General features: G+C 38.0%; 6 protein-coding genes across 13 annotated transcripts in view; 4 read left to right on the forward strand and 2 right to left on the reverse strand.

The window, feature by feature from the left end:
* Positions 1 to 8,288: 8,288 nt before the first annotated feature.
* On the forward strand, positions 8,289 to 30,131 carry lactbl1b (lactamase, beta-like 1b; the record flags this gene model as incomplete). Its single annotated transcript, XM_079241908.1, has 7 exons — positions 8,289 to 8,348; positions 20,297 to 20,474; positions 22,379 to 22,485; positions 24,644 to 24,810; positions 27,432 to 27,670; positions 28,399 to 28,504; positions 29,153 to 30,131. The coding sequence occupies 7 exons, from the start codon at positions 8,289 to 8,291 to the stop codon at positions 30,129 to 30,131; spliced, it is 1,836 nt and encodes a 611-aa protein (XP_079098034.1).
* Positions 30,132 to 35,028: 4,897 nt separating this feature from the next.
* nmur3 (neuromedin U receptor 3) lies at positions 35,029 to 39,322 on the reverse strand (the record flags this gene model as incomplete). The annotated part of the gene is made up of 2 exons (XM_079242023.1): positions 35,029 to 35,453; positions 38,482 to 39,322. 2 exons carry the CDS (start codon positions 39,320 to 39,322, stop codon positions 35,029 to 35,031), a joined length of 1,266 nt encoding a protein of 421 aa, XP_079098149.1.
* Positions 39,323 to 70,960: 31,638 nt separating this feature from the next.
* Positions 70,961 to 71,666, forward strand: LOC306757825 (guanylin; the record flags this gene model as incomplete). The annotated part of the gene is made up of 3 exons (XM_079242974.1): positions 70,961 to 71,035; positions 71,269 to 71,461; positions 71,608 to 71,666. The coding sequence occupies 3 exons, from the start codon at positions 70,961 to 70,963 to the stop codon at positions 71,664 to 71,666; spliced, it is 327 nt and encodes a 108-aa protein (XP_079099100.1).
* Positions 71,667 to 97,167: 25,501 nt separating this feature from the next.
* On the reverse strand, positions 97,168 to 119,504 carry alpl (alkaline phosphatase, biomineralization associated). Its single transcript, XM_079242747.1, has 12 exons — positions 119,374 to 119,504; positions 116,826 to 117,001; positions 116,335 to 116,454; positions 106,959 to 107,074; positions 105,500 to 105,674; positions 103,222 to 103,397; positions 102,424 to 102,564; positions 102,256 to 102,325; positions 101,994 to 102,128; positions 98,760 to 98,951; positions 98,510 to 98,629; positions 97,168 to 98,425 (listed from the first exon to the last, which is right to left on the reverse strand). Exons 2-12 carry the CDS (start codon positions 116,905 to 116,907, stop codon positions 98,160 to 98,162), a joined length of 1,593 nt encoding a protein of 530 aa, XP_079098873.1. The 5' UTR covers positions 116,908 to 117,001; positions 119,374 to 119,504; the 3' UTR covers positions 97,168 to 98,159.
* Positions 119,505 to 126,948: 7,444 nt separating this feature from the next.
* On the forward strand, positions 126,949 to 142,187 carry ece1 (endothelin converting enzyme 1). Its single transcript, XM_079243013.1, has 18 exons — positions 126,949 to 127,492; positions 129,027 to 129,165; positions 131,314 to 131,526; positions 131,680 to 131,804; positions 131,926 to 132,072; positions 132,310 to 132,375; positions 132,693 to 132,881; positions 133,173 to 133,315; positions 133,541 to 133,655; positions 136,736 to 136,846; positions 136,933 to 137,031; positions 137,200 to 137,277; positions 137,381 to 137,484; positions 137,797 to 137,907; positions 139,022 to 139,089; positions 139,192 to 139,382; positions 139,953 to 140,048; positions 141,446 to 142,187. The coding sequence occupies exons 1-18, from the start codon at positions 127,364 to 127,366 to the stop codon at positions 141,620 to 141,622; spliced, it is 2,301 nt and encodes a 766-aa protein (XP_079099139.1). The 5' UTR covers positions 126,949 to 127,363; the 3' UTR covers positions 141,623 to 142,187.
* A 670-nt stretch (positions 142,188 to 142,857) lies between these two features.
* eif4g3a (eukaryotic translation initiation factor 4 gamma, 3a) overlaps positions 142,858 to 144,179 on the forward strand; it is a 55,869-nt gene continuing 54,547 nt past the window's right edge. For 6 of the 8 annotated variants that reach the window (XM_079242565.1, XM_079242567.1, XM_079242566.1 and 3 more), the window contains exon 1: positions 142,858 to 143,428. In XM_079242565.1, coding sequence (XP_079098691.1) covers positions 143,265 to 143,428 — 164 coding nt within the window. In that variant the 5' untranslated portion in view covers positions 142,858 to 143,264. Of the gene's footprint in view, positions 143,445 to 144,179 lie in introns of all 8 variants that reach the window. The other 2 variants (XM_079242570.1, XM_079242571.1) reach the window with 1 other exon arrangement.

Genomic DNA, 144,179 nt, shown 5'->3' on the forward strand with positions numbered 1-144,179 from the left:
GAATTGAAGCTGGTCTCCATGATCAGCTTTAGGAAGCTTCTCTGTGCATTCAGCATGGCTCCTGCAGAGCACAAAACATTCTCTGCAGACACTGTTGTACCAGGGATGTACAGGAAACGCTTTGTTATTCTGGATAGGTGAGGGTACTCATGTTCATGGTCCGTCCACGAACTGAGAGGTTTTCCCGTGAGAGTCAAAAGGGTTTAATCTCTAAACCTCTTGATCTCAACTGCAGCAGCAACATCTGTTGATTTTGGTGCTGTACTGTCCCCAGTAGGGGTAAACATAGCTCCAAGAAAATCTGCCAGTGCACATGAAGTCCTTGATGTCTTCTGGGGTGACTGGGGAAAGAGACATGGCTATGCTTGGTTGGTGATCAGTCTCCACTGGGACATGCTCTACCTCTTTGTAAGTCTCTGTACCTTGCAGTTGACAAACCTAAAATTCAACTTGTATTAAAGCTAAATAAAAGCTAAAGCAAGTTAAAGAAAACATTCAAATACAAGAGTCACCAACACTTTTTTTTGTATTCAACATGTAATTATCCAGGAGCAACTATGCAAAACATATGGCCAGAGATATATAGCAACAAAGTAGTACTACTTCACTACTGTACTTAAGTATTAAAATGTGGTATCTCTACTTTATGAAGTATTATTTTTTTCTCCTACTTCCACTTTTACTCCACTACACATGTTGGATCACTACTGTACTTTTACTCTAATACATTTTTATTGCCCTTCATCGTTACTCATTACAATAGCTTAAAAAAAAAAAAAAACTACGATGATAGTTTGTTTAAACCAATTATAACTGCCCCGACTGCAGATGGCTCTGTTGTCATCTGTCTGCCTTAACCTGGCTTTAGCAAATCAAGCAATCAAGCTGACCACAAAGACTGCCCACACTCCCATAGCCCCTTTCACTGCTAACGGTCGGCCTAAGAGCATCTAAAGCTACCTTTAGCTGAAGTCGAGACAAGAACATATGAGAACTATGTATTCTTGCAAAATCTCCAATACCCTTTATACCAATATCAATACCCCAATGTACAAAAAAATGACTTTATACATACTGGCTTAAGTAGGGAATTACTCGTGCAGGGAAGAAAAAAGGAGTGAACAGATGGATGTGATGGCGTAAGTGGGAAAGGGCATGCTTGTTCTGATTTCATTTAGAAGGAGTTGTATTCAGTGTATTTCTGTTCCCTAATTACTTTTGTTTTCACAGAAGTTCTAGCTAATAAGCGACCAACTTGCCTTTAGTTGCTATAAGTTACGAATGACGAAAGATATCTTTACATAAAAACATATTTGATGTATACTTACTAGTTTAAGAAAGGGAAAAAGCTATGGAGGGAAATAAATACGCTTGATCTGGTTGTTTTTTTCAAGTATGTTCCTGTTATCGTACTACTGCTCCAGCCGAAGGATTTTTGAATGTCAGGCTAAAAATTTAAAATCGTAAACATCATGATATACAAGTTTGAATATTGCCTTAAATAACTGCACAGCACACTGGAGTATTTACACTTTTAGGTACTTGAGTAAAAACTTCAAATAAACTACTTGCAATACTTAAGTACAAAAAATGTTGAATACTTTAGTACTTCTACTTAGGTGGGGCACATCAAGAACATTTCAGCATCTACTCAAGTGACTTAATTCACAGAGTACTTGTGCTTGTACTTGAGTCTTGGTTTCTAGTACTTTATACATGTCTGCATATGGCATTATATACTACATTGACTTTATTTACTCAGATCTTCACATAGTTATGACTTCAGTGTAATTTTTCCAAATCTAATTCATTCATTTATTTACTGATGTTCTGTAGCATCCATCAGTCTGAAATATATCTCACTGGTCTCTGCTTCAGACAGGAAGGGCAGGGCCTTGAATCAAACAAATGGCTCATTACCAGGCGCCTGCAGAGCTAGATGACATGTAGACAAGGGAATTCAGCTATTTGATTCAGATGTGTTGGACAACGGTTGCATCTAAAAGTTGCAGGATCGTAGATCTCAAGGAGCAAACTTGGGCCCCTTCTGCAATAGCATGATTTCCTTCACTGCTGATATGTCATCAAGGCTTATTCACACTAAACAGTGTGGGTATTGTCTCCTCTGACATCACTAGGGGGGATTTCTTTCATAGGCTTGAGTCCTGTGACCGCTTCCTTTGCATAAAACCAGTCAGTATCTGGTGTGACCACTATTTGCCTCATGCATCGCAAAGAGAGAACACCTTTCCAATGTTTCAGACGCCATTGAATGTGAGCATTTGGCCACACTAGCCGGTTACCTGCAGTCAGGTTGATGCCCCGATTAGGAAGACGAGTTGGCAGATGAGCCTCCCTGAGCTGGTTTCTCACAGTTTGTGAAGAATTTATTTAGTCATGCAATCCCACTGTCTCAGCAGTTGTCCAGGTGGCTGGTCTCAGATGATGTTGGGGGTGAACTTGCTAAATGTGGCTGGTGTTTTTACACGCGGTGTGCGATTGTGAGGTCATTTTAATGTACGACCAAATTGTCTGAAACACTTTTGGAGATGGCTTATGGTTGAAAAATGTGCATATACTTTACGGGCAACAGCTCTGGTGGGCATTCCTGCAGTCAGCATCCCGTGTGCTGTGAGATCCAGCTGCACATTGTAGAGTGGCCTTTTATTGTTGCCAGCCTAAGGCAAACCTGTGCAATAATCATCCTGTCTAATCAGCATCTTGATATGCCACAACTGCGATGTGGGATGGATCATCTGAATTATCCTGACCTCTGCTGGAATGAGCTTTTCCACCTTGTCATAATGACCTTATTCTATGAGCTGGTTGTAGCAGGTGCCATTTCTGCTTTAATTGTTCACTGGTTTTGTTGCTGCACTTGAAAAAGGTAGTTACACATATGAGCCTACCGAGAAGTTCAGTGTTCTATGCAAAGCGAGATTCAGGCAGTGAGCAAAAACACTATTCATGCATCATGTCTGTGATCTCATCTTGGTTCTCATGCTTGATAATTATCTGTAACAACAACAGGATCCTTTGCACCCAATTCCTACTCAGTCCCAGCCTCTTTAAGTAACGCTGCAATGTGTGACCTTCTATGACTGTCATGCATGACATGGATTTGTCAGTACATGGAGCAAAACGTTCCACTGGTCAGTGATGTGAAGTGCTGTAAGTCAGGTATGTTTTATTGGCCCTTTGACATACAAGGCTGTGTCCGAATGTCCACACTATTTCCTACAGTGCCCTATGTAGTGGTCATGGCATTTTCTGGGAGTGTCCAAATGCCCAGAGAGAAATAAAGTAGTGCACTCAAAATTACCCACAATCCATCTTTGAAAAAATAGAGAGCATCGATGGTCACTAGATGGGTCAATATAGACCACAATGCATTGCAGGCAGGAGCCCAAAGTGGCACAAGTGGCATGAACATCAAAGCATGTTTAAAAAAAAAAATCTATAGATCATTATTTCATATCCTTATTTGTTGAATGAATAAGCAACAATTAAAGAATTAAATACAGTATGAGAAAATAAAAATATTTTTACATCAGTTTGGCTCAAATTTGGAATGACTCACAATGATTGCCGTGGTGACAGTCTGTAGTCACATGATCTGTGATGAGGAGAAAACAGCTTTGTGTCCAAATCTCCAACAGATTGAGTGCAGTGAATGTTCTGCTTCATAGTGCAGCCCTACACAGTAAATGATGGGTTAGGGAATAGTGTGGACATTTGGACAGAGTCCATGTATGTTGCAGGTCAAAGCAACTCTCTATGCTGAACTGAGAGTTCCAAACCATCGTCTTGACTTCTTTGTACAAATGCCAGAACAATATGCGTGATGTATATTTGGGAAGGGATGGTTTAATGGAGCTTCAGTGTTTTAAACATATAAAATCGCTTATTATCCTCTGCAGTTAGATGTTGCATGTCTTTGCAAATTAAGTCATGTTGAGGTCACTGGTTGTTTAGGAAAGTTAACAATTCTTCAGTTTCAGATGCTTGTATGAGTTTTGCCAGCAGAGTGGCCAGCAGAATGGCCAGCTCTCCCTTACAGATACTGTGAAAAAGTCTCCTCTGGAAGGGGCTCAGAGTAAAGCCACTGCTCCTCATAAAGGGAGACAGATGAGGTGGCTCTGGTATCATGGTTAGGATACCTTCTGGATGCCTCACTGGTCAGCTGTTCCAGGCTTGTCCACATGGAAGGAGACAATGGAGTCTGGAATACCTTGGGATCCCCAAGAGGAGTTTGAAGAAGTGGCAGAGGAAAGGATAATCTTGACTTTCCTGCTAAAGCAGGTGCCCCTGAAACTCCATCCAGGAAGAGTGGCAAGAATAAGCAGTATATACTGTAATTTGTTAATAAGGATAATAATGCTTTTGAACATTGATCTGAATCAGAAACAGTTGTATTGCCATTGTCAGTGAGAGGTTTCAGAAACTCAGAATTTTTCCTGGTGTAATGTTGCAACATGAAACATAGAAGTTAGCGGAAATAAAACAAATAATAATTGATACAATATTGAAACTTGATTTCAGTACATCCATATTTTCTTAAACCTCTAGTTATGAGTATTTTAGCTATGCCTAGCATTGTGTTTTTCTGATCTCAGATGTTTTCCAATATAGGGGACACTTCCCTAACTGCTACAACGACCGCAGGGACTGCCTTCAGTCTCTTTACTGATGCTGCCATTAACTGGAATAGCTACATCAATCACAATGACTTAGCTCTTCTTCTTGTTGTTGATTTGTATCTTTAAGTCGCTTGAGATCAAGCTTAGTCATTTAAAAGAGTAAATTTTAAAAAGCTTTGCTATCAGACAATTTTTTAAAGATAATTAAAATCTTTTATCACAGGCTGTAAACAAAATAAGTCATTATAGGATCTGAAATAAGGTTGGACTGAGTAATCAACCTTTATTAGCTGTTGTTAAACAAGCATGTACTACAAAAGGCTCCGTCATTACACAAGCAGTAAAAAAAAATTAATAAATAAAAATTACACATATACACACACACACACACACACACACACAGACAAACAAAGATACAAAAAAATGACCCTACATGTTTACAACGAACTTTTAGAGCACCGTAACAATAAAAACATGTTTCAGATTCACAAAGCAAAGAAAAAAATATGTGCCTGGAGTTGTCATTTTGTGGCAAGGCCATCAAATATGACACTGGTCTCATCTCTCTGCCTAGTCAGCATAGACAATTCCATTGTAAGCAGCAACAGACTTTTACTATTACTGCTGGAACACTGAATAATCACTCAGAGGCTCAGTCAGATTTTAGGTTGGTGTTGAATCAGATAGAATTTTAATTGGCTTAGAGACCAAACCAAGACATGGGGGTAAGCTGCAATCATTTTTCGCTGTTCTTTTAGGATTAAAGGTAAACATGCATAATCCAGTGCAGCATGACAAGCTGACCATACAGTCACATTGAAAACCCCTTTTATCAGCTACAAAAGCATGGCTGATCTTGTGAGTCAGTCCGATCAAATTACTGTCATTTGAAGACTTTCTTCGAATTATATTTATTTCTTAAACATAAACATTAAAATATATTTTAAAAAACCTTACCTCTTGTGTGACTTTGCAAATGTCTTTCTTTCTTTGTTGTGGGAGCTTATTTTCTGTCTATTTAAGGAAATACCTTAATTTGACTGTTTGTAAAAAAATAAAATAAAATAAAATAAAAAATAGATACCTAAAGCTGAGTAATATCTTTACTGTGCAAAGGAAAAAGAGTAATGGATTATTCTGTACCTCATCACCTGACGGTACACTCCTACTTGTGCAGGATGTTGACATTTTCACATTTGTGACTCTCCCCGGCTTTGGTAGCAGTAATAATATGCTGAAATGGCGAGGGGTCAGAGAGCACTATACTTGTTTTAACACTACTAGATGGGTCTAATTCCCACACACTGGGGCTTTAATCCTTGCAGGGCTGTTTTTCCTTTTTTATTAAGATGATTATGAATCAATTCTTTGTCTTGACTCTTCATTTTTGACAATAAGGTACATATGAATCTGTATATTCAAACATTTCAATATGTCATGCCATTGTACTCTAAATTGTCATTAGGTAAGGTTATTCAGTTGGGCCATGCCTCACATGAAATGGTTGGATCAGCCTCCTTTTGATTTTGAAGTATTCTCTACTTTAAAATTATCTCTAAAAACGTGCTAACTATTAAGTTGTAGATGGCGTGAGTCACTGTTTTTCCTTGCAGTCTTTTCTCTTTAATGTAAACACCAGCTACACTGGAGCTTTTCCATTTTAGACTCAGCAGAATATGTAAGACAGTTAAAGCATATATGTATATGTTTTGACTCCTGCTTTGATCATTTTAAAATGGCAAAGTTTAAGATAAAAAGGGGACATTAAAGAAATATATTAAAAAGAAATTTAAACTTCTTTATACAACTTCTTTCACAACAAACAAAACAATTATGTATACTGTAAACTTGCTTTCTGATAAACTGACCTTAACTCATAGACAGCTTGGAATCAATCAAAGTGCTTTATAAATAAATAAATTATATTTTACTTTTATTGAATTATTTAGTACACTATACCACCCCAATTCCAGTGAAGTTGGGACATAATGTAGAACACAAATTGAGCAGAATACAATGATTTGCATATCTTTTTTTTTTTTTAACTTTATTCAATTGAAGTCACGACAAAGACAAAATTTTTCATTTTCAAACTGATCAATGTTATTGTTTTTCACAATTATTATGACACCCTAATTAGCTTGTTCATCTGTGGAACATTCCAAACAGGATTTTTTTTTTTCTTTCGAGCATTCATCAACTCTCCCCATCTTGTATTCCCCCTGTCACATCTTCTTTAGAGTGCAATGTGTTGCAGGCATCAAATTCAAAATGGCTGAGTATTTGAAAAATAAAAACAAACAATGGTTTTACCGTTTTCAAAGCTAAATATTTTGCTTTGTAGTTTGTTTTTTTTTTCAACTGAATGTAGGTTAAAAAATTATGTGCAAACCATTATTTTCCATTTTTATTTACATTTCAAACAACATCCCTACATTATTGGAAGTGAAGGTGGGAGATTGACTCTTTCTAAAGAGCCTTTTTTGCACCAAAATTTTTGTAAACAGAACCATGGTTAATGGCTTAAAGTTAAGAAGGTCCTTATTCTGTTACATATCTATAAGCGTTCTGCGAATTTAATGGAAAATGAAAACTTATCAAGAAAATATGAATCTGGTTGCCAGGACAAATGTAGTTTCCCTGCAGAGCCACTAGCATTGGTGATAGTCTTTATTCCGGTCTTCCTGAAACGGTTACATAAATAAATCCATTACAGCTTCTTAAAAAACTCAGTTACTCATCTGCTGGTGAACAGCAAAAAGAAAGTTGCTTTCAAATTGATTTTTAAATACCTTTATCAGTTTTTTAAATTGTCTGTCTGTCTATCTGTCTATTTGTCTGTCTGTTTGTCTGTCTATTTGTGTGTCTGTTTGTCTATTTGTGTGTCTGTTTGTCTGTCTGTTTGTCTGTCCACTTAAAGTCTTACCTTAGCTGGCATCCAGCAGCCACTTTTAAATGTGTTTTCATTCTCTCAGAGAATTCTATGAAGAGAGATTTAATATCTGGCCTGGAAAATGAAATCTCATATTTTTGCATAACTGAGGTCAGAGATGCAGCCAGGCTTCCACCTTCCTGATATGTTAATGCTGAATCTTGTTGTTGGGTTTATTTATAGAAGAGTCAATCTTAGCAAAAATATAAATATATAAATTCCTGCAAAATAATAGAGCACACCCTACAGTTCGTCTTTAAACATCATTGTGTGTTCTCATTGACTGATATCCTATTCAAAGACTTTTTGATGTGTTTCTGCCCTTCCCTGTGGGTTACCCTGCAGTAAAAGGTCATCTTACTGTTAAATGTTTGTCCAACACACAGCAGATTTCACATCGTGCAATGCAGGATTTCTGTTTTGCACTTACTGCTGTCTGCCAGTCTTTTAGAATAATCTCTCTTGTGACATTTGGGTCTTCTTCAATCATACAGGGAGCAATTGTACAATTATACTTACTACCACTTATAAGAACAAAGCATTAACAATTTCAATGAAGCTGACAAATGTATTGATTCTGGTTTATATGAAGTAAAAATTCTGTTATACTGGTGCTCTCCGAAAAGTTAAAACTGTATGCTTCCAATAATAATTTTGTACTGAAGCAATAACTGCCCTGCTTTTGCTTTTCATGTAACAGCTGCTGCAGTAAAACCATGGGAAAGGCAGGCAGTAAAGTCCTCCGGGAAACATCAATGGATGGGGTTCAATCGCAGGTAAAGCAGTCACAATCATGCAACCTGTCAAAATGCACACAATCTTTGTTGAGCATCTACATTTGTACTTTAAAAAGTGCAAATAAAATTTCAATTCCATTTAGACAAAAGTTAAAATTAAACATATCTTCAACCAAATTTTGGAATGAAAAAGGATTGGTTTGCAGTAAAGTGTCAAATATCATGGTTTTTTTTACTAACCATCAACTAAATGTATATACAAGATTTACAGAAAATATCTGAATAGGCCCAAACAACTATCTCTGAAATAGTACAACTCATTACATGTTATAGTATTAGCAGAAAAGGTGGGTAATAATCGAAAGCAATTGGCATGAAAAATCCAGGTCCAGGCACTCAGGCCTACTACGTTGGGTATTCATCCCATCATCAGCTTTCATCGTTTTCATTACAATTTTTTAACAAAACTTCTCATTAACCTAAGGGGTAAGGTACGAGTGCAAAGTACAGGTTCTTGAATGTGCTACACCTAAAATAAAATAAAAAATAAAAAAAATTAAAAAATTACAGTAAAATTGATTACAGTAAAATTCAGGCAATTTATTTATTTTTGTTTATTTGTTTGTTTATCATAAACAAAGGCAAACAATGGTATATAGCAGGTAAAAACAACTTCAGATTGATAACATAACATGGTGTCTTGCATTATTTATTTCACAAAAAAACAGTTCCAAAATACAGAACGAGTGTACGAAAAATATCTGTTTCTATGAGAATTGGTTAAAACTGGGTAAAACAAATAAAAGACTACCCACAGAACCTGGGCACAATTTTGGTTGTTAAGTTAATACTTAACACCACTTATATAGCACTTACAAGTCTCTGACAACTAAAGACTAGCTTACATTAGTCTATGCTGCACATAGGCTAATGGATGCTGCACATCTTTTACCAGGTCATAAAGGCTGTGAACAAATAAAACCGTTTTTTTTTTTAACCGTTTTGTGGGTAATTGCCTGTCCTGGTGACCAATATATATGCGAGTTATTAAATAAAATGGAGAGTTTGCATGTGTTAACCAGAGAGGTCAGGGCATAACTTCAATTTCCTATCAAAACTAATCAATATCAGTAATTAATACATTATTAATGTGTCATTTTTAGAGATAAAATTCAGTAGGTGGTTCCAGGTGTCACAGGTGATTTTAGCCTTTACAGAGTGATATTTCTTGCAAAAGAGGGAACAAAACTGGTAAGAGTGCCTTATTGCACAAGTCTGTCACATAGGTGAGGTTAAAAAGACCATCAGTAAAACTAAAATATTATGTTTGGACCAATCGTGCTATATCTTAATATTTATTTTGCAATAGCAATTTACAATATGTGTAAAAGACAAAATGAGAAATAAAAAAATACTTATGTAGTCTGTACCTTTAAATGTGATGTATAAATAAAAATTGAAAATACTTATTGAAATTATTTTAAAATAAACATGACAAATTCTTTTGATATTTTGTTTTAAAAACAACTGTACAACACACACAAAAACAAATGCTGATTTTGTTCTTCAAATGTCAGCACTTTCACATTCAAACTATGCTCCTGAGTGTTTGGGAATATGAAGATTTTCATGTATGTTGCAATCTTGGTTAAAAGTTTATGTGCGACTTCCAAGAATCCCGCGATCTAGAAAGTCACGTTCGAACCTGCTCTCTGCAACAATCCTGCTTAATCCTTAAATCTGGTCCTCAAAGCGCTCCAAAAGTGTGGAAATCGACATAGAAATGTCAGGCGGCGGGAAAGGGACGAAAAACAAGCCAAAAGCATCAACGCAGTCTAAGTTAACAAACTTTGGCCAGCATAATTTGGACCAGTCCGTTAGCAAGGAAGCTAACACTGGTCCAAACACGGATGCTACTACAGCTAGCAGTGCTACATCCACAGCTAATATGGAGGGTACCAAGGATAACATGGACAGAGCCGCGATGTCATACGTCAAAGACCACCACCAACTGCATCTGGTGAAAGACGAAATACTGGGGGAGATACGTAACCTGAAAGCTGAGGTTACAGGCAGATTTGAAAACGTACTAAAAGCAATAGAAGACACGAGGAAGGAGGTAACCGAATGCACCGAGCGGCTATCTCAAGCGGAGGTGCGGCTGTCTACCGTGGAGGACGAACAGGTTGATTTGAAGGCTGTAGCTGAAAGTTTACAAAGGAGAAATAAACTCCTTGAAAACAAAATGATTGATTTGGAAATGAGATCACGTCTGAACAACCTCAGATTGGTCGGCATCCCTGAAAACAGTGAGGGCTCAGACATGTGCGGATTTTTGGAGAACTGGCTGCCCGACGCGCTGGATCTGAACCCTTTGCGTTCTCCGCTAGTTTTGGAAAGAGCACATCGCGTTGGACCAAGGAGAGATCCAGATGCGCCACCGAGGGCTGTAATCATGAGATTTCTAAACTACAAGCAGAAAGAAATGGTTTTTAGAGCCGCAAAGTCAAAGAAAGACTTTCTCTTCAAAAACAAGCGAGTAAGATGTTACGTTGACGTCGCCACGGAGGTGCATCGACAGCGCAAGCAGTTTGACGGTGTCCGCGAACAGCTGCGTCAACTTGGGGTGAGGCATGGCATTCTTTCCCCATCTACTTTGATCCTGACGTACAAGGAGAAGGTACACAAGTTCACTTCCCCAGCGGAGGCCAATATCTTTGTTAAGAAGATCCAGACAGACACGGAAGAAACAGACTAACTGGCTTACAGTAAATAATAAGATCGATCTTTAATGTAAATTGTTTTATAGGCCATGGCTTTTATTTACCTTTTTTGTTGTTCAACTGGAGCAAATATTGATATTGTTCTTAAAAGGATGCATAATCTAAACAGTAAAGCAGGTGACTGGTAAGACATGTTTTGATATGTCAGCGGTTGGAAGCAGAGTATTTCAGGGGAAAACCCAGGTAGCTGGGAAGGGTTGGGATGTTTTTCTCTTGTTTGTAATTTTTAGTTCATGTTCAGTGTTCTACTGTTTGTTTCCTCTCAGGCACATCTATATTATGTATTTTTGGTTTTGCTTAGATGACACAGAAATATGAGATTCAATATACTTCCTGGAATTGCAGGGGCCTACAAAAAACTAGGAAGATCAAGCAAGTTATGAACAAAATAAAAGATTTGGGTTCTAAAATTGTTTTTCTACAAGAGACACATACTCTTGAGGAGGACAATATTAAAATAAGCAGGAGGTGGCAGGGATCTTTATATGCATCTTCATTCACATCTAGAGCTCGAGGTGTTATTACTTTAATTCATAGATCAGTACCTTTTCATGTTACAAACGTTATAAGAGACAAATTTGGAAGATATTTGATAATACAGGGGTCTATATTACACGAAACATTTAATTTGGTGAATATATATGGACCAAATAACGACGATAGTCATCCAGGATTTTATGAAGGAATTACAACTAGTGGATGTCTATCGTCATTTAAACCCTACAGTTGCAGCATATTCTTGTTATTCTAAAACTTTCAACACATATTCTCGCATAGATTACTTTTTGGTTTCTGCAGACCTATTGACAAAAATTTTAGATTGTACCTACGATAGTATCACAATTTCAGACCATGCTTCATGTAATATAAAATATATTCAAAAAAATTTAAGGGTAGACCCTCCTAGATGGTGCTTACATCAAAAATGGCTTAAGGATGAAGCTTTTCTTAGTTTTGTATCAAATAAAATTGATGAATATTTTAGTATAAACACTACGCAGACCACAGCCTGTGTAAAATGGGAAGCTTTTAAGGCCTGCATAAGGGGTCATATAATTTCTTATACCTCTTCAAAATCTAAGGAGCAACGTAAAAAAAGACTACAACTGGAGGAAAAAATAAAAAAGCTGGAGGAGCAGTTGTTCAGATACAAAAATGCATCGGTAGAAAAAGAGCTGTTGCTGTTAAAAGCACAATATAACAAAGAATCAGCAGACCGTGTAGCTTCTAATATATTAAGGTTAAATCAATCTTTTTATGAACAGGGAGAAAAACCCGGAAAGATCTTAGCATGGCAAATTAAGCAACTTGAAGCACAAAAAAATATAACTTCAATAATAAATTCAAAAGGAGAGTCAATAGTGGACCTGATAGAGATAAATAAAGAGTTCAGAAATTTTTATGAAAAACTATATGACTCCCGGGACCAAATTCATCTAAATACTCAAAATTCATTTCTGGATAAGATAACCATACCAAATGTTGCAGATGATATTAGTCAACACTTAGATGCTAAGATCAGTGAAGAAGAAATAATCAAAGCAATTGATAATATGAGCTCAGGTAAAAAAGCAGGACCTGACGGGTTTCCAACTGACTTTTATAAAAAGTTTAAAAGAAAATTAGTTAAACCAATTTTAGAAATGTTACAAGAAGCTTTTATAAATGGTACACTTCCTAATTCAATGACCGGAGCTTTAATTATATTACTGCCTAAACCAGGCAAACCAGGCAATAAATGCGAGAATATGAGACCAATAAGTCTGCTTAATTCAGATATAAAGATACTTAGTAAACTATTAGCAACCCGTTTACAAGACACTCTCCCTTCAATCATCCATAGGGATCAAAATGGCTTTATTATAGGCCGCCAAGGACTGCATAATGTTAGGAGAGTTCTTAACATCATTCAAGGATTAGATAACACCACAGATACGGCCCTCCTTTCCCTAGATGCTGAAAAAGCGTTTGATAGGGTGGAGTGGACCTATCTTTTTAATGTCTTAACACGTTTTGGTTTTGGTCCCTCCTTTCGAAAATGGGTTCAGTTGCTATACTTACATCCAAGTGCAGAGGTTTTAACAAACAAAAACATTTCTAAACCAATTCTTATTAAACGTGGATTCCGACAAGGGTGTCCGTTATCCCCTCTGCTCTTCACTATAGCAATGGAACCCTTTGCTATAGCTGTACGGTCACAAAATTACAGGAATCACAATTGGTCAGGCAGAGCACAGGCTTTCATTATATGCGGATGACATAATACTATTTCTTTCGCAACTGAATTCCTCTATACCTGCTTTGATGAAACTAATTGATGAGTTTGGTCGCATTTCAGGGTATGTAATTAACAAATTGAAATCATCTATTATGTTGCTAGATAAAGAAGTGCGAGAGAATCCACCTATAGCCGTTTCACAGTTCACTTCGGTTTCAAAATTTACTTACTTAGGGATACAAATACTTCCAAATTTAGATTTGATAGTTCAACATAACTATGAATCACTAACTAAAGAAATTACAAACAGTATCAATAGATGGATGCTTCTCCCCATGACTTTAATTGGTCGAATTAATATTTATAAGATAAATATACTTCCGAAGGTTTTATATGTTTTCCAGAATATTCCCTTGCCGCCTCCTGCTGACTGGTTTAAAAAATTTAAGAAGTTGATTCTGCAGTTTTTATGGGCAAATCAGCGTCCTAGAATAAGGCTGTCCCTTCTTCATTTGCCTTACAATGAAGGAGGCCTGATGTGTCCAAACATATTATGGTATTACTGGGCTGCCCAGCTCAGATCCATAAGGTATTATTTCAGCACAAAAGATGTTCCCCAGTGGACAGAAATGGAAAGTAACACTTTAAGCCCTTCATTGCCTCTGTACCTCTTCTCTGAAAGTAAAGTTAATTTGATTAAGAAAACTAGAAATCCAATTGTTAAAAACATGGTTAAGGTATGGTATAATGTAAAAATATTTATTAAAGAACCATCTATTTTATCTCGGCTCACCCCTATTTGGGGAAATCAGGACTTTATCCCTGGGAGAGCTGACGCAGTGTTTAAGCAATGGGCTTCAATTGGACTGAGAAAGATTCAAGATTTATACTCAACAGGCTCAGATTATATGATGTCATTTGAAGAGCTTAGGCACAAATATAATATTGAAAGGAAACATTTTTTTAAATATCTCCAACTCCGAAGTTATATATTAGCAAAACAAAACAATTTATTAAAACCCCCCAATTCAGAGTTAGAAGAAATGATTACTAAATGTGCGTTAAAAAAGGGAGCAATCTCCGAATTCTGTAATTTATTACTATCAAACTCTTTAGATAATTCAATCTTAAAATTAAACGCTTGGAAGGAAGATTTAGATTTAAATATGTCACAGGAAGAATGGGGGCTGGTTTGCAAAAAAGCTCACAAGCAAACTGTCAACTCTAGGTTAAGATTATTACAATACAAATGGCTTATGCGAGTGTATGTTACCCCAGTAAAATTAAATCAATACAATCCAAATATTTCAGACACATGTACAAAATGTGGAGAAGAAAAGGGAACCTTTTTCCATTGTATTTGGGAATGTAGAGAAATTAAAGCTTTTTGGGTTGCAATAACGCAAACTGTGAAAGATATTATCTCAAAAAATTTACCATTGGATCCTTCTATTATAATTTTAGGGTTATATCCCAAGAACATGGGGTTTACAAAAAGCGAGCAATATTTTGTTGATATCTGTTTATTGCAAGCCAAAAGGTTAATAGCGTTGCACTGGAAAAATATTAGAATACCAAGTATTAGACAGTGGACTAATCAAATGCTGGCTACTCTTCCTCTGGAACGAATCACTTTTCTATTAAAAGGAAAAAAAGATGAGTTTGAAAGTATATGGAGACCATTTATGTTGTTTGCCGAAGCCATGGACTTGACTGAGGATGAAGAAGAGGAGAATGCCTAAGAACTGATTTGAATAGATCTGGATACGCTTTAGGGATTGTAAAGCCTGGACATCCGTGGGGCTCTCTGGGCTCTCTACTGGGTTCAGCCAGGTATCGAGACTGAAAATTTGAAGAATAGTATGTTCATTCATTTGTTTAGTGCCACATAGTGTCATATGGCAGTCCCTTGCCCTGGATTTAAGTGTAGATTTGACTGCATCAGATTTTATTGTCTTATTTTTTGGTGTGTGTATCTGAGAGGATGTTTGTTTTGTTTTGTTCTGCTAAATGTTTGTGTTTAATTTTAATTCAAAAAACCAAATAAACACATTGTTGGAAAAAAAAAAGTTTATGTGCACTTCACTTTTTAAAAAAAAGGGGGGGGGGGGTGATCTGTATTTCTTAATTAATAATATCATTTTGAAAAAAAACACTGCTGTGTTTTAAGAGCTAATGGGTGTCACTTTTTGGCACTATTGAATTCGAGCGCATATGATTAGTTTTTTATTTAAATATTAAATTCAGATCGTCTTAATACAACCACTATAACTGAAAAGCACATACCTAGAATAGTTTTCACCAATAAAAAAACATGTCCAAAGTTATATTTAATAAGGATCTGTGAAATTCACTCCCCTGAGTTCTGTTTGTGGAACACATTCAGTATAATAGTGTGGATCCCATTAATGCACAGCATTCAGCTCGGTCAAGAGTGGTATCCATTTTTCACCATTTTTCATCTTGTATTGATGATGGGTGAACTGGATGACTGGTGGGAGTCAGCAACTTTGGGGAAGTGCCCTGCAGGGTTTAGATGTTTTCCTTCTGCAACACACCTGAATAAAAGCATTGTCTAATTGCTTGTTGGCTGATTCTGGACATCTCTGTTACTATGTCATTTAAATCAGGTGTGATATTCAAAAAAGACCAACAACCTGGAGCTCAGACAATTTTCCCTTTCACACTGTAATTCTGTACCTGTCTCTTCACTCCTTTCTTTCTTACATTTTTTATGTTATTTATTTATTATGTGAAATAACTGCAAGGTCTTGTTTGTTTATTTATGGTTGTGGCGTGTAATTGCTTGAAATTACATGCTGGGACCCTGGAAAGATGGACAAAGTTAAATGGAAAGAGTGTTATTGCGTTGTTTGCCCAATTTCACTGTTTCCAGAACAACAAAATAATGGCACAAGTTCCTATCGTACGATGGATGTGAGGACCCAATTGCAAGAGGACATTGCAGAAAGTAAAAAGCAGAAACAAAGTTTTAATGAAGAACAGACCTTTCAGATGAACACTGAAGAAACACAATGAGTAGAAACAAGTAGAAACTGATACCAGGTCAAAATAAACAGACCAGGTGACAGAGCTCTCGAGGGCAACTGGGAGGCTGGGACACTGGAGTAGTGGGCTCTGGAGGACAACCCATGGGCTGGCAAGGCAGGCCAACCCAAAGTGGCCAACAAAGCAAGACCCCCAAGGTGGCTATAAGTTACCCAGTGGCAAGGGGACAAAGAGATCTTTGGCGAGTCACTGGACACCTTGGGCACTGCATACCCCACAGGCTCAGAAGCTGGAACTAAAAGGAGTGTGCTAAGTCCCGTCTGCTAAGAGCTAGTGGAGCTAGTGGTGAAAGAGGAACAGCCTGCTCATGGACCCCTCAGAAACAGGAACCAGAGCCAGAGTTAGCGACCTCCTTTGACGCAGGAACCAAGGGAAGAGAGGCATCCCTTTTTTCACTCAATGAGAGAAACTCCAGCTGGAGGAAGACAGTCCCATCCTAGGACCCCTTTGGAAACAGGAGCAGGAGCATGGCTTGACATGCATGGTGTCAGTGGCACAGACAAGGGCTAGGACACAAGTGGTGGTTACATCTCACCGGTGACCTCTAGATGAATGTCTTTTACTGGCTGGAGAGAGCTCACAGTACAGGTAGAATGTAAGATGGATGCTGAATGTGCCATCAGTAGGGGTGCATCACTGAGAAAATCTGCAAAAGTTCTGTGGTGCTACAGCAGTTTCAATTATTGTGAGTTCTTGCAAAGTTAGTTCATTTAGGCTAATAGATATAGATAAAGCTACATATAGATATAAATATAGATAGATATACATATAGATTTAGACTGAGTTGTTTTGTTTTTCATATTAGATTTGTCTTCCTTTTTTTAGGATAGCACAAAACTCAATATATTTTCTGTTACCTGATATAGTTGGTAATATTTCAAATTTCGCCAAAGGCTTAAGAATAACTTGCTGAACATATACTGTTGTTTGGTGTGCTTTATCCATGTCACTAGCCCTTTAAAGCCCGACCCAAATTGTAAGAAAAGTCCTTTTTTTTTTTTTTTTTTTATATGAGGTCCTTATTATGCCTGTCAATAAATGTAACAAAAAAGAAGGATTTTTTGGAAGGATATTTACTATTTATTACATTATGTTGTGTCAAAATTATTATTATGCAATCCCCTACTACCTGTTTTCTTTTATTATAGAGGGCAGAAGACCAGTATCAGATCGTGTTCAATAGGATTTTGAGCAAAGTTTTATCAATAAAATGATGCTAAATATATCAGAAACTATATATATCAAATATGATACGTTTGGCTTTAGAGTGCTAGTGTCTTTAAGCACTACTCACCTATGACCAAGGAGCCTTCATTTACAAATGTCTTATCTGTCAAGGTTGAATATAAGTTAAAACATAAATCTTGCCTTGAGAACAACAGCAACATATTTATGCAAAATTGCAAATTTGAGTGAAAATCCATGAAATGTCTGTGATGATTAGAGCTGTGGTGTTTAGAAACGTAATGTGTGCTGCTAAAATGGGCCAGCTGCTGTGTTCTCCCATCACAGATTACACAACCAGGATCAGCTACAGCTTACTTTCACACTTAATTTTCCACATCATGACATCGTACCTATAATCATCAAAATACATTAGTATGCTCTGGACAAACTACTTCAGCCATTAGTATTCAAAGATTAAGCCGACTTAGGGAAGGATAGCCACTAGTTGAACCCTGCGAGATTTAAAAATTGCTTTTAAAACCAAAAGCTTCAGAAGAACTTGTCTTGAAATAAACTGCCCAATAAAGGCTAGTAGATCAAATTGTTTTATTAGATGTAAAACTCAATGTAACAGTTGCTGTGGTACCCAAACATTAAATCTTCTACATTAAAAAGACTTCCCAAAAAAGCTTCTTTTAAGGACTTGATGGTCACATAACTAACATCTCAGCTCAAAACAGCAGATGGATTGATCTGTATAATCCTTCCATTTTAAGGCTCAGGAGAAATGCAGCTGGAAATCGTGATGACCCAGCTATTTGACTCCTTAAATACGCGCACTTTGTATTTGCTCATACAGCAGATCTCAAATTAGCTGAGAGACTTGGCTGTTTGCAAACTGTAATGTAAAGTTTAAAATGGTCTAACAAAATATTTACCTCCTTAAGTTTTGATGTTTATGAAGGTGACAAAATGATATAAAGACACACTACATAACCCTTGAACCTCTTATTAGGAAGGCAAGTAAAAAAGTGCATCACAGTCCACCTAAGAAGAAGATGTAGCATGAATGATGATCTCCGAGTCCTGCTTAAGCAGAATGTTGGCTTTTTTTACAGGTTTTATAAAAGGACAAAAATTCAAATCCTCATCAGTTTTGATTCAAAATAAGCGGTCTGTGCTTGCAGCCCTTCTTTTTCACCAACAAACAGATTAATATCAGTGTATTTGCATATTTGTGATAATAGTATTATAAAATGAAAAGGTTTGAAAAGAGGGGCCTAAGAATTTATTTCTTGTGGGAGCAAATATTTCACAGGCAGCCTTTCGAATTAATAATCAGTAAAATGATTGTATCCCTTTCTAAAAAGAATCTAAGCAGCAAAAACGTAGGATTCTGATCTTTGTAAAAAAAAGAAAAAAAAAAGAAAAGTCAGGTTTTAAATTAAATGTTACTTCATTAAATTTAAAACAAAATATTGAAAAAGAAGTTTAAGCACACTTATAAATACTTTTACCAGCTAATAGCTTAAGACTCTTTTACTGATGGTGCCATTTCTACAGTCTTTAGGAAATAAAGGCAGAATGAATGTATAACTCCTGCAAGTTAATTTCTTTTTACTTAATAAATATATGTATTAATTTATTTAGCTATACATTTATTTAACTCTTTTCTAAACAATGTACTAAGATAAATGTCAAACACCTGAATAAAGAGGAGCAAAAAGAAGAAAAATAACCAATAAATCGTAAACTAACGAAATATAAAATTTCTTTCACAAAAAATCAGAAAACTTTTATTTATATTTGTTCAATTGACCTAAATTCTGTTATTGGTCAGTCTGTTTACATATTCACCTTAATCCTGTTAGTGTTAGATAATGTATGTGCTGTCTCTTAATTACAGAGAAAAACTGGTTTGCATGTTTCTTTTGGCTATTATCTGAATTCATCATCAGCTTCCCAGACTGTGGAACCCAGTTTGACCCAAATTGATTGACTGACAAAGTGATGACATTTTTCACACCATGCTCTGGCAAACCCCTAACCCACTCTGACACACTACCTCTGACTAGTGTTGGCTTGAGTGGCCGCCATCTTAGTCAGCTGATGTGACTTTGCCATTGGGCTCCATGAGGCAAAGCTTGACTGGAGTGAATTGATTCACGGGGATTATGGATTAAGATTTCCCCTGCCGCTTTGGCGGAGTAAATCTGGGGATTATGATGTCAACAGCCTTTGGCTGCTAGAGAGGAAATTGAATTGCGAAGAACAGGAGCACCCATGGCCCAGGATTACAGCATAGTCAGTGAGAAATTGGAGATGAGAGTCCATGTCTGTGCCTTTCTCCTGCTCAGGAAAACCTCCACGAGAAACCGTTTACTGCCTTTGGAAAGTAGGAATTACTTAAATAGCAGAACTGACTCTGAATGAATGGTTACGTTGATTGAGGGATAAGAAGATTTCTGTGTCTGGTAATCCCGCTCTGGTCTGGCCTGTGAAGCATCAGGTGGTGAGTACTGTTATGTGCAACAGGGATCACTTTGATACTGAACGTAGTGAGGAACAAGGATATCCTACTAGTTTTACAACTGTACTCACCATGGAGGATCACATCTCGTCCAAGGCTGACTCAACAGTTATTTGAGAAAAACTGTGTTTACAGGACATATTTGAGACCAGTTTTGACATTCAGAGCTAATTTTCTGTGTGTTATTGCATGCCGGTGTATTTGTTTGTCTCTACATAAGCCAACTCCAGCTGTGGCTGCTCCTCCTGCGCCAGCTGCAGTCACGTTCGAAGGACTCTCTAAAACCAACAAAATGAAGATAAAATGGAGCCAGCTGGGTTTGGTCTTCTTCCTCATTCTGTCACTAGTGATGACAGGCTGCTTCTTCTGGCAGTATCAGCTGCCAAAACTTCTGCCAGGTAAGATTGATGGTATCAAGTGATGATCTGACTTTTTCCTGCCAAATATTTTTTATTAAATTTTTAAAAAATTTAAATAAGTGTTTGGGTTTTTTTGTTTTTATTTTTAACATTGTCTCAAAATGACAAATACCCCAAATTTCAACACATCAATAAGCGTCAAAATTAGAGTGAACCAAAAAAAAATTTTTTTGACGTGTCTGAACTGGGAGATGTGTTTACAAATCCATTTGAAGACTGAAGTTGGTGGTGATGCAACTTAACTATCATACTGTGCAAAAGTATGTAATTTCTTGTTGTTTTTTTGTGTATAGAGTTTGACTTTAACCTAGACGTATTTTAACCTAGACAGCTAGGTTAAAATACCACTTAAGAAGGTTAAGCCTCTCTTTTTTAATTAGTTAATTTAAAAATAAACAGCAAAACAACTTTCCATTCTGTTAATTTCAAAATATATATTTTCACCATGTCAAATCCAAAGTTTTTATTTGAATGAACAGCTGATGGTCAGTGAATGTTTGTCATGTTCTTTCTTGTTTGTTACACTGAGCTATTTGTTAATTGCACCTTTCATGTACAAGACAATTCAAAGTGCATTACACGAAACACTAAAAGCATTACAGATGGTGAAAAAACAAACAACAAAAACATAAAAGAAAACACAAATAGCAATAGCAATATCACAATAAAATCATAAATTACATTAAAGTAATTAAAAGCAGAATTAATTAAAAGCTACTGTTCAGATGTCATGAATAGGCGCAGGAGAAAAGAAATGTTTTTAGCCTGGTTTTAAAAGTTTATACATTTGGTGAGAGTTTAATCTCCACTGGCAGTTTGTTCCACTTGTTTGCAGCGTAACAGCTAAATACTGCTTCTCCATGTTTAGTCTGGACTCTGGTCTGGACTAGCTGACCCGAGTCTTCGGATCAAAGAGCTTGGTTTATATTCTCTGAAAATATCCCAGATGTATTCTGGTCCTAAACCATTCTGGGATTTGTAAACAATCAGTAGGGTTTTGAAATCTATCCTGAAATCTATCTAGCTATTTTCATAACTAGTTAAGATACACATCAAAGTATTAATGAATATCATTGCTGCTGATATGACAGTACATGACAGTAACTTTGCTTCTGATCTTAGTGGGGTTGTGTGTGCACTTGGCAGCATCATAATAAGTTCAAGATCTCGGAGGGAAGTGTCAACTAGATCTAGATCAGTATAATTTCTCAGATAATACACATTGTGTTTGAAGATTAAAGACTGCACTCTAGACTGACGTGTGAAGTAAATATCCATAAAATTATTTCTAATTAGGACATTGTCAGAATATCCCATCCTTACAGCTGCACCAGTGGTACTTTCGATCAGAAGTCTAATTTGAATATGCTGACATGTAAATACAACACTTCAACAGTCTCTAAGGTTCTACTTCTCCACAGATCATGTTAACAAAACCCTTCAGCTTCAAACACTGTTTGTAACAGAATTCAATAAGTAATTAATTAATGAGCAAAACAGATACCTGGCATATGTACTCAGATATATTTTTAGCATTCAAAAATACTTTTTCATATTTAACAGTTTTCAGAATAATGAAGCAGATTGTGGCCTAACGTTACAACCACTATTAATACAGAATACACAGCAGCACCAGGCTGCAAGCATTTGTATCAGTAGGTTTTGAATTAAATCTATTGTCTGGTTTTATCCTGTAAAAAAAAATTTGTATGAACATTCAAACATACAAAGAGACCCATTTAAATATCATTACCCCCATGTTACGTGCTGCACACATATTATTCTACAGAAAATCAAATGGGTGCTACAAAAGCTGGTCCCTGGGCCTCTTTTTCCATTTTAATTTTACCCATTTTTTCCCACATTTCTGATTTATCACACAGATGAAGAGATGGGTCGAAATGCCAATTCAGAGATGACGTGTCCACGCTTCCCTGAGCCTCTCCCTCTGGAGCATCCTATTCCCAGTCTCAAAGAAGCATTGGAAAAGGTGAGATAAGTTCATTGAGCACAAAAGATCTGCAGACATTTTCCTATCTTTTTCACTCTAGAACAAGTACATTTACAGGCTGGCTGGTAATCCATGACACCAAATGTCATTTCATTTGACAGAAGGAGATTAAAGACAGAGTGGATGAAAGGGGGGAAAAAACAGTCAATTCCAGTGAAAGCTTGTTTTTCTGCACCAAAGAAGAAGCATTTTAGTCTCCGAATGTGAGGTTTCAAAACAGACTCTCTGCAAGGGCTACTTAATTACATATTTGGCTGGGCAGATATTCAGACCATGTAAGTAGCAGGCAAAAGCTAACGTTTTTTATTCCACATATCACACTTGATTTAATTTTGTTGTTTGTCACCTCACAGACTATGTACAGTATTTCACTGCTTTGGAGCCTGTAAATGTCCTTTTCTTCTTTGCTATTATACAGTAAGGGGTGCTGCTATAGCGCTCCTGTGCTGTAGTACGAGTGTACTTTGCTAGTACAGCTCTGAATTTAAGATGCAACCAAACTACATGTTTTTAGCTCTCTCCCAGAATCCCTTGGGGAAGTTTGAAAGCAGTGTCTGGTGTTTCTCAACATGGTGCCTCCTCACATAGTAATCTGTACACACCTCCAGGCACTCATTGCTAATTAAACTCTTTGATTTTGTGTTTGAATGCAAGTTAAAATTAACAAGGTTGTTCAGAAGGAGAAAAATCTACGGTTTTCATTGTCAATTTCACATTTCGGGATGGGGAAAAGCATGTTGCTTTTGCTATTTTTATGACCGTAGGACAACAACATTCTGCATTATGGCTTCAATATGAGTTGCATTCATTGTCCATGCGACAGTGAATCAATGCAGAAATTTGAGTTTTGTTTTATTGTTTGTTTGTATGTTCTTTTGTTTGCTTCTTTTTTTTTCTCTCTTTTTTTTCACATAATCTAAAATGACCTTCTCTGATATCTGCAGTCACTAAACACTAAAACTGAAACTGAATTTAACCTATAAATGACAGTGAATTTTTTAAAATCTCTCTCCTGTGAATATTTTGAAAATAAATTCAGTTTTTAGTTTTTACTTGACAGCAATTCATTCTTATTTTGTGTTGTGTTACAATCCCTGGTTGCAAATTATTTCCTTTGGCCATTTTATAAAAAAGGAATTTTATGAATCTGTTTTGAATTTGATGGTAGCAACGCATCTTTAAAAAATGGGACAGGGTGATGTTTAGTACTGTGTTGGAATCCATATCCCTGTTCTATGAACAGTCCATAGATGTTGGGTAACTGCTGAGACCAGTTGTTGGATCTCTGCAGGATAAGTGATGTCCAGCTTTTGCCCAATACAGGATTTTAGTTGCTCAAGAATCCTGGCTCTTCATTCATAATTTGAATTTCACAATGAGCCTGACGTTTTTATCTAGAAATATTTGAATATTAGCCAGACGAATTTAGCACCTGTTCTTCTCTACTATGAAGTTATGCTACTGTAATAGATGTGGTTTGTTATGCTAAAATACTTTCTCCCTAAAAGAGTTCCCTGGCTGGGAGCTGGAAAACCTGTACATACATTTTAGCACTGATGGTACCTTTCTATATGTGCAAGTTGCCAGCTGTGTAGGCAACAGTAAACCCCAATATTGACAGGTCTTTAACTTCGAAATGCCAACAGGTTGGATAGTCCATCTACTCTGAAGCCTAGAGAATACGTTTTCTAATCCAGTAGTTTAAACAGATTGTCCAGAATGTTTTTGCTGTAAAAATTAATTTTAGGTGCAAAAATTTCAGAAGTAGGCTGCACAGTGGCGTAGTGTTTAGCACTTGGTATGGCTATGACTTTGCATGTTCTCCCTGTGTATGAGTGGGTTCTCTCTGGGTTCTCTCTGGGTTCTCCAGCTTCCTCCCACCATCCAATGACATGCATGTTAGGTCAATTGATCACTCTAAATTTTTCCCAGGAATGAATGTGAGCATGCATGGTTGTTTGTCCCTCTGTGAGTGGCCCTGGGATGGCCTGGCCACATGTCCAGGGTGGACCCTCTCTCGCGCCTGAGGATTGCTAAAATAAGCTCCAGCTGCCCCACAACCCTTAATTGGACTAAGCACCGTATATAGAAATGAAATGAAAAGATAATTCTGAGAAGACCTTTTCTTATCTTGCAGGTAGACGTTTTGCTTCGGCAGAGCATCAATCCCATCAGCCTTCCTGCTTTGTCTGCCATCGTAATCCTAAATGACACCATTTTGTGGACCGGTAACTTTGGAAAGAGGAACGCCAGTGACCCTCTCTCAGGACCACCAAACGAGTACACAATTTACAGGTTTGTACTGTATCGACAGCCATATTACCTAAATGTACCTACAAACAGATTTTAACTTTAATGTCATAGATAGACCAGCTACCAGCAGTTCATACTTGTTAGTGAGTTATTTCTACTTTAACATGTACACTAAATTTAGGACAAGTTAAGACAGAATGGCAACTACAAATTTAACATAACACCACACGACCCCACATCTGCATAATTGCTTATAATCCTAGAATATTTTGAAAAAGACACGAACATTAGAGACCAGTGAAAGCTTTCCAATCCCAGCTTCTATTTTTACAATGTGCTACAGGCCAGAATTGCCTATGATATTCTGTATGTCAAACATTTAAACAAAGCTGACAAGTAAAGAATGTGAATAATCTTCAGTTTATGCGATCTGAGAATAAACAACATTTTCAATCAATGTGACAATTACCCCAACCCCTCCCTCTTAGTTTTTATTCCATTATTGTTTTTTATTTATCTCTTATTCTCTGATTTGGGGTTGTAAACTTCAGGCTGATCAACTCCTTGATGTCTGATCAGTTCTTTTTAAACTGAAAAAGTAAAGCAGCTTGGACTGCAGGGATGTCAGTGTGGGAAAGTGCCAAAGTAGCATCTGCAATACAGGAAAGCTTGTGCGTTTCTACATTTAATCATGACCCAAATTTCCCCAGGAGATCTGCGTTGTTTATCCAGTTCTATAAGTCAAATACAGAATGAAGCATCTAACAGTTTTCTAAATCCACTTATATCAAATTAAGGTTTCAGGAGTCTTTCCCAGCTGCTGTTAAAAATTATGCAGGACATGTCCTGGATAGGTTGCTACTCCATCACAGAGCCAATACAGACACATATTACGACTGACATTCTATAAAGTCAATGTAATATCACCAATTAACCTAGCATAAATTTTTTGGACCATGGAAAGATGTACCCAGACACAAGTACATAAAGGACCCAACTTTGGTTCAAACCAGGAACTATCATGCAGTAAGCCAAGATTGTTCACTACCCCAGTGCGACCTCCATATAAAGAGTCAATTTGGAATTCTCACAATACTTAAACAGACTGAGAGTGTGACACTGTGAAAACCTTAAAGTAATATAAATATTTATAACCACTGTCCTTATTAGGAGATTTGGAGAGGTGCATAAGTAAATAAAAAATGCAGCAAGTCAACAGATATTGGCACAAAATCTCTAAGCAATCTTTCCCTTCCCTGGGATGTGAGCGCTGAAGAAGGGCAAGAAGGTCTGATAAAAGTTATACTACCTCAAAACTGACACCACAATGTTGTGTTTTAAGATTCAGGCAAAATACTGACAGATTTTACAGACCTCTGTAGTCACAGACGATATTAAACAATTGTGTTGACAGGCTTATGCATATTTTTCAGATTGTATTACTTATTTATAGAAAGTCAAGCATGACCATGACTGAGCACTCCCACAAAGAAAATCTATTAAAAATTAACATAATGTGCTCATTAAATTTAAGTACACCAGGTTTGCTGACCAAATTAGAGGTGTAGGACACGTCAGTGAGGACATTGGCCAATCTTCTCTGTCCACGGTGCTCTAGTCAATTGATGTCTACATGAACTGGCATTGCTCACAGTATTCGCCAACACTTTGTCAACTATAGTACACATTAAGCTTTTAGAAAGCTTCCAAAAGTAGGAACTTTAAAGATTTATTGAGTACCTTCAGGCAGAATGTATGTGTGTTCTGGCACATTCACAGCCTGTCCTAAATGGACTGATGTGCTCTTTTCTTTCTTTTTCTTTTTTTTTCTTTTGGTCACAGTTGAGTGTTTTTGTCTCTGTAGGCAGTTTTGCTTCATGCTGCAACACATGGCTGGTGTTATTGCTGTTAGTCATTGTTAATAAGTTGGAAATCTTTGTTCAAAATGTCACATTAAGGATTAAATGACAAATTTCCAGCGTCTGTCCTTGTCTCTCATAAATGTTTGTGTATGCTTAAGATTAAAAAGGCGTGTGTACATTATTTAGTAATAAATAATTACACATAATTAAAACAAAGCAAATAAATATGTCTTCTTTTTTATTGTCTGTTTTTGCAATTAAACCATTTTTTAATCTCTTAAAGGACACAAAGGCATTTAAATTGGTTATTCTTGATTTAGATATTCTTTAGTTATTCTTCTTGCTAATCTTTGTTTGTTTTATTCTAGTCTAAACAAGTTTAATTTTTCATAGATTCACTATAAACTATTTTCTCTAAAATAATTCAGGAGAATATCAAATGAATTTTTAAAAAATTAATTAAAAATTTATAATTTCATTTTTTAAAAAATCCACAGACTAAAATGTATATATTTGACTCAAAATGATGAAATGGTGTATGACTACACTGAAATAAAGATTTGACATCTTGTAAATGTATTTCAACTTTGTTCAAATTGTTTTTTTGTATTTCATTTTATGTTATGCCAAGACAAATCTGACTTTTTTTTTTCTTTATGCTGTCAGACATAGATGGAAAGTGACAAGGAGAAAAAAAAACACACTCTAATGAAACAAAACATAATAACAAGGCAAATGGAGTTTGACTTCTTTGATTCCAATGTAAAAACCAATCATAGCTTCCTCTTATCTCTCTTTTAGAATTGCCAGCCTATCCAAGATTTTCCCAACGCTGATGCTCTACAGACTTTGGGAGGATGGGAAGATCAGTTCCTTAGATGACCCGTTGGAAAAATATGTGGAGAATTTCACCATAAAAAACCCTTTGGGGAAGACAAGAGACTCTGAGCTGAAATATGTGACAGATGGCCTGATATTTCTAGACAGCGGGGAGGTTCAGATTCGCTCCTCCTCAGTCACCCTGCGCAGAATGGCCAGCCAACTTTCAGGTACGAAGATCCAGTAAATAAAAATGAATGACTTGGGACATAATACTGCAGACAGCCTGTAGTTATCCGACCGTCTGAACAACCCTGGACAGAATGTGCTTCAGCTTTGACTGTGTGTGTTTTATGACTATGTGCTGCCCTAATTAGATAAAATCTAAAAAATAAGACTGCAAATGGAAAAAATATATAAATTTGTGTTTTAATTATATATGATATATGTTAAGATGTATGTTAAACATAAACAGTCGAGTCTTGAGATGACTTGCAGGTAGTCTTGATACACAACCCCTAAAGTACCTTGAAGCAAATATGAAGCTATCTGGTATCTCTTTAAAGAAATATTTAAAAGGTTAAAAAAAAAAAAGCATGTGTTTATCTGTTGGACCTTTTAGGTTTTAATGCTTCAGTTTGTGTGAAATGAAAGAACCAGGAAAAAACATCTGAAGCTGGGGGAATAATGAATCTTCAAATATTTTCCTCGTATCTGAGTTTGTAATCAAGGTTACAGGGCTGAACATAATTATCATGTTTAGAGAAATGAATTTGTCACAAACCAGTGAAGTGTTGTTACCAGAGACTGTTGTAAACACTGCTCTGAAATGACAAGCAAATAAAGTAGCTTGGCCAAAGAAAAAACAAATGGGATGATTGTTTCATATAAATTGTTTTGGGGGGGGCTTGTCACTCACATTCAGTAAATTTGTTCATGTTACTGTCGGTTGATCCAGGTCTGCCCAGGAGGCTTCGGGGCACAAATCTGCTCTGGAAAGGAAAAACACAATCTGCAATTAATCTGCTGCAAGATGATGTTTTAGTTGCAGATCCAGGCACCAAGTAAGAATCGTTAGTGTGCAAATGATTGCTTATTTATATAGATACCATTTATTACATTACTGGTACTTTGGTACAGTGGTGTGCTCTCATTCATTCATTCATTCATTCATTCCTTCATTCTTTCATTCATTCATTCGTTTATTCATTCCTTCATTCTTTCATTCATTCATTCATTTGTTTATTCATTAATTCATTCATTCATTATCGTAATCGCTTATTTTGATGAAGGGTTGCAGGGAAGCTGGAGCCTATCCCAGCAGTCTTTGGGCGAAAGGTGGGGTACATCCTGGACAGTTTGCCAGTTCATCACAGGCTCTCATTCTCATGTTTTTTAAATATATCATATGATTATGAGTCACAAAACACTAGAATAACTTAATTAAAAATATCTCTATAAAGGTTACTTTGCTTTTACCTTGGAGGTTAAATGTCAGCTCTAATTGTTACTGATTGTGCTGAAAATACTGTGCCATAAAATATTACAGCTGCTTGGATGTGATGGAAGTCTTACACACTTATTCTGACTGCTCTGTTCACTTTATACATTTCTTGTTTAGCCCTTGAACAATGTCCATCATGCAAAGTGCAGTGGCATCTTTCTATCAGTTCTCTAAACATCCCTGATCTCCATACTTTATTTCCTTTCAGATGTCACTACAGTAACCTCGCCTTCTCTCTGCTTGCTCATGTGATGGCTGAGCGAGTGGTCGGAACCGATTATCAGCGGTGGGTCATGGAAAACATTTTGGACCGGCTGGGGATGGAAGACACAGGCTTTGACCTGACCCCTGGGTTACAAAGCCAGATGGCAGTGGGTGTGTACTCCAATGGAAAACCAGCTCCTCTCTACGACCTTGGCTGGTACCGACCTTCCGGTCAGATGTTCTCCACGTCCGCAGACTTAGCTAAGCTCGCCATGATGCTGCTGGGTGCTTATCACCGCAAACTGCTGGAGCCAGACTCCTTGAAGATCGTGCTTACTCCACTTTTCAGATGTGATAAGGACTACTTTGCAAACCGTACAGGCACACCGTGGGAGGTGAATGAACTGATGGGCTACGAGATGGTGCGAAAAGATGGCGATCTGGATGGCTACTCTGCTACCTTCTCCCTGATTCCCAGGCTTAAGCTGGGCCTGGTGGTGCTCATGGCAGGCAGCAGGTCTCAGAAACAGGATGTGGTCACAAAGGCATATAGCTACATTGTTCCAGCCATAGAGAAAGCCTTCAGAGAAGCCAAGAAGGTCCTCGCCGCCCCTCCAAGTCCAGATCCTTACATTGGCTTTTTCACCTACAGCAACATCACCTTTTATGAGATCAAAGTTGGACCAGATGGAGTTCTGATCATGCAGCAGTTTGGCCCACAGATCGAAGAGCTGATCCCAGAGAAGTACCGGACAATAAAACTTAACTACCTGGTTGAACGAGTGTTTAGAGTTGTGTTTGAAAAAGAATACCCTTGTGTTTTGAGAGTGGGTACAGCCTCAGTGTCCCTGGAAGCACAAGATGGCCAATTATTTAACTTCTACTTATTTAACAAGCAGGGTTTGTCCCCTGGCTTTGATGCACCAGGACTTAACACATACAACGTAGTGAGAATAGCCCGCAGACCTACTTTCTCCAGCTGAGCTGCAGCTAAGCTGTTACCTAACAATAAATGGTACAACTTTGACTTCCATGAGAGACTGCAAAAAGGAAGCTTTGAACACTGAAAGGCTGGGATTGTTATTCATTTGATAACAGACAAAGAGTGCAGAGAAAACATTTACAGATAACAAATTAATTTCTGCACAGTGACATGCATGAATGGCCGCCTGATATTACTCCTTCATACTTCTGAGCTCTATTGTGGAGATCCAGTGCTTTTTACTCTTCCAGCCTTCATTTGAACCACTCGCATTGTCTGGATCTCTTTTCTTGTTGACTTTTTCTTCACACAACAGAGCTGCAGGTCATGCACATGAACATTTATATGCATTTGTGAAATGTGCACAAAAGGGCCTCATATATTTTCAATTTTTCATGGGTCAAAGGAAAAAATATTTTCATGTGACTTTACTCGTGTTAGATAAAAAGATATAGGAAAAATAGTCTGGCCACAGTTCGTAATTTTATGGTAGCAGCCATGCACTCACATGTGACAAAGAGCAAATTGATCAAGGATCCATAACAAGTGGCCACCTCTCACTAAAATATAATTAACATAACTGCTGAAGGACAATATCCTATTCAGGTAAACCTCAAAATAAAGAGGCTGGTGATTCACCTTTTGTATTAGGTGACCAGTCTGAAGATGTGATGGAAATGAAACGGGTATTGGAAATGCTTAGCCTCTAGTGAAATATTCAAGACAGTGAGTCAAAGGTCATGCTCACGGCTGGTGGGAAGAAGATAAATTTATATTGAGTTATTTATTTTTAGTAAGATATCCAAATGGATTTCATGCAGCCTTCAGAAAAGAAGTCATAGGGTGCCATCATCCATGGTGATGGAAGACCCTTGATATAATCAATTTTCCACGGACAGCTTTCTTTCTTACAAACACAACTAGATGTGGACATGTTCAGGTGGCATTCCTCTGGTTTTATATTTCTGTGTTCATACAGACTTGTGAAAATTGTTAGCAAGCAATATAATCTTTCCTTTTTAAATTGTGTCTGTTGTTTACTTTACACTACTTGTGTGTCTGCTTTCCTAATTTAACAGTTTCAGCAGCATGGTAGTAAAAGTACTTTCAAATGTTCATGGCAAGTTAAACATCACAATCTGCAATATTTAACAGAAATGGCACCTACTGTTGGGGGGGGGGGGCATACAAATTTTAAGTTGTCAATGCTTACAGATTTATTTACATATAGCCAGCATATTCCAAGCTAAAAATATTATTTCCTCCAGTTGCTTTACCAGATTGTGCTATTTGTGACATATCTAAATGAGACTGGCCTGACAAACATCCCAGATACTGTCACCAAGTGTTTTTATAATCATTTAGATATACCCTTATAATCATTTAGATATACCCTTGATACTCATGCACATCTGTGCAGTTTTAAAAGAGAAATCTGATGATATGGAACCAAGGTTTTTTTTGTATTTTGTGACACAGAGTTAGTGCTGCAGTGCTTCACTTTCTTTGGGACTTGCAGGACCTTAGTCTGTTCTTCAGCTTACCTGGATCATCAGTCTTCTTCTGCTTTTGGCAATGAGCTGTGATCCCCTTGGAAACACCCCCGCTCCCCTTATAACAATTTACATTAATCTTTGTGGATAATGCATAAAGTTAATTGTGTTGTATTCTCTGTTTCAGTTGGACTCCGCCAAACATACTGGGATGTATCCTGCATTTTGCACCCTGGTTGTGCACCATTTCTGTGATGGCTGCACAGAAACCTGTCTATAATCAAGACATCAAAACTCAAATCAAAAGGCATTAACTTAATCACTGAATAGCTGTTTATGGATAAGTCAACATTTATTTGTGTACCCATTTAAAATGAGCCATTGTACAACAGCCATAGCTAGTTATCGTGATTGCAATCACAGTAAACAACAGCTTACCAGTCATTCAGATCACACAAATGATTGCTCGTCATGCAACAAGAGACAAAACAGCGATTACAAAAAGATCACAGTACAGCAGTACATTCTTTGTGTTTCACTGAAGTTTCACTGAATCACACAGAAATACGTGGATTCATTTTGCTGTTCAACAACACATTGATTTTCCAACAAGAGCGAAAACAATCATGAATAGCATGTTGTCAGTCAGATTATTTTTCACTTTCCCACTGGACTGACCCCCGAAGGCATACAGCAGCTACAGAATAAGACAGCAGGTTGAATGTAGGCACTGTAATTGATGGAGATACACAAAACAAAGTCAAACTTTACCCACAAGCAGCAAGTATTTTGTAGAAGAGAGCAATCATGAAGAATACACAAAAACACCTTGTCTTTTCAGGAATAACACAAGATTATTGATATTATTGAACTATGACCCTGGAGCCAGAGCTTAGAGACAGTTAGTTTGATGTTAGCACAAAGACAATAAATAGCAGCTGCCACATAAAAACACATTTTGACCTAAACTTAGTATGCTGTTATTGTTTTTGTTTGTTTGTAAGGAGCAATTTTGATCCATGCAAACAGGCACTCAGAGTAGACGACCACATTGGAGCAAATGTTTGTTCCATAAAACAACTCCATCATTTAAATTTAGTCATGATTCTGCTGTACTTTGCCTCAGAAAGGTTTTATTTCTTCTCCTTTACTTAAATGTTCATGTTACTTGGGCTCATAAAATTAACATTAGCTGCCCAAAATGATCCATTGAGTTTTTCAGATTGTTTGTTGCTTGGCATTAAATTTAACAAAGATTTCAAAGATTTGGTAGGTCATGGTGCTTTCCAAGCTTTTCAATATTTTTTTGAAGATTAAACCCACAGAACTGTGAGTCAAAGTCAGTTTTGGTACATTTGCAACCCCTTTGAATGCAGTGTTGCTAAGCAATACAAACTGCTATCAGTTGAAAAAACATTAGCAAAGTTAACAACTACATCCAAAAATGATGTTGTGTAAAAATCAGGATTTTGACATTCATTGACACATCAGAATTCCTTATTGTCCTCTAAGCTTTGGCACTGACTGCAGTATACTACAGGTGAAACAGTGACTTCTTGTGAAATACTTAACAGAACCTTACTTAAAGTTTTTTTTTAAATCCTTTTTTTTGTACAATACAACTAGAATGATCAGTTTAGATCAATATGAAGCTGTACACATTATACTAAAAGTTTTCACTTTAAGCAAATTACATGTAACATTTTCATAAGAAAGCTGAAGACATGCAGGTAAAAATCAGTTCTCCAAAAAGACCCTCACTTCTTCATTTCCCTTCTTGATGTACCCTGAGCTTTTCTGCCTATCAGTACCAGATCATTTGACTGATCTTTTAATGCCTAATAATAAACTGTGTCATGACATTACTATGTGGATGTCACCCTTTCCTATATCCGTCTTCCCTTTCATATCAGCTGTTTGTTTAAAGTTTCATATGTAGATTCAAGTGAAATTTTGGCAGAAATGTAATGTCACATTTGCAAGTGCTGCAAAATATGAAAATAAGAATTGATGTATTTTTAAATCACCTTATAAAAACATAATACCAGTCCCTCTAATGGGTGTCTGTTATGTCACATGGGCATGTTATTAACTTGGCCATGGCAAATTACGCAGTAGATACAAGGCCAGTTTTTTGTTTGTTTGTTTTTTAAAGTTACTGTAGTTTTTTAATAAATGTAAAACTAAAGGAAAGGTGCAGAGTATGCATTTTTTTTGTAATGTGTCACTTATGCCATTCTACATTTATTTAAATGTAGTCTGGACTTCATGGTATCATCATAGTACAGTTATACATTACACAATCTCAGTCTGCAATATTATCTTAGGTATGGCTGAAAGAAGAAATGAAGATAACAAGACATGTGTAGATATTTAAAATTCAAAGAGATCTGACCCCAAAGTATGGTCTTTTTTCCTTAAATAGGCCAATTTAAAATTATTTGACTGCTCTGAGTAGTGGAACTTTAGGGAAAGAGCAACAAGAGGCAGAGGTTAAATTTTTAGTTTGTATCTGAAAAACACTTATATAAGACTATGTAAGAACATGGAACCACCAACTCTAAGCTGCAGTATCTCAATGAGACAGACAGGGTCATTTGTATTATGCAGCCATTTTAATATGATTAAAGCTAATTTTAAAAAAAACAAAAAAAAACTCTTATCTTTGAGAATAAATAATGGTCAGCTTTGCTAATTAAATCCAGCTTCCACACTGAGTTCCTTGCTGTCTCATTTTCTACTTCTATCTTTTTTTTTCATTTCACCCTTTGTTGGTTGAAGTTTCCAAGACATAATGATAAAACTGGAAAAAACCTAATGGCTTGGTGTCGTTAAAGTTATAAAAGTTTTGATTCCCAAATTTGTTAAGTTTTCTTAACTTATACCACTTTTACAAAAGTCAGTGAGCTGATATAACCTGACAGCCATTTATATGAAGTAATCTCCCTCATGCATCAACATATTCTTTCTAGATGTTTCTATGATTCCACAAGAGAGATGGGAGTCCTACTTTGAAAAGGACGTATCTTGTTGTCTTACAATTCTGTGTGCATTGCGTTTTTAGGGTGTAACTGAATAAATGTGGACAAAAAGCATAGTTATGCCAAGAAGACGTTTGCAAGACACGTGCCAACATGTACATAAACTGGTATGGTTATTTTGGTTTGTTTTTCTTTTTTTTTCACTTTAAAGTCAGCTGCAGATAGATTCAGGCTAACTACTTCTGCTTGTTTCCAATTCTTAATTTAAAGTGAAGTTCACTGTCTCCCAGCAGAAGATTAATATTCACCTCATTAACGTGTCAGTCTGCATGTTTGCATTAAAGCAAATAAAAACAACCTGAGATGTCCCTCTACGTAAAAGTGACTATGCTTTAGCTGCTTCTTTATTTACTTTAAACACATTTCAGAACACAGAGGTCTTGCAAGTCGTCTCTTTGCACTTGCAGGTGAGAACTGCAGCGTCCATACTCAGTGATACGTTAGGCGACAGCAAAGGGATAAAAGTATTGGGCTCCTTACCCTCTGTCAGAGTTCTGGGCCTTGAAATGGGAGGCCCCAAGAGAATGTTAGGTGGGGAGTCTCTGACAGAGTTGTTGTCACTATAGTGAGAGCACACAAGTTCCCTGAAACACTCCCTGAACCGCGTGGAGAGCAGGCTGTAGATGATAGGGTTGACTGCAGAGCTGAGGTAGAAGAAGATGCCTGATAAAAGGTGGACATACTGATAAACATTGTGCATCAAGTCAGTCCACTGGCTGACTGAACTCCACAGGAGTCGCTCGATGTGGAAGGGCGCCCAGCAGACTCCAAACACTGCCACCACAATCGCTGCAGATACAGACCAGAGAGAGAGAGAGAGAGAGAGAGCAGGCTTATGGGTATCCTCATAGCATTGCTAACTATCAAACTACATTTCAAACCTGTGGTTTGTGGTCTTTTTTTTTTTTTTTTTTTTAAAAGAGGCTGTTGAACCTTGTGGCATCTTTTAGACATATGTGATCATGCAAAGACATTTCCATAATGTATCAGTTGAAATAACAGTTCAAGGCTAAAAGGGGTGAGATAATGTACTGATGTACAACATAATCTTTTCTTATTTTTATGTCTTATTTTTAAGTTTTAAAAAAATTACACTAAATTGCAGAAGTCTACATAAATGAGCACGCCAGGATGGTTCACACCGCCTTTAAAGCAAATGGCTGCACTTGGCTGGAAATTCTCAATCCATTGTAGTGTACTTATAGTTCTTGCTAAGCAAGTATAGCCCAATGGCAGACACAATCAAGCATCTAGTACATAAGAGTAAACTCATATTCTCCCTTAGAAATTATTTAAAATACTATTAACAAACCAAAACTGGAAGGTCTTCTGAGAACTCCAACTTAATGAAAGCTTGTGCTGTCCTATTGAACTTCTATTAACACCTGGAAATATAAACTAAAAAACAAACCAATTGTAAATGTTTCTCTCTAAGGAGCATTAAACGGAGTGTTTCTAAATTCCTCTACTAATACAAAACAGATAATGATCTTCTGGTGTTCTGCTAGACAGAAGTACTGCTAAGGCAGACAGCATATGCAAATTCCACCACTCACCCGATGACAGCAACTCATTATAAACTCTGCCCAAACATTGACACAACATTGTCATATTTTTCTTTGTGTTCTGCTCCAAAATGTCCAATTTCCCACTTCAATGTCTTCTGACTTTAGGTGGAAAAAACAATAAAACGTACTGCTCCTCCAATTGTGACAACTCACTTTCCTGAAGGATGTTCATTTATCAAACGCTGTTATCCCTGTGCTGAATCTTCTTCCTATATTTCTAAAATCATTTACAGATTTTCAGATGTCATTGGGTGACATGGTCACAAATGACTGCAGTAAAAACTGCAGTAAAATCTGGAGCACAGACACCTCTAACACCTCTTTAAAGCTGCCTCAGCAGTTTTGTGCATAGTGTATAATGTATAATGATGTGGCAAACAACAATGGCACCACAGATTAAATAAATAATTTTCAATTTAGAAGAAAAACAAATTAGCGAGAGGCAGATAAGAGTCTAGAGGAAAGAAGAGGATCATTAAATGCGACAAATCAATGCAATCTTTGTGATTGTGTGTAAACGTGTGTTTTTTAGCTCCATTTCAGATAAACTAAGTTAAGAAAAAAGACTAATTGATTGTTTTATCTATAATTAAGAGAGTAAAAATGACCAGTAATTGTTTTTGGACAAAGCAACATACTTTCACCAGAAGGAACATTGAGCTTATTTCCAAAGAGAAAAGTTTACCTTCTAACCTGTGTTTAACCTTGTTAATGGGACTGTTTTTTGTTTCTTGTTTCTATTTAAACTAAAACAATTATCGTTTCATAACCCAAACAAACAATGACAACTTTGCATTTGAGAAGTATTTCCTACAAATCTCAGATCTCCCATCTCCTACCTTTCAGAAAGATGTTCCAGTGCGAGAGGTGATCCTACCTCTGTATCTTAACCAAATCTCATCAACTCTGCAGGGATCAAATCCAAAAATCAGCTTTTTTTGTTTGTGTTTTTGTTTTTGTTTGTGTTTTTTTTTATTTCTTGTTGGGTTGAAATGATCACAATCCCAACATTAACAAAATAAGACAACCAAAAAAATTCTGTACAGTTTCCTGAAAAACTGTGACATTGCACTTCAGTTAGTTATTTTCAAGCGTATAGTCACATAACTGCCATGAAACTTTTCACTCAGAGGATTTGATTATGTGTTGTTTCAAATGAATACCTTTCTAGAAAAACCAAAAATTTAGCATTTCACTCAAAACTGATGTTTGAAATATGTCACACATGAATAACAGGTTTAGCGCATTGCAATCATGAAACATTTTCATGGCAGTAACACATTTAACATACAAACGTTTACCAATTTAGAGGGTTTTCACATGTGATTACGTGGGTTTTACAGCTTACATGGTGTTCACAGAAGAATATACATGGGTTTCACATGTGACTATGAGTTTCACATGTGTTTATAGGGGTTTTACATTCAATAATATGGATTACATGTAGATTTATATAGGTTTTAGTTGTTATTGTTATGAAAATGCACAAAAACATGCACACAACTTGTATTTTGTATACTCTATGTTTCACATCTGCAGTGCCACATGGAGTGGCTTTTCAAACTCTTATCAATTTACATTAAGTCTCCAAGAAATGAATACCTCAAGGCTTTAATTTCTTCTCTTATTTTGATGTTTATAGATTGCTAACCTCAATTTGAAGAACAGCAGCATAACATTAAAATGCTCAAGAAACAAATTTGTGGTAGTAAGTCTTGCCCATCACACACTGTGTTTTTTATTATTATTTTGTTTTTTTTGTTTTGTCTTTCTGTTATCTGTTATGATTGACAGTGTTTTGTGTGTGTGTGTGTGTCTGGAAACATAATCAATAAAGCAACAGGTTGTGATAACACCCAACCTAAGCTTTTTCCAACAGATTCTTCTTCACTTATAAGAAAACCTCAGACAAAAGCACGAATCCAGAAATCAGCTGAGAAAAGGGGAAGCTTTTTTACTTGTGTTGGTGACAGAAATCCATTACTGGTAATAAGTTTGTGCAGGAAATAGGCTTTCACAGGGACTTATGGAATTCTGTAAGTGCTTAAATTTAGCTCATGGGGAAGGCATTTTAAAGATACATTGTTGAATTAACGAAGAATTAAGATAGTGATTCATGGATTACGCTTAATCTTCATACTTGCGTTGATTGACTGTACATACAGAAATATAAATCAATATAAAGCTTGTCAGGATGCAAATGAATCCTTTCAGACAATATTGATAATCCATTGCAATTATGTACTCACAAAGCATCTTGATGACTTGTCTTCTGCGCCGGTTCTCCACGCTGATCTTTCTTGTGGTGCTGCTGAGGCAATTCTTTCCCAAGTTCCCTCTGGCAAGTTGTCTTTCTCTGCTCAAATGAAGGCCCATAACTAAGTACAGTATGGTAATAATCATCATTGGTACAAAGTAGAAGCACACAGTTGTGATTTGCATAACTAAGTTATAGATCCATATGGGCTTGAGTACGGCACATATAGCTGACTCCTCCATTCTTTCTGGCAAGTAGAAGATGCCATGCAATAAGGTGTTGGGGACTGCACAGATCATAGAGACCACCCACACCACTGTGATGACACGTTTGGCGTGCTGGTTGGTTGACAGGTATCGTGTTTTGAGGGGATGTACAACAGCAATGTACCTCTCCACGCTGAGCGCTGTGACGTTGAGGATGGAGGCAAAGCAGACTGTTTCAAAAAGGAAGGTCTTGAAGTAGCAACCGCCCTCACCAAAGGGAAATGGATAGTTTTGCCAGAGGTCATAAATCTCTAAGGGCATTCCAAACATGAGTACGAGAAGGTCAGACACAGCTAGACTCACTAGATAAAAATTAGTGGGATTTCGCATCTTCTTGTGCTTTGCTATAACTGCACATGTGAGCAGATTTCCAGTCAAACCAGTGAGAAATATGAGTAGATAAACCATGGTCACTGGAAAAAAGAAGGGCGATCGTTTTGGACCAAGGATTTCAAACAGGTTGACTTCAGCGATTTGGTCAATAGTGTAATTCCCCGAGGCATTTATCGGCAGGCTAGTGTTGAAAAGTGCTGCAGGTGAAGCGGAGGTCTGAAAAGAGAGCTCCATTGTACTCAGGAGAACTGCAGGGATGATGTGAGATGTCAACACATCCTTTACTGGTGTCTGGGTTTAGAGTCTGAACCTGTAATGAAGAAAAAGCTATTATGTACATAATTATTTATAAACAAATAATAAATAAGGAATAAATAAATATTCTAACTGGAGTTTATTTAACTTATTAGATAAAACCTCAAATGTATAGTTTTTTGTCATCATATTGGTCTAAAGCAACAATAAATCCTCATTTTGATGAGGAGAAAGAAAAAAAGAGCCAAGTATTTTTGGTTCATTAACAAACTAATGAAAATCTAAAAAAAAAAACATCAGCAAAAATTAAAAGATAAAAATGATCTGATCCCACTATGAGTATGTTGTTAGCAGATGTTCACATTAAACTTATGGTCACATGAATTTCTCTTGTAAGTAAAGTAAACTTTTTCTGGGTGATTTTTTTTTCCTTTCTTTCTTTTAACTTGATCATACATGTTGAAAAATTAGGGCTAAAAACAGATTTGACTGGCACTGAAATTGCAGTCTCCGGGGTACACCGTTTACCACCACAATACTACAATTCTCATCTGAGTATTCTCATCAACTGCTGGCTGAAGAGAATAATTGCCATTACCCATTCTTCACTGATATATGCTAATGACTTCCTCTGAAAGGTTAATTATGCTTCTACATGGAACACATCATGCAAGCTCAGACATGTTTGGATAAAATTAATTAAACTAGGTTTCTTTAATAATCCCTAAAGAAAAAAAAACTAAATTAAAATACTTTGATTATTTGATAAAGAATGATCTCCTGTAACAATGACAATTATCATTATTATCATCATTATTATCATTATTATTATTATCAATAATAATAAAAATAATAATAACAAACAAACTTAAAAGAGAAAAAATAAAAACATTTCAAAACTGATCAAACATTTGCAGAGTTTAACTGAAAACAGAAAATATTAAAGATAAACCCTTACCTTGATGTTGAGGGGCTGCAAGTCACCCTTTTACGCTGCACACTTTCTGCAGTCATGCTTGTAGATGTGGCAAAAAGCAGAAAATAAGAGACAAATAAATATTAACAGGTAAATTTAAAAGTAGCTTGACATGCTTTAGGTTGATAAAGAGAAAAAGAGACCGACGAGGGTCCACAGAGGAGGAATGTAACTGTGCTGCAGCTGCATCCCCTTCAGAGGGATTGTCTGCGATGGAAAGAGGGAGAGCAAGAGGGCAGCAGAGAGGAGAAGGAGAGAAAGAAGCATGTGAAATCATGCGATAATGAATTTGCATAGTTTGAAATAAAATTATAAAGTCATGCAGGGAGTTTCATAAACAAAACCAAAGCTGGACATACGTGACACAGGGTAAAGGTCAAGCACTGCCTTTTCAGCCAGCAGTCTGACGCAGAAACATGCAAATAAGCACAGGCAACTTCTCCTTTAGTTGTGTCAGGATTATTTAAACAGTTGGCATTAACAAGTCAATGCAACAAACTTGACCAATCTAATATACTCCAGTCGTACCAAGCAACATAACTTTACAGAACACAAAACAAAGAACAGAGGTCAAATGTGAAATTTAAAGTCTACTACTACACTGCAAATTCCAAAAAAAGAAAGTAGTCCAATCACTACACGAAGCCTTCTCCAGCACATCCCAAGGATTCTCAGTGGGGCTAAGATCTGAACTTTGTGGTGAAATCTGTATATGAAAATGCCTCATGCTCCCTGAACCACTTTTTAACAATTTGAGCCTGATGAATCGTAATACTGTTAATGCATGTGCCATCAGGGTAAGAAAAAGATAGCAGTAATCCCAAATCATAAACTGCACCCACAAGCTTGTACAGTAGGCACTAGGCATGATGGCTGCATCACTTCATCTGCTTTTCTTCTTACCGTGATGCGCCCATCACTCTGGAAGAGGGTAAATCTGGACTCATTTTTGTTTGGACTCTTAATGATCAAACATCAATTCATAACCAAGTTTGACAACTGCCTGCTGCACACTGAGGCTTGCAGTAAAATCATAAGACAGCTAAAAGTGCATTGAAGTTGAATCAATTGTTTAATTCTGTTAAAACAAACTTTGTTCTGTTTGCTCCATCAGTGTGGTGTCCATGCACTGATGTGAGATTTGTCAGCCAGCACTTACTGTAGACAAGCCTCCAGCATATCTAAACAGAGATAACTGCTGGTAACAACGGCAGCTTCAGCTTTCATTGATAATTTCTTCCTTTAAATGCAGGAGTATTTCATATTTAAAATTGCATCAAGACTTTTTGTCAGGCATAACATGAGGCTGATCTTATGAGTCTTGAGTGAGAGCTGTGTTCATCCCACTTTTTATTTTTGTTATGAAGTGGTCCTTTTCGTTACATGAGTTTTGTTTCACTTTATTTCTTTTCTTTTAGGCACGCTCTGGCCTCTGCAGCTGCTGATTGACTCCAGAGCTGATTATTCACCTGTGTCATATGCCTCACCTGCAGCTCGTTCCCTCATTGACCACCTGCATTTAAACCTCCTACATGCTCACTGCTGGTGCAAGCTCTTCAGTTCTCCTCTCTTCACTCTACCTGCGGCTGCAGAGCCTCGGAAATTATTTGCTAGTGTCTTGGTTTTTTTTTTTTTTTTACAATCTTCTGCGGCTTCCAGCCACAGCCTTTTTTGGTTCTCCTTATCAAGGAATAAAATCATTTAACGTGAGTCCTGCGTTTGGATCCGTTCCTGTATCCGGCGACCAGCCATAACAATTTTGTCTTCATGAATTTGAAACATGTTACTCCATTAACAAGATTGCAATTAAATAATGCAGCTACATAGCCACAAAGGTAAAATTAATAGTTTTGGGAATAGCTGCTGACATTGATCCTTGAGTCAGCTCAGGTTCAACTGCAAGAGCCTCCATTATGTATGCATGCATGCATGAAAATAATTGATAGCATTACACATTATGGGTAGCAATAACATGTAAATAAGATACTGTGAATGTTAATGCGGCAACTGAGTGAAGGGTTGTACGAACCTCTGACCAACTGTTGTCATGTTTGGCAGAACAGATTGTCAGTTAAACGGGGAACTATAAAAAGTTTTTTTTTAATATATTTATTTATTTTTCAACATGATGCAGCTTCATTGACACAAGCTTGAATAGAGCCTTCAGAAAACTAAGTTGACTTTCTGGGTTTTTTCTGTTTTTTTTTTTTTAGAAATCCTAGCCCTTACCCCTTTAATTCAAGTCTTTAAAGAACCATAAAGAAAGTACAAAAGTTTTAGGACATCTGCATTTTCTTATTAGTAATGCTTCACCAGCACCTGCATCAATGGAACTAATCGATTGAATGAATGAGTATTCTGTACAACGTTCTGAATGTCCGACAGATGTCTCAAGGGACACCTGAAATATATTATTAAGTTTGAAGGTCTAAATATAAAACACACAGAATGTTTTACACCAGCTGTCCAAAAGGATATTACTCAGAATACTAGGGAATTCTTCAGTGACACACAGCTGTGAAAAGCATGTCTAACAGAATCTCTTCCATCCTGAAGGTTTTTGGTATGGGAACCAGACCACATCTGTGTAAAAAAAATAAAACTGCACAAGTTTTGGACAGTTTACATCTGGGATTATGCATGAAAGAAAACGCTTTATGTTATATATTCCTATTTAAAAGACCTGGCTAAGCGTGTCTTAGAGCAAATTTACACTAGGATTGTCTGGCTCAGTTTAATGAAGTGACAAATGCATAGAATGCCAGAAGTATGAAATTACTTTCTGTAATACTAAGGGCCTTTAACAATGTATTTCCAAAGGTTACTATATTAAGTACCATGATGCACAAAGTCTGGCCTGCATGAGCGCATAAAATTCCTCATGTGGAGGCAACCAACAAGGCAAGCCTATCAGTCCGAGCTATCAAAACCACAACCTGAATTGAACAGATTTGTCAGTGTTTTACTCCCTCACTTTTTTTTTTTTTAAACTTCCTCTAAAGTGCTTCTCTATCTTCTTATCATTATCACGCCAACAACACGTGAACATAAGTGTGTTGTCGGGGTGATAATTCACCTTCTGAGGAAGGGCCCTCGCCCGAAGCGTCACTACTTTTTCTGTTGGTGAATAAAAAGTACATCGGGAGCCATTTCTAATGTGCAGACCTGCATTTTTTAATTGTCTTAACTTTTCTTTCCACATAGTCTCCCTTCTGACCTGAGGTCTTTTACTCCATCATTTACCTGTAATTGGTCTGCAGTCTATCAATCCTGATTGTCAACAGTCCAAGATTTCTTTGAATGCAAACTTAGGAGCCCTGCCATTGGCAACCCTTACTTGAACACAGTTCTGTTTTGTTCTTTAGACCAACTTAAATTTACTTTTTTTCCCATGCTTCTATTTTCTGCCAGGCCAATTTGTCTGACCGGCCTGCCTCCCACCACTCAGTCCTTCTTTGTCAGTATGCCTGTAATCTGTATGCCAACCACAGACATACTTGATTTGATTTTTAGAAATGTATGCACATATACAGGCTAATTAATGTTCCAATCAAATCTATGCTCTACCTTTGAGTCATCATGGCCAGCTCTTACTAAAAGCATCTAGTTTTCAAACTCATTAAAGTATGGAAGGCATGTCTCTAAAGTCGATCTGATTGAATAAATCAACCCAACATGATTATAACTGAAATGTATTATAACTAAAAGATACTTAACAATCTCCCTCTGTCTTATAAATATTGTGCATAAGCAGTGGAACTGGAGACATACACCTTGTGTGATAATTACAAATGTGTCAGGTTGTCAAATGCAATTTTAAAATTCACTGTTTCTTTTTTTTTTTTTTTCCTGGAAAAAAAATATTCAACATATCTATTCAAATCTTAACTATATGCTGCAGACAGATTTTTTTTCCAAGAGCTTTGTTATCTTATGGTGAAATAAGATGGTTATCCGGTACCTAACCTACTAAATAAGGACTGATACTTTTATGATAAAGCTAACAAGCATGTTTTATTAACAAGGCTGTCTAATTATCACGCTCATTTAATTTTTAGAATTTAATCAACAATAATATTAACATTATATTGTACTGTGTTCCTTAAAGAAAAAGTATTACTCTATTTATCATGATGTATGTGGATGAAAATTCAACTGGTAAATCTGGACTGTTGTTTGGGGATTCATAGTGATATCAGCCAGTTTTCAGCTCATCAGACTTCTTAAAATTTTTGATATAAGAAAAAAATGCCAGGAAAACTGGGCATTCTACAACAAATGAACAGGTTTTTGTTATACTTTGCAAAGCCAGAAATGATCAGTGTTTTGATAAAACAGAAATCAGCCAAAAATGTCAGAGGCTGAAAAGTTTTAAAATAGAGAAGTTTTCACTCTGTTGTTGCGAAAGTAATTTCCAACAATGCGGCTCATAATTTTTTAATTTCCCTTTGTAAATATGTCAGGATCTTTTTATTTATAGCTGACCTGTACACAGCTGAATGTGACATCAGAGAGGCACCTCCCCAGCCTATGGCGTTCTGGCTTATCCTGTTTTGGCAAAGGTTTATTGACACTGAGCACTCTGCTGATACAGTATTGGATTGGTTGTCCTCTCATTCTTAAACCAAAGGTCACACAAGCATTAATCAATTCAGATGCATTTGTTTTTACATTATTCATGAGACTGCTCTGTTTGTTTAAAACAGTGTTGTCCACCATTTGTCAGGGTGTGATGTTTTTGGAGTCTGTGTAAGGTTATTTCATTTTGAAATGCTTGCCCCCCCCCTCGTCCTGTTTGGATAGGGCAATGCTATCTGGTTCAAAGTCAACTAATCTGCTTTATCAATAATCTGATTTCCATTTTGAATAACAATTTGTCTATAATTTGTTTTCATCTAAAAGGCTTTTACTTTCTACAGAGATGTGCAGGAAGTTTTGAGTCTTAATAAGTGACCTAATGAAATGCATTTTCTGTGATAACTGGATGAGGTTTTGCATGCTCACGGTTTGCTTTCTCAAAGGTCATGCCATACAATCATCTTTTCAGGGGGGAACCACACTCCCTCTGGAGACCAAAGTCTTCCCTTCTGCTCTGATTCCACCATCCATCAAGCTATTTGAAAGCACTGATATACATTCATTCATTTCATTTTCCGAACTGCTTATTCCAATTCAGGGTCGTGGGGAAGCTGGAGCCTATCCCAGCTGGCTTTGGGTGACAGGCAGGGTACACCCTGGACAGCTTGCCAGTCCATCGCAGGGCCACACACAGAGAGACAAACAACCACACTCACACTCACTCCTAGGGGCAATTTAGAGTGACCAATTAACCTATCATGCATGTCTTTGGATGGTGGGAGGAAGCTGGAGTACCCGGAGAGAACCCACGCATACACGGGGAGAACATGCAAACTCCACACAGAAAGGCCACTGACCAAACCAGCCAAGGATTGAACCAGCGATCTTCTTGCTGTGAGGCCACAGTGCTAACCACTGCGCCACCGTGCAGCCCTCACTGATATACAGAGGTGTATAATTCAGGCATCATAGAGTAAAAGTCCTGTCTGACAGCTGTTCCAACCAGTCACTAAACCAGCTGAATTTATTAGCTCAGCTCCACTACAAGGTAGATGAGCCTGTTCCCTTTAAAAAAAAATGGATGTATACAGAAATGCATGTATATAGGATGGATCAGGTCACATAGTAGTCATAAGAGTTTCTTATTTACAGTTTTTTTACACATGGATCTGCACATCTTTGCTGTTTATAGAGTCTGAAATCATCACTGCATGTTAGACTGATCTCAGATCAGTGAGTGACCTGCACCACTCAGCTGGAAGAAGTAGTTCCTACCTATTCAGAAAGTTCACTTATATGTTATATAAATGTTGGGATAGGAGTAATATATATTTCAGTTTAGATCTGCACATTACTTCTAATGAATTTTTCATATAACTGCTTAGATAAAATTATAGATCAGGGGTAGAAACTAAATTTTGTCTGGGTCAAAATGACCTCTTCACATCTAAAACTTGTTTTTTCTTGTGTGACTTTTAAACTTTTAATTATATGCAAAATCTGACATGTACTCCGAAATGAACATATGTTCTGATTACTCAAACTTTACTGTGGGGGTAAAGTCAATTATTTTCATCATTGTCCTGCATCATACGCTACATGGTGACAACTATGTTTCAATCATACTTGAAAACTGAGTTCTACATATTTTATTCTGTAACTCAATGCAAATCGTTTATGAATCATAGCAGCTTCGATAACTACATAGCATAACCACAAAAGTTATTATTTACGATTAATTTTCTGCATCCAAAGAAAATAAACTAGTCTCTAATAAAATATAAATGCAGGCTGCATATCTAAAACAATGGCTAATCATTTCAGTGCAATGAAACACAACTGTCAGTCTTTCCCCCAGGGTCAGCAATTATTTTCAGTAAACAAAACATTTTTGTTGTTTTTGTTTCCGTCACGAATGATAATAAAAACTGGTCATTTTATTTGTCCCTTTTCATTCTACAGCCCACAGTGGCCTTGGAGATAATTCCCTCACCTTCCTACAACAACAGCTGCAGCTACAAAAACACAATTGTTGACCTCGACACCTGGAGTTGCCAACAGAGGGCACAGTGAGTTCAGGTTGTAACACTGACACACCTCCAGAGAAAGTTGTATTTGTATATGTGCAAGACATGACTGCTGTGTGTTACTGATGATAAATTTTTTTTATGACAATACAGAGTTTACCAAAAGCCAATTGTCCAACTATCTATAGGCTTTCTTGCTAGAAAACCATTTGACTGACTTAGCTCCAGGATGTAAAAGTGATCAAATAATGTAAATATGATTATAATAAAAAGAATAAATAGGAAATCAAAACGTCCATATATTTGCCTGTAGAGACAAATCAAAGCAGTATCTTGCTGGACAGCATCTAGTTCGTCAGATGGTCTGAAAGATAAGGTTTCTATTTGTCTGTGTATATATAACTATGTGGCTGCAATATCAACTTGACATACCATATGTGTTTTGTGCTTTAGTGTCTTTCAGTGTGCATATTCAACACCACAGTTCTGAATTTTTTATTACTCCCCTGAACAGAATACTAAATAAAAAGCACTGAATCTATTAATGTGACTTTCATTAAAACCTTAAAAACATATGTCTTGCTAAATCCTAAGTACACATTTAATTCTTTGTCAGACTCTACCCAGTCATGCAGTATTGGTATCAGAACTAAATCAGGAACCAGTTGCTGACCAGTGGTTGGCAAAAACACTTATTTGGGCTTTGATTTGCTTCAGTCAAATGACTGGTCTCTGCTTGAAAATTGTGTACCCAGAAAAAAATGGGCATATTTCTTCACCACAAGATTTATTTGAATACTACTGGAATAATTGTAAAGCAAACACTTGTAATTGGGGATACACCCATTACAAGGTGGCCTCTTGCCACATGAGGGTAGAAGGGCTGTGGGCCGCAATGCAGCCTGTTATTTTACTCTGATAATCTACTGCTTCAGGTGGCACCATAAACTCCTGGACTGAAGTTCCCCGCGGCTCATCGACACCTTCTTAAGAGCTCTTATGCAAATATCAATCTGTTAACACTTTCCTGGAAAAGTCGTGTGGCAGGTCTCGACTGTGCTGGCTGGGACTTCTACAGAGTTGTACCCCCTCAGTAGTGTAGACTATTATGTTATTATAAATATTATTGCCTTCTTTCCATCTGCACTTGTTTCACAAAGGACAACGGCCTGATGGTGGTGTGTGTTTGACAAGAATTCGGTACAGCAAGAACATTTCTGGTTCTTTTGCCTTCTTTAACTCTGCTGGACGCTCTTATTCAGAAGCTGTTTGGATTTAGTGAACTTTGCTCTACAAGATTCTGTAGCAGTTGCTGTGATTGGCCATCTGGGTGACTCATTTGGATATTTCTGATCCTGGGAAATACGTGCTCCCTTCCTGTATTGCACCGCAAGTTAAGCGTATATGTACAATATCAACACTTCACTCTCAAGCATTACATTAATGATCCTTTCAAAATATGCCAACTCACTGGCTTTTGAATTCAGCACAACTGAATAATAATAATAATAATAACAATAATGATAATAACATTATTATTATTATTATTATTATTATTATTATTATTATTATTATACAAAGTTAAAATATATGTGTAGCATTGATTTACAGTTGGGCCTTGCCTTTACATGTTCCTGCATTGTCCACATGAGCTGGACAGCTTTGTCACTGGTACCTACACATTTAAGTTATTATTTGTTTATCAGGCCGGTGCATTTTGCCACTGCCTGCCAACCAACCCTAGAGCTCACGGCACATGCCTAATGTTGAGTACAAGTACAAGCATATAATTTAAAACAGATACTGTTATCAGTACATCACCTATGTGTTTATAAATATGAATATAAATACATGTATATGTTACTGGGGAAGAATAAATAAAGATGGCACATTGCACATATGACAGGAACGTTAGCCGAAGAAAGAGGCTTTCAGGATGTCTGTTAACCCTTTGAGAAATGAGAGAGGTTTTAGTACACACAGCTCATGCAAGTTCTCGTAAATGAACATTTAGACACCATTTGTTCTTAACCTCATAACTTGCAGAGCACACCCCTGGGCTGTTTTTATGTATTTTTAATATAAAATCTTGTACAATCTGTAAATGTTTCAAATGTCAATACTACAGCTCATGACAGACCACCAGCAATACAATGCGGTGCTTTCAATTAAGGTATCAATGCTTTTCCACTATAATGATAATATATAGTAACCTATCCACACAGGCTGTGAGAGACCTATCTTCTGGGACCTCAAAACAAAAAATACCTCTTTTTTTCACAAGACTGTGTCATCATATTTGAAAAGCCCAGGGACGGGTCCCACTAGTTAAGTAAACACACCCAAACTGGGGGACCTCGGGATTTAAAAGATTGAAGCTATTTTCAGTCTGGTCAAAAATGCAGTGTTGCACTAACATAACACCTCACTGTTCTGTTTGTAATGCAGAGAAGGACTTTGGGAAGCAAGACAGGCAGTCACAGCGGCAAAGCAACAATAACAGCCAAACCCAAGTCTGCTTTGCAGGATCATAGTACAGTCACTGTGAAGAGAGCTCCGGTCTCATCTTGGTCACATATTAAACCAGCCCACTCACTTGCCAGCTCAATTTCCTTTTCCACTGCTGTCTCTTATTAAACTTTCATTATTCTTTCATTTTAGACAAAAACATCTGAGTATTCAGTCACTTATACATAACTCTAAATGACATTGTCACTGAATTTTATTCAGTTAATTGTAATAATTTCAGGAAATAACCTGTCATTTTCCATTCAGTTTATGACATTCATTTAAGTGAATATGGTGGTAGTTTTAACCTTTTTTTTTTTACAAAAATCTCATGAATAATCTGCTGCAAATCACTGGGCCCTGTTTAATTTAACATACAATCTATCTTATTGTACACACAGAAATGCTCATCTTTGGTTTTTGGATGTCTAGTTTATTTGTTTTTTTGTTTTTTGTTTTGTTTTGTTTTTTTGTTATTGTTTTTGTAGTTTCCTGCTAAATCCGTGAAATTAAAAATGATAGAATTTTCCAATACAATTTAAGAAGTAAAATGTCATAACATAGACCCGTGGTACCATTAAACCAGTGAAATAGGAGACAAAGCTGGACTTAATTTATTAACAGATGGGAATTCAATTCAATCCTTCATGTAAGGAATACATTTAAACTAAACTAATTCATGCATTTCCTCTGACAGAAAGACTGCTATCAGAGCCAATAATTGTCACCAACTAAGTTTTGGTTCACTAAGCTGAAGGAATTAAGCAGAGCACTAAGTAGGGACTGGATCTGCAGCACTGTGATTCAAGCATTGTGGCAGCAGGGATTTTATTATGCAAATGGATCACTGCTTAACATACCATTTAAGGTTGGTAATTATTTTTGTGTAGTGTGTTTTGTTCCCAAGACATGACAATTATTTAAAGAATGACTTCCAATATACATTTTTTCAAAGGTATTACAGGTATCTAAATGTGGCTAACTGAGACACTTGTCGAGCTCTAAAAGCAAGTGAGACAGCACTATGTTTATTGTGATATTATACAAAGTATAGACTGAGCATAATAAGCAAGACATGTGACCTTTCTTTGCCTTTGATAGTTCTTAAGTTTTCAAGTCACAGCCATACGCGAGGTCTTGTTGCACAGTACAAGTAGAAGCAACAAGGAAGTGATTCTTTTGATTTTGAACTCTTACTGTTGCAATTATAAGAAACTTGAAAAAGAAACCATACTGCCCCATTTGATGTTTGCTTTGTGAATGGAGGCCTTTACATCTGCATAGTGGCTCACACTTCATTTTAACCTCAGATAATATTTAATCAGCACATCTTTCAGGAAAAGCTAAACCCCTGATGATTTCATATCCGAATAACAACTCTGTTTGCAGCTTCATGGAGCTTTTTCAAAACCAAATATATCAATCCAAAAGATCAATCAATCAAAAAGATCAATAAAAAAAAATGTTCCAGAATTAATTGATAGATTAGTTCAATTTGAAAGATTTATTTGAATGCTGCAAGCACTCCACAATGTTCAATGTCCAACATATAAAGAAGTTTGGCAGTGATTCAACAATCTGGAAGAAAATCTGTCATTACAAAGAATAACTGGTTTCCTCTTATTGATTGTAAAACAGTCTTATGCAATGACAGTTTTTTTTTTTAATTTGCTGAGCCAAAACTTTCATTTAAATAAGGGTGTTGTCCATTTTGATCATTTCTACCTTTTAAATTTTTATGGAAACTCTCTTGCAAATTTGAAAATCTACAGATCCGGCCACTATTAAACGGGGGACAATTTTATCTAATGTGCTACTAGATTTTTTGTTTGTTTGCTTTGTTAAAGAGCTGTGTTTATGGTGCTAAATGTTTTTCTAACAAAGTAACTTATCTTGCAGCAGCAGTTAAAGGTATTCTGCTCCAGTGAGATTGCACGTGCACCACAATGTGATTTATTCACAGCGGTGTGTTTCTGTTTCATGATTTATTTATGCTTATATGACCCACATGTGCAAGAGTGATCTGGGTTAGATATGAGATATTATGATAATTAGGGCCATAGGGCTTTGTTATGAAAGATTTTACCATTAAGTGACCTTTCCTTAGTTTTAGCTGTTTAACTTGTAATTGTTAGATAAATGGCATTATTTACACTCATAAAAGTAATAAACTTTATAAAATGCAACACATAGCAGCTACAACTTAGGAAAATACTCACAGGTTGGTTGGACAAAATTTGTGGCCTTTATTGACTTTACAGACTTTACTTGATGATTAGTTTAATGAATTTATTGCCTCAAAACATCTTAAGGTTCAAAATTCAGTCTATTATCACGGGCTGCAGCTGATTAATTTAATTCCCGCAAACAAGCAAGTAGAACATTCATAGAAATTCTATTACACCGTTACAGTTTAATGCACTTTTGTTATACATGGCAGTATCTCAAATACAGAACATTTCAGGGCATCTTTACATGGTAAAACATTCAGATATTTGGCAAAACTTGAAGAAAAGGTTCAGATTTTATGTAAAAATTTGGAGATTTAGAATAATTTCACTTCAGTAAAGACTGCAAATATTAAATTTTCTTTGTTGAATGATCAGGACAAAAAGTATCAATCCAACTATTTTCCTAATTCATTTTAGTAAGTCAGGATTTTCTGTTTAATTGCAGTTTTGCTAATAGTCTCCCCTTTTCTTGGTTTGCTTTTTGTTGTGAGACATCTATTTTTATTCCGACACCCACAGGAGTCTTCTCACTTGCAACAAAAACAGCAACCCTCTAAGTGAAAGTCAGTGTAATAAAATCAGGTTCATGTGAACTGAGGGCTGCATATCTTGGGGAAAAAAAAGTGCACCCTGGGTATTAGCAATGTTTTGTTGAAGGAACAAAATATGCTTTGCCCCTTGCAGACTTGTGCAAACACATTATTTTATCCTCAACAACACAGTGCCAATGGTTTTTCTGTAAATCATCACCTCAAAGCAATTGGGCCAGCTTTTTTTTATTTATATTTCCCGTCATTTTCAAGGACACTTCTTAAAACTGTTGTGTCGTGAAAGGACAAAATGCGTTCTTACAATAAATATAGAGGGAAGTGCTAAAAGAGATATGACAAAAAGCCTGTCAGTTATGAATGATTACATCTTGTTAAATGTTTATTGTGTTTATTGTTCACATAAGTTTAGACACTTTTGAAATACTCAAATACCGTTAGTTCCAAGTTAAACAACAGATTTCTTAAACAGAATTAAATATTTCAGTGTAAATTAAATTATCTGTCTGCAAATCATGTGAGCAGAGGCAACTTTACTTCTTTCTGCCTCTTGAAAATGTTTCGTCTCTCAACCAAAAGGTTTCTCCACTTCTAAACTGACTAGTGATGATTTCCCAGTTCCTAAGTTGTTGTTTGTCAACTCATAATTAAGGGCCGTTGAAGTCGCTTGAGTGTTGTTTATGGGTTTCGTAAAAAGTCATAAAGATCTTGCAGCTGTAAATGAATGTTATGACTTTATATTGATGTCGTTGTTGGGCTCATAGCCCATAGCTATTGACCCACTCAGCCAGGCTGTGGCTCCTTGGCATCATTGGCAACTTTGAGTTGCCTACCAGCCTGACCAACATGCATTGTGTTGTAGTGATCACATGACACCAGGTTTGAATAGTTTCAAAACTGCGTCAAGGCTGTAGGTGTTGGACAGATGAAACCTTAGTCCTAGTCCTCTATTAAATGTTTCCAATTTAACATATGGTTTCTTTCACTCCTTTTTTAAACAACCTGTCTTCCACATCCAAATTATGAATGTGTTTGTCCTCAAAAAAGTGCTTCTTGTCCTCAAGATGCAGCTGGACGATTGTATTGATCTGAACAGCTGGTTGTTCTGTGTTGCACTGTACACCAGTGTAGTGGAAAAGTTATTCTTAAAGGCCCAAAATATCAGGATCTGTTTAATCAACCTTAGTTTAACTACTAACAGAAGATATTAACATCTGGTTCAACAGAGTTGTGTCTGGGTGTATCATCACACTATGAGGATATTTGATGTCAGCCAGAGTGTTATGTAGAACCGGAAAAGCAGCAAAAGTCTGAAGAGTAGTGTTGCTAGTCTAAAATATTTCAGCTCTTCTGAGGCTGAAACCATGTTGGGACAGTGCAGAAGAAGAGTGGATGTGTGTGATTGTGTGTGATGTGTGAATTGCCCTTTTTAATAGACACTGGGTTGAAAACAAGACAGAGGTAATGATGATGTGTTCCTGATGAAAGTAAAGTCTTTTTTGTTCAGCAAGTTTGTGTTGGTGTGGTTGGTTGGAGCATTATCCCAATAGCAGTTTAAAAGTCACCAGTTTCTTGACCAGTGTTTCTCAGTTCCGGTCCTCAGGCCCCCTTGCACTGCATGTTTTATAGGCAATGCTACTATAACACACCTTAATCAAATAAAGGGCTCGTTGACAGACTGTAAAGAACTTGATGATTTAACTCAGGTGCTTTGGAGGAGGATCATGTCTAAAATAGGCAGGGCAGGGGAGCCTGAGGACCGGAATTGAGAAACACTGCTCTAGACACGTGAAGTGGTTGGTTTGTTCTGTGTGGAGGTCGATGCACAGCTCACTGAACTGGACTGCCTAATCTCATGTGTTCTGTTGGGTGGATCAGTTCCTGCCTCAGTGTATTACTGGGTTTGCAATGCACAGAAATGTTCCATTTTAAGTAGATTTTAAATGTTTTTAATCCTCTAGCCACATTTTGAATGACAATCATACTAAATCATAGTGTTCTTTCACTTGTTCATCTTTTGCTTGTTGTATCGTGTTGTGTTTCTTCTGGATTTCTTCACAGAATTGACAAAAGTCCAGCTCAGATATCAACAGGTTTGGAGTGCTTTCTTGAGATGCTTCTGTTCTTTTGAGACAGGAGACGGTCAGGTGCAGAAATTAGGTTTTAATCGAACAAACTGAAGACCAACATGGATAAAACAGAGGACACACAATACCATAGCATTCTGGAACGAAGACAACTAACTAGTTAAGTCAAAAAAGAAACCAAGGGGTATATATACATGTATAGGTGGACTAATAAGAAACAGGTGAAGAAAATTAGCAAAATCAGGTGATCAAGTGAAGTAATGATACAGGAAAACTTATGTTTCACCTTGTAGAGTTGACAACGTTATTACAAAATTATGAAGAACGTTTTTGAAAATATTCTAAAACTAAACATGACAAAACCTAGTTTTGTTGTTGTTGTTGTTGCTTGTCATGAATCTTATGTGAAAAGTACAATAAGGAAGATCCTTTCCCTCCCATCTGACCTCATATCAGCTCTTGAGCGTTTTATCCTGTTACACTTTGTCACTTCTGCTTTGTCACTTTCATTTTCCCACACTGTCAGTCTCAGCACACTCTTAATTATGTTCTCACGACTCTCGCCCATCAGCTTCCTGTTCAGCCACTTTTTAAGTAAGTAACTTCAGTTAATGAAAAATAGTAACTCATTTTAAATTTTGTGGCAAAAAAAAAACATTTAAAGAAAATGTTAGATTGCGGTAACAAAAGGCTTCAAACATAATTGGAACAGATAAAACAACCAGAGATGCACTTCACAATTAATTGGGTAAATTGGCAAAAAAAAACCAAAAAAAAAAACACATCAGAAACATGGCTGAATAAAAGGAGTGTTTCAGAGAGGCAAACCCTCTCAAGTGTAAAGATGTAAAGATATACACCAATCTGCCACAAACTGTAGCCATAAAAATACCTTGATGTAAATCTTCTCAAATTTGTTTGGTAGTTTGTCAAAAACCTTTGATCATTTTAAGGTCAAGCCTGATGGGTCATGTGCAGACATGTACAGAGGTGAGACAGAGACAGAAAATGTAAACATAATTTCAAAACAAATGAATATGTATGAATAACACTAAGAATAATGTATGATGAAATGTGTTTGTTATGAATTTTAAGGTTTTAATGACATAAAAGCAGGTGCTGCGATGGACTGACAAGCTGTCCAGGGTGTATCCTGCCTTTCACCCAAAGACTGCTGGGATAGGCTCTAGCTTCCCCGCGACCCTTAATCGGACTAAAAAGTTAGGACAATGAATAAATGTATGAATAATGTAAAAGGAGCTAGACAGCCAACTTGTAGTCATTGTCCCATGAGAGTGTCAAGATGCACATTGTCTTTGTGTTGTGGCTAAAGGAGGAAGTGGTTCATCATTGTTAAATTCTCATTTCTCTTTAAAAACTGTAACTTATACAGTTTGTAAAGCAAATTGCCACCTGCTGTATCCAAACACACTGTGTTTCAGATGTGATGTGCTGATTAAGCCAGGAGATGCACTTAATAAATAAAACTTTCTTGTGAGCCTGATGGTTATAAAAAGGTTGCTGGTTCAAGCCTGCTTGTTGTCTCCATGTATGTGTGGGTTCTTTCCAGATACTCCGGCTTCCGCCCACCCACAAAACATGCATTTTAGGTTAATATTCATGGTTAACTGATCACTTATCACATGTAAGTCACTTTGGATAAAAGCATGACTGTAGAATAGAAAGTTAATGAGATTTATGAATAATATAATTCTATTTTAGTTTACATTTTAAACAGTGTTACACCTTTTTGGAATTGGGGTTTATTTCTACATCTGTATGTTTTATAAATGTATAATTATCATAAATCATCATTTGCTGAAGTAGCTGTCCTCAGGGGCTGTCCGGCAAGTTTTGTATGTTTCCTGCTGCAGCATACGTGAATCAGATTAATGGGTAAACATTAAGCAGCAACCTATGGCAGTATAAAGTTTTTATTTTTTTATTTAACCTTTATTTAACCAGGTAAAATCAGTGGAGAGCAACTTCTCATTTACAATGATGACCTGGCAAGAGACCCAGCGATTTAAACAGCAAAGTGTATGGTGAAGTGCCAAACATTATAGCTCTCCGCTCAGGGGCTGGTGATAAATGGGACCATAATTGGGGCATGCTCTTTTGATTAACTTGTACCCAATATCCAGCGGCATTAGAGCAGAATGTAGCACAACTGCAGTTTTTAGCAGACTAACAGAGTGACTTCACTTTAGTCCACCTACTGCAATTACCTGGTTAGCTCCTGTTAGCGCAGTTAGCGTTTAGCTACAGATGGGGATGGGGGTAACCACCCACCGAGCTTCACTTCAGCTTTTCAGAAACCTACGGGTGGCTTCATGAAGGCTCTGTCCATATTTTTATATAAAGTCTATATCTGTGTCCCAAATGAGGGTCTGGACACTTTTGAAGTGTGCAGACTACGTGGGCTATAAAGTGTTCTATATAGTCTGCACCATAGACTGTATGTATGGTTTCTGAAGAGCTGAACTGAAGCTCATTAGGCGGTTCCAATCATCGCCATCTTTGCAGCATCACACATGTTGTATCTTCCAGAAAATACAAATATGGGCAAAGAGGTAGAGCTGATAAGGATGATTGGATAATTGACATTGAGTGAACTCCTAGTTGCCTCTAGCTAAGAACTAACTGTACTAGCCCGGCGCTGACAGGCGCTAACAGGAGCTAATGGGAGCTAACCAGCTAATGGAGGTAAGCAGGCTAAAACTAAGTCACGCTGTTAACTGGCTAAAAACCGCAGCTTTTTCTAGCTTCCCTTACACTTGAAGCGGGAAATTGTATACCTGACACACATCTAAATATGCCAAATTTGGAGATTAAATTACTTTTAAATGGGGGAGTTAGAACTAAATTCACTCCCCCTACAGTTGTCATGAAGCCTGACCTATTAAACCTAAAATGTTTTTTTTTACCAGACTGTACCATGTTTATTTTTGCTGTGAAGTTGACCTTTTTAACATGGGAGTCTATGGGGATTTGCTCTGTTTTCGAGCCAGCCCCAAGTGAATAAGGGGGGAATTGCAATTTTTGGCACTTCCACATAGGCTTCACTTTTACCTGCCGTAGGTTGCCGCTTGGTCTTCACACTCCAAAGTATGCTTACAGTTAATGAAATGAGATGGCCTACCTATTGTACAAAAAGTACCCACAGAGCTTCAGTCCTCCGTTGCCTAGCAACTACATATGCCCCGGTTATCTAATTGGTGATCCCATTCTTTAACAAAAAAACACAAAAATTGTTTTTAAATGACAGGAAATGGTGCCGGTTAATTAATGGTCACTGGACACAATGATCCCAGCCTGTCTTCTGGGAAAAATATGAGTGTATATGTACATAAAAAAAGGAAAGAAAAAAGTCCTCGCTGGCACTCTGCTTATTCTGTTCTATCTTGCGTGCAATGAACTCTGGGATAAAAGAGGCTGCGAAGGATGCATCTCTTGTAGCCTTCATTTCAATGTAATCTGGGGACAAATGACGTGTGGATTTCAAGGGTGGATTTGAAGGAGCCTCCGAATTGGGACAACACTTGTAGTGCCACAATGACTTATCCATCCATCCATCCATCTTCTGCCGCTTATCCGGGGTCGGGTCGCGGGGGCAGCAGCCTAAGCAGGGAAGCCCAGACTTCCCTCTCCCCAGCCACATTTGCCAACTCTGCGGGGGGGATCCCGAGGCGTTCCCAGGCCAGCCGAGAGATGTAATCCCTCCAGCGTGTCCTTGGTCTTCCCCGGGGTCTCCTCCCAGAGGGACGTGCCTGGAACACCTCACCAGGGAGGCGTCCAGGAGGCATCCTGACCAGATGCCCGAGCCACCTCAACTGGTTCCTCTCGATGCGAAGGAGCAGCGGCTCTACTCTGAGCCCCTCCCGGATGACCGAGCTCCTCACCCTATCTCTAAGGGAGAGCCCGGCCACCCTGCGGAGGAAACTCATTTCAGCCGCCTGTATACGAGATCTCGTTCTTTCGGTCACGACCCACAGCTCATGACCATAGGTGAGGGTAGGAACGTAGATCGACTGGTAAATCGAGAGCTTCACCTTCTGGCTCAGCTCCTTCTTCACCACGACAGACCGGCGCAGAGTCCGCATTACTGCAGACGCCGCACCGATCCGTCTGTCGATCTCGCGCTCCATCCTTCCCTCACTCGTGAACAAGACCCCGAGATATTTAAACTCCTCCACTTGAGGCAGGACCTGACCCCCGACCTGGAGAGGGCAATCCACCCTATTCCGGCTGAGGACCATGGTCTCAGATTTTGAGGTGCTGATTCTCATCCCAGCCGCTTCACACTCGGCCGCGAATCGCTCAAGCGAGAGCTGGAGATCACAACCAGATGAAGCCAACAGGACCACATCATCCGCAAAAAGCAGGGACCCAATCCTGACACCACCAAGTCGGATCCCTTCAACACCTCGGCTGCGCCTAGAAATTCTGTCCATATAAGTTATGAACAGAATCGGTGATAAAGGGCAGCCTTGGCGGAGTCCAACCCTCACCGGAAACGGATCCGACTTACTACCAGCAATGCGGACCAAGCTCTGACACCTGTCGTACAGGGACCGGACAGCTCGTACAAGGGGGTCCGGTACCCCATACTCCCGGAGTACCCCCCACAGGAGCCCCCGAGGGACACGGTCGAATGCCTTCTCCAGGTCCACAAAGCACATGTAGACTGGTTGGGCAAACTCCCATGCCCCCCCCCCAGGACCCCAGAGAGGGTATAGAGCTGGTCCACTATTCCGCGACCAGGACGAAAACCACACTGCTCCTCCTCAATCCGGGATTTGACTATCCGGCGGACCCTCCTCTCCAGGACCCCTAAATAGACCTTACCAGGGAGGCTGAGGAGTGTGATTCCCCTGTAATTGGAACACACCCTCCGGTCCCCCTTCTTAAAAAGGGGGACCACCACCCCAGTCTGCCAATCCAGCGGTACTGCCCCCGATGTCCACGCGATGCTGCAGAGGCGTGTCAGCCAGGACAGCCCCACAGCATCCAGAGCCTTAAGGAACTCCGGGCGGATCTCATCCACCCCCGGGGCCTTGCCGCTAAGGAGCTTTTTGACCACCTCAGCGACTTCAGCCCCAGAGATAGGAGAGTCCACCCCTGAGTCCACCAGCTCTGCTCCCTCATGGGAAGACATGTTGGTAGGATTGAGGAGGTCTTCGAAGTATTCCCTCCACCGACCCACAACGTCCCGAGTTGAGGTCAGCAGCTCCCCACCTCCACTGTACACAGTATTGATGGAGCACTGCTTCCCCCTCCTGAGCCGCCGGATGGTGGACCAGAATCTCCTCGAAGCCGTCCGGAAGTCTTTCTCCATGGCCTCGCCGAACTCCTCCCATGCCCGAATTGTTGCCTCGGCAACAGCCGAAGCCGCATGCCGCTTAGCCCGACGGTACCCATCAGCTGCCTCCAGAGTCCCACAGGTCAAGAAGGCCCGATAGGACTCCTTCTTCAGCTTGATGGCATCCCTCACTGCTGGTGTCCACCAACGAGTCCTGGGATTACCGCCACGACAGGCACCAACTACCTTACAGCCACAGCTCCGGCCGGCCGCCTCAGCAATGACTTATGTAGCCAACAAATCCATACTCGAAGTGTGCATACCCTGAATTGGGACATAGCTTATAGTAAACATGATTAGGAAGAACTTGACAACAAGCTGCTCAGGAAAGCCATTTAATTTGAATCAGATGTGTTAGATTAAGTGTAGCCATCTAAAACCTGGAGGATTGCAACCTTCAAGGACAGGGGCTGTTCTAATGCATTTTGTTATGGTACACTAAGGGGGCCAAAGTCTGATGGGAATGGTAGGACACCAACTGGAATGATGTATGGGCAGCTATTGAAACAAACAATGCAGATTTATTGGCCAGGATTAAATCAGTTCCTCATAAATCTGACACTCCTTATAAATCTACAGTGGTTTAGTCTGCAGATAGTGGTCCAGGCTTTGAAGTCAATTTATAGCCACATTATGAAGGTGCCACCATTGGTTTTATACAGTATAATAAACTAAAGTGTGACACTTCTCATTAGCAATGAGACTCTGCACAACCGAATCCAATTTTTGTCCAGTGATGTTCAAAGCTGTATGATAAAGATGATGGATTGTGAGAAAAACTCACTTTAACAGTGGCCATGCTGTCATAAAAAATAGTGTTTCTACAGCTTATATTTTCAATGTATATTTCTCTGTCTGCCACCTCAAAACTAAATTAAATTTCATTACATAATTTTTTGTTGTGGTGGTTAATCTCTTCAAGCGCAACAGTATGTACGGTACAGGGAATTCTCACATTATTTGACATGGTATAAAGTGCAATACTGCTATAAATAGAAGCAACTATCACAAATGTATTGGCAGGAAAAAGATAAGATAACAAAAAATAACAGAGAAAAATACAGCCTTTGCTCACATATGCAGTCTGCTCTTTGTCTATATTCATCTGACATTTCAAACTGTTTCTATTAATTAGCAAAAAATATGAAATGAAGTTTATTCATCTTGGCATAAGTGTTTTGCCATTTTAGTGTGTCAATTATCTAGTTGATGTAACATCTTTGCCAGGGAGCATTCATCCACTTCATATTATGTATGAGTATTATGAGGCTTGGAGTACAAAATCATGACAGCTAGACTGGTTTGAGTTGGTGTGTAATTATGTTCAAATGTGTGTCAGACAGTGAGTGGATCATATATTGGAACTTCTGTCTAAAATACTATGAAACTACTTGCTAAGAGTGTTTTTTGTATAAATGTCGCTTTACCCAAAGAATTTTTTTATAGTTCAGTGTAAGGGTATATGTAACATATCAGTTTCATATTTACTTTGTTCATATCTTGAACACATTTACATTCATTTAAGCAGCAGGACAATTGAATTAATGAATAAATGAATGATCCTTTATGAATAAACCTTTATTTAATTTAAAGGGGTGCTATTAAGATATTTCAAGTTTTCTGAGCTTTCTACAGTGTTACAGTATTGAATCCTCATCAGACATGTGAAAGGCACCGTTTTTCATCACCTAAACTCATGTTTGAGTTTCAGCACTCTCCGTTCGGTTTTAGTGTCGTTTTAGAGAGTTTTTTTCTACTTCAAAATCCTTGTGACGTCCCGGGGGATAAGGTTCGGTGATTGGTTACCTACTACTGGTTAACAAGGGCATGTACAAATACATCAGGCGGGTGGAAAACGTCGGATAAAGTTATTTCCAACGATGGCTGGTGAGTTTACCAAAGAGAGACATCCTGCTGCATTCGTTGCTGTGGGTTGCTGTTTTCCACTTTGTTTTCAGGGTCTGATTCAGGTTCCAACATGTAGGGCTGTATGCTATGTGTTGACATTGTAGTTTGTTTTTTTTATTGAGTTCATATTAGTCTAATCCTTCTGTTTATGAAATGTTACAATGACGGCGAAAGCAGTTGCGGTGCGCGCTCCCGATGTAGTGCAGTGGCGGGAAGCGGGGCTTAATGCGGAAGAGTCTCAATCCACTTGTTTTGCCCACAGGCTGATCTGACAGCCTACGGAGAGGGTCGGTCTGAAGCAAATAAAGCGATTTGTGACAATAACTCGATCAATCCCAGCCCTTCTGGTCTCAGAAATAAAAAATAAATTAGCCTGAAATGCACATAATAGTTCCACTTTAACTAATTTCTAGAAAGACACACATAAAGTTTCTAATGTCTCACAATTACATCCAGCTACAATATAATGCAGAGTTTACAAATGAAAGAAGGATAATGAAGGGCTTTCTAAAGGTTGCCACAGTAAACACGTCCTTAGTGGCAATTAAATAGCAACAAACAAAAATGAACCAAATTAAATATACAGTACTATTATCAGTTTAGAATTAATCACTTCATCAGATGGATCCGGAAAGTTCACAACCGTCATAAGTGCTCAGCTGGGTTTATTTCAAAGGCAGCATGAGACTATAAAGGGCTGGTTCACAGCTAAATGTCATCTGAGGTTATTTTACAGCGAGAGAAAACCATCAGGCTGGAAAGCTTTTTAAATTAATGCTATCTCCGCCTTAAAGAGCTTGCCTACTCTTCACTCTCTTGGTGTATGGCTCAGATTGCTTTTGATATCCTGTTCTGTCCTCTGGTACATGAACAGCATGTGTGTGTCGGAGGGGATGAAAGATTTTCATCTAAAAGGAAAAGTTATGAAGAAAAAAATTATTTTAAATGCATTTTTATACATTTGGCATGTTATTTCATTCTCTGTTAAATTCTGTTTTCTCCTTGAACATCTGTTATTTTATGACAGACAACATTAAATAATTGGCAATAGTAAAACATAAAGCACTGCACTTAAAACCGCCATGTCATTTGTCATCAGGGAATAATAATTTTTTTTATATATATATATATATATATATACATATATTTTACTTGACAAACTTCCGACTATAGTTTTATTCCATTTATTCCATAACATACTTAGTAAACTAATGCTACTGAAATTGAACATTTTAGAGACATTATTCACATAACATGCTCTTATCGTGGTTTTTGTTTCGATTGCCTAAATGAAAAGTTTCACAACTTTACACAAAGACGATTCACTTGTACCATGTTTCTGGATGCTGCACAAACTTGTACAATATCTGAGAGTAATGTTACATAACTTTTCAACCTTAAAACTCTATGCTTCCAAACCAAAATGTGATGGACATCCTGGAGCTGATGTGGCATCCTAAGATGCCACATATAACCAAGTAACCATACTTCTTTCATCTTCTTCTTGTTTTTTTACAGCCTGGGATATAACGTTACAGTTGCATTTTGCTTTATAAGACTGTGTAACATAATAGCCCCTGGATATGAACATAGAGTAAATAACTTTATTGAATCATGTTTTTGTTCAAGATATAAAAGTAAACATAAGAAAAAGTTCATTTCAGTAGAAAAAGCATGCCTTAGGTACTGTGTGAATTGGACATATATTGTAAAAGCCCTTTGGTCCATATACAACTTGAAAAGCACCATATACACAAGTACACAATATTCATCTAGTTTATTCCCTTCAAATGACTTTGTGGTTTTTCAAAGGATAATTTTAGATTGATCCAGCTAATTTTGTTCAATTATTGCATTTTTGTAGAATTTCCAAATTGGAAGTGTGCAGAACAAATCACTGTGGTATCCGCTTCATTGTAGGAAAGGTTCATTACTCCTGGTAAGCTACCATTTCCCTTTACTTTTATCCATCTATTCTGGACAAAAGTTTCTTATTTGGAGGTGGTGATACTCATCGCAACCACTTACACTTGGCTGTGAAATGTACCAGTGAGTGTAGGAGATTACATTTTGATGAAGTCAGCTGAACAACATAATCTACACAAAGCAGAGACCCAATCCTAAAGCCATCAAATTCTGTCCATACAGGTTCTGAGCTGAATTTGTGATAAAGGGCACACTTGGTAGAGTCCAACCCTTATTGGAAACAAAACCAACTTACTGCAGGAACCAAACATCTCATCCAAAGGGGTATGGTACTTTATTCATTCAGAGCAACCCCCACAGCACTATGGATGGCATGGTTACTTAAATTCACAATTAACTGTGACATTAAATGCCATGATTAATTAATCATAAAGATTGCTTTCCAGGAAAGATCATGTCTGAACCACAACTGCACATCAGTGCAAGCATGAATATATATCAAATAGATCATCCTGCATCCATGTAAGGCTTGAAAGCTGACAAAATCTTCATAAATAAAAAGGATGAAGTGGTTTTTGAAGAATTATGTTCACAGTAATCACTTCACTTACATGCCAAAAATCAGCTTCTCTCATTGAAATAATGGCAAGATAATGAAATAACAGGACAGGAGCCCACTCTTGGGTCCCGAAACTCTGCTTCCTCATTAGAAAACTTGTTGGTATAGTTGAGATGGTCAAAGTATTCCCTCCATGAAACCAGAACGGCCTGAGTTGAGGTCGGCGGCATCCATGGGCGTAGCGCATGCGGGGTACATGGGGGACATGTGCCCCGCACTTCCCGCATCTCTATCCTCTGTCCCCCGCACTTTTTACAGCCGTTATAACCACTTAATTACTTTTTTTACATGCTAAAACGTGTTTTTTCGAGCCGCACCTAAACGCATCACGAGCGGGCGAAGCTACAGCTAACAACAAACACCGTGTGGTAACAGAGGAGTCTGTCTTTGGTGTTATTCCCATCTTCTAACATGTTCACCAAACCAGCTAAGAGACCAAAAAACTAACAAACCGCGTAAGATGATTTATGGCGCTGAATGTAGACACTGTTCAGCTGAAACAGAGACGTTCTGTAATGTTTATGTCACCATGCGGATTTTAAAAGATGAAAGATAGATGTAAATTAAATTAGTCAAGCTAACTAGTTAAGGGAGAGGTAGTATCTACATTTACTTGAATAACCTTTCGGATAAATTGTACTATTAGCAGTTGTCTTGTTGCAAAACTGTTTTTAATTAAGTATTTTTTTTCCAAAGTAAAAATTAGCTGCTTTTACTCAAGTAAAGTTAGGCTACTGTTTAGGCCTCTCTATGATTACTCATTTCTGGGTAGAAAATAAGAATATAAATGTATTTTGTTCCTTTGACTGGTATATTTGTAAAGATTTAATTAAGTTTTATGGTAGTTAAAGTTTAAAGTAAATGAGTTTTATGATTGCTGTTTATTATTTTGATTAAAAGATTGGAATAATGTTATTTGATGATTAAAATTAGATGTTAGACTACACAGCATTTTAGTAGTTTTTTTTTCTAGATACATTTTTATTCTTACTCAAGTAATTATTTGGATGAGTACTTTTTACTTCTATGGAAGTAACATTGTTCTAAAGAAACAATATCCTTGCTTGAATTTTTGCTAATTTACCCCCCAGGAATGAACCTATTTCTTCTTCATTTCTGCACAGAAGTTGTTCTGCACAATTTCTTTAATTTTTATACGATAAAAGGAGCAGGGTGGGGGTGGAGAAAGTGGTCCAGAGGTCAGCCGCAGGGATGGACATGGATGGTCTTCACAGCAGGAGAAAATATAACTAAAGTTCTGCCTTAGAATGACTCTGTTATAACTGACTAAGAAGAAAAATTGAAAGGGATTTTGAGATTAAATTCGACAACAATTTCACTTGTATGTATAGTTAATTCATTCTTATTTATTTAGGTATAGCCCCCACTCAAACATTAACATAAACTTATTTATTTTGACCATATTACTGTTTCTGCTAGCATGCAAAATGAAATTTAGAGCTCATGATAACATTTTGTAATATAGTTTTTTAGCCTGTAGTCTTTGATTCACATGCTGATTTATTTTATTTTACCTGTACAACACTTTGGTTACTTTGTGGTATGTGACAGTGCTCTACAAATAAGGTTTTGATTGACTGATTGAATGTGAGAGGATGACAAATCATTCTACAGATCTAAGCAATTTGTCCCCCTCACTTCTAAAGTGATGGCTACGCCCTTGGCGGCATCCCATTACCATACACCAGTGGTGTCCTAGAGGGCCACAGTCCAGCAGGTTTTCCATCTATCCCTGTTCCAACAAACCCGACTCAAATTATTGAGGCATTGGGCATAACTTCATAGGCTATTTGAGCCATTTAATGTGATTTAGGTGTGTTGGAGCAGGTAAACATCAACAACCTGCAGGACAGTGGCCCGCTTGGATCAAACTTTGGACACTCCCGCTATACACTGTGTTGAGGGGGCACTGTTTCCCCTCTTGACCCACTGGACAGTTGACCAGAATCTTTTCAAAGCCATCCGGAAGTCATTCTCCATGGCCTCACCAAGCTCCTCTCTTGCCTGAGGTTTTGCCTCAGAAAATGCCAAAAGACACATTCCACTTGACATCCTGGGAGTCCCACAGGCCAAAAAAGCATGATAAGACTCATTCCTAAGCATGACAGCCTTGCTCACCACCATTTTAGTTTGTGCATTAAATTAAATTTCACATGAATCGCAGCATGTAAAAGTGGTCAGTTTTCACCAAGCAGATAGTAATGAAAAACAATGAGATGTTTGTTTTGGGCATCTCACAGTTGGATGGATGTACAAACTGTATTTTATGATGCCACAAAACAACTTTATCTCTTTGATGCAATACTTGCATCACTTCTGTCTCTCATCTTTCAGAAAAGATGAATACAGGTCACTTGGGGCAGTAAAATGTCAGAGTCATATATCCACCTTCTGTAACCTTGTACCCAACACTTCGCTTCACATCAGACAATGTAAATGCAGGTTTTTAATAATTCAGCAAATTTAAATTATTAAAAACAATCATCCTGATACTTTTCTCTGTGCTGTCACATCTGCTTGCCCATATATTTTTTTAGCAAAAAGGATTCTAGCTTTCTTGGCACACCACTGGCTTGATCTCAAAACTGATCACCTGACATGAGGATCGGTGATTAACAGTGCTATCACAGCCTCATATCATACTCCCATCTGTCTGTGTAAGGTAAATAGTGCAACAACTGATGATTAATAAAGGCTTTAAGGGAAGATCCTCCAATTATGTTCACCTGCAGTAGTAATCAGTCTTTACTCCCACTCATCTGGTGATGGGTCAAAGGCTGTTTGAGCCTATCCCATCAGACAGTGAGTGGGAGTTATAATACATCCTGTCATTCTGCTTGTAGGCTTCTTCCATTCTCTGCATGCATATATGTATAATTGATTAAAAGTATATTACTTACATTTGATAATAAGAAATGGTTACATTAAATTTGTGTTTTATACAAAACACCACGTGTTAATAAATATGAAAGCAAACTAAGAATAAAAACCTTTAGTGTGTGTGTGCTTTGGGCTCCTCTATAATAAGTCTACATACCAGATGGTTTATCAGACAGAACCATCTGGAAAGAGGTTTATGGAAATCTAACTGGAAACTCTCACATAATTCTAGGGATTTGGATCCTTTATCAAACTCAGTCATGGACTAGTTTTAGCCAAATAAAGTGGAATCGCTTGTTGAGTTAAAGTCGTGCCAAAACCAGTTGAAGAAGGAATTAAAACATTGATGCTTTCAGTGTGACTCCTCGCACTTCTTTAAGTCTATAAATACTCCTAATTTCAGATGTCCCTGATGGAATAGCAGCTTCTTCTTCTCAATTGCTGACTGTCAGCACACCCAAGACCCTACCCCCATAGCCACCAGTATATGACGTTGATTTGTTTAAAGCAACCTGTCTACCCACAAATATTTAGCTCTTGTATAATGTTATTTGAGCATGCTGTAAATGAAAAGGCTTACTGTTTTTACTTCTGGCCATAAGTAATATAAAACATGCCTATATGCACAACAAAGTTTGAAGAATGTATTGTGTTTTTTATTTAAAGCTGTCAACTTAGAATTACATTCCATTTCACTTTCAGTAACTGTGATTTAAATTTTCAAAAAATGAGAGCCTACATAGTACTTCCACCAAACATGTTATAAAAGTAAACCACTGCCCTCAGTGACAGATAATGCTCTCTCCCAGTGATGCCATTTAAGCTTGGAATTCCCTCCAGCTCATCTTCGGTGTTTCCCTTGTTGCCCGTCTCACCGTATAACAACAATGTTGTCACAGGGCACTTTACATCTACATTATTTCAAGCCAGTTCATACATAATGTATAATAGAAACCATCTGATTGCATCAAATCATGTCTTCGATCAAATCCCCCAACCAGAGCATGCATTAGGCGGCAGTGGGAAGGAAAAAACTCCCTTTAAACAGGAAGAAAACCTCTGGCAGAACCCGGCTCATGGAGGGCAGCCATCTGCCTCGACTGGTTGGGGTAGAGAGGACAGGAAAGTCAGAAAGTCTTGTATGTATGTAAATGCATATATTATGCATATAAATGTATATCATATGTATACAAAATCTGTAAACTTTAGGTCTGGTGCACTTTATGAGTCCTTATATTTTTATCTGGACATTTGGCGCTATGACAAAAATAATGCACGCCATATCTTGTGGTTTAAAAGAGGAGAAAAAGCATCCAGTTTATCAGGAATGGAATGGGGTTGCATAAGGTATGGGCAGCTTGCACATCTTTGTAGGCACCATAAGTGTTTAAATGTATGTGTAAATTTTACAGCACCAATTTTTTTCTGTCTCCTCTGCTTGCCAATTTGTCATCCACCTTCATTCCAGTTCCTTCTTTTCAAATGTGGGTTGTTCTCACCAAGGTCTTTATTACTTTGTCAGTAAAGTTCACTGAGAATTTGAGTAATGTGTTCATTTTATTATCATTTTGGCTTGACAGTTTGGCTTTAATCTGATATTTTCTATATTTACTGGCCCTTGTAACACCCAGGAGGACAGACTGGATGACAGACTGAACTGCTTGGAGTTAAATTAACCTCTGTATTATTAGTAGTTCTTACCGCTGTCTTGTTTAATTTTTTCATCCTATTGTATCTTCTTTTTTTTTTTTTTCATTGGCAGACAGAACTTTTCTTCATTTTGCTAAACACAGTTTTATGTTGGTTGAACAAATAATAATTTAAATGTGTGGGCATGGAAGTGCGTGCTTAATCTAACACCATCAAGATGGTAAGACATCATTAAAAACTTGCAACGCTTGCTAAATGATTCCATAGCAGTCCCCAGACTATTTAACTTTGTATGTCATGACAATCAAGAGGGCATGTTGACATTTTTCCTCAAAAGAAAGATGTGAAAATTGTTCAAGCTTTTCTAGCAGGATCATCTATCCGGTGAGCACGTTACCCAACTTTAAGAGCTAATTCTCTTATCCTTTTGAATGTATGTAGACCATTGGCATAGTGTAACATAAAAAGGCAGCATAGCAGTCTGCCTCTTTACCCTGCCCTGACTGCACACCACTGACCTGTAGTGGTATATGGATGGTCAGCGCTCGGAGGCCCATGGATTCCCACCAGTTTGATGTGATCAAATGGAATCTGCAGGAAGCAGGATCATCCCATAATGGATCCAGAGGTTCTATTGCTAATGTTCCAGTTTCAAGAATTACCAGGTCCCCCTCAACCTGTTTTTTGACTAGGCCCTGTCTGGTCAAAGTTCTAGAGGCATAGGCAGGTGGTCCAAATGTTATGAGTGATTAGTGTATCATTCATGCTCAGCATGAAAAATTGTGTTTAACGAACTAATTAAAAACCTCCCAGATATGACAGCAGCATTTCAATAGCTAATGCTGTGTGTGCATGCATGCAGATTGGGTGGTCTGCTAATGTGAAATCAGTGCTTTTGTAAATCCTTTCACCTCAGACGTGAATTAATTAGACTGCTGTTTCATGGCTGGAAGGTCATAGTTATTCTAAAGTTTCAAAGTGTAAACCTGCATCTGTAGGTATTTTATTTGTAGCACCCAAGTGAAACACATTTCTAACTCAGTTTATCCCACAATATTCATTACATGAAAGCTTTCACAGCTGCAGTTCTACTCACTCAGGTCCAGATCTAGCAAAAGGTTTGCATGTACTAAAACATGTACAAACTTATGGTATACACAAGAAAAGTACAAACTGATTTACTAACAGCTCACACTGAGGGTTGCATCATTCAAAGGTGCAAAATAGGGTTTCTGAATTCATTTAGTACGTCTACATGGATGAATATGCAATATGGAACGTTCACATGCTATTTTGAGTGTGTTGGGTGGAGAAGATGTATATATATTAATTTAACACCTGATATGTGATCAATCAAACCAGAGAACAATTTTCCTCATAGAAACTGCTTCTAAATTTAACATATTTTAAAAGCAAGTGCAAACGGTTGGGATCTTAGTAGATCTGACCCTCGGTGTCCAACTTGCTTTTTTGTTTTTTTTTTAAGTATTCATTTTTAGCAATAATTTCATTCAAGTTGGACTTGGCACACGGGTGTGAATAAATCAAATGAACTTTATCTTTGCACAAGTAGTAGGAACACCAATCAATAATTGAGCATAGCGTTAGTTGTGTGTTATGTACCACAAGCTGATGAGAGCTCCGTTAGCATCAAACACCAGGAATAATAGCATTTGCATTTAGATTAGATTGCTTGTTTTTGCCTTTTTATGTGAAGGGGCAACCTGTTCAGAAAAAAGGTCAATATTGAATTTAATAACGTGCATGTTCCTCTGATTAGCAATAGTTGCTTCAGTTATTGTGTGATTGCTTTCTAGCATTCATACAATAGTTGTCTTGTTTTTACAATATAATTTATTTAGAGCATTTGATCATTTTTTGTTAAGCTCTATTACGGGTCTGAGCAGGCACATTGTGCAACAATGGGCAAGTGTAGCTTTGTTGTCATACCTAGTGTAGTTACTCTTTAACCCACCTGAAGTGAGATCAGCTCCTAGGCTAGTGAGCCACACAGCCATAAAAAAAAAAATCAGACAGGTGATGATGATGATGTCAAGGTAGGATTTATGATTTCCTCTTTACAATCATTCAAGAGCCTTTTAATACTTATTAACCGTGAGAAAAACTTTGCTCCCATTGATGGCAGTTTTTGGTCACATGACCACTGCTGGACAAAGGTATTTAAAAGGAGGATTTTTGGAGACGAGAAAGCAGACACCTCGAGCTAAGCATCTGCCGAGCACAAACATAACAAGAAGAGAAGAAGCTTTAAGACAAACTGCTGTCAACTGCCACCATGAAGACCACGTTTCCCACCATCGCTGTCCTGGTTCTGGCTCTCGGCTTGGCATCTGAGGCAGTGCAAGTTGAAGTAAGTGCTTCTTTTTACCATTTAAGCATGACTGATGTGTTCATGATGAGACTGGTGGCCTGGTTAATCACATTTACTGCTTATTAGAACAAGGCGTGGCATTTATCTGCAAACCATCTGGCTTGCACCCAATAAATCAAACAAAGCAAATATGTGTATTCTGTCTGTTTTAAACCACATTGAACCACAAACTCAAGCCTTTATTTACACCACAAATTTGCTTCTTTTGTTAGGAAAATGGACTGTCTTTCTCCCTTGAAGCCGTCAAGAGGCTTCAGGAGCTGACGGAGGCCAGAACCATGACAGGACAGCAAAGCCCTAGACTTAGGGCGAGCACCATGTCTCTCTGTGCCGAGCCCATGCTCCCACAGGAGTTCCTGCCTCTCTGTAAGCAGAGAGGAGCATCTGCATCGCTTGTCAGATTAGGTAAGATGATTTTAAATTTAATAGCTTATTTGAATTTTAAAAGAACATGTCAGGTCATGAATCACAAGTTATGTGTAGCAGTGTAGCTGAGTCTATTTTCTTGTTTTATTCTTTGTTTTTCATTTCGTTTGTTTTGTTTTTTTCAGCTGCCATTCCTGTAGACGTCTGCGAGATCTGTGCATTTGCTGCCTGCACTGGTTGCTAAATGTACCCTGCATACCAAACACATCTTTCCTCGCTTACTAATGTTTCCATTTGTTTGTTTTTTTTAGTCCCCATCAAAACAGTTTCAAGGAATTTTTAAGTTTTTTTTTAAACTTGCAATTATAAGACAAAGACTTTATCCCTGAAGTTCTGTCAGTTTCAACCAACCAATAACTAAAAGTGGCCCACATTACACAAAAATCTGACTGAGGAATGTTTTGCAAACTGTTACCTTTGTATTTTTTTGCATACAGCTCATTATTGCATGTTTTTTATTTTGGGATTTTATGTGGTTTGTTACATTTATCTAAACTTGCTTTATATATTTAATGAAATGCATTCTTTTAAAATCTTTCCTTCTTTTATATCAATATTGTTTTGAATAAAAAGCCTTCATTGATACACTATGTGTACACTGTATTCATTCAAAGAAATGGTAAAACCTTATTTAATTTATTAGTGTTATTTTATTTCTTGCACTTGCCAAATTGTACGGAAACCTTTAACCCCTTCAGCCATTAAATGAACATGGCACAAAGCACAAATTCGAAAAGTTTTAGATTCCCCACCACCCTCCACCTCACAAAAACTGCCTGAAATGTCTGTTTCAATCAAACAGTTCAGGCAGTTTCCAAAATAGCCATTGTGATAGTGTGGCGCAGTTTATCCATCTGGTCTCAACCCCCCCTGTGCTGGGGGAACACAGGTTAAAAATTCACCATTTATCTTTGAAAAGTGGGGGTTTGGAAACTATAAAATGCCAAAATTAACATGCCTTACTCACAGATGTGTGTTAACAAAGTGCAGATGTTCAGGTCAAATCATGTCGACTTAACCTTCATATTTAGGTATTCTGGGCTCCAAATGACTAAACGTCTTTGTTTGTCAGGACATAAGGAAATGTGTGAAACTATGAATAGTGTGCACAGCCTGTTGCAGGAAAGCGAAAGTCCAAAAATTAAGATTCTTTACACAAGCAAACTGAATCTGTGATAAAGCATGAAACAGCTTGAAAACCTTTATCCAGACTTTAAGGAGTTCTAAAGCATTCAGTACAATTTGCGTGAAAAATAATTAATCAATCAATTAATTCTCAATTGGGCCCTGCGATGGACTGGCGAACCGTCCAGGGTGTACCCTCCTTTTCGCCCAAAGACTGCTGGGATTGCCTCCAACTTCTCTGCAACCCTTAATTGGACTAAGCAGTTAGGATAATGAATGATGAATTCTCAGTTGATGTGAGAATAATTAAGCATTTTTTGCCTTGTTTAGTAGTGTTCTCACACTGACTCAAACTGCAATAGCATTACTAGCAAAACTCACAAATGCATCAAAACACATATCAACCCAACCCTTCTGACTGAAAAAGGTATTATTTCAATGTTCAGTACTGTGAATAATTCATCTAAGTTCATCAGGTGAAAAGGAATTGTCAGTGCAGACACCAGTAATTCACAGCTAACCAATGGATCCTGACATCTACAGCTTTGATGCCTGAGTGCACATAATTCAAGTAATAATTAGGTACCAAGGGGTCAACTACCTGTCCTGGTTGCTCTACAGAGGGTATAATTATCTGGGGTTTTTTTTTTTTACATTAACTCAAAAACGCTAGATGGTGAGAGAAAGGCACTTAAGACGTTGTTATTATTGCTCATCATGATCAAGTGGGAAGCGATTTCTAAGAAGTAACTGAAAGTTACTTGAAAGTTTTGCGCAGTTTGCTTTGTTCATGCACGTGCCAATAATCTAAATGCAGAGTTTCCTCCGCTAATCGATGAAAAGTTTTTTTTCATTTACGTACCGTCTTTACTAAATTTTCCAAGCAGCAGCTGTCTATTTGCCCTTTGCTCTTTAGATAGTCATGTCCTCAGTGTAAGTGACTTGCAACTTAGATTCTAGCAGGGATAAATTTTATTAAATTTTCGAAATTGTCCTTCAACACGATAGACTGTATATAGAGAAATGGATGGAGCCTCTGTGACGTCACCCATAGGTTTCTGAAGAGCTGAATTGAAGCTCGGTGGGCAGTTCCTACCGTCACCATGTTGGCAGTGTCATGCGCGTCGTCTTGCCTGGAAAATACAAATATGGGCAAAGAGGTGGAGCTGAGAAGGCAGCCGTGAGTGTCACGGTGGATGATTGACATCGAGCGAACTCCGAGCTTTCTGGAGCTAAAAGCTAACCGAGCTAACCCCAAGATAACAGAAGCTAACCAGCTAACGGAGGTAAGCGGGCTGAAACTAAGTCACGTTGTTAACCGGCTAAAAACCGCGGTTGTTCTACGTTCTTCTTACTTGAAGCCGGAGATTGGTACCTGTCAATCAAAAGGACACACCCCTAAATTTGCCGAACTTCGAGATTAAGTTACTTTAAAATGGGCGAGTTAGAAAAAAATTCTCTCCCCCCACAGTTGTCATGAAGGTAAACCTGACCTATTAAACCTAAAATGGATTTTTGAACCAGGCTGTAAACATGTTTATTTCTGCTGTGAAGTTGGCCTTTTTAACATGGGAGTCTATGGGGATTTGCTTGGAGCCAGCCCCGAGTGGATGAAGGGGGAACTGCAGTTTTATGCACTTCCGCATAGGCTTCACTTTTAACCGCTGGAGGTTGCCGCTTGTTCAACACTGACATCCTTTAATGTGTAGCATGGATTCTCGGAGTTCATTCATAATTTCAACTTCATGCATCAACCGATGCATGAAGTTGAAGTCACAAATACATACCGATAGCTTCATTAAAGTTACAGGTTGTAACTTAACGTTACATCCGATTTGTTCAAGACATTCTCATTTGGTGTATCGCATGACCCTCTCAATGTAACTAGCACTAATGTAACTAGGACTAGCGTAGAGGTTGCCGAAGTTTGAACTGATAACGTTATCACTGTAGATTATCAGGCTGCTTTACAAACCACCTCTAGTGTTCAGCTTGGTAAAGTTAACATTACTAAAGCCTCAACGTAACACCAGCAATTTTTGCTTGTGCATTTTACAAAGAAAATGACCATTGCCCATTGGAAAAACGTTGAACTAGACAATACAACAGTTGTCGTAAATTTCAAAGTTTTATCAGTGGAGAAAATACATTTGTGAACCTCTTTGACTCAGTAGAAGCCATCTTCCCTGTGATTGGCTAGGCATTCTGTGAAATTTTTCATATCCCTCCATTTAGAGGCAGAAAAATCTTCATTTGAAGGGGTATAGCTCTACCACTTCCCCTACTCCTCTGTCCTGACAGGAGTTCAGACATGCTAGCCCTGTAAACGAACACTCCAAACACAGCAGTAGGGCTAAGTGGGGGGGCACTACCACTACTGTCTGTCATTCAGTAATTCTGCCTGTGCATTTACAACCCACATAAACTTTATTTTAAAAATGTATAGTACAACTTCTTAGCCTCAGGATACTGCTAGACAACGATTACAAACATGCTAACAATAAATGTTACTGTACCATCAAATGAGTCTGGAACGCAGAGCTTTAAGGTCATTACATAATCCGTCTTTAGAATTCACCAATATGTACAGATTCTGATGCTGGCTGCAGTAAGGATGAAGTTTATTGTTGACCAAAAAGCTCCAAATTGACCCTCAGCTGACTAAAAAGTTAGACTTGGAATTAAAAAGACTACTCATACTCAGTGACAGCTTTGTTGCACTAAACGAGTTTTCTTTTTTTTACTTTTCCATACTTTTTTAATTCAAAGGACAAAGGCTTGTATTTCTCAGGCCAAATATCTACTTGTTGTCATAAGGCTCTAATCCAGTCAAATGGCACTTTAAATGCACATGTGAGAACCCGTCTACCTTTGTTTTATTTGATTTGTCACCTCGCTGCACTGTGACTTTACGAAAAGAAACAGAGAAGAAGCTTAATAGATATTTAATGTGGTCCACAACAACAGCGTGTTTTCACCACTAACAGATTTAGCACAGCACTGTGACACTTGAAATATTTTTCTCTTTCAACCATGCCAGAATTCAAAATCTCCATTATTGCAAGATGGATTTTAGCTACCGAGGAGCTGACATTGAGATGTTTTAATCAAGGAATGTCTATTGAATGATGAATAAACTCACGCACTAGGTTATTTTTATTTTCCACTCTGACAAGCTGTGTTAAACACAAAAAAACACACCAAAAAAAGCAACACTACATAGCTTTCTGACTTTAAAACTGATTCTGATGGCACATTGACAAATATTTAATGCATATTCCCCTGAGCCACTATTGCCCTGCAGCATACTCATGCCGAGAAACCCACTCGATTGTTTGTGTGTGTGTGTGTGTGTGTGTGTGTGTGTGTGTGTGTGTGTGTGTGTGTGTGTGTGTGTGTGTGTGTGTGTGTGTGTGTGGCTGCATTATGCTTTCAGGCAGTGTGTCACCCACCAGCAACCAGATATCAACACACTGGCCATTTTAGACGTGCAACATGACTGATATAGCGCAAAGGAAATTATTGGAAAAAGTGACAGAAAAGAGATAAAACAAATTTCAACATCATCTTTTACTGGCTGAATAGATGCCAAATTTAAAGAAGGAATTAGAATTTGGATGGCGGCAGTACAGTGTGAAAATTAGCTTCAGCTGGCCTTTAAAATCATGTTAAATGTGGGCAGTTGGGCTAACGCGTTGTCTGTATGGAAAGCTAAATGAAGACCATTAATACAATATAAATCATTGGAGTGGAATATACATTAGACTGAAGCTGATAACAAAGTGAATTTATTACACTTTTAACACATGAAGAATGACAGTTATTGTACCACATACATCATTTCTGCTCTTTGTGTTGCAGGATGTGTATGTTTTTATCTCCATACTCTTCTAAAGCAAATGCAACTGCTTTCCCACCCAATGAAACATCCTCTTGTTTCATATTTGTTCATGTCTATATTTCCAAAAAAATAACATTTTCCTGATGTGATTCCTATTTTTAAGACTTAAAACATTGAGGAACTTTTATATTCAGATGTAAATAAACACTTAAAATGATGCTGTGAAATTTTAGTGGTAAATATTACAGCTATTTAAACAGGTGACCCATATGAAGCAGTACGTATACTGTATATAGATACTATATATCTGCTACTTATCTGACAGTTGTGACGAACATCTGTGAGAGGATGACGTTTATTTGGTGGCACTGAGGTAATGTGGTGTGTAGTCAAAATTGAAATATGATGCTGATGCAGGTCAGAGCTCAGATAGGTGTTGTAGACGAATTAGAGGTTGTAAAAAAAAAAAAAAAAAAAAAGGAAAACAGGATTCAAAACATCTTCTCGCTCTGTACATGATGACTGCTTTTGTTACCTTTGAGCAGTTGTACCTTTACTCTTTGTTACCTGTGGCCAATTGTCTTTGTTAATGAATCACAGACTAATCTGTCCCAAGACTTTATAAAGTAGCAGGCCAGGAATGCAGCACAGAAGAAACAGTCCTCTTAGTAGAAAGACATCTTGCATCATTTGAAAATGAGATTGCAAAGTGTCTCTCTTGTTTTGGTGCTGTGTGTGTTCGGGGAAGCTGTATTTGTGCAAGTCAAGGTGAGTATTATGATCCATTTATTTAAATGCAAATAGGGTCGCTACATGCCATTACAGTGATTTTATTTTTATTCTTTAAGGTTTTCAAAATGTGACAACAGAAAACCTTATTATAAGATCCATTTTCTGTTCACTTAGACCAGTAAAACCTTGAGTGAAGAGGCCATAAATCAAGAATGATAACTCACAAATTGTTAGCATGTTCTTCTCCACCATTTAAAGCTTGTACATGTGAAAGACTTGGATTGTGCCATCTTTAATTTGTCCCTAAACCTGCTTGTTCCCTGCCCTTCAGGTTGGAGACAAAAGCTTCCCCTTAGAAGCTGTGAAGCAACTGAAGGAGCTAATGGATCTCAACAACAATGTAAACCCTCACCTCGCAGAGACAAGTGTTACAGCGGTTTGCGGCCACCCTCTCCTGCCTCAGGTCTTTCAACCGGTGTGTAAAGGGAAAGGAACAGGAATCGTTTTCTCAAAACTGGGTAAGGTTGTGCCAGAAGGATTTAAAAATGAATATGAGATATAAAAAATTTGACAATTTTTGTCAGATATATATCATGGCATTAGATTACAAAGTGCTCCTCTTCTTAAGTTCCATCTAATGTATTTCCTGGCCTCTATCTAAATGTAAAAAAGACACCGTGCTGCAGAATGTATTGCATAGTGGGTGTTACTGTTGCAGCTCAGACAATGTTAGACACTTTATATGATGGAAGATAAAAAAAAATAATGGATTACTGAAAATCTCACAGTTATGCACACTGGTATTACTGGTGTTATAGTATGAGCGAGCACTGTGGTCTTTCACAGCACATAGAAAATCACCCGTCTTATATCATTAGATGTTCATTAATTGAGATAATTAACCCAACAAATAGACAGCAGTGACACAGTACATAGAGTCATCCCACAGTAATCTAAAATGTGATATGTCTATTGAGAAGGAAATATGCAACAGGTGGTTAACTGAGCACACAGAGTGTAAACAATGGAAGACTCCAGAGCACAGGTGTCAAACTCCAGTCGTCCAGGGCCACTATCCTGCATATGTTTGTTCCCTACAGTAAAACATGTGACTGAAATTAATGGGTCATTGTGAAAAGGTTAAAAAGAAGTTGTCAGACAAATTTTACTTCAATCTGACGTGTAGAAACAAAAAAAAACTTAAGCAGGATTGTTAGCAGCCCCCGAGGACCGGAGTTTGACACCCCTGCTAGGATTTAGATATAGTCAAATATATCTGCCAACATCTTTACAACTTGATGTTTTCACTCATTTTCAGTTTATCTGCCAAGCCAAGCTAACTGACTGTGATTAGCTTTAGTCAAAGGTTTTCATAGATTTTGTATTAATCATTCATTTTATTTCTTTAGCACATTCTTTCTAAATTTAAACATTAACATGCTTTTGGTCATTTTTTCCAATGGATTCCCACTCTATCATTTACACCTGGTGTGAAATTAAATTAACATACTTAAATATTCCTAGAAGGAAATTGCAATATTATAACACAGTTTATTGGTTAATGGGTTTTATTTATTTTATCCTAGAATGAGAATACCAGGCAGGCTTATAAAAACCTGTGTGATTTTTGAGGAGACATTAAACCTAATCAGATTCAGACAACACAGTCATCATTGTACTGACATCATTGTTCTGGCAATGATGTTCTGGCAATTGCTACTTCACTATTAGTAATACTTAAAAAAATTTACTTTTGGGTTATATGAAAACATATTTTAAGTATGATTAATAAATTATACTGTCTGTTTTTGTTTGCTTTTCTTGTACTTTGTAGTGTACATCATCACTTCTTCAGATCCTTGTGAAATATGTGCCAACCCCTCCTGCTTTGGGTGTCTAAAGTGAAGCTGCCATCTGTTAAACACTCAACCACGTCACTTGAGAGCCTCTAGGAGCGTCCTCCTTCAGTTTTTTTCCACCTCTATGTGTAAGGTGTTCTGCTGCCAGACCCAAAGGATATCTTGGCACAGAGGTTAATAAACAGGGATTTGGATACTAGTTACACAAAAATTTCATCCAAATGCCATATTTATATGTTAATTGTCTCCAGTGAAGCCATGAAACTTTAAGAAATGTAATTTTTATGTTTTGTTTTGTTTTTACTAGCAATTTGAAACATAATTTTGGGATGATAATGGAAAAATGTATATTACTTGCTCAATGGTTGTTTGGTAAAAAAAAAATAAAATAAAAATAAAAAAAAGAATGGGGAAAGATTATGTCTGTGCTTAATGGTCACACAAAGTCATTTATTTATATTAAAAATAAAAAAAAATCACATTGTCCGTCATTTAAAGCTGCTTTAGTGACTGCGTGTGACTGATGTGCATGTTTGTGCTGATGTTTTCCATGAAAGTTTATTGTAGTAAAAGCAACTTGTTTTTTTATAGTTTGTTTATAATGGTTCCTGCAAACATATTATAAACTTTTTGAAAATTTAGAAAAAGACGAATTCTGTGTTTTGTTTCTTGTATTACTATAGCAGAGTTTCAAAATATATTCCAGCTACACCAAGGAGCAAAATAATTCTGGTACATGACATGGTGGGAAAAAAAACCCAATAAAATACTATAATTAAATTGAGGCTATAACTAAAGAAGAAAACATCAGCCATATTAAACTTTCTGCTCTTTCAGAAAGATAACGTATATTCAGACGCGATAACTCTTTCTTTCTTGGACTGCATGGAGACCGCCATTGCCAAACGAAGACGGAAGTACTTGGTAGTGATTCATCTTACCATCTTTTTCGAGCTTTGGTTTCTTCTTCTTGGTAATTGTTGACCTCTCGCGGTTATTTTATAACATTACAGCCGATTTCAGTGAGTGACTGTAAATTCGATTTTTCCCGCAGCATGTAAGTGGGAAAACCCTGCCCTCACAATATGCATGTATTTCTGGCGTGAGTTGGTAAATCACAACAATGTTGCTCTCGGTTCTGATCTGATAATGACTCATAGTGTTTTGTAGAATATGTCACGTGGCTCGTTGGTCTAGGGGTATGATTCTCGCTTAGGGTGCGAGAGGTCCCGGGTTCAAATCCCGGACGAGCCCTCATATTGTTTCTTAAATCTGTTTTTGAAAAATGGGAGCTAATTGAATAAACTGTTGAATCCAGCAAGAGGACGCGTCTTGGTTAAAGAAACCCTTGGGCATTGTAGGATACTGAGCATTATTGGACTTCCGACTCCCTTCTCAAACCTTTTCGTTTGGATTGTTCTTCTTTCCATGTCTACCTTTGACCAGTATAGCACCGTCTGACCGTTCTGCAATCAGAGGCCTTTATGCATTTGAAGAAAGAGGGCAGAGCTCTTTGTTGTGTTTCAGAAAACCACCAATTTCAAAACACAAAACGCTATAAGGGGCATTTTTATTTTTTTTATTTATTTTTTTTACCTGCAATTTATTACTTGTTATCTAAGAGGATATTAATTTTTAAATATTTTTTTTTTAAATACACATTTTGACTACAGCATAGGTAGTTCTCATCAAACTATCACATCCTTACATTACATGCTCCAATCAAATTAAATTATCTGTCCATGCAGTAACATAATCACACTTGATAAGATATGCTTCAATATGAAATAATATCTAGACTTTTACCAAGTAAGAAAGGTCTTAGAACAAGTTGTATGTTGTGAAATGCTCATCGAGCCCTTTATTAACTGAAAAACACTTCACTGTTGTTTCTTTCTAACTTTGAGAAAAATTATCCTAAAACAAGAGAAACCAAACCAGAATTAAAGAGCTGACAGCACAGCTGTGCTCACACTAAACTGTTTTTAGTTGATATTCGCTGAGTCATTCCCAATGCAAAGTCAGCCTTCTTGATCAGTTTGTTCACTTTCTGTCTCTGGCTCTAATCATATTACCCCAAGTCAGCCATTTTCACAGCAGACATAGAAGATATATGATACCTCATTACCGACAATGAAAAAATCTTAGACTTTGTTTACACTGAGATCCTGAGGCACTTAAAGTTTTGTTGCATTTTGGTCTCTCGTTTATGTGGTTACAGGGTTTTGGGTAGATAATACCACAATGATTTGTCAAAGACTTTCAGAGTGAAATTTTCCAATTATCAGTCTAAACTGCAAGTGATATCTTTGTGACAATAAAGTTTTTCACACCTTCTTGCAATTCTGCTGTCCTTTCTTTACCTGTGAAAAGCATAGTATGGCGTAAACATGGGGTACCTCTGTGTCATGTTTTGCTGTTGCGTGTTTCTAATTTATTTTGTCTGCTGAAGTGTTGGAAGTCTGATGGTGTAAAGTGTGAAGAGCAATAGTGAGAATACACTCCACTCTTGTGCTCCAGTGCTGCTGACCACGATTTCAAACAAACAATCTTTCAGTCACATAAACTGTGGTACAAAGGAGGTCATAAGTCCACATGGTTGTGAAGCATCCACCTATGTCTGTTACCTCACATAAATGTAAATGTGTGATCAAATGAGTTTAAACACTAGTTATCAAAAACATCATCTTTACTGTGCTGTCTGATTTGTCCTGCTGAAGAAAGTAGATGATGATATCTTCAATCCTAAATCCATTTTAAAAAGTAGTTACTTATTATGAAGAGCCAATAACAGTCTGTTAAGGATATTCATAATATGGGATGTTAAGGCAACTAGTCTGTGATCATTTAGGGTGGATTGGTGAGATTTTGTAAGAATCAGAACAAGGCTAGATGTTTTTTTTTCCAGAGCACAGGAACTTCCCCCTGGCTCATAATATTGCTGAAAAGGTGCTGCAAAATCAAACGTGGTTGTTCTGAGTAAGTTTTAAGAGCCCCAAGGCTGACACAGTCTAGATTTGCAACCTTGATCTCGTACAGTCTTTCCAGAAGCTTTTTCACCTGACTTCAGGAGATAGACATGAGACAGGCAGACAGGAGGCCTCTGTGTGCCCTGATGTGAGGGGAGATGAGGCTGTGTTAATACCCATGACTGAGCCGCATGCTAATGGGGTGGAGTTTAAGATTTCTCATCTTGATGTTGATGGAGCATCAATGTAAATAAACTGGCAACTTTATTTCTCTAGCTCTTTTCTACTTTTTTTTATTTTATGCAAGAAGACACATAACACAAATATTCATCTAGAACTATAGAATTTGTACAGTTTCTAAGAAAGTATTGCATAGCGACTTAAATGTTAGGTGCGTTTCTGTGAAGACAAGTTCTATGTTTTTCTGTCTGTTTTTCGTAAAAGATATAAGTTGTCACAATTATGCTCACTGTTACTTCCATTAAAAGTCCACTAGAGGGCGCATTTCACTAAGCTTTTTTTTAACCACATGCATCCTACACTACCACAACTAATAAAAATATACTTCTAGCATAAGTGCATCGTTAACTCTCATTGTTTGTAAGATTGCAGGCATGCATAGTTTATATTTATATATATTTATTTATATATATATAAATATATATATATATATATATATATATATATATATATATATATATATATATATATATATATATATATATATATATATATATATATATATATATATATATATATACACACACAGAGACAAACACTTGTTGCAATAAAAGAAGCATTTAGGGGAAAAAATGCATTGCCTGAAACCTTTACCAGTGCTATAAGTGTTTACCAATGCTGCATAGATTCAATGCACACACACACACACACACACACACACACACACACACACACACACACACACACACACATACATATATACATATATACATATATATACACGTATATATATATATATGTGTATATATATATATATATATATATATATATATATATATATATGTATATATATATATATGTATATATATATATATATATATATATATATATATATATATATATATATATATATATATATATATATATATATATACACACACACACAGAGAGAGACAAATAATTGTTGCAATAAAAGAAACATTTAGGGGAAAAAATGCATTGCCTGAAACCTTTACCAGTGCTATAAGTACTGTAACTTTATTCGTTTTACTGTAATGATTGTGAGTCTTCTATATCAGGGGTATTCAACTTGTTCCTACGAGATCCGCAATCCAGCAGGTTTCCCATGTCTTTCTGCTTTGATTCACACCGGAATCAAATTAAATGGATCTAACAGCTTATCAGGTTCTGAACAAAAACTCAATCATTTGAATTAGCTGTGTTGAACCAAGGCAACATGGAAAACCTGCTGGATTGCAGACTTTGTAGGACTGAGTTGAATACCCTTGTTCTATATTTTCCATTAGTTATACAAATGTTTAGAGTCTCAACAACTATGGGATTGTAAACCGAAAGTCATTATCAGACATTAGTAGAATTGTAATAGTATAATTGTGCTGACAGAAACAACGTAAAATGCCATTTTGTTTGGGATTAGATAAATGCTACATGATTTGGTTGTATTGTGAATCGAGAGAATGCTCTTAAGAGTTCAAAATGACCAAATCACCTGTCATTCTGCCTTCAAAAATAGTTCATCTGAGTGAAAACTTAGCTCATGCATATTTGTGATAAATACATATGGAAATGGATGGAGCAGTATATGCTGTCTTGAGTGGGCACACTTGTGTGGGTTTTGACTGCATGACTGTAAATGTCCTGAGGAGTGCGAGATGTAAAGCTCCCACTGAGATAAATAATCAAAACCCCTGCTCATCATCTGATGATTTTTTTCTTTTTCTCGTATAAAAATGCATCAGCATTCTCATCAATACAGTTTAACTTTCGACCTTCTTTTCCAATAGTATATTTGTGGGAATATAATACTCACAACTTTCTCTGTCTTGGCTACTTCACATGCTTCATGTCATCATGCTATTGATTATAGTGGGGTTCATTTTAACTTCCTTTGCCAGTTTTTACAGTTTTTATGTAATATAAAAGATGCTTAGATTTTAGTGTTTAACATTTCCATGATCTTTCATAAGATATCTGTACATGTCCTTAAAACAGTTATACTTCAATACGGTGATATCGTTCTTATTCCTGGGTCAAGGAGACTGAAAATGGATGCCGGGGAAAATAACTCAAAGATGTTGAGACTCCTTTTTTCCTAAAGATGTGTTCTTTTTACACCACTTATTTTATATGGCCAAGTGAAACAGGCCATTTTAGGTTATACTTCTTACCCTGCTCAGGGTCAGCCTGCTGGAGCTTATCCCAGTTTACACCAGCAGAGAGAACCATGTTTATAGTCAATGTCACAGAGATAGATAAAACAGACATTTTTTTGTAGTTGGATTTATAGTCCCCAGTTGTGTCTGTCCTTGGAATAGTCCATCAACCAATATTCCCAAAGAGTCTTGTTTTTGAGTCGTAATGAAAACCGAGTGATAAAGATGAGTTTTGACGTCAAGGACTTCTGACATTTCAAAGGAAGTAGTTTAGGATCCAGAGGGAGAGGCTGGCTGCAGGGCCAGGCAGGAGGGTTCCTCCCTTGGAATCGTAGACTGCCATGTTTGCTCCTCTTTGCAGGTCATGGAACGTGGTGCTGCAGCGGCAGGACGGAAGACTGCGCCAATGGACAGAAGGACCACCCCAAGCCGCACAGTGGACATTTTAATGGCTAGGTTGGAGGATGGGGTTTTAATCTTTTATTTGTCCTTTTTTAATAAACTGGTTTTAACTATTTTAAGGTTTAGTGTGGCTGACTCTGGTCCCCCTGATTTTAAAAGGACCATCGTGGCTCGGAGGACTGTTCTTGTTTATCTGTTTTTATTTCATTTACTATGTTTTAACACGCCCCAGCCACTGGCATGTAGCCTTCATCAGGATAATTAAAACAGAATAAATAGATCATCATAATTTAAGCACATCACTGCCTGTTCTAAAAACCTACCCTCTTTAGTACTTACTACTAGACTTGAAGAACAAGTTTCTGACTGCGTCATGTAGATATGCTTTTAGGCAGAAACAAATAACAAGCAAGAGAGTTGCACCATTCTGAAAGTGTATGACATAATAAGGCTTCAGGGTTGATTTTAAGATTCTTTTACTGGTTTTTAAAAGTCTGAACAGCCTTTTAAGCTTTCAGGCATTCTCCGTAACGATGAGCCCTCCGGAGCTCTCAGGTCCTCTAATAGGTGACTTTAACAAATGCCTAACCTGACACAAAAACTCAGAGTCCTTTTTCAGTTTTTAGGCTCCACATTTGATAACCAGTCTACTAGAGGACCTGAAGGCGGCTGAACTGTTGAAGAAGCTCAAGACCTTTTCTTTTGACTCTGTTTTTTTCTCTAAGAAACACCTGTTTAGCCTGCAGGACCGCTGCTGTGCTGATCACCTTTGTATTGATGGTTGCTGCTGGGCTCTTGCACTTTACCCTACTGGTTGTGGTGTGAGACCCACCCAGAGCATGATCTGGTTCTTGTAGTGGGGAACTCTGTGGTTGTAGTTGGACTGGCTGTTAGTGTAGGGACCCCCAAAATGTTGCTTCCTGACAGCAGCCTAAAGCCTGATATTAGGATCAGAGTTTGCCTGTGTGTGTGGATTGGTGCATGAGTGGGGGTGGGGGGTCTTTTGTAGTTTATCTGTACTAATGCGTGAGATTATAAATGATTAGGTGTGTACTTTTAATTCTGTTAGGCTACATACTTGGGACCCTTTTCAGCCCCCTAGTGACCCTGCACTTGATTAAACAGTTTTAAAAATGAATAAATGAACGAAGGATCTTACTTTGATATTTAATCATAGCTGTTTAAAACACTTTGTGCTGTTTTTTGGTATAAAAGGGGCTATATAAACTAAATCATATTTAATTTGATTATTTGATAACAATAACGGTTAATATCTTATCACTTGTATCACTAACCTGCAAACAAAAGACAAAGGACAGATTAGCAGCTAATTGTTTCATTTTATTTGATTTCAGTCAGGACAAGTTGTCTGTGTTCACACTTTGGGATAAAATTGGTTTTAAATGGCCTTTTCTACTGACATGACGATTATTATGAAGAGAGGATGTGATGACAAAAACAAGAGGGAAGGTTTCAAGCGAGACATCAGCTCCAAGTGTTGCTATGTTTTAATTTTTGATAATTCTGCTTCAGCCTTGTCACTGGATGAAAAACAAGTTCCAACGCTGTCTTCCTTAATATCTTGCAAAGCAGCCCAAAATTTACAAATCGCCCACAAAAGTTAGCTACATGCTATCACGCAGGCTTCCAACAGAAGCAAAGTGTCTTCTGAAGGTGAATTTTTTTTTTAAATAGATGAGGCAGGTATTTAGCCCAAGTCCATGTTTAAATTCAGGTTTCCAGTTCCCAGGCCTTAAGTTACTTGTGTATGACTCTGTGGCAGAAAATGTTGGCCATATGCTGCTGGTGTCAAGTAAGACTTTATAGTGTAGGCAGACTTCAAGTTGTGTCATGTTGCATTCTGGGAGCATACCTCCATCATAAAATATTTATCCAAAAGAATATTTTGCAGCAGTATTACCTCTCCTTGAGAAAGAGGATGTTTGTCTCTTGAATAATAATGTGGCCTTTCTGACAATGACAATCATTCAAGGTATTTGTTTCTCAGCCAACTGCTTTGAAAATGTTAGCTTACTTAGAGGTTGTATAATACGATAAAATGTATGCTTATTTGTTTTTCAAAGTAGTCCTGCTCATTTCCAAAAGATAGATCTGGGCATGGTGGAGGTGGACTGCTGTAGATATTGTAAAGATAACAGCATTTCTATATCTATCTGGTGATGTCATACAGATAGATATATTTATGTGATCTTAGATTATGTCCAATGTTCCGATTAATTTAAATCAAAACATATTTTACACGGTTGTGAGATGGAGGAATGTACCGCCTTTTTATAGACTTGAGAACCATCTGAAGGAATTTGAGCACAGAGCAGATGCAAAAGAATAAAAATTAACTCTCAAAGTGTAATGTGACCCAAATCATCTAAATATTGTAAGTATGCAAATTGATTTACCAAATAAAAACAATGCATCACAGCAAGTCAGCTTTATTGTGTTTGGCTGACTGAGATGCTGGGATGCAAAGATTTAAAAATAAATAAGAAAAAACAAAATAATGGTGTTCTCACACTGAAAGTTGTCCCACTCCCACTCTCCCAGCACAAGTTTTATCCTGTACTACGGTAACATGAGAATTTTCCAGGAACACAATGTTTGTTTTTCTTGCCGACTCCTTTTTTAAACCAACTGTTGGGTACAGTGCAGACATTTTTAGCCCTATTTGTTCTGGTCAGTTATTGTGAGAGGGAACTTTTGTGTTTTATTTGAAGAAATGCTCACCAGATTAATTGATACTGAGGCTTGCGAAGGTCCTTACATGATTTTATAAGCCTCTTTGCAAGGAAGTGAGACAAAAACCTAAAACCATCTGAGAAGCTCAACTGCAGAAAAGTGGAATAAAATAAGCTGCTTGTGAAGCCTTACAGTAGCTGCTTTTGCTTTATCCAGTTCACTGATATTACATGACCTACTAACCTTAAAAGTATGACAGCCTTAAAAGCCATTTACTTCCAGATCTTAACTAAAAGAGTCCCAATGGATGTTCTGAGATGGAGAAAATAATTTGTGTGGACTCTTATTCATACTGAGTGGGATTGCTTGAATGTTTTAGTCACATTCCTCCCCTTCAACTCTCAGAAAGGTTTGTCCCTTTCTGTAAATTAAGTATTGTTTTAGCCCCATCTTTTGATTTTGCCATGATCAGTTTTTAATCCCATTAATCTGGTGTTGTGAGCAGATGGTCAGATGGAGGGTTGTGGCATCAGCAGTATGAGATTTCATTCTGATGAGCAGCTCATTTTGAAACCTCCTACTTATCCACACATGAGATGAAGAAAACAGTAGACTTGCGTAATGAGATAAAGTAGATGGAAAAAGTTCTTGATTCCGGTGAAATAAACAAAGTTTTGTGTGAGTTTAAATAGTTCACTTTACAGAAACACATGAGGTTTGCTTTTATTAATAGGTACAAGAACATTGAAAAGATTGAAAAGATAAGAATGTACAGGATAATGATGATCAGCAGGTCCCAGCAGTTGGCCATTAACACATAAAACAGTTTTTGTTTCGGTAGTTGAAGTAGCCATTCATATTTTGCGACACTGAATTAGCAACTTAGAGCAATCTGTTCAAATGATGAGCAACTGGACCTTTTGTTTCCTGTCATGGAAAATGATGAAGGCTTCAAATATTGTGTTTTAATTGGAACAGCAGTAGAAACCTGTGTTTAGCAGGAGCAGAAGCTCCTTTTGGCATTTAGCACAATTGGATACTAATTACTAGGGCTGTAATGATGTGCTTTCATTCCGATTCAATTCTATTATGATTTTTGTTTGGCTGCTGATTTACTTTAAATGGCTAAAATTTAAATTCTTCGATATTCCAGAGTTTTGTAGAGACTAAAAACAACAACAACAAAAAAAAAATGTACAAAACTCTTCTTTGCTAGTTATTTTTCATAATTTCAATAAGGAAAAAAACAGCACAGTAGCCAGACCATCATTCTACTGCTATAATGCCCAAGAAGACAAGTAAAAGATCAATAGAAGCAATAAAAATGACAAAAATATTATAATGGACTATTTTTATTTATTTAAAAAATTTCTTAACAAAAACGTGAATTTTAAAATTGTGAAGGAAAAATTCCCGAAATTTGATTTTTCCCATTAGATTCCCCCGGCCCTACTAATAACACCCTGTAAAAATCTATTCTTACCACCAGCTGAACTTATCAATTTGGAAATATCAGTCACGTGTGATCAGCAGCTAAAACCAGCTGCAGCAGCACATAGATGCTCCAAATTTCGATCTGGCTCAATGGAAAACAGTTGATTAAGGAGTAGTGGTTGACTGAATTTTCCATGAACATCTGTTAAGAACTTCTTCGGCTTGTAGAACAGATAAGTGTGCATCTGATTAAGAGTTGAGTGTGTGAATGTGTCACAGCTCAAGTCACCCTCCTGACATTTGCATGTCAGATAAAGCCAGATCCAGCAGCTCCATACAGAAAGTCTAAACAATGTCATTGTCTAGATTAAAAAGGTTAAAAAGATGTTGACCTTTTTTTTTTTTTTTTTTAGCTTAGGCTTCATAGGAACACCCCCCTCCCCCTCCCCCAAGTACTTGTAGTGTAAAACTGGGAGGGACCAAAAGGTCACTTCAGCTATAATACATACATAACACCACTAAGCTGCAAAATATTAGATATTCTCTTTTTTTCCTGAAACTCTGCTGGAAAGAGGTGACATGGGTATTAAACTACAGACAGGTACTGGTTTATCCACCACACGGTCTGTCATGTGTGATTGGTATAATGGGAGAGCATGTGATGTCCGTTCAGTTACTTTTTACATTAGGATTACAAAGCAGAAATAAATAAATAAAAGATAGCTAAGGCATATCCCTCATGTGTGTTGCAGTTGTATACAGCCTTTAATTTTTGTCCTTCTGTTTTGTTTTGTTTTTTTTAATCTTCTAGCATGAGTGCATGTATGTTAAAATGCTGATGTGGTAACGTTATGTAGTCTGAGTCATAGAAGTCAACAGCCTCAACTGGGCTACACCTGTAACTGTAAATCTTCCTGAGCTTGAGGGACAGATTTCTTAAATTCCTATCTATTGTGGTAAATGTCTTGCAGTCACTGCTTTTTGACCATAAAGGCACATTAAAGGTTAACTTGATATCCCCTCTTTCACTGGATTTTAAAGTCTGTGTAGGTAAACAATGCTAACTGTGCAGATGAACTTATGTTAGGAGTTTGAGAGAAATGTCAAGTGACCGGGTGGGGGAGGAGAGGAACAACTGAAAGAACTGGGTGGAGGTCGACAAAAGTCTACAAAACAGATCAGCCCTCTTTGTTTTAAGGCTTCCATCTTAAGTTACAGAAGGCAGAGATGTAGTACACAAACCAAATGTCCTTTTGTATCTCTCCTTTGTGCAATAAAGTAATTTCCACTATTTCTCTTGCAACAGCACAAGTTGGAGCAGAGACCATGACTACAGATATTATGTTGCACAATGGCTCCCTGAAAAAACTCAATATGAGTCAGGAATTTAGGAATTCAGTCCAAAATGTCCAATGAGGTTGTGATGTTCTTGTTCAAAATGTAGATTATCTTAGTTCCCTTTAATTTTTTTCTCCATTTTTAAATAAATATTTTTTTTCTCTTTGTTGCTGCCCTGTGACGCTGGCTCAAATGGATGATCAAGAATTGAGTTAATTTTTAAAAAAAAAAACCTTGCTTATATTACTCCATGTGTTCTTGTCTTTATGCCTTAATTCTTCTCTTTCTCTTCTCTCTGTACCTCAGGATAAGGCTGCTTCTAACCATTCAGAAGTCAATGGACACCCATGAACTGTTTAATAAATACATTTTTTTTAATTACTAGCTCTGCAAGGACATTTAACAGTGGCATTTGTTCAAATTCTAATTTAATGAAAGCTTGAGGCACTATTATGTGGACTATGGTGAACATGTGTGATGACATTTTTTGCCCAGATTGAATTTCTCCTTAATGTTGATATTCATAGCTTTCATACACTTCCTGTTTTTCAGATAGTGATCTTTTGTCTGTAGAAGGTTGGAGTTTAACCTTAATATCTTAAGGAAAACACAAGGAAAACACCGGACTGCATGTAACTTTGCACTCTTTAAATACAAACTAACATGTTGAGCACATGCTACAGCTTTGTGTCACACCAGTAAGGACACAGAACACTGACAAAAGGAAAAAAAAAACATTGGATGTGTCATTTTTTTTGCTGCATCACTTTTTAAGAACTTTGCAGCTGCCTTTTGTACATACATCCTGTGATACTTAGATTACAGATTTGTGTGGCTGTTATGTCTCATTAAACAAAGTTTGATGGTTCCAAAGTTTTTTCTAAGAACATTTTACAAGAAAGAAAATAAAAGTGAACAGTTCTTTGAGGTCATAATATAATGTCCATCTCCATGACAATGAGGACTGTGCGGGAACACCTTAGGGATTGGCTACAACTGTATGCTGGGACAGTCTTTGCTATGGGCAATGTGGGCAACCACCCAAGGCACAACCTTTTTGAGGGCACACAAAATGAGAAACCTAAAAAAAAATAAAAAATAAAAAAAAAATCTAATACAACATCCATCTATCCACCAGTTTTCTCACAAATCAGCTTTCACATCCAAAGACATGTTGCATTCACACCAACACTGCAAAGTATTCCTTCTGCTCCCCCACAAGTCCCAAGTCCAGGTCTGCAACATCCCCCGCACTGTATACAGTTTTGATGGTTAACTTCTTTTGATTTGCTAAATGCTGACCAGATTCTTCTCAATACCATTTCCATGGCCTTTCCAAACTCAGGCAGAGTTTTTGATTCAGTGACCATCAAAGCCACTTTCTGCTTAACCTGCCAATACCTGTTGCTCCCTCCTCAGTCCAAAGGGCTAAAATGACCTGCCAGGACTCCTGAAGCTCTGCCAGAGGTAAGAGATCAAACTCTTGACAGGGGACTCCGCCAGAACCTCACAACATATTTGGCCCTGCCAGACCTGAGTGGCATCATCTAGGCCAACTCACCATCCCTGTCTTTACCAGTGTCCACTTTTTTTTACTGATCCCATGATGTAAAAGTTTCTATTGCAGTACTCTGACACTGAAGAACAGTACTGGCATCAAAAATTAAATGTGATGTCTGAAATAAGTGTTTACAGAATCTACAGCTATGATTGTATCTTGAAATGTTATCACTCAAACTTGACCAATTGGATTAGATTTGGGGAAAATAGCTTTATAATATAACTTGGGAAACAGTTGATTTTACATTTACTTCCATGTCACATCCACCAGATGTCTGGTACAAACAGGTCAAAACAAAACCATAACAAATAATTGTCACACAGGGTTCTTGTGATTCCAGATAATTTCCCACGGTGAAAGGAACAGAATGCCAGGACAAGGGTCAAAGGGATGAAAATTCCTCTTTATTAAAAGTCCCAGGACAAGCGAGTGCCTTCTACCTTTCAAAGCAATTAAAACTTGTCCCACTCTCAAGAAGAGGAAGGATCCGCTGTAGACAAGGCATGGGCATGTCCTCCATGAAACAAACCGCTACCCACCTCAGTCTAGGCTACACAGTTGCTAGGAGGGAAACAGAACAGGAGATAAGGCACACTTCCACAGAGGGGAACCAGCCTACTCACAACAGCTAGATGTGCCAACTTTCCTTTAAGATAGCTGTTGACTTGGCATCGTGTTGTTTCTTTGTTTGGCTGGTGATCCCTACTGCACCACTGTGCATCACCAGCCACCTTCCTCCTCAGGTTCCCACTGCCATAGTCATTCCCACTTTGTTGTCGTCCCTTCCTGCTGCTGGCACCAGTCCTTTCAAGGACTATCAGGGCACGGCAGCCCAAGCTGCTTGCATTCCACTGTGATCACATTCTCCATCCCCCAACTTCCTTCCTCCACTGGTGCCTTAATAAACCTGCCCCACACCTATTCCCACTTGACCAATTAACTCCCTGCCAACTTAGTGGCAGTGCGGAGGAATGCCAGCTGTGGCTAGTTGGCAATCAGTGACCTTACCCACAAAGTAAAATCCACTGTCATGCATAAAAATATATTTTTTTTTTTTTTTAAAAACTATAAAACCAAAAACACAGGGCAAAGCTAGCTGATTACCATAGTTCTGTCACTTTGACACAATCTGCAGCAAGTAGAACAGAAAGTTCTTACATAGTGGAATGTAGAGGGGGAGGTTGCAAATAGAAACACAACACAAGCTTATCAACGGGGTGGAAAGTGGTGAGAAGAAAGAGGTTTTATAAATAAAGTTGGTATGGTGTGGTGCATATTGATCAAATCATATTTAATGTTAGTTTAAATTGATTAATCTGAATTACTGTTCAACTGTGCAACAGAACTCTGGTTAATTGGAAATCTGTTTTTGCACATGTTTGGTATGAGCTCTTAGGGGGGGGATTGTGCCAAGAGGAATTCAGCTAACACTGTATGAGATCCAGAAGAAAGAGTTTCATCATCAGTGTTGCAGAACTGCTCAACATTGTAAAATGATTTTATCTGACTGAAGTAAGTAAACAAAGAATCTCAAGCAGAGTCAACATATCGGTAATTATTGCAAAAATGAAAGTTATCATAGTTTATGTCATCACTTTGAATAAACTTATTGACTGGGGGATGGTATGCTTGCAGTGCAGTTTGAGTATAATTCTGCATTAAGACAAAGATTCTCAAGACTTCTCAAGAGAGCCACAAAGTTGATTTTAGTCTCAGTGTCTTTCTTTCAAATGGCAAAACAAAAAAAGGCCCTCTGTCAGCGCCCCTCTGTTTTTATGTTTGTTTTGTGCTAAAATTCTTTCTTTCTTTATTCTGAACTGAAAATGTTAAAAATAAAGTAAATATTTGTTACAATAAACAAAACAAGCTTTGAAGTTCGAAAGTTTAAAGTTAAAAATTGTGGATAAAAGAGATTTATTTTCCGTGAAGTTAAAAACGTGCTTTTATATGTTTGTCATTTAAATTGTTGAGCCTTTTCTACCAAAGTTTTATTGCAATTTTTTTTTGCAGTGAAATGAACTCTGCCTGGTCTCACTCTAATTTAACCCATTCCCTGGCGATCAGGATATTTTCACCTTTTATTAATGTATGTATTAAAATACTATAGAAATATCAACACCACGGAAGATGTAGGATGCCAAATTAATTATTAGCAAATATAAAAGTGGTAATCTCTTCAGTAATCCTTATGATGTATATGAAGTAAAATCTACTTGTGTTAGTTGTAATAGAATGCTAAATATCAAATTAGAACATATTTAGGTAATTTTTGCAGACTATATTAGTGAAATGCTGTTTTTTATTTTTATTTATTTTTTGTTGAATTAATAAAACTCAACAGGATTGCAGATGAGATATTGCCAGTTGTTGCAAGTGAAATCTGAGCTTAAAAAGAGAAGAATTTGCATCCACTTGCCACCTTATTGCACCTTTTATTTAGCAACACTGTTGCTCCCTGCCTTGCCTTACTTTCTTAGTTTGATCTGACAAGATATCTGAATTTTAATACTTTCTTTTTTCAAACTCAGACATGCTCACAGTGACTAAAAGTCTGAAAATTAAGACACAGATTGCAGTGAGGGTCCATGAAATAGTTAAAGAGAATGATTGATATAAATCATAATGCACAGTGGCCAAGTCAAACAAGGGCAGACAGATGATAACAGAGGGGGTGAAATAAAAAGCTTTGAGCTGTTGAAGCATTTTGCTCAGAGTGATTGAAGTGAAATCTTGATTAGCAATTTTATTTCAGTCGCTTCGGGGATTTGACACTTTGATAACACAGTCGAAACTTTTCAAGATGAATCAAGATCCATGCAGCGGAGAATTTTCCGTTTTTTCATAACATCCAGGCTGATATGAAAATCTCTGACTGTTGGCAAGCAATTTGATTCAAAGCAAAGTTAACCGAGTCAGAGATATAACTGAACAAATCTCTTTTACGGTATGAAAACTTGGCTGAAGAAAACTTTACTTCTAATATCTGAAAACTTATTTAAAAAAATGTTATTTTAATTTGAAAATATTGACTCCATGCTGAATCAAACACTATGAAATAAAATTTTGTAGCTTTGTTGAAGCTACATTTATGTATGTTTTATGCACATCACCATCAAAAATAGTCAGACATATTTGTTAACTTTTGAGACTTGGCATCTGTTACTGAATTAAGAGTAAAACATGGTTTAAACATAGTTTCAAATGAATTACCCAATGCCAGTTCAGTAATACTTTAGATTAAACTGTAATTACTTCACATAGGAAACCACACTCAAGCACACATAGACTTGACTTTACTGTTCACATGGTATCTTTTATGTCACAGAATTACAGTTCTACGTACCAGAAATATGAGCTAGATTTATACACAGCCTCCCAGTTACCTGATAACCTGCATTACTTCCTGAACTACATCTTTTAGGCAAATTAGCTATTTTTTTGCGTTTTACAAACCATTTTCAAATTTTTTTCTCCACAATGTAAGCAGATTTTTAATCACTGTTTTGGAAATCCATTGATGAGCTTGTGGTAATAAAGCCTTTCCAAAGTGACCTAATGAAATTACAATGCATAGCTATCACCTTTTTCCCTGGTTTCATCATCCATTTCATCATTTTGGAAAGAAGAATGTTTCATTTCTTCTGAGGCAAAGGAAGCAGTGTGTGGGACATATACTCACTGTGTGAGAGAGAGAATGTTTGCACACTCAGATACACACTCTGGCATAGTCTGATACCCATCATTGATCCCTGAATATGGAATGGATAAGGTATGCACAGGATTACAGCAATGTGCTGTTACCCAGAGGAACAGAAGAAAATCTTAATCAAAAGACCAAGTTTGAAATGACTTTACCTGCTGGAATGGCTCTTTACACAGCAGTAGCTCCTGTGACCCTGATCAAAATAAAGCAGGTAATGAATAGATGGAAAAATACTGGTGCCGCAGTGAAATTGTTTGTAAAAAAGTATATTAAAAATGAAATATCACTCTATATGCAAAGGCTGCAGCTCATAAGGTAAGGTAACTGTCTTTTAATCAGAGAATTTGATAGTTTATAACCCCAAGTTTATATCTACTTTTTAAAACATAATAGGTAAAAACAAAACAAAGAAATGAAAAGCCATGGCACTGACTGGGAACAAGGTGATAAATGAAAAGGATTTTTTTTTTGCTTTTTTAATAAAACAGTCCTGATTTTCAGAAATAATGATCTTTTTTTAATATTAAAGTGGACTGTTTGGTTAAAAAGCTTTTATTTTTTTTAACCAAACAGCTTTAACAGAAGTTTACTTAGGATGATCCTGCATTGTATAGCTGTGAACACGACGCATAAACACTTTCACTCTACTGATAAAGAGAAAAACATAGGCTAAGCTTTGCCCGAAACTATTAGCTTTATCAGTGTGGTTTGACTTGATTTTGCGGCGCATATAGAGATACATTTACTTGCATTTGGCACCCTCGGGTTTAACATTAAAGATCAGTATAAGCCAAATATTTGTTTATGTGGTGGCACATGTGTGTGTGTGTATGTGAGGGGTGGGGGAGGGGGTTTAGATTTTAGAAGTGGAATATTAATAATCTTCAAATTGTTAATAGGAAGTAAAACCAACGTTAAAACAGCACCCAGGGGAAGGAAAAGTCTTTCTTTCTTTTGTCAAACGACCAGTATGCTGCTGATACCAACAACTATTGACAGCATAGGGCCTTCGTTTTATACCCACCTCCCTTTCATGCTTCAGCCAACATGTAGCCTCTGTTTTCCCAGCGACCACATGATACAAAGGAATGGATGGCTTCAATCCATTGACATTCCAGGCAAGCCACACGAGCAGATGGAAAAGTACAACATACTTGCGTGATAGACTGAAAAGAAAGATGTTTAGGGATGTGGGTTTGCTGCGTGGATGAGTCACAAATTGCCCATTTGTGATGTTTAACGTAACGAAAGACTACATAACAATTTTCCACGTTCTGCAGGTAAGGAGAATAGTGTTGTTTTAGCCTTTGTTCTGTGTACATAAAGCCTGACAAAACAACCATAATTGTCTAAAATCATTACCGTTGCAACAGACAACAAGAGTTTCAGACAACACAAATCCTTTGCAAGATAGAGAAGGTAACTGGACAAAATCACATCTGGGCTTCCTTAATGCCTGTCAGTGTAAATAGAAAGTGAAGGCTACAGTTTGACGAGAAATCCATGTATATTTTGATGTTTTGTCGATTATACATTCAGTTGCCTCTGGGTCTGGCACAAAATTTGCTAAACAAAATACGTCCATGAGAACACACTATTGTTATGGGTGATGTTTTCGAAGCTCCTGAGGTAGATCCTGCTAACTGCACATTCGAAATACAAAAACAACTTGAGACATTTGCAAATTCTGTCTATTTAAACAAACTAAGTTCAATTAGACACATTCAAACAGATCTTTAAAAAATTTAAGGTTACAATCAATATATCTGATTATATGATTAAAATATATTTTGATACATCAGGGTTGATCTTTTTTACATTTTTGGTTCGACAGAAACTGATACCAATATGTTAAAACTGCACCACCCTCATTTTTCTCATTTATAAAATCTAATTTCACATTTATTTAAAAAAAAAAAAAAAAAAAATACAGCTTTTCCATGTTCAGTCAGGAAAAATGTGTGTAACATAAGAAAAAAAATTTTCTCACTGATTTCTGGAAAAAAAGCAATTTTGTCCTAAGTCGGGCAGTTCTTGCTCCTTAAACAAATTGACAAACAGCCACTTCTAAAGACTGTGTACCACTGCCACAAAACCATAAAGTGAAATTCTTGTCTTGTCTGCATTAGATGGTCATGGCAAAGAAACAGTCTGAACAAAGAACAAAAATCAGTCCATGATTGTGCAAGGATGTGATTCCGCAGTAACAATAAAATGCTACTTTAGACAGATTTGGGCAAGGTAAATGATATGTGACCAAGACTTCCCAAGGTCACCTGCAATAAGATTTCAGCCAGCATCACATTCTGTTGCTACACTTAATGTTGTTTTTCTCTTGTTTTGTTTTTGTTTGTTTGATTTCAAACTTAAAAGTGTTAAAAGAAGAATGTGAATTTTGCCCAAAGTCATCATGTCCTGTTAAAATAATATGGTTGTTTTATATTAAAACTCATTTTGAATGAAATGGGTGGTGCATTTTTAAGTCCCCCTGAATATATTTGCAATTATGCTTTCTGTTGGTTAATTTCTATAACAATAATAATCATTTTCAAAAGTGTCCTTATAGTGGTCCCACAATCAAAATACAGTAGATGGATCACAAAGTGAAACAAATCTTAAAATGAGAGACTAAGACAAATGTTAAAAGATTATTCTCTGAGGAAGGTCAGCACCAAAGTTGGGTGACTGTGATAACGGTTACAATAATGGAAAAGGCTGGCTGCAAAGCAACTGTTCCACCACGTAACATACAGTGCTCCCTGTTCTGACCAATGCAGGCTGCATAGGCCATTACATGGGGGATGTAGTTCTGCTCATTGACTCCATGTAGCAGGTGAGCCAGGGGACCCTTTGCAAACACAGCCACATCTTCTCCTCCGTGTGTCTCTGAATTCAGAGGTACTGCTGCCTGGGCCTGGTAGTTTTTGTCCTCTGAAAGAAGATGGAAAAGAAGAGAGATTATTGTCCTTGTACTATATGGAAGATCCTCTTTAAGTCAAAAAGAAATATACTTACGGTAGTTAGTAGTTGAAACGTTCTCCCTTGCACCATTTACAAGTTTGTAACCCGGTCCATTTCCATATAGAATAGAGGTGAAAGGCTTCTGATCAACATCACTCAGCATTGGGGCCAGACCTGTGGATAAGCATGGGTTGTTGAGATTACAGCAGAACCACAATAAAAGCTACACAACCAGCAATCCAAGCCATTCACCACGACAGGTATAAGTCATGTGGTATGTACCACATCGTTGACATTGCATTACCAAATATCGGATTTCCTCTGGATGTGTAGCCTCCGAAGGTGAACACGTGAGAATGATCCGCAGTAATCACGGTCAGTGTATCATGGATGCTGGTCAAGAGATCGGCACGGCCAATAGCCCGGTCCATTTCCACAGTTTCATACAGAGCCTGCTTGGCCTTGCCCTCATGGTGTCCATGGTCAATACGTCCTCCTGGCAGAGGGAAATTTATATCCAATTAGTGTTTTACATACAAAGAAGTCTATGTAACATTTAATTTGCACACTGAAAAAGTGCCAAAACAGTTTAAACCCTGCTTTATTTCACACCTGTACTAACCTGTGTAATCATTGTGTAAAGTGAGCGTGAAAAATATTTCTCAAATATTTCTGCAATGCTGTAATCACAAAGGCTTGGGGTGCAGGTGTTTCAGTAACTGTTCAATGCTAGAGGACAACTTATTTTTGGCTGCTGGAGTTGCTGGAGTTATATGAGCTGACTGAACAATAAAAGCATTCATGATTATCAGCACCAAATGACCTGTTCCTGTTACATCTAATGACTGTTAATCTAATTACACTAGATTAACACTAGATTTTCACAAAGTTCTTTGTTGTTGGTTCAGAGAATATCGATTTTTTTTTTTTTTTTTGTAATTGCAGAGCATGCTTTAGAATTATTTACTGTACGCATAAGACTCCATAGCTGATACATGTCTTTTTTTTTAGTGCCTAAAACATTATATCTGATATCTCTTCTGTTGCTGAGTCTTGAATAACTTTGTCTTTGTACGCTATCTTATCTTTTAGGACTATTTAATGTTAATCTTACAGAATATAATGCATTTCTTAAAAATGATTTTTTTCTTGAAGAGACAGAAATTGACTTAAGGGTAATTACAAAATAAATCATGTCTTATTTATCCAAAGTTGCATGAGATTAATAAATCTGTTTTCTAACATTTTAAACAATGTCAGTATTTTTTTTTTTTTTTTTTTATTTGAGCCTTAAAACAACTTGTTTCCATGAGAACACAGTATATTGGTCTGGTTGTCAGTGTACAACTGTAAGTCCTCTGATTAAAAGCCAGTCTTAGAAATTGCAGACCACCCTGCTCTTTCTGCCTACTATCAGCCACATTCCTACTGGGTTGTGCTGAAGTGTGGGCAGTTTTATTTGGGTTAAGTTTTAAGGTCTTTGGGCTTTTGTTCAGATTTTCCTGGCTTACTCTTTACTTGCTTTTGAAAATGTCTTGTTCTGGTTTAGTTATTCTAGTTATCTCTTTGATATCATACATAATGTTTTGCCATTTTTCATTCTGTTTCAGTGTTACTTGAATATTCTGTTTTCCATTATTTCTGTTTTAGGTTTTGCTTTAAGATCTATTTTTTTGTGTTTCAATGTTGTGCAGCTTTCTTTCTATGTCAAATCCTAATTATTATTAACAGAAACAAAAACTTTAACACTAGAACCGCCAAACGGGTCATTTTTACCTCCTTGGCTCTTCAAACACTTATATCTCTTAAAATAAAATCCCTATTTCTCCAAATTCATCACTTTTCCTGAAATGGGTCCAGTGAACTTATAGTGAATTTTGGTGAGTGTGCGATCACAACAAAAAGAAACCTGAGCATAAATATCTAGAACCACCAACATGGTCATTTCTACCGCTTAATGAAATGCATTGTTTTCATCAGTCAGATGTTTTTCACGCCACGCCCATTTGCGCCACTCCCGGTTGCTTCATAACACACGTGAGTTTGACAGCTGTCAAAGATTGAGTAAGAGGGTTTTTGATCGCTGAATTTGAGAAAATACAAGAGATATATGAATGCCAAAGAAGCTTGGTTATTATTTCAAGAACTGTGTGACGGAGAACTAGCTCTGGATGACGGTGGAGGAATAAGTAGCTGGAGAAAGTGATGATCCGTCTCTTTTACCTGATAACGAGTCATCTAGAGAGTAAGAGGAGCTGATCACACATCGCCACATCACACGTCGTGTTTGTATGCGAGTGAATGAAAAATAAGTTGAAGAGCAGGGTTTATTTATATTACTGCAAAATTAATTAAAATATTGAAATATGTTATTTTGTTTTTTATTATATGTTTTTTACTGTTTAGCTAGTTTTTTTGAAGTCTCAATTTATAACTATTAACATAATAAATGGAATCAAACAACTTCAAAGCATCTTTGCATTTTTTTGTGGTGTTGCAGCAGGGGGTGGTAAAAATGACCCTTCTCGGCGGTTCTAAGAGTATTGGAATGTTGGCGGTTCTAGTGTTAAGAACTATTTTAGTTTTTTAACTTATATAAAGTTCTGCAAACACCCTAAGCACATTTTTCTTTATTTGAGTCCTCTGTGCACTAACTTTGACATACAGTTTCTCTTTTGCTGAAACAGGGATTAAATGGTCAAGTATTGATGTTATGCTTACACAGAGTAACCTTAAAACAGTGTTTCTCAGTCCAGGTCCTCAGGACCCCCTCCCCAGTAGGTGACTCTACTTAAACACACCTCAATTAAATAAATGGCTCATTAACAGGCTGCAAGTTTAATAATATGATTCAGGTGTTTTGGATGAGGAAGATGTCAAAAACATCCAGACGTCATTCCTGGCCTCTCCACCCCAACCAGTTGAGGCAGATGGCTGCCCTCCCGGAGCCGGGTTCTGCCAGAGGTTTTCTTCCTGTTAAAAGGGAGTTTTTTCCTTCCCACTGCATGATCAGGATGGGGGATTGGATCAAAGCCATAATTCGATGCAAACAGTTGGTTTCTATTATAGGTTATGTATGAATTGGCTTGAAATGATGTGTATGTAAAGTGCCCTGTGACAACATTGTTGTGAAGTGGCGCTATACAAATAAAGCTGAATTTAATTGAATCTAGAGTAGTGGGTCTTGAGGACCAGGATTGAGAAACACTGCCTTGAAATAAACAGAGTAATAACAGACTGAGAAGCTGAAATAAGCAACTGAGAATGTTAGATTAGCTCTGCAGTCCCCACCTTGTGCGTACTGGTGTATAGTTTACATAAGTGCCATCTTTTGGGGTTTAGCACCTGATATTTCCATAATAATGCAATCACAAGGAAAGGGTTAATCACTTCAATGAGTTCATATACTTAAAAAAATACTCTAGCAAACGATTAACACGAGGTTCCCATAAAGTGCTTGCAAGATTGTCTTTGAAGTTGTGCCTGAAAAAAAAAAAAACATGCATTTTTTTCTCCATTGTAAATGCAACAAACCCACCCTCTACAAGCAGATAAAATCCATTGGGGTTCCTCTTCAGGATCTTAATAGCTACATCCACCATCTCTGTCAGCGAAGGATCAGTGTCGGAGTTCCTCTCCAAGTCATAAGACAGATCCATAGGTTCAAAGATGCCTGGAATAACAGCAGCAATGTAAGGAAGAACAGCATATCACACAGAAATTAAGCCTACAGCAAACGCAGAGACTAATGCCTCCTCATTTACACTTCAATAACAGTTTTATAATGACACTCAGCATACCCAGTAAGTAATCCACATTGTTTGGGTTCAGGGATAGAAGCTGCTTCTTGTTCCATACATAATGACCATTCTGCAGGGGAAAAAGAGAAACACTGAAAACCCTTTGAATTTCAAAACAAGAAAACTTAATGGTCGATAAAACAGCAGAGAAGGAGAGGAATAATGTACCTTATCCTTCATTCTGTCTGTCCATTCTTTCACCAGGTTTCTTCCATCTTTCCGTGTGCCACTGTATTTTGCTGTATCGGGGTATTCTTCATCTGACGTGTTTCTGGGGAACATATATTTCCTTCCTCCACCCATAACCACCTGAAAAGTCCAATAGAAAGAAAGTAAATTACACTCTTAACCACACAAACTAAAAATCACACAGCAAATCCCCATCAGCTCAAGTGAAATTTATTTGTATAGCCCTTTAAACCAACCAAACCAAACCAAAGTGCGGAACAAAGTGCTGTACATAATTAGACAAAGAAGCACAGGAACATAAAAAAGTAAATGGGGAAATAAATATTAAAACAACTGTTTATTGTTTTAAAACAAACTATGTTAACAGAATAAATTAATTAAAAGCAAATAAAACCAATGAAGAAAAAAAACATAGCACATTAAAACAGAAACAGTGTCTTGCTGGGTTGAAAATCAAAGAATAAAAATGGCTTTTAAGATGAGTTACAAAAAGTCTGAGTCACAATCAGGAAGAAACCAACAAGTTATTGTTTGGTTTCTTCTGTGACTCTAAAAATCTGAATGCTCTGGCTAAAGATTAGAGCAGCCATTCATTAAGAGTTTCTGAAGTTCAGACTTCGCCAAAACCAGATGTTGAGGTTTAATTTTAGGTTAGACCTCATCAAAAAACTTACATGTCCCAAACTCACAACTATCTTGGCTACAGAGCCGAAATTACAGAGACTGCCAAAAGACGACAAGCAAGAAAACAAAATCCCAGCTGGAATTTGGACTCACGTCAATGTTGGGAATGTTTTCGAAAAGCTGTAGGGCAATGTCCTTGCACCCAGCCTGCAGGGCTTCAGCTGGCATTTCGTTGTCAGAGTACCAGTCTCTATCCACGCTGTGGGCATAAGCAGCGCTTGGAGTTGCATGGTTGACACGCGTAGTAGTCACTATTCCCACAGACTTTCCTGCAATGAACACACACAAAAGCAGCTTCATCACAGCACAAATAGGGATTCCTTCATTACAACCGCTTTACAATGATTTTATTTTCAACGTCTCCTTGCTGGAGTGAGGATGTATGCAGTTTTAGTTTGCTAATGCATACTGCATCATCGTTAACAGTTTCGGCTGAAACTTGAATGTATTATTACATGGAACATCATGCATCAGTGAAACATATAAAAATGATGTTCTTCACAGAAAAACTACTAATAATTACCTCTGCCGAGGAGGTGGCTGAGATTGTGTTTTTGCCAGCGTTTATCTGTCTGCTTTTTAGCAACTTTACAGTAAAACTACCAGATGGATTTTTTTCTATCTGAAAAAGGGTCTTGCTCTAATTTAGATTCCATAACATTTTGAGAGTGATCCAGATAACCATCTGGATCCAAGAATTCTCTTTGAAGGATGTTTCATCATTGCAAGATAGTGGCATTTTCAGTATATATGCATATAATGTCACAACAAATAGTCTGCATGCTTTGCCAAAAAATATAGGAGAAGTTCAGGTTTTTACAGTGCAACACACTTCACTATCAATGGATCAAGGAATCTAATAGTGTATACATGCAGAATGAATGTAGGACTATAACATAAGTGGGAAATCATAATATGGGTGGAAATGAGCTGCTTCCAGGAGGTCTTCAGTCTCTGAGTGCTTCTTTAGTTGTTTATGCTTTATGCAAAATACCCAATGCTGACTTCAAAGTTTCCTCAGGAATGACAGGATTTTGTGTTATTGGTGACCCCTGAAGCAACACAACAATGTACCCCACCCCGAACATACAAACAAACAAGCACAACCTGACTTTCATCTTTTAGTATTTAAAATATTGCTGAATTCCATAACCTTTCCTCCTAATAGAGGCTGCAGAACTGAGGAAGATGCTGTGCCTTAATGTGTTAAACCAGCTGATTAGCATGTATTTCTTCCTTAAAGGTACACATATAAACAAATGGTGAGCTGAGTCTGTCAAGTCTCTACTTATACTGCATACTTTCAGCACGAGACTATCAGCATATAGAGCATGTTGTTGTGCTTTTCCTTTACGAGATATGAAATGATATGGGACCATGTGAGTCTGTTGCTAATATTGAAAGTGCATATATTTAACATTCTCCACAGTGTCCTCTTCTTCACTGTTGATGTGGAATGGGCCGCACGCTTGTACTTATGCACATTGGAAAACATATGTAGGATTGGTCACTGCAAGTCACAAAGTCTGTTTAAAGATTTTGAATTTTCAAGAAACTTATTTAATTATTTAAACTACTCTTAAAATTATAAAATAATTAAGAAAGAAAATATACACTAAATGTGCACACATTTAATCACTTTTATGTCAACTTGTGCTTCTATACAGATGAAAACTGAGCAGTTTCGTAACACTCATTATTCCTTTTCTGCATTTTAAATGAAATATTTTTTCAAGATCAACGTACTTTCAGCCACTTTCCCTGAGCTGAAGTTAGGAGCAGATATCTAATTCTGACTTACATGTTTAGAGTTTATTCAGATTCTGTGGCTAGTTGTGTCTTACGCTTTGTAAACAAACTGACATTAACTTGAAAAATTTTTATCTTTATTGCTTCTAAACCCAAGTTAAAACCCTTTTATTACCTTGTAAATATGCAGAAAGTGACTCAAAAAAAATTGCTTTCAAATTAAGGACTTCAGATCCATTGTGGTGTGGAATGGTGATGCCAGGGAATAATTAAAGCAATTTAGTCTAAACGGGCAGTCCTGGCCTCTCTGAGGTAAAGAAACATCTTTTAGTTAAGCTTTTACTTACAAATTGCTCTGAGTGGAATTTTAGTTCAAAGGTTGAACGTCTGAAAGTGAGAATGAGCCGACTAAAAACATGTCAACAGAGCTTCATTTTTCAAACTACTTCAAAGCTAATGCTTTGAGCCATCCAGTCACTGCAGCGAGCGTTCCACCTTCACATTAACATAACATTATCTGCAGGCATAATTTAGTATCTTCAGACTTTAAATGCATGAAATTTTATCATCTGGACAGAAAAACCTGACAGTGTAATTTCAAGCTTGTTGTAATTCTCCTCACCTGCATCTTTAGCCCATCTGAGGATGGAGGTGACCTCATTGCCCTCTGTGGTGTTACACTGGGAGCGAACAGCAGCTGCACTCACGCCCACTGTGCCCTCATTGGCCTTAACCCCGCAGAGGTAAGCCGTGGCTGTGCCAGCACTGTCAGGCACCTGTGCGTCAGTGTTGTATGTCTGCAAGAACACAAACCACTGACAGGTCATTTACATCTTTTATTTATTCTGATGGCTTTGCAAATAACAAAGACGCAATTATCTTTTATTACCAACAAATAACATGATAACAGCACTTAGCATTACTACAACTTTAGATTCCTGACTTTCTTTTTGTCTGGCTCTCAGCCTTTAAAACTGTTCATAAATATAAAAAGTTCACACAAAAATATTGTAAATTTGTGTTATTCTGTTGCTTCCCCACCAATGGAGGCAACAGCTGATTGTACTATTGACTCTTGTTTGGTGTCATCTATAGGTTGGATGAGTCAAGCAACAACACACATTGATAATATAAAATTTAATCATTTGACAAGCAGGCCTCAGTAGCATGTGGAAGAACTATACCAAGCTACAACAGCCTGGCAGCTTCTTCTCATGCTAGTCACCACTTGGTCTCACACTGCTTTGGGATAGGATCCCATTCTTCAATCAGCATTTGCCAGCTGTTCATGCCAGTGTGATTGTGTTGGTCACTCTGGCCAACAGCACCCCCATGCTGATCCTACAAGTGTTCAATGGGGTTGAGGTCAGGACATCAGGCAAGCCTTTCAATCCTCCCAGATTCTCAAGGTTGTCTCTGATAAACCCTGCTTTGTGGAAGGCAAGCTGTTAACCTGTTCCTGCAGCAATTAGTGTCGCAATTTCTGCATCATCTCCACACTTCTACTTTTAATGATCCAGCTGACCACTGTAGCAGGGTTCACGCTCAGCTAATCAGGCAGCAATCAGGCACCTGAATATTAGTGTCAGGTGGTGCCAGGAGCTCAAAGTAAGTCTCAGTGAAAAGAGTAAGCTGTTTGACATTGGCAGAGAAGATGTGGCAAGTTTTTCATGGCCGTAGCCCACATCTATCAACAGGTGTTGACAGACAATCTAATAAATAGTTATTTTAATATTTGCTAAAAAAAAAAAAAAAAAAAAAAGGCTTGAGCTTCTAAAATACATTTTATTCCAATAATATAATCAATAAACGTCAGCTGGGAAATGTTTTAGCCTAAAGTTAGCTAATAAAGACATACTTTGGTTTACTCTAATCAAGTATTTGACCAGAAGCTCAACTGGTAAATGTACAGCCAGTTTAAATGGTCCAACATTTTTCTTTTTTTAATCAAATCTGTGATCAAATACATGACTGGTTTAAAGCGACACAATCAACCCCCTTTTAAATTGTCACATTTTCGGCCAGGAAACCATTAACAGCCTTGTTAAAAAATAATGCATGATATTGTATGATAGTTAGACCTTGGCCAAAGACACAAAAGGGAACTTGTCCATCTCCAGCTGTGTCTCTTCTCCACTCTGTCCATTCAGTTGACCCTTTAGTATTCGAGCAGCCGTCACAGTGGAGACGCCCATACCTAAACACCAACAACAGGCTTTCAGATTGATTTTTTCTCAGCAGGAACAGACATAACCAGCAGATACAGTATCAAACACGAAACCTTTCATTATCTCTTTCACATGAGATCTTTTTACAGGAATTTTAGGACAGGGTAATTATTGTCAAGCAAAATGTTTTCTTAGGGGTGTGTTGCAACAAAAACAGATAATGAAAGGAATTGAACTTCCCATGACTGTGTGTTTGTGTGTGTGTGTGTGTGTGTGTGTTTGAGGGGGGGTATCTAGATTTAATACATGAAAAACACGATATCGCATTTCATTGTGTAAATCTTCAATGAACTAAACCTTAATGAATGTAGTCTTTCATGACTTATTGGTGTTCAGTTTTCCATACTAAATTCTTTAAAAATATATGTTTATACTATTTAATTTTTTTTTTTTTTTTTTTTTTTTTTTTTTTGTCTTGTCCAGCATTTAAGCAAGCAGACTGATGTTCTGGATGCTGTGTTCTGCTGAGCAAATTTATTTTGCCAAGGGGAACTTTTGTAGATGTAATGATCCCCTTGTATTTCTTGATTCTTATTTTATTTTTCAATTTGTTTTGGATAATAGCTTGTATTACAGAGTTTATGCTGCTGGACCCGACCGGAAAGGACAGGAAAGGGGCAGAAAGAGAACAGAAAAGAGAACATAAAAAAACAAAAAAAAAAACAAAAGAAAGAGATCAATGCATACATGTATATGCACATACATACCCACCTACATATATATGTATATACACTCGCACATACATTATATTTATACATATATACATACATACATACATATACACATACATACACATGCATACACACACATGTACACATACATGCATACATAAAGATAGATATACATACATACATATACACATACATACACACACATATATATATATATATATATATATATATATATATATATATATATATATATATATATATATATATATATATATATATATATACATATATACACATACACATACACACACATACACATACACTCACACATATGCATACATATATACATATCCATACACATACATACATACACATACACATAAGTACACACACATACCCACCCACACACATAAATATATACACCCACACAAGCCAACTCTAGATTCGTGGAGAACAAAACCGTTGACAATCATGAGGACCAGAAACTAGCAAGTTAAGTCAAAAAGACAGAAAGAGAGCTACCTGCTGTTAGTGAATAAACTTGCTGGATGACTCAGTGACTGTGACACATGCAGAACATTCATGCAGAACATTCAGAGTGGAACGTGTTTAGAGAAGAGTGATCATGCCAATGTGACCCCGCCCGCCTACAGCTAGAGGAAGGCCAGGAGAACCCAGAGACCCGGGTAACCGACAGTCACCCCCAGGTACAGATCCCAACCCCCCCACTCCAGAGCCAGCCATGCATCTGCCCAGGAGGTGGCGAAGGAGGTGCCCAACCAGAGTCCCCCGCAGTCAGGGGGAACAGGCCCCAGCAGGCCCAGGCCGGCAAGGGCCGATCCCGCCGGGCACCGGCCACCTAGGGCAGACAGAGCGCAGGCCCCAGGGCCCCCAAGAGCCCGTGAGCAGCCCCCCGCCCCCGCAGGCAGAGGGCACAGCCCACACCGACGGAGGACCAGGATCCCCAGACCGCCACCCAGCGGCAGCCAGGTCGCACCCCAGCGCACCAGCCGCGCCCCCGGGTACAGGACACCACCCCCCCACCACCAAACCACACACACATATACATGCATACCCCCCCCCCCCCCCCCCCCCAACACGCACTCCCCTCACACATATACATGCATACCCCCCCCCCCCCAAACACGCACTCCCCTCTCAACCCCCATCCACACAACCCTCTGCAATCCATGCACATCATCCATCACATATACAACCCCACCCCACCTCTACTCACTCACCCATACCAAGTCACACGAACCCCAATCGCCCCCGCCCCCACACACGCTCACCCCCCCCCACACACGCTCACACCCCGCCACCCCATCCCTCTACTTCTACCCAACCACACATGCCCCACCAAACACCCCTCCACCACCCATAGCCCCCCTCCAAACTTCACCCTCACTCACACATCCCATTCCGCATATACACCCCCCCTACACACACACACACACACACACACACACACACACCCTCACTCCTCCAACACAGGCACACCCCAATACAACCCACGCGCCAACATACCCCTCCACACACACATCTACTCATCCTCACACATCCCTATCCCCTACCCACCTATATCCCCAACCCTAATCCCCCCCCAGCCATCCCACCATCCATCTGTAACCCCATACACCCACTCCCACACATCCTCACCTCACCCCTCCATCATGTCCCATGTGAGATACCTCAGAGGGGGCAGAGGACAAGATGGCCCCGATCAGGGCCCTCATAATTACCGCCCACCACTCCCAGCGTCCCCCCCACCACCCCACAGATGCAGCCGACCCAGCACCCCCCCCAGGGCCGGCGACAACCCTCCTACAGCCAGGCCAGCCCAGACTTAGGCCTAATGGACGGCACTCTTCCCCCACCCGTACCCCCCCCCAGTAAAGCCCCGAGAGCAGGGGCATGAGAAGACCCTATCGTCCCTGCCTCCCCCCCGCTTATGACTGATTGTGAAGTATGTATTAGTTGCAATTAAAACTGAGGGAAGTGCCACGCGGTGTTGGGAGAGGGACCACCTAAGCAGCCCCGCCCACCATACACCGCATGCTCTTCCCCCTAATCATGTGAGTCGTCAGTGTTTTGGTGTTTGGTGTCTAAGTGTAATTAAAACTGGGAGGTGAGCCGAGGCTGGGTGCAGCGATCAAAACCATCTTGATGGCCTTTCTCACCACCCAGCGCCACGTGCACACCTCCCAATACCCTGCCTGTGTGTGATGGGGAGCGGGGAGGAAGAGGGGTTGAGGGATTTAAGTCTGGAGGAAAGTGAGCTTTCCTCCAGAAGGTGAGCCGCCCGCAGCACTGGGCATGCCCCCTACTCCCAGGGCCCCCCAAGGACCAGGACAAGCCGGGGACAGCCATCCCCGTAACCAGAGCCTTCGGCGACTCTAACCAGAGAGTCATCACCGACCCAAGAGGGGACCAACTCACCACATGCAGAAGGGGGGCACGAGGACAAAGAGGAGGCGGGGCGGCAGAAGGGGAATCCCAGACCGATTGTCCACCGCCCCCTCACTCACAGAGGACACCCCCACCTGGGGACATGAAGTCCCCCCTTGTCCACACATCGGCACTTCACACTGTCTCAGCACACACCTACAGCCACACACACACACACACTTCCGGACACATTCAGGTCCACCCAGCCACCCGTTCAGCCCACCCTTAAAACCATCCTCCTGACCCCCACGTCACATCCAAATCTCCCCCACTCCCATCCATCATATCTACACTTATCCACCAACCTACCACACACATGCACCACCCACTCCCCCATACATACACCCCTGCCCCCCCCCCCCCCCCACACACACACAGACAGCACGCCCCCCCCTCCCCCCTCCTCCCCCCCCACACACACACCCGTATACATGCACCACCGCCACTCCCCACATACACGCATCACCCCACTCCCCTACACACACGGCACTACCCCCCCCCACAGACACCACGACACCCCCCCCACACACGCATCATCACACTTCCCCACCCACACACATCCACATACCTATGTACCGCCACCAGTCCTCAACGCACACCCCCTACACACATCCCTCCATACACACTCACATCCCATCCACACTATCAAACACCCCCCACTCAACAAGTCCCAGGGTCGCAACCAGGCACCAGAGCACGTACCTGCCCGCCGCCGCAGCGGCAGGTCCAGGTCAGCCCAGCCCCCCCCCCCCCCGGCACAAGCCGACCCCCCACCCCCAAGAGACAGGGGACAACCCCGGGCACCGGAGCCCAGGACCCCGCCCAGCCCACCCCACGGCGGCACAGGCGCCCGTTACGGAGTCACGCCCGCCAACCCATCCCCCGCCAGCGACCTCGCCCCGCCGCTGCGCGGCAACTCCAGCCGCTGGCCCATCCAGGTCCACAGTAGGGCTAGAAACCTAGCCACTCCAGCAATGGAGCAGTCAAAATCCCCCCCCCAGGAGCCCACCACAGACCCACAGCCCCCAGAGAACCCCAACCGGCCACCAACCCCGAGCGCAATAAGGTTACATTCTCCCCCCATACTAAGTGATGGAGCTGATCACAGGGGACCAGAGGGAATAAAGTTCAGCTGACTGATCTCTTGAGGAGGCAGACATCATCTCGACACTGATGTGATCTAATAAGAGATTTCTGAACTGCTGGATACACAGACTTTGTTTGCTTTTCCAGTTTAGAAGGATAGTTTTCTTTGCGATACATAAACTGGTGAGGATTAAGTTTGCAGAATTAAATTCTATGTTAATTTCACCCAAGTAACCCAGTAGGCCCAGTTTGGGGTTTGTAGGGATGTTACATTTGAAGCAATTTGACAGATCTTTACATACCTGAAACCAGAATTCCTGGACAGGTGGGCAAGACCACAAAGCATGGTAGTAGCTGTCAGTCGTGTTGCCAGTGCAGTGTGGACAGATGTTTGATTGTGACAGACCCATCCTGAACATCCTGTGTCCTGTATAATGAGTTCTATGCAGAATTTTAAATTGTATTAGTTGCATGTTTGAATTCTTAGTCATTGTAAATGTATTTGAACAGATTTGTGACCATTCATTTTGGTCAAAGTTACTGGATAAGTCTGCTTCCCATTTAGAAGTTGGGAGACATATGGAATCGTCTAGCTTTGATAGTAATCTATATATTTTGGATAACAGTTTCGGGGCATTGAGATTTAAGAATTCTGCAGCCCTGATAGGTAGCTGCAAGTTTAATTGATCAGGGGTGTATTTCTTACCTATAATAGATTTAAGTTGGTGGTATTCTAAGAATTTTGTGCTGCTGATTTCATATCGTGAAGTAATTGTATCAAAAGGGAGAAAGTTCCCATTTTTCTATTAAATGTTCTAACTGTTTTATTCCTTTATTCTTCCACTGAGGGAAGTTTATCATTTTCCGGTTTTGCTGGATGTCGGGATTGTTCCAAATAGGTGTAAGTTTGCATGGAATAAGCAAGGATTTGGTTAGTTTAAGAAATTCCCACCAGGCCATTAGTGAGGAGCTGATATTAATGCTTTTAAAGCATTTTTGGCGTTTGACAGCTGTGCTGATAAATGGCAGGTCTGAAATTGCCATATCCTCACACATAGCTTCTTCTATATTAAGCCATGGTTCATCTAGATAGCTAGGTTTAAGCCATTTAGAGATGTATTGTAGTCTATTGCTTATAAAGTAATTTTGGAAATTAGGCAAGTCTAAGCCACCGCTATCTTTAGTCTTCTGGAGTGTTTTTAGACTAATCCGTGGTGGTTTGTCTTTCCAGAGAAATCTAGTAACATTAGAGTCCAGCGATTTAAACCAGGTGGAGGGAGGTTTAATGGGGATCATTGAAAACAGATAATTGATTTTAGGTAGAATCATCATTTTTATAGTTGCAACTCTTCCCATTAGTGATATGGGTAAAGATTTCCACCGTGTGAGATCGTCCTCAATTGTTTTTAGTAGAGGGACATAATTTAGCTTTATAAGGTCTGACAGTCTGGGTGAGATGTTTATTCCCAAGTATCTAATATCTCCTGACTGTAAAGCAGTGTCAGGAGTATTATGGAAGGAACAGTTGATGGGTAGAACGGTGGTTTTAGACCAATTAATGGAATATTCAGAAATTGATGAGAATTTATTGATGAGTGCGATTGTCTGACAGATGGATGATTGTGAATTTTGAAGGAAAAGTAATACATCATCAGCATAAAGACTGGTCTTATGCTCCATATTTCTACAGTTAATGCCTTTAATGTCTTTGTTTTGTCTAATGCTAGCTGCTAAGGGTTCAATAAAGATTGCAAAAAGTGAGGGGGAGAGTGGACAGCCTTGTCTGGTGCCTCTCTGCAATCTGAAGCTGTGAGAAGTTTGATCATTTGTCCTGACGCATGCATTTGGATTGCTATACAGTATCTTTATCCAGTCGATAAACGATGAGCCAAACCCGAATTTTCTTAATGTTGCAAATAAGAATTTCCAGTTCACCCTGTCAAATGCTTTTTCAGCATCTAGAGAGATTATTGTAGTTTCCAGGTTATGTATGGTGGCATAATCAATTAGATTTATTAGTCTGCGCGTATTAGTGGTGGAATGTCGTCCCTTGATAAATCCTGTTTGATCAGGATGTATGATAAGTGGAGTTATTTTTTCTAGTCTTGTAGCAAGCACTTTACTGATTATTTTAAGATCTACGTTCATTAGTGATATTGGACGATAACTAGATGGGAGTTTGGGGTCTTTTCCTGGTTTTAGTATTACTGTAATACTAGCCAAATTCATGTTTTGAGATATTCGACCTTTTTCCTTAATTTCTGAAGCCATTTTATAAAAAGTGGGTGCTAGTATAGACCAAAATTCTTTATAATATTCAACTGGAAAACCGTCTGGTCCTGGAGCTTTATTGCTGGGCATGTGTTTTAAAGCTTCATGTAGTTCCCCTACTGAAATGGGTGCGTCCAAAACCATTTCCTGATCCTGTTGTAACTTTGGAAGATTGAGGTAGCTGAGAAATTCCTCAATGCTGTTGTCTGATGGATCTGTTTCTGAGGAATATAATGTTTTATAGAAATCCCTAAATGTGTCATTTATTCCATCAAGATCATGGAGGATATTTCCTCTTGAATCTTTAACAGAGGAGATGGTTGTTTTCTCCTTGTTTGCTTTTAATTGATTTGCGAGAAATCTTCCAGATTTGTTGCTATGTTCAAAATTCTCTAAGCGAAGTCTTTGTAGCAAAAACTGGGTTTTTTGGTTAATTATTTCATTCAGCTCTAGTTTAGCCTTTCTTATGTGATTCAGCACTTGCTCTTCTGGAGAAGCCTTGTAGGCATCTTCTAGTGATTTTATTTTAAGCTCTAGTTCAGATATTTTTGAACTCTCCTTCTTTTTCTTATGTGATGAAAATGAAATTATTTTCCCTCTCATTACTGCTTTTCCTGCCTCCCAAAGAACACAAGCTGATGTTCCTGGTATGTCATTGTTTTCTATATACAAAGACCACTCCCGTTTGAAGTAACTGATAAAATCAGGATCTTTAAGTAATGATGTATTAAGTCTCCATTTGCTATAAGATGGTTTAGTTTTCTTATTCATTAGGGTAAATGATACTGGTGCGTGATCACTGATAGTGATGGAATGGATTTTAGTTTCTGAGATACTGTTCATCATAGAGCTGTTAGTGAGGAAGTAGTCTATTCTGGAGTATGAGTGGTGGACAGATGAAAAGTAAGTGTACTCTCTAGCAGTGAGGTGTTGTGAGCGCCAGACATCACAAAGACCAAAATCCTCCATATATTGTTTAACAACTCTTGCTGACTGCCAGACCCTATGTTTCCCTGCTCCGCCCCCCTTGTCCATCCCAGAGTTTAAGGTCATGTTGAGGTCGCCCCCAATGATAAGTGTATTATCAAGGTGATCATATAGTAAGGAGAAGAAGGAATGAATCAAGGAGGGGTCATCAGTGTTTGGGCCATAAATATTTGCAATGCATAACTTCATGTTTAGGATAGATAATGTCATTATTATGAATCTTCCACCTGGGTCTAAAATTATATTATTAGCAGTAAAATGAATTTTCCTGTTTATCAGAATGGCTACTCCTCTTTGTCTTGAGTTGAAGCAGGCCGAGTACACGTGAGGGAACTGTACTGTAGAGAGTACGTTAGCTGTTGTTTTTAATAAATGAGTCTCCTGTAGCAGGACAATGTCTGCCTGTAGATCATTCAATCTGCTAAACACCTTCAACCTCTTCTCCCTGGAACCAGCTCCCCGTATATTCCACGTAACAAACCTCAGGGTGGTCATGCTCAAGCTACTGAAGTGTTTCTATAAAAGTATGTGTGTGTTTGTGTGTGTGCAAGCCCACATTAATGCATGCATGCTGCGTGTAGATTGTGTGCGTATATAAATTCATCTGTGTGTACAATGTTCCTATATGTCTGTCCACATGCTTAGAGTGTGTGTGAGAGTTGGGGGTGAGTGTTGATGTGATTAAACGTGCTCTGTGTTGTAGGTGTGTTATGTGCATGACATTTAGTGTCTGTGTCATGTGGATGTACGTGCGTACCCTACCTATTATTGTTGGTATGGCATAATAGAATGAAAGAGCAGTTAGAAAGGAAAGGAGTGAGAAAAGCAAACAACTACAACTACACATAAAAAGAAATAGCACAAACAAAAGAGCAAAAACAAAAGCCCTAAAGGGGGGGGGAGGCCAAAAAACAAAAACAGAACTAAACGAAAGCAACAACAACAGCAAATTTACAAAGACTGGCAGTAAATGTACAGTTCTGAATTACCATAATTAATGTGCTTATAGCAGATTAACATGTAAATTTAACAATAATTAGCTGTATGAGTGATAGATATTACCTGAGGTTAGTAGAGCCAGGGGGTGGTATTTTTTTATACTATTTAAAACACAACATTGTATCACTGCAGCAAATCTTGCTCCACAGCATGGAAAACTGATCATTCTCGCTCCAGAAGGTAAAGGTATGTAGAGGCTCTGCATTGATTACAACAGTGTGGAAGACTTCTGATGTGTTTGCTGGTTTTACTAAATCTGAGGACACGGATCATTGTTTATGTGAGTTTTCATTTATCAGACTCCTGTAATTTTACTCAAATAAAGTAGTTTTTTTTTTTTTTTCTATATTTGTAAATACCAACTTCCTTCTGAATTATTAACAGTTTCCCAGGTATTCTGTAACTGTGCTAACATGACCCTGAATGCGGTGTTGTGCCTGCAGTGCAGAGACACAGTAGAGGCCCAAAGGAGGATAAAAGTTTTTGTGCAACTAGTGAGTTCCCACAAACAGAAGGCCAGTGATTCGATCGCACCATGGCAGCTTTGTTTGCACTTATTCAATCACTTCACATCTGAAAACATTTGAAAAAAAATGTAATTAACCTTCTGCTGCATCACTGCATTTTTATGACATCATCTCAGCTGAAATAAAACAAGCTTATCAGTGATTTCAGCTATCAAAGTGGCCAACACTGGATTTTGTTCATGAATTCAAAGAAAACCATTTTATGAATCAGAATGAAAAAGTAATGATGCCACGTCTTACCATCTCCAAGGAAGAGGATGAGATTCTTTGCTTTGTTTTTATTGAGATTTTGCATGTTCAAAGCATTTCTCAGGGTCCGCTGAGCCCATGTGTTCCAAAACTTGGGGTCTTTCTCTTGTTCTGAGTAATACAATTATCAGGCTTGGTTAGACATGGATAGTTACAGAGATCAATCATTGAAATTTGGTCTGTAAAAAATTTTCAAAAATAGGGGACAGGGTCTTTGATAACCATTCCAGTGAAGTAAAACAATGAAACTGAATACTCTACAGCTGAAATCACCCTATTTAATCCCCTTATACCCCAAGCTACATTTAAAACTTGAATAGCATCCTCTACATTCTGTCAGTGACAATTTTGCATGTTTAAAATGCCAAATTGAGCAGCAAACAATACTTTGGGAAACTCATATGTACAGTTCTTGGATGTTAATAATGAAAAAAAGACACTTCTTCAATACTTGCTTTTGGAGGGGAAGGGGCTGCACTTACCAGGAAACTTTGCCCTTCCTAAGCTCTCCAAAATTAGACAGAAGGAAACGGTGAGCAGGGCTAACACCTTCATGTTGTTCATGTTGTCGTCAGCGTGTGGCTGATGCGTAAGTCTAGACAGCCGTAAGATGTTACTTTGAAAAGCTGTGGAAGTCTGGCTCCAGCTGTGTCACCAACTACAAGAGAATATGAACACACACTAGTAATTAAGTATGTGTCATCTACTCATACACTGACTCTGACACACAAGTTTAATACTATTTACTCTTTGGAGATTTGACCGAACACACACTTGTGTCAGACAAATAACTGTTCAAAATGTCAAACAGGAAGTTTTTATCATATTTCAGAATATTGGAAAACACATCATCTTGATTTTTAATGCCTAGTTTAACAATGAACCTCATTGTTTGCGTTTACCCAACCTCTAAAATTCAGTCTTACATATCTCATACGTTCATCAAAATGGGATATAAACTGATCTTCAACTAAATATTCTTGCATTACTTAACAGGTAAATGATCATGTTCACTATAATTGGATTTTACATTCAGTTATTTTTGCCTCATGTCTATGGAGATTGGGGTTTTACTTTTCTTTTTTTTAATGTATTTCATACATGTCTTCCAAATTAAAAAAAAGGTAAAATAATGGAGCAGGGAAAAGCAGACAACACATTAAAACAATTCTCAGGGGTTTTTTTTATGTCGTCAATGCTGCATCAATCTAGTTCCGTCTTTTTGTTGGTTTCATTACATAAGTGCATGATCTCGGAAAAATACTAACATTGGCATCATAGCGCAGCACAAGAGTTTGTGAAGATAAGCTTGAAGCCTTCCTGAAAATGTTAATAGTCGCAGTGACCCGTATGGGCCTTGACCAGTCAGGCTGTCGCCTATAATTATCCACACCCTCCTCCTTCCTCTCGCTTATAGCCAAGGTCATTTTAATGGGATTGAGTTCTAGAGCACCGGCAGGTTTAAGAGCCATAACAAAGCCGATTAACACCAAATGATGGACTGTACATGCCCACTCCTGGACAAAAGACTCAAAATACAATGCTTTCGTGACAAAATCTTACCTGCATAGATCTGACAAAAGGCTTTTGATTGTTTTCATGATCCTGGAACACACTGTATGCAACCATCTATGCAAGCAAACCTTTTAATCACCGCTATGAGTAAATCAGTTTGAACGTCATCCATTCGTGTTTCCCATCAAGACCTAGCCTCTTAGCAATCTATTGGTACCTTTTTCTCACTGGACCCAATAAAACTCCAAACAGTTTGATGAGACAACCTCATTCGCTTCCAAATAAATCTATCCAAAACTTGAAACTGGGCCAAGCCACATCTGGTTTAATAAGAAACAGGAAGGTCTCAACTAAACAGGATCTATAAAAAAATAAAAATAAAAAAAATTCCAGCACCAACCAGGCGTATGTTGATAGTCATAATTGCGAGGCAAAATACTGATTCACACAACACTGAATTGGACTAAGTAGTATTAAAAATGAATGAATACTGATGCAAGGCTGTTACTTTTACCATTCCTCAGGTGTAGCATGAATGTGGTGATTGCACACTGGCCTCAAAAGCGGCCAGGTCCACCCAAAGATATCGACCCAGCCAGTCTGCAGGTGAAATAACAGAGAAGGGCCAGAACGGCCACAAACAGAATACCAGACAGTACGGTGGTCAGTAGCGTTTGAAATCCCTCTTCAGACATGGTGCCTTCAAGTATTCATTTGCTCCAGTGAGTCCAAATTGGTGTCAAATTGAATAAAGGTTTCCAGTGCCAACCAGCTTCACTTCACTCAGTTCTTCTCTGAGCTGCTGTTGAACCCTGAGGCAGGCTACACAGGTTCTTAAATCCATTAGGTAGCTGCTCTAATGAATAGATTAAGCTTCTTCTTTTTCTTTTTTTTTTTTTTATCATGCTGAAGCGTGGACAGTTGGCAAAAGAAGGCTTACTTTTAATACATTCATTCACAAGAGAAAAATGAGACGATGAGAGTTTCTGATATCCCTTGTCAAGGCTTCTGTTTTGGATCACTGTGATCAGAGTGAACTATATACCCACAGTATTTTAAAAAGGCAACTTTTTTTGGTTTTCACCCCCAGGCTGCTTCATCCAGTTTCTTGCATGCACACAGAATAACTAACATCTAACATCTCTACTCAGTTTAGCACATAAAAAATGCAGGCTTGTTTTTCGTTTAAATGCTCCTGAATGTTTCCCATAAACTATATTCATCAAAATTGCTTTCTGCCACCGTGTTATACCTAATCCTGTGTAAAACAAATTAATTGAACTGATTGTCATACCGATATGATCAAACTCAGATGCAAACATCTTAATAAAAGCGTTGCAAAAGCTCATTTAACATTCATTTCTAAATCACACTGAGTGTAGAGTGTGTCGAAAAGAAATGTACATAAAAATAAGAGAAAACGACATCAATTCACACTCCGACAGCGTGGTCTTCCCAAAACCAACCTGTTATCTGAGAGCAAACATAGATAAAGTTAATCCCACTTTTACTTACTTAGATGGCTTTTCGTGATGGAAATCTACATCCAGATAAGCTCGCAGTCCATTCAGTTCTTTGCCTTGAAATGTGTCGTTGTCGCTGCTTTCACCGTCGGCCCCTTTTTTGCTTTTTAAGGCCACACTTATGTGAGTCCGGCTACTGGGTCTGAGAATAGCGGTCTGTATCCCATTAAAGAGGAACAACCTCCCCTCCTCCTCTTACAAATAATTATGCGCTGCTGCTGCGGGAGATGGACCGAGAGCTCCCCCTGCCGGAGGATACACGCATTGCTTCATGAGTGAAGCACTGTTATTGTGAAAATGAAGCATTCAGCTCTCATAAGGACGAGTTTCTGCGTTTAATCTACAAGAGTTCAACCAAAATCAACATGACTTTGTCTGCCTGTATTATGATGAGTTAGGAAGAAAGGGGGAGTTAGGAAGACTCTAAGGGCCCCATGACTTGATAGGGGCACAAAAAGATTTACTAACTATATAAGAAAATCATTAAACCTTCATTGAAAATAATAAATACCTTTTTCAAAGGTTGTAATAAAATATAGCAGTAATGTAAACTGATAAACTAGTTATATAAAAATAACATATATAGATGTATGCACTGTGATTTAACACTTGATAGGGCACTCAAAGAAATACCTTCAAATTAGAAATTTTAACCTAAAATTGTCCTTCTGGTATGACCTCCATTCTGTTGTTACATTAACAAAACACAAAAACAAAAAAAAAAGTTTCATGCTGAATATGAAAGGAAGCAAAGTGATCAAAAATAGTCACTTGCCCCATAAAGGGTTAAACACAGCCCTAGATCTTTATTATTCCCATGAAAAGCTGTTTTTCTTTATCAGCTTGAAACAATTGAAGCAAAAATAAAAATGTAAAATTTGCGATCAAGTGGTCCGGTCTATGCCATTGTCTTTCATCGGGCCCAAAATACCTGGAGGTGCCCCTGTCTCTTACAGTAAGAGTTATGATACAGTATTACTGTTCAGTGAGCAGCAATAAACACGTGTAGGCTTGCATTAATATCATGAGTGGGCTACGTATGTTGTAGAGAGTATTAGAGTATTGGACTGCTCGTGATTTTATCCGTCAATATCTGAAATTGAAAAAAGAAAAGAGCAGCCTATATTACATACTCTGATGATCCAGTAATTGCTATGACTTCCAGTAGCATTAATCTCTGTAGGCCCTGAGATGGACTGGCAACCTGTCCAGGACCCAGACTCCAGGTGTTCCTTGTCTGATGTCTGGTTGTTGTTGGGATAGGCTCGCGCTCCCCGCAAGCCAGCATTGGAATAAACAAGTATTGAAACAGATAAATGGGTGGGAGATCTTTATAGTATCTGGTAGTCTCCTTTGTGTGTCGCTGTAAGACTTGCTTTCGTTAAATCACAATTCTGTCACATCTACAAATGAGATGCAACACATTTACGATTTGTTTGTTTGTCCCCCATGAACTGATGATGAACATTGAAATTCAAAAAAGTCATGGCCAACTTAGGTAATTAACCCTGTCAACGATCATTTGGGCAACTTTTTCAGTATCCATTGTGGAAATAACCAACTTGTGTTTTAATTCCAGCTGAATTGATTTTTATATGAGGAAAGCCTGTTGACCCATTTCGATTGCTTTTACACTCAACTTATTGCATGTTGTCTCAGAGCAAAAAAAATCAACATTTAAAGAAGCAGAGTCTGAAAAGAGCTCATCTGGAGCTTTCAATAACCCTAAAGCAGCATCTAATTTTATTTATTTGTATTTTTCCCCCTCAAAAGAGAGGACAGAGAGAAAGTTTTACATTAGCCATGTTAACAGTCGGGAACTGTTGAAGGAAAATTAGTGTGTTAACTCTTGAAAATACAACAAGCCTAAGCAGATCGAAGTGACGCTCTTCTGCGTCACAGCACGTCGCGACGCTATGCAGCCCAGTTGGAATGCCTATTCGCTAGATCATTTCCGGGCTAGCGGTGCACGCGGAGCAAAGTTGTGGTTGGGGAGGGAATTATCTTGACAGTGAAGCGCAACATCTTTGGTTGTTTAGACTGAAGCTCTCTCACTGTCCCTTCGGTCAGAAAGCGCACCGAAGTCACCGTACTGGCTTCGGACCGTGTGACAGCAGGGTAAGATTATGTCTTGTTACTATTAACAAAGCATTTATGTCTTTTAATTAACAATTTATAGAGAATTACAGCACATTACATGCGCTCAGTTCTTTGCAGGGCTTTCTCCAAAGATGTGTGGGAGGCTCTGAAAGCAACATTATTTCTATCCAAATTTTAAGAGAAACTAATAAAAGTTTTTTTTCTTTTGTTGTTGTTTTTTTTTTGTTTGTTTTTAATGCAAAATAGGTTACATACGGAATATTGCATGAAACTAGATGACCTCCTCCTTGCTGTGTTTTACTTTATCTTTAATTAAATCAGTGTAATATTCTAGTTTGGACTTCCTTTTTTTATATACTTACTTAGTTTACAATATATCATTGCTATTGTGGTTGTTTTTGTTGATTCCAACTGCAAATACAAAAGGACTTATCTTTACTTATGCTGTGGCTTGTGGTCAGTAACTAACCACACAACACCAGAGAAAAGATTAAATCATTTTCATTGACCCATTAAGTAACAATTTATCCCCCAGTCCATCAGCTGAAGCAAAGATCAGTTTTTGGTCTCATAGCCATAGCTATGGGTGTGATGATGCTTAAATAATGTTTGCTTTGACAGTGAATATGTTACTTATAGGATCTTTGTGTGGAGATTGTAAGTAAAATAGATCAACACTTAAAGATGTCTTACAAAAACACTGACTGTCCAAATAAAGGAGCAGGTGGAGCATTTCATTCTGTGGTTTACTTGAATGCCTCTGAAGTAATTCCTGCTCAAAACAGGAGTCTTGTCAGAGACTACGCTAAAGAGGAGCCAAACTAAAGACACTTACTCCAGATATTGCAATAAACTGCACTGTGAGTCAGCTTTTAGTCAAAATATTGCTGCTTTAGTTTTACATTGAGTGCCTTCCCATCATATTCTGAGTTATTGCCTTTTCTTCCATTTGAGGGGATATGTTTAGTTTGCTGTCTTTTTTTCCTTTTATGAAACTACAATGTCAAAGATCAGGGTAAAACCATCAAACAAGCAGTTAGATGTAGTGTGTTAAATGAATGCAGATTGATGAGACTTCAGATCTCTATTTGCAGAGTCTCATGCTGAAGTGATTTATTGGTTTAATAACATTACACAGCTCTCTGGATCTGCTGCACTCAGAGAACTTGGTTTACTCTGCAGTTATTCATTACCTAGGTGAGATCAGGAGTGTGCTACGGGGCACCACAACAACAGCTAGAACAGGTAATCTCTTGTTATCTGCCTGTGCTAGTGCAAGCTTCCATGTGCCACTTCTTTAATCTCTGCAATCCTGGCAAACAATAATCTCTCCAGGAGTTCTTTAGTTATCATTTAAGTGCTATATGCTTTGCAATACCAAATATGTATAATAAACAATGCTTGACCCATTCCCCTCCCCTAATCTTGTGGGGGTTGAATTAGTTGAACATAACACTTCAGCTGCTGTTGATACAGTGCGCGATTGTGACACAAGAGCTGTTGGGGTGATATTTGATCTGTTCACATACGTCAGAGCACCTGAAACATGCACAGAATAATGAATTGAAGTCCTCCAATAACCAGGAATCTAAAGAATTTCAGAGCTGGAGCCTACATATTATAAACCATGTGAGAGAAAAGGCAAGCTCTTTATTTCTTCAATGCAGCAGTGCTCATGAAGCACTAAAAATAAGACCAATGTGTTATGATTCTGGTAAAGTCCCCACAGCTTAGTTTAACAATCCTTCTTCAGAGCAACATAAAGCCGATTGCCTGGGAAAGTAGCTTTAATATTTTTTAATGCTTCTCTATCAGGGCGTTTTCTGTAAAGGAAACATCTCTGTGCTGGGACTAAAGAAGCTTCCAGGGCTCCCTTGACTGAGACAGCCTTGTCTTATCTGTGGCCTTCAGATGACAGGACACATAAAAGATAAAGTATAACGTGCTGAGGTGACTTGAGGATGCATCAATGTACATTTTAAGTCATTTTACGAATTTCTTTGTAACATTTGATATGTGAACACGCTGACACGTTACACTCTCATGCTTTAAATGGCTCAGGGTCAAGACCTTACAAGTCAAGAAGGGCAACAGATTGGACTTGTTCCTTCAGTAAACTTGTGGTGTTTACCGCTGGAGTATCTAAAAGTGTAGCATTATTCCATTTCCTCTGTAGGAGGAAATGGAATAATGCTCACATCTGACTCTTGATTCCTGAAATCTTTTCAGACTTATTATTACATTTAAAGGCTCATATGAATGGGTTAGCTGAACGCTTTTTTTTTTTTTTTTTTTTTTTTTTTTAGTTGTAGTTGTGGTCTGTAGTTCTTCTCTATGTTAGGAGGTTACGAGCATGAAAATGCAGAAGTGCGATTTCCACAGAAATGACTTCTTTCATGGAAGTTAAGTTAGTTCTCACAGAATCTCAGACTCAGGTGTTCTCGCTTGTTCTTGATATGCAGCCATAAATGACTGATACTGATCGTATGTGGCCTGGAACCACATCTAAACCCAGCAACCCAGTGGTGTATCATGGGGGTTGACTGGGCTGCAGATTTGGTACACAGTGACAGAACAACTCAGTTGTCCACAAATGTTTATTACACAGTTAAGTAGGTGTTATTTTCTAAAAATGTTTCATTATCCTTTGGTTTATCTTTTCAGAAATAAACTTTCAAACATTATCCGTCTCATACACTGCATCCAATCCCAAACACTAACACACTCCAGTTATTCTTGGAGGAATGCCCTCGCGCCACAAATAATCGTCCGGTTTGCAGGATCAGTGACGAATTACTGACGCATGTTTGAGGTTTATAGCCTCACTGAAAGGCTGTGGCCTTATGGTAACCTCACGTACTGTCAGCTTTTCTATGGGAAGACACTGTGGGACACCATGTGGGATTTTCTACTAATTGCCTAAAACTGACCTTGACCACTGACTTTAACTGTGCGCCCTTCATCTTTATGTATTTCCCACTTGTAACTTAGCGTGACTTCCCCCAAGTAAGTTAGCCATCAACAGGAGCTAAAACCCACATAACAGTTTTTACAGATGTTATTTGACACAGCTCTCCATCCACTGTAGGAGGTATTGACTGTGTAGACTCGAGATGCTCATGTCTCATTTGTAAAATCACAACTTAGTGATTAGCTGACATTAGTCATAAACACAAAAAGGGAAGTTGTGTTCTTTCTAAGCAGGGATTCAGCCAGCGGGGTTAGCCGATGTGGCAGCAGAGTCAAGCACTTATACACAAATCTCATTGCCAGGAAAGTGTTCAAAAACAGTGAATGCATTCTCAGGAATGTGTGTGTGACGACAGCAATTTGGCGTGTGCCAGTGCTATTTGTGAGCTGCACTGTGACAGTTCAAACCTGGTAATTAAGTCAGAGGTTTTGCTGATATTTTTAGGTCTTTTCAGAGTAATTCATTATGTATTTGTTGTTTTGTGTAGGGGAGCAGCTTCCACAAATGGGGTGTGTGTGTGTGTGTGTGTGTGTGTCAAAAGAGAAAATTAAAAAAATCAAATAATGTCCTCATTAGACATTTTCCCTGTCAGCCATAGGTCATCTGAAACCATTTATATGATTGAAAGTGTTGCAAAAGTTTTAGTGTTCTTTTTCTTTCCCCTCTTTCTTCCCACCATCCTTATCTCTGTATCTCTCAACACCTCTAAGTTCTCCACCAGCCCTTTCATAAGCTGACTGTGTGGCTTGGCTGTTCAGCTTCTGGGCATTTAAACCAGCTGATAAGCACGGCAGCACAGGATTTGCCCGGAATTCCTTTGGATGTTTGTGGTGGGAACTACATGGTTTTACTCGGCATGTTTATGTGAAACAAGTGAGACATAAAATAAAGTAAGGATCTGGGAATGGATTACCTCCTAGCTGCGTTTATGAGAAAAGCAGATCTGTGTAAATCATGTCAACATCCCGTCATTGACTCTTCTTGTGTTTAAAGGTTGATATGGGCAGAAACAAGCCAGAACAAGGTCTCTGAGTCTCACTGCACATTTGATGTTAAGCATGTCAAAGTTCAGCCAGAAATATAGTCTCTTTGGTCAGAGTTACATCTGTTCCATCTTGTTTTGGGGATTAGTAACTAGTCTGGAATGAGTCATGTCTGTGATGCAGACTGAAGGGTTGTCATCCCTCTCTTAACAGCAGTATTATAACATAAGGAAATTAGATGTAAATATGCTTCTTTAACACTACACATAGGTTCTTTGTTTATAGTCAGCAAGAGATATGTTCTTAATGTTGGATCAATGTTTATTACCGTTCTGTTTATCTACTTTATCATCATCTAGGCATGTTGATTAAGAAGAAGTATGGCAAAAAGAAAAAGAATATTTATCTAAACATAACTGATGATGATAAATCTTCTGAACTTTTCACTTTCAACAACTTCCTTTAAGCTATTAAACAACGGTTCCTGTATTACACGATCTGCTTATCAACTGGTAAGTGGCAGGAAGGTCCTTCTTAGCTTTGGAAATAGACATTAGTTTCAAACTGCATTGTCTTTTAGAGTAACTGCATCTTTTTGACAATTAACTTTTGCCATAAATAAATACACCCATGATAAATGGAAGATTAAGTAGGTTTAGATCTGATAAAGTAACCATGATGATCCTTTCTCTCAGGTTTTGGGTGTAAGTGGCAAAAGCTCAAACAAGAAGAGCAATTTAAAGAATGACTGAGTCGCAGAAAGATTGAAACTAACTCTGCCTGACTTTGCTCAGCACTTCTCTTTCATTTCGAGGAGTTACAGTTAAACCTGATTTACTAACCTGTTCAGTAGTCATACATTAATATTCACCAAAACAGCAACAGATCATAAAGTGTAGCTTTGTTTTACTATTGATCTCTCGTTAGTTATTACAGTCTTCAGCTAAAACGTTTTGTTAGTAAACCATTGTTGGCGTTTAACTGACATAGTTGGACAAAATGTCTTTGTGCAAGTGTTTGGATTCAGAATATTGTCTTTGTCCTGTGTGCTTGCTGTCAAATTAACTCAGCAAAGCCAAATGATGTAAATATATTTTCCTCTTTTGCACATGTTACAGATGTTTTTTAATCCACTAGTATTCTAGGAAAGTATTGCTATTTTGAGTAAAGGGTGAAACAAGAGAAAATTTTGTTTTCACATCTATCAGGTAACATTTACCACAGAAAACCACCACAACATGTAGTAGGAGGAGGATCTTTTTTGCTCCTTGCTTGGTGCTCCTCCCCTTAGTGTATTGTGTCCTATAGAAAGGGCACTGGGTGTGAACTACAACCGTGAGATTCCTCCCCAAATCTAAGTGAAACCACATTGGAGAATGTGCTTCGACAATGACGTACACACACACACTCACACACACACACACACACGCGCAGTCCCACAATCACTTCTGCACATTCAGTCTCATTCGTGTAAATCGCTGAAGTCAGAGCTCCTTCCTGTTTTTCACTAGTTCTGTCTTCTGTCGTGCCGTGTTTGCTTGGAATTGGCTGAAAAGGAAGTTCAGGAAGAGCGGGAGAGAGAGAACCCACAAGGAGACTTTTACCAGAACTTATGGGAGGAGGTTTTTTCCAGGACTTGTTACGTTTGCCCCTGCGTGTATCAGCCTGAAGCCATGGGGGCTGTGAGAGGTGTTGATAGGGTTGAAAGGAGCAGAGAAGTGCTTTCAAAGGGGAGAGTTGACTATTCTTTTTAAAGTGAGGTTTGCGTATGAATAAAATAACTCTAACTAGAAAAACCAGATTCCACCAGATGGATTTGAGTAGGCAATCCTGCTCTGAAGCCTCAGAGACTGTTCAATAATAGTCGGCACACATATAAACAACTCTCATGCACAAGCTGCCATGAGAAGGTAGGGGCGAGAAAGAACATGGAAGCACTGAGAGAGTCATTTCTTCACTTGACTTTTCAGATGTCAACATATAAGAGAGCCACGTTGGATGAAGAAGACCTGGTGGACTCCACTGGTGACGATGTCTACCAGTCTTCACCCATGGAGGTAGACACACACACAGTGTTAAAAATAAATTAATGGAACGCTGCCGGTACCTCGTTGTTATGCACTTGCAGGCTTTGCATCTTAAAACTAATATTGTGTATCACAGATTAACATTTAAATTTGAGGGTGGAATCAGAAGTGAAGTTAAACTCTTGAAAAACATTATAACATGAAATATTAAGAACAGGTCTTGTAAGTGAAAGGTTTCAGCAGGGGTATGTATAACTTGTAGACTGTAAGGTGCCTGACATAATATCCTTTGTCTCCAGTTAGATCATATGTGTAAGTAGGGAGATCTAAAAAAAAGTCAAGCTTCAATATTCATTTTTCTTAATGATGAAGCTTGAAAAGAATAAAAATGATGACTTGGGTCCTGTACAATAAAGAGACATTCACTGTATGTTGTCAAACCTTCCAAAAGTGAGAATGTCTGAAGCGTATATACTAAAGAAATATAATCTTGCTTATTTGAATTAGAAGAATGTTTTAGATAACTTTTAGATTTCATAAGTCTTAAAGTACATGTTTATGTGGTAAAAAATAATGTTTGAGTCGTCAATACATTTGTATGTAACTGGCACAATTTACAGACCCCAAAATTATCCTGATACTCTGGTTTGTGAGATGACTATATTCACCAAAGCAGTGGCACATATTCAAATACTTTAAAACGTTTTTAGTCCAGGTCAGTGGCTCTTTTTTTCTAAATCCACATGTAAGATCTCACAGAGTGCTTGGATTAATTCTCTTCCCATGTTTCAGGTTTTCCAGGCAGATTAAATGTAACTTTCACAAACTGTGAAAAAATCCTGAAAAGAAAGTGCACGGGTTTTGGCAGAAATACAGTTTTGGTCCAAATCAACCAATGGTGCTGAGCTCCTTGGATTAAGAGGCTACCGTGGCTTTGGCAATTACTTTGATCACATTAAGTTTAACTGTTGGAGCCTCGTATAAACTAATAGCTGTAAATCTGATTCTTACACACACCAGGCATAATTGACTTCCACAGCATGAATTTGAGTCCCAAATTGTTGCATTTCTTTTTTTTTCTTCCAGTGGGATCATCATAGAGGGTTAAATGTGCCATTGGGGGGGGTTGTCAGTGGCTATTGACATCACTTCTGTGGGTAATTAAATCTCCTCACAGCGTAATAGAAAGCAGCAGTAGAAAACTGTGTAGGTGGTTGTTTTTGTTGCAACAGATATGGATATTTAGTGGGATTATCATGTCTGTTTTCGATCCCGGCACCTCGATACCCTGTGTGAGTCCGAGAACAATAAAAAGTGATTCATCTTTCCAAAGGAGGGTTCAACAGGCTGTAACAGAGAAACTATTGTGCTCTGAAATAAATACCTGTCATCAAATCCCTGAGAAAATATTTTCCACAGAGTTATAGTTCTACACTGTAACATAATCAAGTTTGTCTGTGTGCTTCGAAGTTGTCCTTTTTACAAATCCAGCTATGCTAAAACACTCGCCAGCGGTTATCTTTGATCTGGTTGATTAATTGAAGCACTCTGTTTGCATGGGCAGGTGACTCTTCTGCAGCGCCGGACTGCCACATGTTGGTCAAACAAAACAGAAAGAGAGAAGAGGCTGCTCTTCCTAGTTTGTGCCCTGTCAGTCGCCTTGTTCGTGTCGCTTATATCTGCCGGAGTTTTCTACAGACAAGGTGAGTTCAACGATTTTTTTGGGGAAAAGAGTGTTTTGTGTGAAAAAGACAACTTCAGTCTGTTTCTCCCAAATGTCTGCTCATTCCATTTGAAAAGGTGAACAGAAACTTGTTAGATTAGGTTCAATACTAGAAAGAATGAGAAACATGTATACACTAAATGCTTCTTTTGGCGTCTCTGAAGCTAAGAAATTGCCATGTGTCTCTTTAGCTTTGTTTAATTGAATCAGAAACATAAAAACTGCAGTTGACTATTTATATAGTCCTTGGGTATTCTTTTAGTCACACATTTCCCCTGACTGATGTAAACAGAAATTTCTCTTTGTCTGTCTCTCTCCAAGGAAGTAAATAATGGTACAATTAGGGGCTAGAAAAACAAATTGTAAAATTTAATATCAGGTTTTTTTGTTTCACAATTTTAAAATTGAATAAAAAACAAAAAAAACCAAAAACCTTTTTTTTTCAAAGAAATAAAAATAATCCATTATAAAATTCTTGTTATTTTTATTATATTTTATTGATCTTTTTACTTGTCTTCCAGGGCATTATAACAGCAAAATGGTAATTTGGCTACTGTGTTGTTTTTTCCTAACTGAAATCAAGATAAATGACTCGCAAAAAAAAGTTTTGTACATTTTCTTTGGTTTTTAATGTACAAAAATCAGCAATGTCGAAGAATTTTGAGAATTGCAATTTAAATCAAATGGGTACCCAAAAAATCTGAATCAAATTCAGCATATCATCACAGCCCTAGTACAAACTCGTATTTCAGCTCTCTAAAACTGAAGCTGTGCACTGTTGCAGTCGGGGTCATCCACTGATCAAAGTCTAGTAGGTCTTCTGTCATTAGTTATGATTTTCTGCTCCCAAAAAACAATTTTCTTGCATTTTAAATCTGCTCTGAAACTTTTTCGAAGTATTGTTCAGAAGAGAAACCTGGAAAAAAAGGGAAACAACAGAGCTGGGTTTTTTTTTTTTGTTTGTTTTTTTTTTATTAAAACTTACTTACAGCACTATTATGTCGTTATATTTTTATATATCATTATTTGCAATAGTGAAAACTTCCAGGTTGTTTCTATGGGATTTGAGTACAAATCAGGCAAGAATTGGGAATACTTTATACCCTCATTATGGATACACATATAGTACTTTGCAATCTAGTAAATGTTGTTCATGAGTTTCTAGCTGAAGCCACACATTCTGTTAAAGTGCCTTCAAAACAGACTTTAATCTCTCCCCTGAGTTTGTTCATTATGGGAAAGGGCTTGATGATTTACTATTATATCCTGGCTGCTTCCCATCAGTTTGTTTCCTCAATCTTACCATGGAAAACTGAATACCACTTCCTCTCATCCTGCATCGCATGTCAGATCACACTTTGAAATAATAAAAGGAACAAGGATGAAATATCCTCAGGGAAATATTAACCTTGCCACTGTTCATAACTTTGTCTCTGTGTTTGTCTTTAACCTCATATAGAGAGACGGCAAAGGTATGGGTGCAGGTCAAAAGTTAGTAGTGGACTTGTTTTTCTTTTGTGTAATGAGTAATACTTTCACTTCTGTAAACACTGAAAATATTCAATACTTTGTTATTTTAATACATTTTATGTTTAGACTTTGAAAAATTACCTACACTTATCACCACTTCAGCAGCTTCCTCTTTATGTTATTCAAGAAAGTTTAACACACACAATATAGATTTGTAGGAAAAGTTGAGTGCTAGTGGGGAAAAACCTATTTACCACCAAGTTAAAATACTAAAAATGTAAAGCGATTTCCTGTTTTTGTGAGCCAGAAAGAAACTGATGGATGTCATCCAGATTGTCCTCCTTGTGTGTCTTATTTTTTTTCCCTTATCAATAGGCAATCACATAGTTAACATGTGACATTGCCCCATGGCACATTTCAGCTAACTATTTAGGATTTTTTTTTTTATTTTTACAGGAACAAATATTCCCTTCAGGTTGTGTATCTTGGCTTACAAAATGATAGTTTCCAGATGCTCAGAAGCCCTTCATGCATATTTGTCTTACCAAGAAATATTTTCAGATTCTTCGCTGTGGTTGTCTTTCCCACTAGCTGTTATGGGTGAAAGGGAAATATCTAAGAATTTAATTAGATTTTTCACTGTATCTTCTACTTTCAGCTCACCCAGGCTTGTGCCTCACAGAGCCATGCATTACCATGGCCAGTGCAGTCCTGGGAGCCCTGGACAGGTCCGTAGACCCCTGTCATGACTTTTACAATTTCGCTTGTGGGGGCTGGGTGAAGAACAACCCCCTCCCTGAGGGGAAGTCCCGCTGGGGTCCTTTCAGCAACCTCTGGGAGCACAACATGCTTGTTATGAAGCATTTATTAGGTGAGGGGCTTAATTTAAATACAGCTCCAAGTCCTTAGCTGACTTTTATCCAGGCAGACATGTACTGTGTCTTTTCCAGCATATTTTCCTCAGCTGTGGAAGCCAACTTCTTTTTTTGTTGACATAACTTATCTAACATCTTTACTTGGGCAGAGAATACAACAATAAAAGGCTTGAGCGAAGCAGAGGAAAAGGCCCAGCGATATTATCAGGCTTGTATGAATGAGTCCAAGATTGAGGAATTGGGAGCGAAGCCTCTTCAGCAGCTAATCGCCCAGGTGTGCTTCTTTACGAGCACATTTACACATTAAACAAAGTCATAATTTCACTTCCTAGTTTTCATTCTAGGAGCTCGTTTCCATGCACCAATTAAACGTCTGCTTTTTCCTTATTTTCCAGATAGGTGGATGGGCTCTGACTGAACTCTGGGACAAGGACAATTTCCAAGAAGTTCTGCGGACAGTGTCAGCCAGCTTACACACATCTCCTTTCTTCACTGTGTTTGTTAGCACAGACTCCAAAAACTCCAACAGTAATGTCATTCAGGTATAGAGAATTTAATCATTATAATAAGTATCACAATACTGCACATTTATCTCATGAGGCACTTTTTTCATTGCTCTGTGGGGTGTCATGAGGCAGTAATGAATTGCAATATGATCTTTGTAGAGCCTCTGCTTTTACTTGCGATGCTAGCAGCACAGGAATGAAAACAAAAGGTCGTTTGTGAGTGCTGATGTGAAGATTGTACAGAAAGTCATAGGATGTTTCTTTTGGCTGTAGGTGGATCAGTCGAGTCTGGGATTACCGTCACGGGATTACTACCTCAACAAAACAGCAAATGAAAAGGTATTAAGAGCAGGCCATTTACAGCAGTAGACTCATTTTACATTGGTTAAGCTAAAAATGTGCAAAAATTGAGAACAAAAATATTTTCAGTTCAGCTAGCGATTGAAAATACCCAAAAGCGCCTTGCATGCCTGCAAAGGAAGCCCAGAAATAATAAATAAATATGTCAGGTTCAGGGAATAAGCGCTGTTTAGTTGCCAGTAATTGCATGCTTTAGGATTACTTTCCTAATTTAATTTCTTCACATCTGCACATACATTTAGTCTCCACAATCACCCTATTTCTAACTCATTGTGCTGTTCGCATGAACTTTGCAGTATCTCACAGCATACCTCAACTTCCTCGTGGAGTTGGGGGTTCTCCTGGGCGGCTCAGAAGAGACTTCTCGCATGCTGATGGAAGAGATTGTGGACTTTGAAACCACCCTGGCCAACATCACGGTCCCTCAGGAGGAGAGAAGAGATGAGGAGCTCATTTACCATAAGATAGAGGCCAAGGACTTAAAAGTGAGTGTCACCTGTTGTGTTGTTAACTAAGACCAGGAAGAAGGATGTACAATATTTTAGAAAACTTTATTTAAAGCATGATAGGCATCCAGCCATCCATCCATCCATTTTTTGGGTATAATGTCTCGCCATATTCTTGTCATAAAGAAAGTGATAAAGTGTTTAAAGAATGTCAACATGAATATAAGTTGTTATGGTGTGGAACTTTAAAGAAACTAAACATGTCTTGGTTCAGATGATTGTCAGCATGTTCCTGTTGTTCTTGTTAAGTTTAATCTTTTGCCATTGCAGGATTTGGCCCCCGCAGTGGACTGGATGCCATATCTCAGAGAAGTGTTTGCGCCCGTGCCACTTAATGAATCAGAGCCAGTGGTTGTTTACGCCAAAGAATACCTCCAGAAAGTTTCTGACCTCATTGTGAAAACAAATAAAAGGTGAGATACTCCCTCATTTTGAGCATTGTTTCAATAAAGTTTCAAAAGCAGGTTGCATGTTGCTACATTGTTGCAGCTATGTAAATATCCTAATAAACTTTACATGCTTTACACTGTTTGCATCCAATATGTGAGTATGAACTTTAATGAAAGGCACAATTATGATTCTTCTGTTAATACTGATGGGATTACAAATGAGTTTCATGTTTTTGTTTTTTTTTACAGCCTACTCAACAACTACATGATAATGAAGGTGGTTAGAAAGATGGTTTCTGTTTTAGACCAAAGGTTCCAGGATGCAGAGCAGCGCTTCCTTGAGGTCATGTATGGGACTAAGAAGGTAAGAAACGGACACTGGCAGCGTTCTCCCGCAGTGTACTGTGGGCATGAATCAAATAGATGTAGACTTAGAGTTAGCATCAAGGTGATAGAAAGAGAAGAAAACAGAAATATAAAAACAAGTTTGACTGGATGGTAGGTTTTTAATCCATAGTTTTTGGGGTTTTTTTTTATCACGTCACTGTACTACAAATAAATATCTGAACCAGGCAAATCAGTATGTTGTTGCATGTTTGAAGTTACACTTATAGAAGTGTCCAATTCTGAGAGAGACACCTGTAAACTGTAATGATCTACAAAGACAGTCAAAACAAGCTGATTTCAGCAGTGACCGAAGACATTTATTATGACTGGTGCAGAGATGTGAACAAACAGAGTTGCTGATTATCAGACAATTGTAGTTTGCAAAAAAAAAAACACAGGTGCATCTTGTACAGAAGATTAATGAAGAGTTGTCATTAAGGCTTAATGTTACATCAGCTAACTACTATAAAGAAAACCTTTTAGTCTTCCCTGTCACCGATCACTTTTGTGTCTTACCCAAATATGCATCATTATAAAAAGTTTATTACTTAAAAGAAAAAAAGCCATATAGATGTAAACCTGTCCGCTTGCACGTTCTCCTCACTGTTATGCCATATTTCTCTTCACTCTGGGTGCATACTTTGGAAAATTCCCCCTCAGCTACAGAAATAATGGTGCATCTATTAAAAGGAAACACAAGGAAAGAGAACAAAATGGTACATCATTCCATAATTACCAGTTAACAGCATTCATACTTATGACCCTCCACAAACTTTGCACCCTGCAATAGAAAATCATAAATACATATGCAACAGGATCAAATGCATAAATGCTTGTTCACACATCTAAGCTCAGCAGTACATAGGGACAGTAACTTGTCAACACTGTAACAAAGTTTGTGTCAGGTACAATAAGGCAATAGTAAATCTGCCCTGACATAGCTGTTGTGCAAATGAATATGAAATGACCTGTTACAAACCAATGAGAAAAAGAATGACTTGGAAACCATAAATATTTCATTGGGCAGTGCGTCTGCGTATGTGTGCGTATGTGTGTGTGTTTTTATTTTTTATTTTTTAAGTCAGATTCATAGCAGTAAATCTGGTTCACAACCAAACAGCTGAGTTTAGAGAGCTTTTCTCTTGACCCTGTGTTCTTGTGCTTGACACTATTCACTGAGTGCAGATATATGCATATAAGCAAAACCTGGTCTTGACAGGTAATTATCCCTATAAATCCAAACATATCATATTTGATACATGCAGTTTCTGAGACATTTTGCATCACTTTATGGTAGAAACTTTACTCAAAACTCTGTTGTACTCCATATGATTCGAGTCGCCTGCTCGCTGATGGGATACCAGAAAGCAGAGAATTACACTTCAATAATTTTTACCTGTCATATAATAATAAATGGTACAAATACTAAAAAATAAATTGATACATTTGTTTAGATTTGGTTAAAAGGACCAAATAAAGAATTCAGATTTAAAAAATTTGACTTTTCTGCAAAGTTGTTTTAAGGTTGGGCTTTAAAGGGTTAAAGTGTAATAGATAAAGTTTTAAATTAAGACATCCTGGCATAAATACATGTGTGAATGACACTTCAGCCAGTCATACTTCCTTCGTGGTGAATAATTGTTTAACTACGAGGGCTCCAGTGACCCCAGCCCTTATCTAAGCGAGATCCTGTTCCCACTGTCTTGTTTCCACCGGGGTCAAGCTGTAAAAACAAACCAGAAGTTTCTTTGTGTGTCTCTGTGTGTCTGTTTTATGTTAGTGCAGCTGGGACTCTTTTTCCATCTCTTACTGTGTGCCTAGTAGATTTTACAGCTCTGCTTGGTCCTTGCTATGACCTTGTTCCTTTATACGTACTTACACTTGCAGCTCCATTTGTACTTCCTCTTGCCTGATAGTGCATTTTTCACACAGGGAATGTTTCTTATCTGTTGTCAGTGTATAAGTTGTTTAAATTATATATTTTCTAATATATATTAGAAAATCTCAGTATCTACAGAAATGCCTGTTCTTACTTAAACTTAATTAAATATAGCTTATTGCCTACTTTCCTAAGGACAGTCCTACAGAATAGTTTAGTACTGTGTGAAAGTCTCCATTGCAAACTAGAAAATGATGTCTTAAATTCCTGTCTTGTGCTTTTTATTTGCACTTTTTGTTCACATTGAGTCACTTAAACCACTTCACTTCAGACTATAGACAAGCTATGAATTTACATGAGAGTCCGTCTAAAACATAATATTAAGTTTCATTGACAGAATGTGTTGCCTCATGTTTATTGAGAGACTATGCCTAAAAGACCATATAGTCATTGAGCAGGCAGGAAGTGGCCAAAGGCAAGTATGTATCAAAACTATTATCCAGGATTAAATGAGAAAGAATCCCCCCCAATAATGTCTTGCTAAGTGAACGCCTCAGGCCTCACAAACCCAAAGAAGATATGGAAAAGGAGGACTAATCACCCTGGAAAACCAAATTGCACAACATGTACCACTGACAAGCTGAAGAAGTGGCAGATATCAAAAAGTTCTACCAGGAAAAGACTGTGCTGATGCAGTTTTTATTTGGCTTAAAAATGCATTTTGTAATGGAAAAGAAGTAAACACCCTCTGGAAGGAACTCACTTTGTAGAGAAATCTATCTGCTCTAACAGTTGGTATCTTTGTTTATTATATTCAGAGTGTTAGAGCCGCTTAATTTTACTTGTACACATTTTATGCAGAGCAAGATGACTCCTGTCACACTCATATTTTAGTCCTAAAAGCAGAATTTTTGGAAAACGTCTTCCTTTGTGTGCTTTCGATTTCCTATAGTTTCACAGCTGTTCTCTTAGACACACATTTAGTCTATAGCTGAGTACAACACATTTATCTACTGTAGTCTCACTCCATCTGTAAAATGTGGAAAGTGGCCACTTGAAACAAGAGGAAATACTTTGAACATAACACAGCACACTAGAAAAAAAAAACCTTCCACTGCAATGCAACAGTAAATTAAGATTACGTTTTCTCATGGTGTCTTGGTGTGCTGTTTTTGTAGAGCTGTATTCCACGTTGGAAATTATGTGTCAGCGACACAGACAGCGCCCTGGGTTTTGCTCTCGGAGCCATGTTCGTCAAGGCCACCTTTGCTGAGGACAGCAAAGCCATTGTGAGTGTCTCAATATCCTTCCCACATAATAACTTCTCCTGCTGTGTGAGATGATTTGATTTTAACTCATCCCCTCTTTGCTCCAGGCTGAGGAGATGGTTGGACAAATCAAATGGGCATTTGAGGATAGTTTAAAGTATGTGAGCTGGATGGACTCAGAAACAAAAAGAGCAGCAAAAGAAAAAGTGAGTAAAAAATCGGGCAATGTTTTTTTTCCTTGTTTGGTCGTCCTACTAATGCTCCACAGACTGTTTGTTATAAAACAGTTTTCATTGCTGAAGCAGTAGCAAAAGACACCACTGCCACCTGGTGTGAAAATGCGTCTTTTACAGTTTTTATCTCATCTTTCTCAGGCTGATGCCATATACAACATGGTTGGCTATCCAGAATTCATAATGAATGCCACCAAACTGGACAAAGTGTTCAATGATGTAGGTAAATGAGGGACTACTACTGTATTTGTAACATAGTTTTATTTGCCTCATTCAAACAGTGAACTCCATGTCCCATTGCTTTTGGCTGTCTCTCTTTTAGTTTGTGGTGGTGTCAGAACTTTACTTCCAGAATGTCATGCAGTACTACAACTTCTCAGCCAGAGTGACTGCGGACCAGCTGAGGAAAACTCCCAACAGAAACCAGTGAGTTGCTCCCAGCTGCCCCTCTTCTCTCAGAGGAGGCGGCATGCTTCGATGGGAACACATTCCCATTGTACTGACTCAGCAGAATACTGCTGCCATCCACAAATGTTCCCCGGCAACCAGCTTCTCTCCACTGAACTGATCCTTGTCGCTAATTAGGCAGTGGGGGGGAGGGGTTAGATGAGCATTCCCATGCCCTCCAAACTGATCTGTAGTCAGTCTGGCACAGCAAGTTGTGCAGAATCAGTGTTTGCAATTTGTAGTGACCTTGATGTCTGCAGAGTGTCTTGATTCTCTGCTCTTTTTTTGCAGGTGGAGCATGACCCCTCCAACTGTAAATGCATATTACAACCCAACCAAGAATGAGATGGTTCTTCCTGCAGGAATCCTTCAAGCTCCATTCTATAGTCGATCGTGGCCTAAGTATGTGTTCCACATTGTATTTTGAATTTGCAAAATCCTATTCGATGAAAAACATGTACATATTAAACAACTCTGGCCCATTACCACATTACACAGTGTTAATACACAATACAAAGTCTGGAACACCACGTAGAGTAGTGTTCCTTCATAAAGTGCATTGAAACCGTGTATTGCCCTGGTCTGAGTTGTTTAATCTCCTTATGCCATGATCCCACATAGTAAACATTTTATAATGCTCTTTTTTATTTTTTGGGTTTTTATTTGTTTTTTTTTTTAATTGGCAAAATTTGTTAGATATGCTAAAGTATAGGAACTATTGTATGTTTGCCTTGATGTACTTTTTATGCTAAACAACTGTTGTCAGCTGGTTCAGATCGCCTGTCAAAAACCAGCTGAACTGAATGATCTGAACCAGCAGTTTATGCTGCTATGGTGACGCTCTTAACGTCACCTTAACGTTAACAGTGATTTAACTTGCTGAATAATGTGGACAAGAAAATGTGAAAAGAAAATAATGCGCCCCAGTTGGCATTACTGTCACTGTTTCATTCCATTTTAACTTCTTTTGAATTGGTTGAGGGAGTCATGTGGTCTTAAGTCTGAATTATTTGTGTTTTTTATACCTTTGAGTTGGATATTTCTTTTTTTATTCAGCTTGAATAGTTGACAAGTTTTAAGATTAGGGAAGAAATTCAAAAACAGAAGAAAAGGAAAGTTATTGCTGATATAAATTTATTCCCTGAAGTAAAATCACACCTTAGCTTTTATGCATTAAACTAGTGACTATTGATTAAAAACTTTATGGCTTCAGGCTATCTTTTTCATCCAACTGTTAGAAGATTATCAGCTTGCTAAATATCTGAAAATATATCAAAATATTTCTCAAACAAAATTTGTAGCTGTGCTCATAAATTATGAAAAGTTATTCTGAACAAGTTTTTTGCAGATAAGGCTTCATGTTTCTTATATACAGTATAGTGTGTGTGTATATATATATATATATATATATATATATATATATATATATATATATATATATATATATATAGATATATATATATATATATATATATTTATATATACTTTTTTTTCTCTTTTTTTTTCTTTTTTACAGAGCTCTTAACTTTGGTGGTATTGGAGTGGTCATGGGCCATGAACTCACTCATGCTTTTGATGACCAAGGTTATTAAATATACAGAAAAAAAGACACTTTTACGTTTAAATTTTAAATAAAGTTGCTTAAAGCATAATTTGTCACAATATTTTGTAATATTTAATTCAAAGGTCGAGAATATGACAAGGATGGAAATTTACGCCGCTGGTGGAAGAACTCCTCTGTGGAGGCCTTCAAGCAGCAGGCCCAGTGCATGGTGGAGCAGTATGGCAATTACAGCATCAACCAGGAGCCTCTGAATGGAAGACACACACTGGGAGAAAATATTGCTGACAATGGTGGACTAAAGGCTGCTTACAAGGTCTGATGGCAAAGAGAAGGTGTAATTGCCTTCTTATTTTCTCTGATCTTTACAAGGAGGACTTTTAAAATCTGGAAAGAATAGCATTCTGTGAGCAATCTAGATTAAAAAACAATCTGTTTCATGTCTTAATTAGTATGGGAAATTTGTCTATTTGCTACATTTTTGTCAGATCTACCATTTATAAGGTCAGATAACAATAACATTACTCTGGCAGTTAGTTTATTGGGGCTGTTGTGGGTCATTCCCATTAATCTGTATTGGAAAAAGTAGGTTGTCTAGTTTACAGTGAAGCTTGGATGTGTAACAGGTGGTAATGAGAGGCCTTGTCAGCCTCTGGTTACTTCCTTCCATGCACACATTCTTTCCATGTAGTGAAAGGTCAGAAGCTATGAAGCCGATGAGTAAGGAATATGAAAGTAAAAGTTACCCAGTATTGAATAATACATTTTCCTCAGCAAAACAACACCATCCTGATCTCCTCTATTTGGTTTTGAATAGCTGTGTAGGTGCCTAAGTGGAGATAACATTGATAGCATCTGTGTAACATGACTATTTGTTGTTTTGAAGGCTTATGTGAACTGGATCAAACAGAACGGTGAGGAAGATACGCTGCCTGCCCTGGGAATGACAAACCATCAGCTGTTTTTTGTGGGGTTTGCCCAGGTTTGTATCTGCTAAAGTATATTCTATACTCTGACTTGACTGGACTGTCTAAATACTTTTCCATTCCATAAATTATATTGTGAAGCTCATTTGCAGATGTGCCTTGAGATATGAAAGTTATCAATCATTTTGGAAAAATAACATATTTTTTCCATAACATGAAAATTATATCTGCTCATTATCTATTAGGATACTGTTTGCTCGGTTTAGGGTAAAGTTCAGGACACAAGATCTTTCTCACTTATACAACAAGCCCACTTTTAGTTTGTGTGGACTGTAGGCTTCATGTTTCAGTATAACACTTAGCCAAGTTTCATACCAGAGTGGTTCCGAAGAAGTTGTCACCCAGTTATGTTTGTACATTGATGTGTAAAAGCAATACACAGAGATAAACTCCCAGTGGATAACTGTAAACATGCTTTCACTGTTTTGCACATTTAAGCATTGAACCTATTTTTAAGAACTGGTGGGATTCTGGGTTAATTATCAACACAAATTAAGTAAAACATGGATAAGTTTTGACAGGAACTTTCAAACACTTCCCTCAACTCCCACTTATACTTCTACAATAAGCTAAGGCTTGAGTTTAGTTCTTGCTACCTGATGTACTTTGAAATAGTAAATAGTCAGTGTGGAGTAATCACTTTTGTCTGCTGTAAGACGACAACATGCTGCAAAGGACCTCTGACCCATCAATGTCTTTGTCCAACTCAGAGTATTTAAATAAAAACTAGAGAAGCACTCGGAGACCAAAGACCTCTGGCAAGCAGCTCATTTCACTAATATTATGATTTCCACACCATGTTATAATCCTGTACCATTTTATATGTATTCACTAGTAGATTCCCAGATTTACTGATGATGAGTCTACTGCGTCTTGGCTATATTGTGATGTTTGTTGTATGTTTCCTTTCATTTGTTCTCTTGCAGTGATGAAAATTCCAAAGATCCTCTATTTTTCCTGTTCTGGCTCATAGTATCCAGAATTTTGCTGGGATTTAGATTTATCTTTGAAATCTTGTCAAGACCTATTGGGAACTTTTGTATTTTGTTGGCCAAACACCCTAAACATTTATTGTGGAGTTATATTCATATATACTTTAAATGTCCTGATCTCGCAATGATAAAAAAAAATATCCTGGATCTAGGTGGTGATCTGGATCACTCCCAGAATGTCTAAGTTGACCAAGACACATTCTTAGAAAAAAAAATTATAAAAATCCGTCCAGTAGTTTTTATGTAAAGTTTCTAACAGACAGACAAAAAAAACCTTCACTACTTGATGGAGGTAAAAATATGACTTGATTAAAAAGTGAGCCCAGTCCATGGACTCTTTCTTCATTGATTCAATAAATTTAGAAGAAAACTGACTTATGGTATCTCTTTTTCTCTTGCAGGTATGGTGCTCTGTCAGGACACCTGAGAGCTCACACGAGGGAGTAATCACAGATCCTCACAGTCCATCAAGATTTCGAGTCATCGGTACCATCTCCAATTCACATGAATTCTCAAAGCATTTTGGTTGCAAAGCGAATGCCCCCATGAACCCTAAACATAAGTGTGAGCTTTGGTGAAACATCTTTGCTCATTGACATTCACTGGAGAAATAAATGAACATTGGAGAAAACAGCATAAGAATGACAAAGTCTCTGGACGGACATGCAAGAACCACTGAAACCCTTAATGCCTTTGCCACTTAATGCTTATCAGACTCCTTATCAGGACAGAACGTGCCTGGATTGTGTGGAGGATTGGAATCTTGGTTGGTTAATGAAGCAGCTTCCTTCAAGCTCTTGAGTTAAATATAGTTATAAATGTGTTTTTCAACACTGGAAACCCAAAAAAATAGTCAGAAAACGAGGGAAATTACTAAAATTTTGCAAACCGCTTCTTCATCATGCAATAAATGAGCAAAGTGCTGTTTCTTTTTTTATTTTACTTTTCACTGTTCTTGGATTTACTAAGATTTATTGTATTTTATTTATAGTTATATTTTTTATAAAGGAATAAGCCAGGGATCTGCAGGATTTATAACCAATGTTTGATCATTTGTTTTAATCACACATTATGTCTTTGAACCACTTCACATTAAAAAATAAAGTTTGTAAAATGTGGTCGAACTGTGTTGTTCCTTAAGAAAAAAACACAAGTCACGATGTGCCATACCTACCTGTACATATAAAAGTAAAGTCATTGTGTATATTAAAATTAATTTCAATTCATTAATGTCAGTTTCATGGTTTGTTAAACTGTCCTAAATCATTATGACTCACACATACATAAGACTACTTCCAGAAAAACAAGGTCTCAGATTTCATTACTGAACAAATTACTGTAACTCAGTTGGTGAAACGTGTGACCGAAAGGCAAATCTGCTCTCTGAACAGTAGATGGCGCTCACGACGCACTAATGTTTACTCCTTCTGTAACTCAGATACTTTACTGTGCCAATGGCCAAAGAACTGACTATAGTCTTTTGTCTGAACATACATTATGATATTAATTATTCATCTATTTATTAAGTTACATTAAACAAATGTAAAACTTAATTCGTTTGATTTTATTTTCGTTAATGTAACAATCATAATTAAATATAGATATATTGTCGACTTAAATCGTATTAACTCAAAGATTAACTTGAAATAAAAATATACAAATAAATACATAAATAAATAAAATAAATAACCGTGCAGTGCATATTTTGGTACGTGTGGCACGCTGGATCTGTGTTTGATTGAACGCTAGATGATTAGCCGAGCGACTCCGTAACTGGCCGAGGATTGCCGAATCATCTGTCCTGCCTGGACTGCTGAAAGCGGCCGCAACGCCATGTTGGCGAAGTCTCTCATCTCTGTGAGAAAAAAATGATAGAAAACATAATTGCCGAGAAGAAAAGGTAGATCGCCGAGGGAGGTCGAAGATCGCGGCGATTATTTCGTTCAAAAGAAACGAACCGAGCCGGATCCACAGCGGTTCCGGACGGGCAAGGGAGGCTAAACCTCCCACCGTCCCCATGAATAGCACCGCTGATCCGAACAGCGACTTTCCATGAAAAAAGACGTTTTGTGTTGCTATTCGAGCTTCGTTATCCCAGTTCGTTAAAGGGATTTGGGGCCTGTTTGAAGAATCTGCTACGCTTGCTCCATGAATGCAAGCTAAGCGTTGTTCGTATCAGTATTTATTAGGATATTGTTTTTATTTGTTAATTTCTTTGCGATGAGTTTGCCACCGAAAGTGGTCCCTAAACCCGCCACTGTCGCAGTTAGCGGACCTGGAAGTGGCCCCTCTCCTTCGAGCCAACTGCGGGCTACCCTGACCTCCGTGTCTCTGCCGCCGGGAGCCCCAACAGCTCCTCAGCCTGGCGCTGTACCACCACCCCAGTATCCTTTCACATGGGTAACAGAAATTGCATTTTCTTTTTATGCATTTAACTCTTTATGGCAACAAGGTACAATGCAGCTGTATTGGTACTAGAGGCAGGATGTGGAGATGAGGGGTTCGTTTGGAGGGAGCTGGGAGGGAGGGTACAATTAGCTAGCCAAGTGTGCTAACATTAGCTAATCAAGCCGGTTGTCCAAGCTAACTGATGTCAGGTTGATTTTTAGACAACTGAAGCCGCGCAATGCATTTATTTATACCTTGTTATCAAATAAATCTGTGTTTACACTGTTGTGCTATGTAAATGGTAAAGAATGTGGCGTATTTGTTATGGGAAGGCTCCCTCACTGGCGAGCAATCGGGCTTTCCACACCGGTTACCGGCTTTGTTTAGTGCTGATTGTTGATTAGCCAGATGCTTTAGCTGAGTTAAAGCACTGTTGAAGCTAAAGCTAAACCAATAATAGCATCCATGGCTAGCAAGTGCACAGGTTAGTGGACACAGCTTCGTCAAGTAGAAGAGCTTAATACATTTTATCTATGACCTGTGGTTTTTATGCAACTGAGCAAAAGTTCGCTAGTAACAGGCCTAGCCTGAGGAAATCGCTTATCCCTTGACATTTAATAAAAAATATTAGCTTTAGAGGAGGTGATTAAGTGCACCTCGACAGGCCTAAACTCTTTATATCACAGTGTATGTTTATTTGCTGTGATCGGTTTGTCAAATTATCTGCTGACAACAGTTTCTCTTTTT

This window comes from Telmatherina bonti (assembly GCF_933228915.1).
Source record: "Telmatherina bonti genome assembly, chromosome: 6".
NCBI classification, from domain to species: Eukaryota; Metazoa; Chordata; class Actinopteri; order Atheriniformes; family Telmatherinidae; genus Telmatherina; species Telmatherina bonti.

Bases quoted from the DNA above. Each gene is read 5' to 3' on its own strand.
- alpl (XM_079242747.1), bottom strand. From the start codon at position 116,907: ATGAACAACATGAAGGTGTTAGCCCTGCTCACCGTTTCCTTCTGTCTA. The intron at 103,398-105,499 runs GTGAGGAGAATT...TGTTCATTGCAG, and splicing joins CAGATGGGCTAAAGATGCAG to GAAAGTCTGTGGGAATAGTG. The intron at 98,630-98,759 runs GTAATGCAATGT...GCTTATCCACAG, and splicing joins CAGAGGAAATCCGATATTTG to GTCTGGCCCCAATGCTGAGT.
- ece1 (XM_079243013.1), top strand. From the start codon at position 127,364: ATGGAAGCACTGAGAGAGTCATTTCTTCACTTGACTTTTCAGATGTCA. The intron at 129,166-131,313 runs GTGAGTTCAACG...TTCTACTTTCAG, and splicing joins CGGAGTTTTCTACAGACAAG to CTCACCCAGGCTTGTGCCTC. The intron at 137,278-137,380 runs GTAGGTAAATGA...TCTCTCTTTTAG, and splicing joins TGGACAAAGTGTTCAATGAT to TTTGTGGTGGTGTCAGAACT.